Below are 144,179 nucleotides of genomic sequence, written 5' to 3'. Positions count from 1 at the left end.
AAAAAGCGCCACACCTCCACCGGGTAGGCTCGTACCTCCAACCTTTCGGTTTACAGCCGATCGCGCTATCCAATTGCGTCACGGAGACAGTCCTGCTCCCGACTCACCACCATCAGAACATATTTTCAAAGCTATCAGCCCAAAATAAAAAAAGCAACACACCACTCCCGGGAGGGCTCGAACCTCCAACCTTTCGGTTAACAGCCGATCGCGCTAGCCAATTGCGCCACGGAGACAGTCGTGCTCCACTCTTACCACCATCAGAACACATCTTCAAACCTTTTAGCCCAAAGAAAAAAAGCGCCGCACCACCACCGGGTGGGCTCGAACCTCCAACCTTTCGGTTAACAGCCAATCGCGCTAGCCAATAGCGCCACGGAGACAGTCGTGCTCCACTCTCACCACCACGAGAACATATCTTCAAAGCTATCAGCCCAAAGAAAAAAAAAGCAACACACCACTCCCGGGAGGGCTCAAACCTCCAACCTTTCGGTTAACAGCCGATCGCGCTAGCCTATTGCGCCACGGGGACAGTCGTGCTCCACTCTCACCACCATCAGAACATATCTTCAAAGCTATCAGCCCAAAGAAAAGAAAGCGCCGCACCAGCACCGGGTGGGCTCGTACCTCCAACCTTTCCGTTAACAGCCGACCGCGCTAGCCAATTGCGCCACGGAGACAGACGTGCTGAACTCTCACCACCATCAGATCATTTCTTCAAAGCTATCAGCCCAAAGAAAAAAAAGCGCCGCACCACTCCCGGAAGGGCTCGAACCTCAAACCTTTCAGTTAACAGCCGATCGAATAGCCAATTGCGCCATGGAGACAGTCGTGCTCCACTCTCACCACTATCAGAACATATCTTCAAAGCTATCAGCCCAAAATAAAAAAAGCAACACACCACTCCCGGAAAGGCTCGAACCTCAAACCTTTCAGTTAACAGCCGATCGTATAGCCAATTGCGCCATGGAGACAGTCGTGCTCCACTCTCACCACCATCAATACATATCTTCAAAGCTATCAGCCCAAAACAAAAAAAGCAACACACCACTCCTGGGAGGGCTCGAACCTCCAACCTTTCGGTTAACAGCCGATCGCGCTAGCCAATTGCGCCACGGAGACAGTCGTGCTCCACTCTCACCACCATCAGAACATATCTTCAAAGCTATCAGCCCAAAGAAAAACAAGCGCCACACCACCACCGGGTGGGCTCGTACCTCCAACCTTTCGGTTACCAGCCAATCGCGCTAGCCAATTGCGCCACGGAGACAGTCGTGCTCCACTCTCACCACCATCAGAGCATATCTTCAAAGCTATCAGCCCAAAGAAAAAAAAGCGCCGCACCACCACCGGGTGGGCTCGTACCTCCAACCTTTCGGTTAACCGCCGATCGCGCTAGCCAATTGCGCCACGGAGACAGTCGTGCTCCACTCTCACCACCATCATTACATATCTTCAAAGCTATCAGCCCGAAATAAAAAAAGCAACACACCACTCCCGGAAAGGCTCGAACCTCAAACCTTTCAGTTACCAGCCAATCGCGCTAGCCAATTGCGCCATGGAGACAGTCGTGTTCCACTCTCACCACCATCAGAACATATCTTCAAAGCTATCAGCCCAAAGAAAAAAAAGCGCCGCACCACCACCGGGTGGGCTCGTACCTCCAACCTTTCGGTTAACAGCCGATCGCGCTAGCCAATTGCGCCACGGAGACAGTCGTGCTCCACTCTCACCACCATCAGAACATATATTCAAAGCTATCAGCCCAAAATAAAAAAAGCAACACACCACTCCCGGGAGGGCTCGTACCTCCAACCTTCCGGTTAACAGCCGATCGCGTTAGCCGATTGCTACAGGGAGACAGTCGTGCTCCACTCTCACCACCATCAGAACATATCTTCAAAGCTATCAGCCGAAAGAAAAAAAAGCGCCACACCTCCACCGGGTAGGCTCGTACCTCCAACCTTTCGGTTTACAGCCGATCGCGCTAGCCAATTGCGTCACGGAGACAGTCCTGCTCCCGACTCACCACCATCAGAACATATTTTCAAAGCTATCAGCCCAAAATAAAAAAAGCAACACACCACTCCCGGGAGGGCTCGAACCTCCAACCTTTCGGTTAACAGCCGATCGCGCTAGCCAAATGCGCCACGGAGACAGTCGTGCTCCACTCTTACCACCATCAGAACACATCTTCAAACCTTTTAGCCCAAAGAAAAAAAGCGCCGCACCACCACCGGGTGGGCTCGAACCTCCAACCTTTCGGTTAACAGCCGATCGCGCTAGCCAATAGCGCCACGGAGACAGTCCTGCTCCCGACTCACCACCATCAGAACATATTTTCAAAGCTATCAGCCCAAAATAAAAAAAGCAACACACCACTCCCGGGAGGGCTCGAACCTCCAACCTTTCGGTTAACAGCCGATCGCGCTAGCCAAATGCGCCACGGAGACAGTCGTGCTCCACTCTCACCACCATCAGATCATATCTTCAAAGCTATCAGCCCAAAGAAAAGAAAGCGCCGCACCAGCACCGGGTGCGCTCGTACCTCCAACCTTTCGGTTAACAGCCGACCGCGCTAGCCAATTGCGCCACGGAGACAGACGTGCTCAACTCTCACCACCATCAGAACATTTCTTCAAAGCTATCAGCCCAAAGAAAAACAAGCGCCGCACCACTCCCGGAAGGGCTCGAACCTCAAACCTTTCAGTTAACAGCCGATCGAATAGCCAATTGCGCCATGGAGACAGTCGTGCTCCACTCTCACCACTATCAGAACATATCTTCAAAGCTATCAGCCCAAAGAAAAAGAAGCGCCGCACCACCACCGGGTGGGCTCGTACCTCCAACCTTTCGGTTAACAGCCGATCGCGCTAGCCAATTGCGCCACGGAGACAGTCGTGCTCCACTCTCACCACCATCATTACATATCTTCAAAGCTATCTGCCCAAAATAAAAAAAGCAACACACCACTCCCGGAAGGGCTCGAACCTCAAACCTTTCAGTTAACAGCCGATCGAATAGCCAATTGCGCCATGGAGACAGTCGTGCTCCACTCTCACCACCATCAGAACATATCTTCAAAGCTATCAGCCCAAAAAAAAAAGCGCCGCACCACCACCGGGTGGGCTCGTACCTCCAACCTTTCGGTTAACAGCCGATTGTGCTAGCCAATTGCGCCACGGAGACAGTCGTGCTCCACTCTCACCACCATCAGAACATATCTTCAACGCTATCAGCCCAAAGAAAAAAAATTGCCCGCAGCTTCCCTCGGGGGAACACTGAGGAGGTTGCGGAGCATATAATTGGTTAACGGGGTGTTAAAGTGCGACTTACTTGGGTCGATGGCTAAATTGGTTAACGTGGTTGTGAAATGGGGTGTTAAATTGCGACTTACTTGGGTCGATGGCTAAATTTGTTAACGTGGTTGTAGGAGGGGGTGTTAAATTAGTGAACACGTACACACGTATGCGAAAGGGCGGCGCTGGTCGAAGGGACGTCGATCATTGTGTTTGTGGATTCGTTGGAATTCATTTCACCGCGACCTTGGACGTCGACGCGCCGTACAAACCAACCGACGAGCGGCAACTGAGCGAGCGAGCGCCGACCTTGAGTATATATACAGCTCGACGGCGCATGCACTGTCAGCTGTAGAATGTTTTCGAAGCGCGACGCCACATGCGCGTCCACTGGAGAATCAGGAGAATTGTAGATGTCGAACGCTGTGTGTAGAGGAGGAAGGGTGCACAGATAGTGGAGGAGTGAAGCACGCGCGGTGTGTAGAGGAGGAAGGGATGCACAGATGGTCGAAGAGTGGGCGAAGGCGCGACGGCGCATGCGCGCGCGTCAGCTGTCGAATGTTTGAGAAGCGGTGCGGACGGCGCGGACGGCGCGGACGGCGCACTACAAGGCGCGAGTATAAGATGCTCCGCATCTAAAAAGCGCCGCACCACCACCGGGTGGGCTTGTACCTCCAACCTTTCGGTTAACAGCCGAACGCGCTAGCCAACTGCGCAACGGAGACAGTCGTGCTCCACTCTCACCACCATCAATACATATCTTCAAAGCTATCAGCCCAAAACAAAAAAAGCAACACACCACTCCTGGGAGGGCTCGAACCTCCAACCTTTCGGTTAACAGCCGATCGCGCTAGCCAATTGCGCCACGGAGACAGTCGTGCTCCACTCTCACCACCATCAGAACATATCTTCAAAGCTATCAGCCCAAAGAAAAACAAGCGCCACACCACCACCGGGTGGGCTCGTACCTCCAACCTTTCGGTTAACAGCCAATCGCGCTAGCCAATTGCGCCACGGAGACAGTCGTGCTCCACTCTCACCACCATCAGAGCATATCTTCAAAGCTATCAGCCCAAAGAAAAAAAAGCGCCGCACCACCACCGGGTGGGCTCGTACCTCCAACCTTTCGGTTAACCGCCGATCGCGCTAGCCAATTGCGCCACGGAGACAGTCGTGCTCCACTCTCACCACCATCATTACATATCTTCAAAGCTATCAGCCCAAAATAAAAAAAGCAACACACCACTCCCGGAAAGGCTCGAACCTCAAACCTTTCAGTTAACAGCCGATCGAATAGCCAATTGCGCCATGGAGACAGTCGTGCTCCACTCTCACCACCATCAGAACATATCTTCAAAGCTATCAGCCCAAAGAAAAAAAAGCGCCGCACCACTACCGGGTGGGCTCCTACCTCCAACCTTTCGGTTAACAGCCGATCGCGCTAGCCAATTGCGCCACGGAGACAGTCGTGCTCCACTCTCACCACCATCAGAACATATATTCAAAGCTATCAGCCCAAAATAAAAAAAGCAACACACCACTCCCGGGAGGGCTCGTACCTCCAACCTTCCGGTTAACAGCCGATCGCGTTAGCCGATTGCGCCAGGGAGACAGTCGTGCTCCACTCTCACCACCATCAGAACATATCTTCAAAGCTATCATCCCAAAGAAAAAAAAGCGCCACACCTCCACCGGGTAGGCTCGTACCTCCAACCTTTCGGTTTACAGCCGATCGCGCTAGCCAATTGCGTCACGGAGACAGTCCTGCTCCCGACTCACCACCATCAGAACATATTTTCAAAGCTATCAGCCCAAAATAAAAAAAGCAACACACCACTCCCGGGAGGGCTCGAACCTCCATCCTTTCGGTTAACAGCCGATCGCGCTAGCCAATTGCGCCACGGAGACAGTCGTGCTCCACTCTTACCACCATCAGAACACATCTTCAAACCTTTTAGCCCAAAGAAAAAAAGCGCCGCACCACCACCGGGTGGGCTCGAACCTCCAACCTTTCGGTTAACAGCCGATCGCGCTAGCCAATAGCGCCACGGAGACAGTCGTGCTCCACTCTCACCACCACGAGAACATATCTTCAAAGCTATCAGCCCAAAGAAAAAAAAAGCAACACACCACTCCCGGGAGGGCTCAAACCTCCAACCTTTCGGTTAACAGCCGATCGCGCTAGCCTATTGCGCCACGGGGACAGTCGTGCTCCACTCTCACCACCATCAGAACATATCTTCAAAGCTATCAGCCCAAAGAAAAGAAAGCGCCGCACCAGCACCGGGTGGGCTCGTACCTCCAACCTTTCGGTTAACAGCCGACCGCGCTAGCCAATTGCGCCACGGAGACAGACGTGCTCAACTCTCACCTCCATCAGAACATTTCTTCAAAACTATCAGCCCAAAGAAAAAAAAGCGCCGCACCACTCCCGGAAGGGCTCGAACCTCAAACCTTTCAGTTAACAGCCGATCGAATAGCCAATTGCGCCATGGAGACAGTCGTGCTCCACTCTCACCACTATCAGAACATATCTTCAAAGCTATCAGCCCAAAGAAAAAGAAGCGCCGCACCACCGCCGGGTGGGCTCGTACCTCCAACCTTTCGGTTAACAGCCGATCGCGCTAGCCAATTGCGCCACGGAGACAGTCGTGCTCCACTCTCACCACCATCATTACATATCTTCAAAGCTATCTGCCCAAAATAAAAAAAGCAACACACCACTCCCGGAAGGGCTCGAACCTCAAACCTTTCAGTTAACAGCCGATCGAATAGCCAATTGCGCCATGGAGACAGTCGTGCTCCACTCTCACCACCATCAGAACATATCTTCAAAGCTATCAGCCCAAAAAAAAAGCGCCGCACCACCACCGGGTGGGCTCGTACCTCCAACCTTTCGGTTAACAGCCGATCGTGCTAGCCAATTGCGCCACGGAGACAGTCGTGCTCCACTCTCACCACCATCAGAACATATCTTCAAAGCTATCAGCCCAAAGAAAAAAAATTGCCCGCAGCTTCCCTCGGGGGAACACTGAGGAGGTTGCGGAGCATATAATTGGTTAACGGGGTGTTAAAGTGCGACTTACTTGGGTCGATGGCTAAATTGGTTAACGTGGTTGTGAAATGGGGTGTTAAATTGCGACTTACTTGGGTCGATGGCTAAATTTGTTAACGTGGTTGTAGGAGGGGGTGTTAAATTAGTGAACACGTACACACGTATGCGAAAGGGCGGCGCTGGTCGAAGGGACGTCGATCATTGTGTTTGTGGATTCGTTGGAATTCATTTCACCGCGACCTTGGACGTCGACGCGCCGTACAAACCAACCGACGAGCGGCAACTGAGCGAGCGAGCGCCGACCTTGAGTATATATACAGCTCGACGGCGCATGCACTGTCAGCTGTAGAATGTTTTCGAAGCGCGACGCCACATGCGCGTCCACTGGAGAATCAGGAGAATTGTAGATGTCGAACGCTGTGTGTAGAGGAGGAAGGGTGCACAGATAGTGGAGGAGTGAAGCACGCGCGGTGTGTAGAGGAGGAAGGGATGCACAGATGGTCGAAGAGTGGGCGAAGGCGCGACGGCGCATGCGCGCGCGTCAGCTGTCGAATGTTTGAGAAGCGGTGCGGACGGCGCGGACGGCGCGGACGGCGCACTACAAGGCGCGAGTATAAGATGCTCCGCATCTAAAAAGCGCCGCACCACCACCGGGTGGGCTTGTACCTCCAACCTTTCGGTTAACAGCCGAACGCGCTAGCCAACTGCGCAACGGAGACAGTCGTGCTCCACTCTCACCACCATCAATACATATCTTCAAAGCTATCAGCCCAAAACAAAAAAAGCAACACACCACTCCTGGGAGGGCTCGAACCTCCAACCTTTCGGTTAACAGCCGATCGCGCTAGCCAATTGCGCCACGGAGACAGTCGTGCTCCACTCTCACCACCATCAGAACATATCTTCAAAGCTATCAGCCCAAAGAAAAACAAGCGCCACACCACCACCGGGTGGGCTCGTACCTCCAACCTTTCGGTTAACAGCCAATCGCGCTAGCCAATTGCGCCACGGAGACAGTCGTGCTCCACTCTCACCACCATCAGAGCATATCTTCAAAGCTATCAGCCCAAAGAAAAAAAAGCGCCGCACCACCACCGGGTGGGCTCGTACCTCCAACCTTTCGGTTAACCGCCGATCGCGCTAGCCAATTGCGCCACGGAGACAGTCGTGCTCCACTCTCACCACCATCATTACATATCTTCAAAGCTATCAGCCCAAAATAAAAAAAGCAACACACCACTCCCGGAAAGGCTCGAACCTCAAACCTTTCAGTTAACAGCCGATCGAATAGCCAATTGCGCCATGGAGACAGTCGTGCTCCACTCTCACCACCATCAGAACATATCTTCAAAGCTATCAGCCCAAAGAAAAAAAAGCGCCGCACCACTACCGGGTGGGCTCCTACCTCCAACCTTTCGGTTAACAGCCGATCGCGCTAGCCAATTGCGCCACGGAGACAGTCGTGCTCCACTCTCACCACCATCAGAACATATATTCAAAGCTATCAGCCCAAAATAAAAAAAGCAACACACCACTCCCGGGAGGGCTCGTACCTCCAACCTTCCGGTTAACAGCCGATCGCGTTAGCCGATTGCGCCAGGGAGACAGTCGTGCTCCACTCTCACCACCATCAGAACATATCTTCAAAGCTATCATCCCAAAGAAAAAAAAGCGCCACACCTCCACCGGGTAGGCTCGTACCTCCAACCTTTCGGTTTACAGCCGATCGCGCTAGCCAATTGCGTCACGGAGACAGTCCTGCTCCCGACTCACCACCATCAGAACATATTTTCAAAGCTATCAGCCCAAAATAAAAAAAGCAACACACCACTCCCGGGAGGGCTCGAACCTCCATCCTTTCGGTTAACAGCCGATCGCGCTAGCCAATTGCGCCACGGAGACAGTCGTGCTCCACTCTTACCACCATCAGAACACATCTTCAAACCTTTTAGCCCAAAGAAAAAAAGCGCCGCACCACCACCGGGTGGGCTCGAACCTCCAACCTTTCGGTTAACAGCCGATCGCGCTAGCCAATAGCGCCACGGAGACAGTCGTGCTCCACTCTCACCACCACGAGAACATATCTTCAAAGCTATCAGCCCAAAGAAAAAAAAAGCAACACACCACTCCCGGGAGGGCTCAAACCTCCAACCTTTCGGTTAACAGCCGATCGCGCTAGCCTATTGCGCCACGGGGACAGTCGTGCTCCACTCTCACCACCATCAGAACATATCTTCAAAGCTATCAGCCCAAAGAAAAGAAAGCGCCGCACCAGCACCGGGTGGGCTCGTACCTCCAACCTTTCGGTTAACAGCCGACCGCGCTAGCCAATTGCGCCACGGAGACAGACGTGCTCAACTCTCACCTCCATCAGAACATTTCTTCAAAACTATCAGCCCAAAGAAAAAAAAGCGCCGCACCACTCCCGGAAGGGCTCGAACCTCAAACCTTTCAGTTAACAGCCGATCGAATAGCCAATTGCGCCATGGAGACAGTCGTGCTCCACTCTCACCACTATCAGAACATATCTTCAAAGCTATCAGCCCAAAGAAAAAGAAGCGCCGCACCACCGCCGGGTGGGCTCGTACCTCCAACCTTTCGGTTAACAGCCGATCGCGCTAGCCAATTGCGCCACGGAGACAGTCGTGCTCCACTCTCACCACCATCATTACATATCTTCAAAGCTATCTGCCCAAAATAAAAAAAGCAACACACCACTCCCGGAAGGGCTCGAACCTCAAACCTTTCAGTTAACAGCCGATCGAATAGCCAATTGCGCCATGGAGACAGTCGTGCTCCACTCTCACCACCATCAGAACATATCTTCAAAGCTATCAGCCCAAAAAAAAAGCGCCGCACCACCACCGGGTGGGCTCGTACCTCCAACCTTTCGGTTAACAGCCGATCGTGCTAGCCAATTGCGCCACGGAGACAGTCGTGCTCCACTCTCACCACCATCAGAACATATCTTCAAAGCTATCAGCCCAAAATAAAAAAAGCAACACACCAATCCCGGGAGGGCTCGTACCTCCAACCTTTTGGTTAACAGCCGATCGCGTTAGCCGTTTGCGCCACGGAGACAGTCCTGCTCCACTCTCACCACCGTCAGAACATATCTTCAACGCTATCAGCCCAAAGAAAAAAAAATTGCCTGCAGCTTCCCTCGGGGGAACACTGAGGAGGATGCGGAGCATATAATTGGTTAACGGGGTGTTAAAGTGCGACTTACTTGGGTCGATGGCTAAATTGGTTAACGTGGCTGTGAAATGGGGTGTTAAATTGCGACTTACTTGGGTCGATGGCTAAATTTGTTAACGTGGTTGTAGGAGGGGGTGTTAAATTATTGAACACGTACACACGTATGCGAAAGGGCGGCGCTGGTCGAAGGGACGTCGATCATTGTGTTTGTGGATTCGTTGGAATTCATTTCACCGCGACCTTGGACGTCGACGCGCCGTACAAACCAACCGACGAGCGGCAACTGAGCGAGCGAGCGCCGACCTTGAGTATATATACAGCTCGACGGCGCATGCACTGTCCGCTGTTGAATGTTTTCGAAGCGCGACGCCACATGCACGTCCACTGGAGAATCAGGAGAATTGTAGATGTCGAACGCTGTGTGTAGAGGAGGAAGGGTGCACAGATAGTGGAGGAGTGAAGCACGCGCGGTGTGTAGAGGAGGAAGGGATGCACAGATGGTCGAAGAGTGGGCGAAGGCGCGACGGCGCATGCGCGCGCGTCAGCTGTCGAATGTTCGAGAAGCGGTGCGGACGGCGCGGACGGCGCGGACGGCGCACTACAAGGCGCGAGTATAAGATGCTCCGCATCTAAAAAGCGCCGCACCACCACCGGGTGGGCTTGTACCTCCAACCTTTCGGTTAACAGCCGAACGCGCTAGCCAATTGCGCCACGGAGACAGTCGTGCTCCACTCTCACCACCATCAATACATATCTTCAAAGCTATCAGCCCAAAACAAAAAAAAGCAACACACCACTCCTGGGAGGGCTCGAACCTCCAACCTTTCGGTTAACAGCCGATCGCGCTAGCCAATTGCGCCACGGAGACAGTCGTGCTCCACTCTCACCACCATCAGAACATATCTTCAAAGCTATCAGCCCAAAGAAAAACAAGCGCCACACCACCACCGGGTGGGCTCGTACATCCAACCTTTCGGTTAACAGACAATCGCGCTAGCCAATTGCGCCACGGAGACAGTCGTGCTCCACTCTCACCACCATCAGAGCATATCTTCAAAGCTATCAGCCCAAAGAAAAAAAAGCGCCGCACCACCACCGGGTGGGCTCGTACCTCCAACCTTTCGGTTAACCGCCGATCGCGCTAGCCAATTGCGCCACGGAGACAGTCGTGCTCCACTCTCACCACCATCATTACATATCTTCAAAGCTATCAGCCCAAAATAAAAAAGCAACACACCACTCCCGGAAAGGCTCGAACCTCAAACCTTTCAGTTAACAGCCGATCGAATAGCCCATTGCGCCATGGAGACAGTCGTGCTCCACTCTCACCACCATCAGAACATATCTTCAAAGCTATCAGCCCAAAGAAAAAAAAGCGCCGCACCACTACCGGGTGGGCTCGTACCTCCAACCTTTCGGTTAACAGCCGATCGCGCTAGCCAATTGCGCCACGGAGACAGTCGTGCTCCACTCTCACCACCATCAGAACATATATTCAAAGCTATCAGCCCAAAATAAAAAAAGCAACACACCACTCCCGGGAGGGCTCGTACCTCCAACCTTCCGGTTAACAGCCGATCGCCTAAGCCGATTGCGCCAGGGAGACAGTCGTGCTCCACTCTCACCACCATCAGAACATATCTTCAAAGCTATCATCCCAAAGAAAAAAAAGCGCCGCACCTCCACCGGGTAGGCTCGTACCTCCAACCTTTCGGTTTACAGCAGATCGCGCTAGCCAATTGCGTCACGGAGACAGTCCTGCTCCCGACTCACCACCATCAGAACATATTTTCAAAGCTATCAGCCCAAAATAAAAAAAGCAACACACCACTCCCGGGAGGGCTCGAACCTCCAACCTTTCCGTTAACAGCCGATCGCGCTAGCCGATTGCGCCACGGAGACAGTCGAGCTCCACTCTTACCACCATCAGAACACATCTTCAAACCTTTCAGCCCAAAGAAAAAAAGCGCCGCACCACCACCGGGTGGGCTCGAACCTCCAACCTTTCGGTTAACAGCCGATCGCGCTAGCCAATAGCGCCACGGAGACAGTCGTGCTCCACTCTCACCACCATGAGAACATATCTTCAAAGCTATCAGCCCAAAGAAAAAAAAGCAACACACCACTCCCGGGAGGGCTCAAACCTCCAACCTTTCGGTTAACAGCCGATCGCGCTAGCCTATTGCGCCACGGGGACAGTCGTGCTCCACTCTCACCACCATCAGAACATATCTTCAAAGCTACCAGCTCAAAGAAAAGAAAGCGCCGCACCAGCACCGGGTGGGCTCGTACCTCCAACCTTTCGGTTGACAGCCGATCGCGCTAGCCAATTGCGCCACGAAGACAGTCGTGCTCCACTCTCACCACCGTCAGAAGATTTCTTCAGAGCTATCAGCCCAAAGGAAAAAAAGCGCCGCACCACCACCGGGTGGGCTCGAACCTCCAACCTTCCGGTTAACAGCCTTTCGCATAGCCAATTGCGCCACGGAGACAGTCGTGCTCCACTCTCACCACCATCAGAACATATCTTCAAAGCTATCAGCACAAAGAAAAAAAAGCGCCACACCTCCACCGGGTGTGCTCGTACCTCCAACCTTTCGGTTAACAGCCGATCGCGCTAGCCAATAGCGCCACGGAGACAGTCGTGCTCCACTCTCACCACCATGAGAACATATCTTCAAAGCTATCAGCCCAAAGAAAAAAAAAGCAACACACCACTCCCGGGAAGGCTCAAACCTCCAACCTTTCGGTTAACAGCCGATCGCGCTAGCCTATTGCGCCACGGGGACAGTCGTGCTCCACTCTCACCACCATCAGAACATATCTTCAAAGCTACCAGCCCAAAGAAAAGAAAGCGCCGCACCAGCACCGGGTGGGCTCGTACCTCCAACCTTTCGATTGACAGCCGATCGCGCTAGCCAATTGCGCCACGAAGACAGTCGTGCTCCACTCTCACCACCGTCAGAAGATTTCTTCAGAGCTATCAGCCCAAAGGAAAAAAAGCGCCGCACCACCACCGGGTGGGCTCGAACCACCAACCTTCCGGTTAACAGCCTTTCGCATAGCCAATTGCGCCACGGAGACAGTCGTGCTCCACTCTCACCACCATCAGAACATATCTTCAAAGCTATCAGCACAAAGAAAAAAAAGCAACACACCACTCCCGGGAGGGCTCAAACCTCCAACCTTTCGGTTAACAGCCGATCGCGCTAGCCTATTGCGCCACGGGGACAGTCGTGCTCCACTCTCACCACCATCAGAACATATCTTCAAAGCTACCAGCCCAAAGAAAAGAAAGCGCCGCACCAGCACCGGGTGGGCTCGTACCTCCAACCTTTCGGTTAACAGCTGATCGCGCTAGCCAAATGCGCCAGGGAGACAGTCGTGCTCCACTCTCACCACCGTCAGAACATTTCTTCAGAGCTATCAGCCCAAAGAAAAAAAGCGCCGCACCACCACCGGGTGGTCTCGTACCTCCAACCTTTCGGTTAACAGCCGATCGCGCTAGCCTATTGCGCCACGGAGAAAGTCCTGCTCCACTCTCACCACCATCAGAACATATCTTCAAAGCTATCAGCCCAAAAAAAAAGCAACACACCACTCCCGGGAGGGCTAGAACCTCCAACCTTCCGGTTAACAGCCTTTCGCATAGCCAATTGTGCCACGGAGACAGTCGTGCTCCAATCTCACCACCATCACAACATATCTTCATAGCTATCAGCCCGAAATAAAAAAGCAACACACCACTCCCGGGAGGGCTCGTAGCTCCAACCTTTCGGTTAACAGCCGATCGCGTTAGCCAATTGCGCCACGGAGACAGTCCTGCTCCACTCTCACCACCATCAGAACATATCTTCAAAGCTATCAGCCCAAAGAATAAAAAGCAACACACCACTCCCGGGAGGGCTCGTATTTCCAACCTTTCGGTTAACAGCCGATCGCGCTAGCCAAATGCGCCACGGAGACAGTCGTGCTTCACTCTCACCACCATCAGAACATATCTTCTAAGCTATCAGCCCAAAAAAAGCAACACACCACTCCTGGGAGGGCTCGAACCTCCAACCTTTCGGTTAACAGCCGATCGCGCTAGCCAATTGCGCCACGGAGACAGTCGTGCTCCACTCTCACCACCATCAGAACATATCTTCAAAGCTATCAGCCCAAAGAAAAACAAGCGCCACACCACCACCGGGTGGGCTCGTACCTCCAACCTTTCGGTTAACAGCCAATCGCGCTAGCCAATTGCGCCACGGAGACAGTCGTGCTCCACTCTCACCACCATCAGAGCATATCTTCAAAGCTATCAGCCCAAAGAAAAAAAAGCGCCGCACCACCACCGGGTGGGCTCGTACCTCCAACCTTTCGGTTAACAGCCGATCGTGCTAGCCAATTGCGCCACGGAGACAGTCGTGCTCCACTCTCACCACCATCAGAACATATCTTCAAAGCTATCAGCCCAAAATAAAAAAAGCAACACACCAATCCCGGGAGGGCTCGTACCTCCAACCTTTTGGTTAACAGCCGATCGCGTTAGCCGTTTGCGCCACGGAGACAGTCCTGCTCCACTCTCACCACCGTCAGAACATATCTTCAACGCTATCAGCCCAAAGAAAAAAAAATTGCCTGCAGCTTCCCTCGGGGGAACACTGAGGAGGATGCGGAGCATATAATTGGTTAACGGGGTGTTAAAGTGCGACTTACTTGGGTCGATGGCTAAATTGGTTAACGTGGCTGTGAAATGGGGTGTTAAATTGCGACTTACTTGGGTCGATGGCTAAATTTGTTAACGTGGTTGTAGGAGGGGGTGTTAAATTATTGAACACGTACACACGTATGCGAAAGGGCGGCGCTGGTCGAAGGGACGTCGATCATTGTGTTTGTGGATTCGTTGGAATTCATTTCACCGCGACCTTGGACGTCGACGCGCCGTACAAACCAACCGACGAGCGGCAACTGAGCGAGCGAGCGCCGACCTTGAGTATATATACAGCTCGACGGCGCATGCACTGTCCGCTGTTGAATGTTTTCGAAGCGCGACGCCACATGCACGTCCACTGGAGAATCAGGAGAATTGTAGATGTCGAACGCTGTGTGTAGAGGAGGAAGGGTGCACAGATAGTGGAGGAGTGAAGCACGCGCGGTGTGTAGAGGAGGAAGGGATGCACAGATGGTCGAAGAGTGGGCGAAGGCGCGACGGCGCATGCGCGCGCGTCAGCTGTCGAATGTTCGAGAAGCGGTGCGGACGGCGCGGACGGCGCGGACGGCGCACTACAAGGCGCGAGTATAAGATGCTCCGCATCTAAAAAGCGCCGCACCACCACCGGGTGGGCTTGTACCTCCAACCTTTCGGTTAACAGCCGAACGCGCTAGCCAATTGCGCCACGGAGACAGTCGTGCTCCACTCTCACCACCATCAATACATATCTTCAAAGCTATCAGCCCAAAACAAAAAAAAGCAACACACCACTCCTGGGAGGGCTCGAACCTCCAACCTTTCGGTTAACAGCCGATCGCGCTAGCCAATTGCGCCACGGAGACAGTCGTGCTCCACTCTCACCACCATCAGAACATATCTTCAAAGCTATCAGCCCAAAGAAAAACAAGCGCCACACCACCACCGGGTGGGCTCGTACATCCAACCTTTCGGTTAACAGACAATCGCGCTAGCCAATTGCGCCACGGAGACAGTCGTGCTCCACTCTCACCACCATCAGAGCATATCTTCAAAGCTATCAGCCCAAAGAAAAAAAAGCGCCGCACCACCACCGGGTGGGCTCGTACCTCCAACCTTTCGGTTAACCGCCGATCGCGCTAGCCAATTGCGCCACGGAGACAGTCGTGCTCCACTCTCACCACCATCATTACATATCTTCAAAGCTATCAGCCCAAAATAAAAAAGCAACACACCACTCCCGGAAAGGCTCGAACCTCAAACCTTTCAGTTAACAGCCGATCGAATAGCCCATTGCGCCATGGAGACAGTCGTGCTCCACTCTCACCACCATCAGAACATATCTTCAAAGCTATCAGCCCAAAGAAAAAAAAGCGCCGCACCACTACCGGGTGGGCTCGTACCTCCAACCTTTCGGTTAACAGCCGATCGCGCTAGCCAATTGCGCCACGGAGACAGTCGTGCTCCACTCTCACCACCATCAGAACATATATTCAAAGCTATCAGCCCAAAATAAAAAAAGCAACACACCACTCCCGGGAGGGCTCGTACCTCCAACCTTCCGGTTAACAGCCGATCGCCTAAGCCGATTGCGCCAGGGAGACAGTCGTGCTCCACTCTCACCACCATCAGAACATATCTTCAAAGCTATCATCCCAAAGAAAAAAAAGCGCCGCACCTCCACCGGGTAGGCTCGTACCTCCAACCTTTCGGTTTACAGCAGATCGCGCTAGCCAATTGCGTCACGGAGACAGTCCTGCTCCCGACTCACCACCATCAGAACATATTTTCAAAGCTATCAGCCCAAAATAAAAAAAGCAACACACCACTCCCGGGAGGGCTCGAACCTCCAACCTTTCCGTTAACAGCCGATCGCGCTAGCCGATTGCGCCACGGAGACAGTCGAGCTCCACTCTTACCACCATCAGAACACATCTTCAAACCTTTCAGCCCAAAGAAAAAAAGCGCCGCACCACCACCGGGTGGGCTCGAACCTCCAACCTTTCGGTTAACAGCCGATCGCGCTAGCCAATAGCGCCACGGAGACAGTCGTGCTCCACTCTCACCACCATGAGAACATATCTTCAAAGCTATCAGCCCAAAGAAAAAAAAGCAACACACCACTCCCGGGAGGGCTCAAACCTCCAACCTTTCGGTTAACAGCCGATCGCGCTAGCCTATTGCGCCACGGGGACAGTCGTGCTCCACTCTCACCACCATCAGAACATATCTTCAAAGCTACCAGCTCAAAGAAAAGAAAGCGCCGCACCAGCACCGGGTGGGCTCGTACCTCCAACCTTTCGGTTGACAGCCGATCGCGCTAGCCAATTGCGCCACGAAGACAGTCGTGCTCCACTCTCACCACCGTCAGAAGATTTCTTCAGAGCTATCAGCCCAAAGGAAAAAAAGCGCCGCACCACCACCGGGTGGGCTCGAACCTCCAACCTTCCGGTTAACAGCCTTTCGCATAGCCAATTGCGCCACGGAGACAGTCGTGCTCCACTCTCACCACCATCAGAACATATCTTCAAAGCTATCAGCACAAAGAAAAAAAAGCGCCACACCTCCACCGGGTGTGCTCGTACCTCCAACCTTTCGGTTAACAGCCGATCGCGCTAGCCAATAGCGCCACGGAGACAGTCGTGCTCCACTCTCACCACCATGAGAACATATCTTCAAAGCTATCAGCCCAAAGAAAAAAAAAGCAACACACCACTCCCGGGAAGGCTCAAACCTCCAACCTTTCGGTTAACAGCCGATCGCGCTAGCCTATTGCGCCACGGGGACAGTCGTGCTCCACTCTCACCACCATCAGAACATATCTTCAAAGCTACCAGCCCAAAGAAAAGAAAGCGCCGCACCAGCACCGGGTGGGCTCGTACCTCCAACCTTTCGATTGACAGCCGATCGCGCTAGCCAATTGCGCCACGAAGACAGTCGTGCTCCACTCTCACCACCGTCAGAAGATTTCTTCAGAGCTATCAGCCCAAAGGAAAAAAAGCGCCGCACCACCACCGGGTGGGCTCGAACCTCCAACCTTCCGGTTAACAGCCTTTCGCATAGCCAATTGCGCCACGGAGACAGTCGTGCTCCACTCTCACCACCATCAGAACATATCTTCAAAGCTATCAGCACAAAGAAAAAAAAGCAACACACCACTCCCGGGAGGGCTCAAACCTCCAACCTTTCGGTTAACAGCCGATCGCGCTAGCCTATTGCGCCACGGGGACAGTCGTGCTCCACTCTCACCACCATCAGAACATATCTTCAAAGCTACCAGCCCAAAGAAAAGAAAGCGCCGCACCAGCACCGGGTGGGCTCGTACCTCCAACCTTTCGGTTAACAGCTGATCGCGCTAGCCAAATGCGCCAGGGAGACAGTCGTGCTCCACTCTCACCACCGTCAGAACATTTCTTCAGAGCTATCAGCCCAAAGAAAAAAAGCGCCGCACCACCACCGGGTGGTCTCGTACCTCCAACCTTTCGGTTAACAGCCGATCGCGCTAGCCTATTGCGCCACGGAGAAAGTCCTGCTCCACTCTCACCACCATCAGAACATATCTTCAAAGCTATCAGCCCAAAAAAAAAGCAACACACCACTCCCGGGAGGGCTAGAACCTCCAACCTTCCGGTTAACAGCCTTTCGCATAGCCAATTGTGCCACGGAGACAGTCGTGCTCCAATCTCACCACCATCACAACATATCTTCATAGCTATCAGCCCGAAATAAAAAAGCAACACACCACTCCCGGGAGGGCTCGTAGCTCCAACCTTTCGGTTAACAGCCGATCGCGTTAGCCAATTGCGCCACGGAGACAGTCCTGCTCCACTCTCACCACCATCAGAACATATCTTCAAAGCTATCAGCCCAAAGAATAAAAAGCAACACACCACTCCCGGGAGGGCTCGTATTTCCAACCTTTCGGTTAACAGCCGATCGCGCTAGCCAAATGCGCCACGGAGACAGTCGTGCTTCACTCTCACCACCATCAGAACATATCTTCTAAGCTATCAGCCCAAAAAAAGCAACACACCACTCCTGGGAGGGCTCGAACCTCCAACCTTTCGGTTAACAGCCGATCGCGCTAGCCAATTGCGCCACGGAGACAGTCGTGCTCCACTCTCACCACCATCAGAACATATCTTCAAAGCTATCAGCCCAAAGAAAAACAAGCGCCACACCACCACCGGGTGGGCTCGTACCTCCAACCTTTCGGTTAACAGCCAATCGCGCTAGCCAATTGCGCCACGGAGACAGTCGTGCTCCACTCTCACCACCATCAGAGCATATCTTCAAAGCTATCAGCCCAAAGAAAAAAAAGCGCCGCACCACCACCGGGTGGGCTCGTACCTCCAACCTTTCGGTTAACCGCCGATCGCGCTAGCCAATTGCGCCACGGAGACAGTCGTGCTCCACTCTCACCACCATCATTACATATCTTCAAAGCTATCAGCCCAAAATAAAAAAAGCAACACACCACTCCCGGAAAGGCTCGAACCTCAAACCTTTCAGTTAACAGCCGATCGAATAGCCAATTGCGCCATGGAGACAGTCGTGCTCCACTCTCACCACCATCAGAACATATCTTCAAAGCTATCAGCCCAAAGAAAAAAAAGCGCCGCACCACTACCGGGTGGGCTCCTACCTCCAACCTTTCGGTTAACAGCCGATCGCGCTAGCCAATTGCGCCACGGAGACAGTCGTGCTCCACTCTCACCACCATCAGAACATATATTCAAAGCTATCAGCCCAAAATAAAAAAAGCAACACACCACTCCCGGGAGGGCTCGTACCTCCAACCTTCCGGTTAACAGCCGATCGCGTTAGCCGATTGCGCCAGGGAGACAGTCGTGCTCCACTCTCACCACCATCAGAACATATCTTCAAAGCTATCATCCCAAAGAAAAAAAAGCGCCGCACCTCCACCGGGTAGGCTCGTACCTCCAACCTTTCGGTTTACAGCCGATCGCGCTAGCCAATTGCGTCACGGAGACAGTCCTGCTCCCGACTCACCACCATCAGAACATATTTTCAAAGCTATCAGCCCAAAATAAAAAAAGCAACACACCACTCCCGGGAGGGCTCGAACCTCCAACCTTTCGGTTAACAGCCGATCGCGCTAGCCAATTGCGCCACGGAGACAGTCGTGCTCCACTCTTACCACCATCAGAACACATCTTCAAACCTTTTAGCCCAAAGAAAAAAAGCGCCGCACCACCACCGGGTGGGCTCGAACCTCCAACCTTTCGGTTAACAGCCGATCGCGCTAGCCAATAGCGCCACGGAGACAGTCGTGCTCCACTCTCACCACCACGAGAACATATCTTCAAAGCTATCAGCCCAAAGAAAAAAAAAGCAACACACCACTCCCGGGAGGGCTCAAACCTCCAACCTTTCGGTTAACAGCCGATCGCGCTAGCCTATTGCGCCACGGGGACAGTCGTGCTCCACTCTCACCACCATCAGAACATATCTTCAAAGCTATCAGCCCAAAGAAAAGAAAGCGCCGCACCAGCACCGGGTGGGCTCGTACCTCCAACCTTTCGGTTAACAGCCGACCGCGCTAGCCAATTGCGCCACGGAGACAGACGTGCTCAACTCTCACCTCCATCAGAACATTTCTTCAAAGCTATCAGCCCAAAGAAAAAAAAGCGCCGCACCACTCCCGGAAGGGCTCGAACCTCAAACCTTTCAGTTAACAGCCGATCGAATAGCCAATTGCGCCATGGAGACAGTCGTGCTCCACTCTCACCACTATCAGAACATATCTTCAAAGCTATCAGCCCAAAGAAAAAGAAGCGCCGCACCACCACCGGGTGGGCTCGTACCTCCAACCTTTCGGTTAACAGCCGATCGCGCTAGCCAATTGCGCCACGGAGACAGTCGTGCTCCACTCTCACCACCATCATTACATATCTTCAAAGCTATCTGCCCAAAATAAAAAAAGCAACACACCACTCCCGGAAGGGCTCGAACCTCAAACCTTTCAGTTAACAGCCGATCGAATAGCCAATTGCGCCATGGAGACAGTCGTGCTCCACTCTCACCACCATCAGAACATATCTTCAAAGCTATCAGCCCAAAAAAAAAGCGCCGCACCACCACCGGGTGGGCTCGTACCTCCAACCTTTCGGTTAACAGCCGATCGTGCTAGCCAATTGCGCCACGGAGACAGTCGTGCTCCACTCTCACCACCATCAGAACATATCTTCAAAGCTATCAGCCCAAAATAAAAAAAGCAACACACCAATCCCGGGAGGGCTCGTACCTCCAACCTTTTGGTTAACAGCCGATCGCGTTAGCCGTTTGCGCCACGGAGACAGTCCTGCTCCACTCTCACCACCGTCAGAACATATCTTCAACGCTATCAGCCCAAAGAAAAAAAAATTGCCTGCAGCTTCCCTCGGGGGAACACTGAGGAGGATGCGGAGCATATAATTGGTTAACGGGGTGTTAAAGTGCGACTTACTTGGGTCGATGGCTAAATTGGTTAACGTGGCTGTGAAATGGGGTGTTAAATTGCGACTTACTTGGGTCGATGGCTAAATTTGTTAACGTGGTTGTAGGAGGGGGTGTTAAATTATTGAACACGTACACACGTATGCGAAAGGGCGGCGCTGGTCGAAGGGACGTCGATCATTGTGTTTGTGGATTCGTTGGAATTCATTTCACCGCGACCTTGGACGTCGACGCGCCGTACAAACCAACCGACGAGCGGCAACTGAGCGAGCGAGCGCCGACCTTGAGTATATATACAGCTCGACGGCGCATGCACTGTCCGCTGTTGAATAATTTCGAAGCGCGACGCCACATACACGTCCACTGGAGAATCAGGAGAATTGTAGATGTCGAACGCTGTGTGTAGAGGAGGAAGGGTGCACAGATAGTGGAGGAGTGAAGCACGCGCGGTGTGTAGAGGAGGAAGGGATGCACAGATGGTCGAAGAGTGGGCGAAGGCGCGACGGCGCATGCGCGCGCGTCAGCTGTCGAATGTTCGAGAAGCGGTGCGGACGGCGCGGACGGCGCGGACGGCGCACTACAAGGCGCGAGTATAAGATGCTCCGCATCTAAAAAGCGCCGCACCACCACCGGGTGGGCTTGTACCTCCAACCTTTCGGTTAACAGCCGAACGCGCTAGCCAATTGCGCCACGGAGACAGTCGTGCTCCACTCTCACCACCATCAATACATATCTTCAAAGCTATCAGCCCAAAACAAAAAAAAGCAACACACCACTCCTGGGAGGGCTCGAACCTCCAACCTTTCGGTTAACAGCCGATCGCGCTAGCCAATTGCGCCACGGAGACAGTCGTGCTCCACTCTCACCACCATCAGAACATATCTTCAAAGCTATCAGCCCAAAGAAAAACAAGCGCCACACCACCACCGGGTGGGCTCGTACATCCAACCTTTCGGTTAACAGACAATCGCGCTAGCCAATTGCGCCACGGAGACAGTCGTGCTCCACTCTCACCACCATCAGAGCATATCTTCAAAGCTATCAGCCCAAAGAAAAAAAAGCGCCGCACCACCACCGGGTGGGCTCGTACCTCCAACCTTTCGGTTAACCGCCGATCGCGCTAGCCAATTGCGCCACGGAGACAGTCGTGCTCCACTCTCACCACCATCATTACATATCTTCAAAGCTATCAGCCCAAAATAAAAAAGCAACACACCACTCCCGGAAAGGCTCGAACCTCAAACCTTTCAGTTAACAGCCGATCGAATAGCCCATTGCGCCATGGAGACAGTCGTGCTCCACTCTCACCACCATCAGAACATATCTTCAAAGCTATCAGCCCAAAGAAAAAAAAGCGCCGCACCACTACCGGGTGGGCTCGTACCTCCAACCTTTCGGTTAACAGCCGATCGCGCTAGCCAATTGCGCCACGGAGACAGTCGTGCTCCACTCTCCCCACCATCAGAACATATATTCAAAGCTATCAGCCCAAAATAAAAAAAGCAACACACCACTCCCGGGAGGGCTCGTACCTCCAACCTTCCGGTTAACAGCCGATCGCCTAAGCCGATTGCGCCAGGGAGACAGTCGTGCTCCACTCTCACCACCATCAGAACATATCTTCAAAGCTATCATCCCAAAGAAAAAAAAGCGCCGCACCTTCACCGGGTAGGCTCGTACCTCCAACCTTTCGGTTTACAGCAGATCGCGCTAGCCAATTGCGTCACGGAGACAGTCCTGCTCCCGACTCACCACCATCAGAACATATTTTCAAAGCTATCAGCCCAAAATAAAAAAAGCAACACACCACTCCCGGGAGGGCTCGAACCTCCAACCTTTCCGTTAACAGCCGATCGCGCTAGCCGATTGCGCCACGGAGACAGTCGAGCTCCACTCTTACCACCATCAGAACACATCTTCAAACCTTTCAGCCCAAAGAAAAAAAGCGCAGCACCACCACCGGGTGGGCTCGAACCTCCAACCTTTCGGTTAACAGCCGATCGCGCTAGCCAATAGCGCCACGGAGACAGTCGTGCTCCACTCTCACCACCATGAGAACATATCTTCAAAGCTATCAGCCCAAAGAAAAAAAAAGCAACACACCACTCCCGGGAGGGCTCAAACCTCCAACCTTTCGGTTAACAGCCGATCGCGCTAGCCTATTGCGCCACGGGGACAGTTGTGCTCCACTCTCACCACCATCAGAACATATCTTCAAAGCTACCAGCCCAAAGAAAAGAAAGCGCCGCACCAGCACCGGGTGGGCTCGTACCTCCAACCTTTCGGTTGACAGCCGATCGCGCTAGCCAATTGCGCCACGAAGACAGTCGTGCTCCACTCTCACCACCGTCAGAAGATTTCTTCAGAGCTATCAGCCCAAAGGAAAAAAAGCGCCGCACCACCACCGGGTGGGCTCGAACCTCCAACCTTCCGGTTAACAGCCTTTCGCATAGCCAATTGCGCCACGGAGACAGTCGTGCTCCACTCTCACCACCATCAGAACATATCTTCAAAGCTATCAGCACAAAGAAAAAAAGCGCCACACCTCCACCGGGTGTGCTCGTACCTCCAACCTTTCGGTTAACAGCCGATCGCGCTAGCCAATAGCGCCACGGAGACAGTCGTGCTCCACTCTCACCACCATGAGAACATATCTTCAAAGCTATCAGCCCAAAGAAAAAAAAAGCAACACACCACTCCCGGGAGGGCTCAAACCTCCAACCTTTCGGTTAACAGCCGATCGCGCTAGCCTATTGCGCCACGGGGACAGTCGTGCTCCACTCTCACCACCATCAGAACATATCTTCAAAGCTACCAGCCCAAAGAAAAGAAAGCGCCGCACCAGCACCGGGTGGGCTCGTACCTCCAACCTTTCGATTGACAGCCGATCGCGCTAGCCAATTGCGCCACGAAGACAGTCGTGCTCCACTCTCACCACCGTCAGAAGATTTCTTCAGAGCTATCAGCCCAAAGGAAAAAAAGCGCCGCACCACCACCGGGTGGGCTCGAACCTCCAACCTTCCGGTTAACAGCCTTTCGCATAGCCAATTGCGCCACGGAGACAGTCGTGCTCCACTCTCACCACCATCAGAACATATCTTCAAAGCTATCAGCACAAAGAAAAAAAAGCAACACACCACTCCCGGGAGGGCTCAAACCTCCAACCTTTCGGTTAACAGCCGATCGCGCTAGCCTATTGCGCCACGGGGACAGTCGTGCTCCACTCTCACCACCATCAGAACATATCTTCAAAGCTACCAGCCCAAAGAAAAGAAAGCGCCGCACCAGCACCGGGTGGGCTCGTACCTCCAACCTTTCGGTTAACAGCTGATCGCGCTAGCCAAATGCGCCAGGGAGACAGTCGTGCTCCACTCTCACCACCGTCAGAACATTTCTTCAGAGCTATCAGCCCAAAGAAAAAAAGCGCCGCACCACCACCGGGTGGTCTCGTACCTCCAACCTTTCGGTTAACAGCCGATCGCGCTAGCCTATTGCGCCACGGAGAAAGTCCTGCTCCACTCTCACCACCATCAGAACATATCTTCAAAGCTATCAGCCCAAAAAAAAAGCAACACACCACTCCCGGGAGGGCTAGAACCTCCAACCTTCCGGTTAACAGCCTTTCGCATAGCCAATTGCGCCACGGAGACAGTCGTGCTCCAATCTCACCACCATCACAACATATCTTCATAGCTATCAGCCCGAAATAAAAAAGCAACACACCACTCCCGGGAGGGCTCGTAGCTCCAACCTTTCGGTTAACAGCCGATCGCGTTAGCCAATTGCGCCACGGAGACAGTCCTGCTCCACTCTCACCACCATCAGAACATATCTTCAAAGCTATCAGCCCAAAGAATAAAAAGCAACACACCACTCCCGGGAGGGCTCGTATTTCCAACCTTTCGGTTAACAGCCGATCGCGCTAGCCAAATGCGCCACGGAGACAGTCGTGCTTCACTCTCACCACCATCAGAACATATCTTCTAAGCTATCAGCCCAAAAAAAGCAACAAACCACTCCCGGGAGGGCTGGAACCTCCAACTTTTCAGTTAACAGCCGATCGCATAGCCACTTGCGCCATGAAGACAGCCGTGCTCCACTCTCACCACTATAAGAACATATCTTCAAAGCTATCAGCCCAAAGAAAAAGAAGCGCCACACCACCACCGGGTGGGCTCGTACCTCCAACCTTACGGTTAACAGCCGATTGCGCTAGCCAATTGCGCCACGGAGACAGTCGTGCTCCACTCTCACCACCATCAGGACATATCTTCAAAGCTATCAGTCCAAAGAAAAAAAAGCGCCGCAACTCCACCGGGTGGGCTCGTACCTCCAAGCTTTCGGTTAACAGCCCATCGAGCTAGCCAATTGCGTCACGGAGACAGTCCTGCTCCACCCTCCCCACCATCAAAACATATTTTCAAAGCTATGTGCAAAAAATAAAAAAAGCAACACACTACTCCCGGGAGGGCTCGAACCTCCAACCTTTCGGTTAACAGCCGACCGCGCTAGCCAATTGCGCCACGGAGACAGACGTGCTCAACTCTCACCACCATCAGAACATTTCTTCATAGCTATCAGCCCAAAGAAAAAAAAGCGCCGCACCACTCCCGGAAGGGCTCGAACCTCAAACCTTTCAGTTAACAGCCGATCGAATAGCCAATTGCGCCATGGAGACAGTCGTGCTCCACTCTCACCACTATCAGAACATATCTTCAAAGCTATCAGCCCAAAGAAAAAGAAGCGCCACACCACCACCGGGTGGGCTCGTACCTCCAACCTTTCGGTTAACAGCCGATCGCGCTAGCCAATTGCGCCACGGAGACAGTCGTGCTCCACTCTCACCACCATCATTACATATCTTCAAAGCTATCTGCCCAAAATAAAAAAAGCAACACACCACTCACGGAAGGGCTCGAACCTCAAACCTTTCAGTTAACAGCCGATCGAATAGCCAATTGCGCCATGGAGACAGTCGTGCTCCACTCTCACCACCATCAGAACATATCTTCAAAGCTATCAGCCCAAAAAAAAAGCGCTGCACCACCACCGGGTGGGCTCGTACCTCCAACCTTTCGGTTAATAGCCGATCGCGCTTGCCAATTGCGCCACGGAGACAGTCGTGCTCCACTCTCACCACCATCAGAACATATCTTCAAAGCTATCAGCCCAAAATAAAAAAAGCAACACACCACTCCCGGGAGGGCTCGTACCTCCAACCTTTTGGTTAACAGCCGATCGCGTTAGCCGTTTGCGCCACGGAGACAGTCCTGCTCCACTCTCACCACCATCAGAACATATCTTCAACGCAATCAGCCCAAAGAAAAAAAAATTGCCTGCAGCTTCCCTCGGGGGAACACTGAGGAGGATGCGGAGCATATAATTGGTTAACGGGGTGTTAAAGTGCGACTTACTTGGGTCGATGGCTAAATTGGTTAACGTGGTTGTGAAATGGGGTGTTAAATTGCGACTTACTTGGGTCGATGGCTAAATTGGTTAACGTGGTTGTAGGAGGGGGTGTTAAATGAGTGAACACGTACACACGTATGCGAAAGGGCGGCGCTGGTCGAAGGGACGTCGATCATTGTGTTTGTGGATTCGTTGGAATTCATTTCACCGCGACCTTGGACGTCGACGCGCCGTACAAACCAACCGACGAGCGGCAACTGAGCGAGCGAGCGCCGACCTTGAGTATATATACAGCTCGACGGCACATGCACTGTCAGCTGTTGAATGTTCTCGAAGCGCGACGCCACATGCGCGTCCACTGGAGAATCAAGAGAATTTTAGATGTCGAACGCGGTGTGTAGAGGAGGAAGGGTGCACAGATGGTGGAGGAGTGAAGCACGCGCGGTGTGTAGAGGAGGAAGGGATGCACAGATGGTGGAAGAGTGGGCGACGGCGCGACGGCGCATGCGCGCGCGTCAGCTGTCGAATGTTCGAGAAGCGGTGCGGACGGCGCGGACGGCGCGGACGGCGCACTACAAGGCGCGAGTATAAGATGCTCCGCATCTAAAAAGCGCCGCACCACCACCGGGTGGGCTTGTACCTCCAACCTTTCGGTTAACAACCGATCGCGCTAGCCAATTGCGCCACGGAGACAGTCGTGCTCCACTCTCACCACCATCAATACATATCTTCAAAGCTATCAGCCCAAAATAAAAAAAAGCAACACACCACTCCTGGGAGGGCTCGAACCTCCAACCTTTCGGTTAACAGCCGATCGCGCTAGCCAATTGCGCCACGGAGACAGTCGTGCTCCACTCTCACCACCATCAGAACATATCTTCAAAGCTATCAGCTCAAAGAAAAACAAGCGCCACACCACCACCGGGTGGGCTCGTACCTCCAACCTTTCGGTTAACAGCCAATCGCGCTAGCCAATTGCGCCACGGAGACAGTCGTGCTCCACTCTCACCACCATCAGAGCATATCTTCAAAGCTATCAGCAAAAAATAAAAAAAGCAACACACCAACACCGGGTGGGCTCGAACCTCCAACCTCTCGGTTAACGGTCGATCGCGCTAGCCAATTGCGCCACGGAGACATTCGCGCAACACTCTCACCACCATCAGGACATATCTTCAAAGCTAACAGTCCAAAGAAAAAAAAGCGCCGCACCTCCACCGGGTGGGCTCGTACCTCCAACCTTTCGGTTAACAGCCGATCGAGCTAGCCAATTGCGTCACAGAGACAGTCCTGCTCCACACTCACCACCATCAAAACATATTTTCAAAGCTATCAGCAAAAAATAAAAAAAGCAACACACCACTCCCAGGAGGGCTCGAACCTCCAACCTTTCGGTTAACAGCCGACCGCGCTAGCCAATTGCGCCATGGAGACAGACGTGCTCAACTCTCACCACCATAAGAACATTTCTTCAAAGCTATCAGCCCAAAGAAAAAAAAGCGCCGCACCACTCCCGGAAGGGCTCGAACCTCAAACCTTTCAGTTAACAGCCGATCGAATAGCCAATTGCGCCACGGAGACAGTCGTGCTCCACTCTCACCACCATCAGAACATATCTTCAAAGCTATCAGCCCAAAGAAAAAAAAAGCGCCGCACCACCACCGGGTGGGCTCGTACCTCCAACCTGTCGGTTAACAGCCGATCGCGCTAGCCAATTGCGCCACGGAGACAGTCGTGCTCCACTCTCACCACCATCATTACATATCTTCCAAGCTATCTGCCCAAAATAAAAAAAGCAACACACCACTCCCGGAAGGGCTCGAACCTCAAACCTTTCACTTAACAGCCGATCGAATAGCCAATTGCGCCATGGAGACAGTCGTGCTCCACTCTCACCACCATCAGAACATATCTTCAAAGCTATCAGCCTAAAGAAAAAAAAGCGCCGCACAACCACCGGGTGGGCTCGTACCTCCAACCTTTCGCTTAACAGCCGATCGCGCTAGCCAATTGCGCCACGGAGACAGTCGTGCTCCACTCTCAGCACCATCAGAACATATCTTCAAAGCTATCAGCCCAAGATAAAAAAAGCAACACACCACTCCCGGGAGGGCTCGTACCTCCAACCTTTTGGTTAACAGCCGATAGCGTTAGCCGATTGCGCCACGGAGACAGTCCTGCTCCACTCTCACCACCATCAGAACATATCTTCAACGCTATCAGCCGAAAGAATAAAAAGCGCCGCACCACCACCGGGTGGGCTTGTACCTCCAACCTTTCGGTTAACAGCCGATCGCGCTAGCCAATTGCTCCACGGAGACAGTCGTGCTCCACTCTCACCACCATCATTACATATCTTCAAAGCTATCAGCCCAAAATAAAAAAAGCAACACACCACTCCCGGGAGGGCTCGAACCTCCAACCTTTCGGTTAACAGCTGATCGCGCTAGCCAATTGCGCCACGGAGACAGTCGTGCTCCACCCTCACCACCATCAGAACATATCTTCAAAGCTATCAGCCCAAAGAAAAACAAGCGCCACACCACCACCGGGTGGGCTCGTACCTCTAACCTTTCGGTTAACAGCCGATAGCGCTAGCCCATTGCGCCACGGGGACAGTCCTGCTCCACTCTCAACACCATCAGAACATATCTTCAAAGCTATCAGCCCAAAGAAAAAAAAGCGCCGCACCACCACCGGGTGGGCTCGTACCTCCAACCTTTCGGTTAACAGCCGATCGCGCTAGCCAATTGCGACACGGAGACAGTCGTGCTCCACTCTCACCACCATCAGAACATATCTTCAAAGCTATCAGCCCAAAGAAAAAAAAGCGCCGCACCACCACCAGGTGGGCCTGAACCTCCAACCTTTCGGTTAACAGCCGATAGCGCTAGCCAATTGCGCCACGGAGACAGTCGTGCTCCACTCTTACCACCATCAGAACACATCTTCGAAGCTATCAGCCCAAAGAAGAAAAAAGCGCCGCACCACCACCGGGTGGGCTCGAACCTCCAACCTATCGGTTAACAGCCGATCGCGCTAGCCTATTGCGCCACGGGGACAGTCGTGCTCCACTCTCACCACCATCAGAACATATCTTCAAAGCTATCAGCCCAAAGAAAAAAAAGCGCCGCACCAGAACCGCGTGGGCCCGAACCTCAAACCTTTCGGTTAACAGCCGATCGCGCTAGCCAATTGCGCCAAGGAGACAGTCCTGCTCCACTCTCACCACCATCAGAACATATCTTCAAAGCTATCAGCCCCCCAAAAAAGCAACACACCACTCCCGCGAGGGCTCGAACCTCCAACTTTTCAGTTAACAGCCGATCGCATAGCCAATTGCGCCATGGAGACAGTCGTGCTCCACTCTCACCACCATCAGAACATATCTTCAAAGCTATCAACCCAAAATAAAGAAAGCAACACACAACTCCCTGGAGGGCTCGTACCTCCAACATTTCAGTTAACAGCCGATCGCGTTAGCCAATTGCGCCACGGAGACAGTCCTGCTCCACTCTCACCACCGTCAGAACATTTCTTCAGAGCTATCTGCCCAAAGAAAAAAAAAGTGCCGGACCACCACCATGTGGGCTCGTACCTCAAACCTTTCGGTTAACAGGCGATCGCGCTAGCAAATTGCGCCACGGAGACAGTCGTGCTCCACTCTCACCACCATCAGAACATATCTTCTAAGCTATCAGCCCAAAAAAAAGCAACAAACCACTCCCGGGAGGGCTGGAACCTCCAACTTTTCAGTTAACAGCCGATCGCATAGCCACTTGCGCCATGAAGACAGTCGTGCTCCACTCTCACCACCGTCTGAACATTTTTTCAGAGCTATCAGCCCAAAGGAAAAAAATCGCCACACCACCACCGAGTGGGCTCGAACCTCCAACCTCTCGGTTAACAGTCGATCGCGCTAGCCAATTGCGCCACGGAGACAGTCGTGCTCCACTCTCACCACGATCAGGACATATTTTCAAAGCTATCAGTCCAAAGAAAAAAAAGCGCCGCACCTCCACCGGGTGGGCTCGTACCTCCAACCTTTCGGTTAACAGCCGATCGAGCTAGCCAATTGCGTCACAGAGACAGTCCTGCTCCACACTCACCACCATCAAAACATATTTTCAAAGCTATCAGCAAAAAATAAAAAAAGCAACACACCACTCCCAGGAGGGCTCGAACCTCCAACCTTTCGGTTAACAGCCGACCGCGCTAGCCAATTGCGCCATGGAGACAGACGTGCTCAACTCTCACCACCATAAGAACATTTCTTCAAAGCTATCAGCCCAAAGAAAAAAAAGCGCCGCACCACTCCCGGAAGGGCTCGAACCTCAAACCTTTCAGTTAACAGCCGATCGAATAGCCAATTGCGCCACGGAGACAGTCGTGCTCCACTCTCACCACCATCAGAACATATCTTCAAAGCTATCAGCCCAAAGAAAAAAAAAGCGCCGCACCACCACCGGGTGGGCTCGTACCTCCAACCTGTCGGTTAACAGCCGATCGCGCTAGCCAATTGCGCCACGGAGACAGTCGTGCTCCACTCTCACCACCATCATTACATATCTTCCAAGCTATCTGCCCAAAATAAAAAAAGCAACACACCACTCCCGGAAGGGCTCGAACCTCAAACCTTTCACTTAACAGCCGATCGAATAGCCAATTGCGCCATGGAGACAGTCGTGCTCCACTCTCACCACCATCAGAACATATCTTCAAAGCTATCAGCCTAAAGAAAAAAAAGCGCCGCACAACCACCGGGTGGGCTCGTACCTCCAACCTTTCGCTTAACAGCCGATCGCGCTAGCCAATTGCGCCACGGAGACAGTCGTGCTCCACTCTCAGCACCATCAGAACATATCTTCAAAGCTATCAGCCCAAGATAAAAAAAGCAACACACCACTCCCGGGAGGGCTCGTACCTCCAACCTTTTGGTTAACAGCCGATAGCGTTAGCCGATTGCGCCACGGAGACAGTCCTGCTCCACTCTCACCACCATCAGAACATATCTTCAACGCTATCAGCCGAAAGAATAAAAAGCGCCGCACCACCACCGGGTGGGCTTGTACCTCCAACCTTTCGGTTAACAGCCGATCGCGCTAGCCAATTGCTCCACGGAGACAGTCGTGCTCCACTCTCACCACCATCATTACATATCTTCAAAGCTATCAGCCCAAAATAAAAAAAGCAACACACCACTCCCGGGAGGGCTCGAACCTCCAACCTTTCGGTTAACAGCTGATCGCGCTAGCCAATTGCGCCACGGAGACAGTCGTGCTCCACCCTCACCACCATCAGAACATATCTTCAAAGCTATCAGCCCAAAGAAAAACAAGCGCCACACCACCACCGGGTGGGCTCGTACCTCTAACCTTTCGGTTAACAGCCGATAGCGCTAGCCCATTGCGCCACGGGGACAGTCCTGCTCCACTCTCAACACCATCAGAACATATCTTCAAAGCTATCAGCCCAAAGAAAAAAAAGCGCCGCACCACCACCGGGTGGGCTCGTACCTCCAACCTTTCGGTTAACAGCCGATCGCGCTAGCCAATTGCGACACGGAGACAGTCGTGCTCCACTCTCACCACCATCAGAACATATCTTCAAAGCTATCAGCCCAAAGAAAAAAAAGCGCCGCACCACCACCAGGTGGGCCTGAACCTCCAACCTTTCGGTTAACAGCCGATAGCGCTAGCCAATTGCGCCACGGAGACAGTCGTGCTCCACTCTTACCACCATCAGAACACATCTTCGAAGCTATCAGCCCAAAGAAGAAAAAAGCGCCGCACCACCACCGGGTGGGCTCGAACCTCCAACCTATCGGTTAACAGCCGATCGCGCTAGCCTATTGCGCCACGGGGACAGTCGTGCTCCACTCTCACCACCATCAGAACATATCTTCAAAGCTATCAGCCCAAAGAAAAAAAAGCGCCGCACCAGAACCGCGTGGGCCCGAACCTCAAACCTTTCGGTTAACAGCCGATCGCGCTAGCCAATTGCGCCAAGGAGACAGTCCTGCTCCACTCTCACCACCATCAGAACATATCTTCAAAGCTATCAGCCCCCCAAAAAAGCAACACACCACTCCTGCGAGGGCTCGAACCTCCAACTTTTCAGTTAACAGCCGATCGCATAGCCAATTGCGCCATGGAGACAGTCGTGCTCCACTCTCACCACCATCAGAACATATCTTCAAAGCTATCAACCCAAAATAAAGAAAGCAACACACAACTCCCTGGAGGGCTCGTACCTCCAACATTTCAGTTAACAGCCGATCGCGTTAGCCAATTGCGCCACGGAGACAGTCCTGCTCCACTCTCACCACCGTCAGAACATTTCTTCAGAGCTATCTGCCCAAAGAAAAAAAAAGTGCCGGACCACCACCATGTGGGCTCGTACCTCCAACCTTTCGGTTAACAGGCGATCGCGCTAGCAAATTGCGCCACGGAGACAGTCGTGCTCCACTCTCACCACCATCAGAACATATCTTCTAAGCTATCAGCCCAAAAAAAGCAACAAACCACTCCCGGGAGGGCTGGAACCTCCAACTTTTCAGTTAACAGCCGATCGCATAGCCACTTGCGCCATGAAGACAGTCGTGCTCCACTCTCACCACCGTCTGAACATTTTTTCAGAGCTATCAGCCCAAAGGAAAAAAATCGCCACACCACCACCGAGTGGGCTCGAACCTCCAACCTCTCGGTTAACAGTCGATCGCGCTAGCCAATTGCGCCACGGAGACAGTCGTGCTCCACTCTCACCACGATCAGGACATATTTTCAAAGCTATCAGTCCAAAGAAAAAAAAGCGCCGCACCTCCACCGGGTGGGCTCGTACCTCCAACCTTTCGGTTAACAGCCGATCGAGCTAGCCAATTGCGTCACGGAGACAGTCCTGCTCCACACTCACCACCATCAAAACATATTTTCAAAGCTATCAGCAAAAAATAAAAAAAGCAACACACCACTCCTGGAAGGGCTCGAACCTCAAACCTTTCAGTTAACAGCCGATCGAATAGCCAATTGCGCCACGGAGACAGTCGTGCTCCACTCTCACCACCATCAGAACATATCTTCAAAGCTATCAGCCCAAAGAAAAAAAAAGCGCCGCACCACCACCGGGTGGGCTCTTACCTCGAACATTTTTGTTAACAGCCGATCGCGCTAGCCAATTGCGCCACGGAGACAGTCGTGCTTCACTCTCACCACCATCAGAACATATCTTCAAAGCTATCAGCCCAAAGAAAAAAAGCGCCGCACCACCACCTGTTGGGCTCGTACCGCCAACCTTTCGGTTAACAGCCGATCGCGCTAGCCCATTGCGCCACGGAGACAGTCGTGCTCCACTCTCACCACCATCACAACATATTTGTAAAGCTGTCAGCCCTAAGAAAAAAAAGCAACGCACCAGTCCCGGGAGGGCTCGTACCTCCAACCTGTCGGTTAACAGCCGATCGCGCTAGCCAATTGCGCCACGGAGACAGTCCGGCTCCACACTCACCACCACCAGAACATATCTTCAAAGTTATCAGCCCAAAATAAAAAAAAGCAACACACCACTCCCGGGAGGGCTCAAACCTCCAACCTTTCGGTTAACAGCCGATCGCGCTAGCCAATTGCGCCACGGAGACAGTCCTGCTCCACTCTCACCACCATCAGAACATATCTTCAAAGCTATCAGCCCAAAGAAAAAAAAAGCAACACACCACTCCCGGGAGGGCTTGAACCTCCAACCTTCCGGTTAACAGCCTTTCGCATAGCCAATTGCGCCACGGAGACAGTCGTGCTTCAATCTCACCACCGTCAGAACATTTCTTCAGAGCTATCAGCGCAAAGAAAAAAAAGTGCCGGACCACCACCGTGTGGGCTCGTACCTCCAACCTTTCGGTTAACAGCCGATCGCGCTAGCAAATAGCGCCACGGAGACATTCGTGCTCCACTCTCACCACCATCAGAACATATCTTCTAAGGTGTCAGCCCCAAAAAAAGCAACAAACCACTCCCGGGAGGGCTGGAACCTCCAACTTTTCAGTTAACAGCCGATCGCATAGCCACTTGCGCCATGAAGACAGTCGTGCTCCACTCTCACCACCGTCAGAACATTTTTTCAGAGCTATCAGCCCAAAGGAAAAAAAATCGCCGCACCACCACCGGGTGGGCTCGAACCTCCAACCTCTCAGCTAACAGCCCATCGCGCTAGCCAATTGCGCCACGGAGACAGTCGTGCTCCACTCTCACCACCATCAGGACATATCTTCAAAGCTATGAGTCCAAAGAAAAAAAAAGCGCCGCACCTCCACAGGGTGGGCTCGTACCTACAACCTTTCGGTTAACAGCCGATCGCGCTAGCCAATTTCGTCACGGAGACAGTCCTGCTCCACACTCACCACCATCAAAACATATTTTCAAAGCTATCAGCCCAAAATAAAAAAAGCACCACACCACTCCCGGGGGGACTCGAACCTCCAACCTTTCGGTTAACAGCCGACCGCGCTAGCCAATTGAGCCACGGAGACAGACGTGCTCCACTCTCACCACCATCAGAACATTTCTTCAAAGCTCTCAGCCCAAAGAAAAAAAAGCGCCGCACCACTCCCGGGAGGGCTCGAACCTCCAACCTTTCGGTTAACAGCTGATCGCGCTAGCCAATTGCGCCACGGAGACAGTCGTGCTCCACCCTCACCACCATCAGAACATATCTTCAAAGCTATCAGCCCAAAGAAAAACAAGCGCCACACCACCACCGGGTGGGCTCGTACCTCTAACCTTTCGGTTAACAGCCGATAGCGCTAGCCCATTGCGCCACGGGGACAGTCCTGCTCCACTCTCAACACCATCAGAACATATCTTCAAAGCTATCAGCCCAAAGAAAAAAAAGCGCCGCACCACCACCGGGTGGGCTCGTACCTCCAACCTTTCGGTTAACAGCCGATCGCGCTAGCCAATTGCGACACGGAGACAGTCGTGCTCCACTCTCACCACCATCAGAACATATCTTCAAAGCTATCAGCCCAAAGAAAAAAAAGCGCCGCACCACCACCAGGTGGGCCTGAACCTCCAACCTTTCGGTTAACAGCCGATAGCGCTAGCCAATTGCGCCACGGAGACAGTCGTGCTCCACTCTTACCACCATCAGAACACATCTTCGAAGCTATCAGCCCAAAGAAGAAAAAAGCGCCGCACCACCACCGGGTGGGCTCGAACCTCCAACCTATCGGTTAACAGCCGATCGCGCTAGCCTATTGCGCCACGGGGACAGTCGTGCTCCACTCTCACCACCATCAGAACATATCTTCAAAGCTATCAGCCCAAAGAAAAAAAAGCGCCGCACCAGAACCGCGTGGGCCCGAACCTCAAACCTTTCGGTTAACAGCCGATCGCGCTAGCCAATTGCGCCAAGGAGACAGTCCTGCTCCACTCTCACCACCATCAGAACATATCTTCAAAGCTATCAGCCCCCCAAAAAAGCAACACACCACTCCCGCGAGGGCTCGAACCTCCAACTTTTCAGTTAACAGCCGATCGCATAGCCAATTGCGCCATGGAGACAGTCGTGCTCCACTCTCACCACCATCAGAACATATCTTCAAAGCTATCAACCCAAAATAAAGAAAGCAACACACAACTCCCTGGAGGGCTCTTACCTCCAACATTTCAGTTAACAGCCGATCGCGTTAGCCAATTGCGCCACGGAGACAGTCCTGCTCCACTCTCACCACCGTCAGAACATTTCTTCAGAGCTATCTGCCCAAAGAAAAAAAAACTGCCGGACCACCACCATGTGGGCTCGTACCTCCAACCTTTCGGTTAACAGGCGATCGCGCTAGCAAATTGCGCCACGGAGACAGTCGTGCTCCACTCTCACCACCATCAGAACATATCTTCTAAGCTATCAGCCCAAAAAAAAGCAACAAACCACTCCCGGGAGGGCTGGAACCTCCAACTTTTCAGTTAACAGCCGATCGCATAGCCACTAGCGCCATGAAGACAGTCGTGCTCCACTCTCACCACCGTCTGAACATTTTTTCAGAGCTATCAGCCCAAAGGAAAAAAATCGCCACACCACCACCGAGTGGGCTCGAACCTCCAACCTCTCGGTTAACAGTCGATCGCGCTAGCCAATTGCGCCACGGAGACAGTCGTGCTCCACTCTCACCACGATCAGGACATATTTTCAAAGCTATCAGTCCAAAGAAAAAAAAGCGCCGCACCTCCACCGGGTGGGCTCGTACCTCCAACCTTTCGGTTAACAGCCGATCGAGCTAGCCAATTGCGTCACGGAGACAGTCCTGCTCCACACTCACCACCATCAAAACATATTTTCAAAGCTATCAGCAAAAAATAAAAAAAGCAACACACCACTCCTGGAAGGGCTCGAACCTCAAACCTTTCAGTTAACAGCCGATCGAATAGCCAATTGCGCCACGGAGACAGTCGTGCTCCACTCTCACCACCATCAGAACATATTGTTACGTGAGTAACGAGACAAAGTATTGCGAATATATTCGAAAAATATATTTGCAAGAGCGGTTGCAGCACTGGCCAGTCTGGCTCCGAGCTCGAGCAGCCAGCGAGCCTCATCTTCTTCGTCGGGCGCACACGCGCATTCGCACTATGGTTTGTGGCAGCCTACAGGTAGCATAACCCCCGTCGGCAAAGGCGCCGTCTCGGCGCATCTAGATGTCAAGATCATTGGGCGAGTGGTACTGCTTCAGGCGTGCGACGTGTACGATGTCGCTGGCCCTAGGGGTGGATGAAGACGGCGAGGCAGCAGGAGTGATTTCATAAGTGACGGGAGTCACCTCACGAAGCACTCTGTAGGGCCCTGTGTACCGAGAGAGCAGCTTGTCAGACAGGCCAACGTGCCTGGTCGGAGACCACAGCAGAACCAACGAACCGGGCGAAAAGTGCACATCGCGGTGTCGTTGGTCGTACCGACGCCGTTGGTTTGCTTGGGAGGTCAGAAGGCGAGCACGAGCGGTTTCGCGTGCGTGGGCGGCCCGGCTGATGGCGTCCAGAGCATATTGTGAAGTTGGAGCTGCTGGTAACGGAATCGTCGTATCAAGGGGTAATGTGGGTTCGCGGCCGAACAGCAAGAAAAAAGGGGAGTAACCAGCCGTGTCGTGGCGCGAAGAATTGTAGGCAAATGTCACGTATGGTAAAGCGATGTCCCAGTCAGAGTGATCTGAGGAAACGTACTTTGCAAGCATGTCAGTTAGGGTTCGGTTCAGGCGTTCTGTGAGGCCATTTGTTTGCGGATGGTACGACGTAGTGAGCTTGTGGCGTGTTGCACAAGAGCGTAGAATGTCCGCTATGACTTTCGATAGAAATGTGCGGCCTCGGTCCGTGAGCAGCTGGCGTGGAGCACCATGTTGCAAGATCACGTCGTGTAGAAGAAAATCGGCGACGTCAGTGGCGCAACTTGTTGGAAGGGCGCGTGTGATTGCGTAGCGTGTGGCGTAGTCTGTGGCCACAGCTATCCACCTGTTGCCAGCAGAAGACAGAGGAAAAGGGCCGAGTAAGTCCAAGCCGACGCGAAAGAAAGGTTCAGTAGAAATATTGAGTGGTTGAAGGCGCCCAGCCGGAAGCGTCGATGGTGTTTTGCGGCGCTGACATTCCTCACACGCCGCGACGTATCTTCTGACGGACCGTGCCAGACCTGGCCAATAGAAGCGACGGCGAATCCGGTCGTATGTGCGGGACACACCCAGGTGACCGGCAGTAGGAACGTCATGAAGTTCGTGGAGTACAGCCAAGCGGAGGTGTTTGGGTATGGCAAGCAGCAGAGATGGGCCGTCTGGATGGAAGTTATGCCGGTATAATGTGCCATTCTGGAGTACGAACGAGCGATAGGATCGGTTCGATGGGGAGGAGTCGAGGCGCTCAATGATAGCTCGTAGGGCTGCATCACGGCGTTGCTCGTCGGCTATGTGGTTCAGTTGAGAAACGGAGCACACGCAGGCGTCGTTGTCAGGTATGGTGGCCGATGGGTCAACTGGATAGCGAGAAAGGCAATCGGCGTCCTGGTGCAGGCGTCCAGACTTGTATATCACAGAAAAGGTGTATTCTTGCAGTCGCAGAGCCCAGCGACCAAGTCGACCTGTAGGATCTCTTAAGGATGAAAGCCAGCAGAGCGCGTGGTGGTCGGTGACGACGGAAAAGTGAGTGCCATATAAATATGGACGGAATTTTGAGACCGCCCAGACAAGAGCAAGGCATTCTCGCTCTGTGATCGAATAGTTACGCTCTGCAGGTGTAAGGAGGCGGCTAGCATACGCGATAACGCGGTCGTGTCCCTGTTGGCATTGGGCGAGAACGGCTCCGATACCGTGACCACTGGCATCAGTTCGGACCTCAGTTCGGGCAGATGGGTCAAAGTGGGCGAGGATAGGGGGCGTCGTCAAAAGTGTTATGAGGTGAGAGAAGGCGGCAGCTTGAGTGGACCCCCACGAAAATGGAACGCCTTTCTTCAAAAGATCGGTAAGTGGTTGGGCGATTGCCGCAAAATCTTTCACGAACCGCCTAAAGTAGGAGCAAAGTCCCACAAAGCTCCGGACATCTTTGGCGGATTGGGGTACTGGGAAATTCGTGACGGCACGAATTTTCTCAGGGTCCGGTCTCACACCAGAAGCATCGACAAGGTGGCCCAGCACGGTAATCTGTCGGCGGCCGAAGTGACACTTCGAGGAGTTCAACTGGAGGCGAGCTTTGCGGAAGACGTCGAGAATGGCCGACAGACGCTCAAGGTGGGTCTCAAACGTAGGTGCAAATACGAGGACGTCGTCTAGGTAACACAGGCATGTTGACCATTTGAACCCGTGTAGCAGAGAGTCCATCATACGTTCGAACGTGGCGGGGGCATTGCATAGGCCGAAGGGCATAACCTTGAATTGGTATAGGCCATCTGGAGTGATGAAGGCGGTCTTTTCTTGGTCTTTCTCGTCTACGGCAATCTGCCAATAACCAGAACGAAGGTCGATGGATGAAAAGTAGCGTGCGCCGTGGAGACAATCGAGGGCGTCATCAATACGTGGTAAAGGATACACGTCCTTTTTGGTGATTCGATTTAGATGCCGGTAATCGATGCAAAAACGCCATGTGTTGTCCTTCTTTTTAACCAGGACGACGGGTGACGCCCATGGGCTTGATGAGGGCTCAATAATGCCTTTAGTTAACATCTTATTCACTTCAGCTTGAATAATCTGGCGCTCCGACGCGGACACGCGATACGGTCGACGGTGAATGGGAGCAGCATCACCGGTGTTGATGCGGTGCTTTACAAGAGAAGTTTGGACGAGTGGGCGGTCGTCAAGGTCGAAGATGTCACGGTAGGAAGCTAGAAGGTGTGCGAGAGCGGCTGATTGCGCTGGGGGAAGGTCAGGGTCGATCATGGGACGTATTGACATGTCGAGGCATGTGGCATCGAGTGGGCGACAAGGAAAATTGGGGCATGCGTCGGCTGCGAAAGTGGTGACGTGATCATCGGCTAAGGACCGCAACGTGGCAATTAGGATGCCTTCAGGGAGGACTTGCTTTGTGAAGCCGAAATTTATGACGGGTAGACGGGTCCGGTTGGAGGCTACAGTTACGATGCAGTGAGGGACGGTGACGTCACGTGCCAGTAGGACATCAGGAATCGGCGTGACGATGTAATTCCCATCCAATACGGGTGAGGTCGTGGCGAATTCGGTGAATGTGAGGGCTTTAGGCGGTAAGCGGAGGAAGTCTGTGGCAGAAAGGCCGTGTTGAGGTTCAGGGTGAATATCCGGCTGAAGAGGAAGGTCTAAGCAAAGAGTACCAGCGGAACAGTCGATCAGAGCAGAATGGGTCGACAGGAAGTCCATCCCTAAGATGAGGTCATGAGGACAGTTCTGGAGCACCGTGAATAGAACAGGGATGTAACGGTCGGCGATGCGTATGCGAGCCGTACACATGCCAATGACAGGAACAGTGCCGCCATCGGCCACACGTACAGCTTCGGTAGCAGGGGGCGTGAGTACTTTTCTTAAGCGGCGACAAAGATGAACGCTGATTATGGACACATGAGCGCCAGTATCGACTAGTGCCGACAGAGAAATACCGTCCACGTGTACATCGACAAGATTTTTGTTCGTATGAAGCGTCAATGGAGGGTTTGGTTCAGACAGGGATGATGCAGCACTACCTCCAGGGGCTGCACTGTCTAGTTTTCCGTCGGGTACGATGAAAAGTTAGGCGGCGAGTGATGGCGGCGTGGCTGGGGCGACGGGGAACGACGGCGTTGAGGGGACGGAGAACGAGCAGGAAGGCGGCTGTTAGACGTGTCGAAAGCTGGGGCGGTACGGCTGGACGAATACCGGCGAAGATCTTCATATGGGCTATAAGGTGCGAAAAACTGGCTCCTATGTGGCGGCGTCCAGGAGGCACGGCAGTAGCGGGAGACATGTCCAACGCGGTGGCACCGGAAGCAGATCGGTTTGTCGTCAGGAGTTCGCCATTCCGCCGGGTTGCGAGATCGTGGAGCAACAAATGGGTCACGTCGAGGTGCATTAATGGGAATTGGTCTGGAGGAGGGGCAAGAGATGGGGCAAGCATCAGGGAACCCGCGGTTGGCGAATTCTTGTCGTACGACCGCCTGAATAACGGAGATCGCGGGGGTTGTCGGTATCGTATGTTCGAAAGAAGTGGGCTGAAGCGGCGCTGGACTTGCTGCTTCAAGTTCCCGTCGAACGATACGCGTTACACTCTGCTCAAAGGGCGGTGTGACGGTAGAATCGGAGCAGGTGGACGTAGCCGCCGTGTTTGGCAACCGAGAAAAAGGAGGGCGCACCCGACGGCTTTTTGCTGTTTCGAAACGGCGGCATTCTTGAATTACACGGTCGATGGTCGAGACGTTAGTGTACACCAGCAAATTGAAGGCGTCGTCCGCGATCCCCTTCAAAACGTGTCCAACCTTTTCAGCCTCAGACATCGCCTCGTCCACTTTTCGGCAAAGAGCGAGAACTTCTTGGATGTATGACACATACGATTCAGTTGGCGACTGGACACGGGTAGCCAGCTCCTGTCGTGCAGCTGCGTGGCGACCGGTCGGGTCCCCAAAGATGTCACGTAGCTTCTCCTTGAACGTGTCCCAGCTGGTGAGTTCGGACTCATTTGTCTCGTACCAGACACGCGGGGTTCCGTCCAAGTAGAAGAGAACATTAGCGAGCATCATGGTAGGGTCCCAACGGTGAGTTTGACTGACCCGTTCATAAAGGCGAAGCCATTTGTCGACGTCGAGGCCAGGTTGCGCAGAAAATGTCCCGGGATCACGTGGTGTTTGGACGGCGACAAAGGTTGTCGGAGAAGCCGCAGATGATGAAGCGGACGCGTTGTCACTGGAAGCCATGGCGGGAAGCTGGAGGATGCGGCCACTGCGGAGCTGCGTGGTGAGGACGGGGATCGTTCCACCTCCACCAAATATGTTACGTGAGTAACGAGACAAAGTATTGCGAATATATTCGAAAAATATATTTGCAAGAGCGGTTGCAGCACTGGCCAGTCTGGCTCCGAGCTCGAGCAGCCAGCGAGCCTCATCTTCTTCGTCGGGCGCACACGCGCATTCGCACTATGGTTTGTGGCAGCCTACAGGTAGCAATATCTTCAAAGCTATCAGCCCAAAGAAAAAAAAAAGCGCCGCACCACCACCGGGTGGGCTCTTACCTCGAACATTTTTGTTAACAGCCGATCGCGCTAGCCAATTGCGCCACGGAGACAGTCGTGCTTCACTCTCACCACCATCAGAACATATCTTCAAAGCTATCAGCCCAAAGAAAAAAAGCGCCGCACCACCACCTGTTGGGCTCGTACCGCCAACCTTTCGGTTAACAGCCGATCGCGCTAGCCCATTGCGCCACGGAGACAGTCGTGCTCCACTCTCACCACCATCACAACATATTTGTAAAGCTGTCAGCCCTAAGAAAAAAAAGCAACGCACCAGTCCCGGGAGGGCTCGTACCTCCAACCTGTCGGTTAACAGCCGATCGCGCTAGCCAATTGCGCCACGGAGACAGTCCGGCTCCACACTCACCACCACCAGAACATATCTTCAAAGTTATCAGCCCAAAATAAAAAAAAGCAACACACCACTCCCGGGAGGGCTCAAACCTCCAACCTTTCGGTTAACAGCCGATCGCGCTAGCCAATTGCGCCACGGAGACAGTCCTGCTCCACTCTCACCACCATCAGAACATATCTTCAAAGCTATCAGCCCAAAGAAAAAAAAAGCAACACACCACTCCCGGGAGGGCTTGAACCTCCAACCTTCCGGTTAACAGCCTTTCGCATAGCCAATTGCGCCACGGAGACAGTCGTGCTTCAATCTCACCACCGTCAGAACATTTCTTCAGAGCTATCAGCGCAAAGAAAAAAAAGTGCCGGACCACCACCGTGTGGGCTCGTACCTCCAACCTTTCGGTTAACAGCCGATCGCGCTAGCAAATAGCGCCACGGAGACATTCGTGCTCCACTCTCACCACCATCAGAACATATCTTCTAAGGTGTCAGCCCCAAAAAAAGCAACAAACCACTCCCGGGAGGGCTGGAACCTCCAACTTTTCAGTTAACAACCGATCGCATAGCCACTTGCGCCATGAAGACAGTCGTGCTCCACTCTCACCACCGTCAGAACATTTTTTCAGAGCTATCAGCCCAAAGGAAAAAAAATCGCCGCACCACCACCGGGTGGGCTCGAACCTCCAACCTCTCAGCTAACAGCCCATCGCGCTAGCCAATTGCGCCACGGAGACAGTCGTGCTCCACTCTCACCACCATCAGGACATATCTTCAAAGCTATGAGTCCAAAGAAAAAAAAAGCGCCGCACCTCCACAGGGTGGGCTCGTACCTACAACCTTTCGGTTAACAGCCGATCGCGCTAGCCAATTTCGTCACGGAGACAGTCCTGCTCCACACTCACCACCATCAAAACATATTTTCAAAGCTATCAGCCCAAAATAAAAAAAGCACCACACCACTCCCGGGGGACTCGAACCTCCAACCTTTCGGTTAACAGCCGACCGCGCTAGCCAATTGAGCCACGGAGACAGACGTGCTCCACTCTCACCACCATCAGAACATTTCTTCAAAGCTCTCAGCCCAAAGAAAAAAAAGCGCCGCACCACCACCGGGTGGGCTCGTACCTCCAAATTTCGGTTAACAGCCGATCGCGCTAGCCAATTGCGCCACGGAGACAGTCCTGCTCCACTCTCACCACCACGAGAACATATCTTCAAAGCTATCAGCCCAAAGAAAAAAACGCAACACACCACTCCCGGGAGGGCTCCAACATCCAACCTTTCAGTTAACAGCCGATCGCATAGCCAATTGCGCCACGAAGACAGTCGTGCTCCACTCTCACCACCGTCAGAACATTTCTTCAGAGCTATCAGCCCAAAGAAAAAAAAGCGCCACACCACCACCGGGTGGGCTCGTACCTCCAACCTTTCGGTTAACAGCCGATCGCGCTAGCCAACTGCGCCACGGAGACAGTCGTGCTCCACTCTCACCATCATCAGAACATTTCTTCAAAGCTATCAGCCCAAAGAAAAAAAGCAATACACCACTCCCGGGAGGACTCGAACCTCCAACCTTTCAGTTGACAGCCGATCGCATAGCCAATTGCGCCATGAAGACAGTCGTGCTCCACTCTCAGCACCGTCAGAACATTTCTTCAGAGCTATCAGCCAAAAGGAAAAAAATCGCCGCACCACCACCGGGAGGGCTCCAACCTCCAACCTCTCGGTTAACAGCCGATCGCGCTAGCCAATTGCGCCACGGAGACAGTAGTGCTCCCCTCTCACCACCATCAGAACATATCTTCTGAGCTATCAGCCCAAAGAAAAAAAAGCGCCGCACCTCCACCGGGTGGGCTCGCACCTCCACCGGGTAGGCTCGTACCTCCAACCTTTCGGTTAACAGCCGATCGCGCTAGCCAATTGCTCCACGGAGACAGTCGTGCTCCACTCTCACCACCATCATTACATATCTTCAAAGCTATCAGCCCAAAATAAAAAAAGCAACACACCACTCCCGGGAGGGCTCGAACCTCAAACCTTTCAGTTAACAGCCGATCGAATAGCCAATTGCGCCATGGAGACAGTCGTGCTCCACTCTCACCACCATCAGAACATATCTTCAAAGCTATCAGCCCAAAGGAAAAAAAACGCCGCACCACCACCAGGTGGGCTCGTACCTCCAACCTTTCGGTTAACAGCCGATCGCGCTAGCCAATTGCGCCACGGAGACAGTCGTGCTCCACTCTCACCACCATCAGAACATATCTTCAAAGCTATCAGCCCAAAGAAAAAAAGTGCCGCACAACCACCGGGTGGGCTCGTACCTCCAACCTTTCGGTTAACAGCCGATCGCGCTAGACAATTGCGCCACGGAGACAGTCGTGCTCCACTCTCACCACCATCAGAACATATCTTCAAAGCTATCAGCCCAAAGAAAAAAAAGCGCCGCACCACCACCGGGTGGGCTCTTACCTCGAACATTGTTGTTAACAGCCGATCGCGCTAGCCAATTGCGCCACGGAGACAGTCGTGCTTCACTCTCACCACCATCAGAACATATCTTCAAAGCTATCAGCCCAAAGAAAAAAAGCGCCGCACCACCACCGGTTGGGCTCGTACCGCCCACCTTTCGGTTAACAGCCGATCGCGCTTGCCAAATGCGCCACGGAGACAGTCGTGCTCCACTCTCACCACCATCACAACATATCTGTAAAGCTATCAGCCCTAAGAAAAAAAAGCAACGCACCAGTCCCGGGAGGGCTCGTACCTCCAACCTTTCGGTTAACAGCCGATCGCGCTAGCCAATTGCGCCACGGAGACAGTCCGGCTCCACACTCACCACCACCAGAACATATCTTCAAAGTTATCAGCCCAAAATAAAAAAAAGCAACACACCACTCCCGGGAGGGCTCAAACCTCCAACCTTTCGGTTAACAGCCGATCGCGCTAGCCAATTGCGCCACGGAGACAGTCCTGCTCCACTCTCACCACCATCAGAACATATCTTCAAAGCTATCAGCCCAAAGAAAAAAAAGCAACACACCACTCCCGGGAGGGCTCGAACCTCCAACCTTCCGGTTAACAGCCTTTCGCATAGCCAATTGCGCCACGGAGACAGTCGTGCTTCAATCTCACCACCGTCAGAACATTTCTTCAGAGCTATCAGCGCAAAGAAAAAAAGTGCCGGACCACCACCGTGTGGGCTCGTACCTCCAACCTTTCGGTTAACAGCCGATCGCGCTAGCAAATTGCGCCACGGAGACATTCGTGCTCCACTCTCACCACCATCAGAACATATCTTCTAAGGTATCAGCCCAAAAAAAAAGCAACAAACCACTCCCGGGAGGGCTGGAACCTCCAACTTTTCAGTTAACAGCCGATCGCATAGCCACTTGCGCCATGAAGACAGTCGTGCTCCACTCTCACCACCGTCAGAACATTTTTTCAGAGCTATCAGCCCAAAGGAAAAAAAATCGCCGCACCACCACCGGGTGGGCTCGAACCTCCAACCTCTCAGCTAACAGCCCATCGCGCTAGCCAATTGCGCCATGGAGACAGTCGTGCTCCACTCTCACCACCATCAGGACATATCTTCAAAGCTATGAGTCCAAAGAAAAAAAAAGCGCCGCACCTCCACCGGGTGGGCTCGTACCTACAACCTTTCGGTTAACAGCCGATCGCGCTAGCCAATTTCGTCACGGAGACAGTCCTGCTCCACACTCACCACCATCAAAACATATTTTCAAAGCTATCAGCCCAAAATAAAAAAAGCAACACACCACTCCCGGGAGGACTCGAACCTCCAACCTTTCGGTTAACAGCCGACCGCGCTAGCCAATTGAGCCACGGAGACAGACGTGCTCCACTCTCACCACCATCAGAACATTTCTTCAAAGCTTTCAGCCCAAAGAAAAAAAAGCGCCACACCACCACCGGGTGGGCTCGTACTTCCAACCTTTCGGTTAACAGCCGATCGCGCTAGCCAACTGCGCCACGGAGACAGTCGTGCTCCACTCTCACCATCATCAGAACATTTCTTCAAAGCTATCAGCCCAAAGAAAAAAAGCAATACACCACTCCCGGGAGGACTCGAACCTCCAACCTTTCAGTTGACAGCCGATCGCATAGCCAATTGCGCCATGAAGACAGTCGTGCTCCACTCTCAGCACCGTCAGAACATTTCTTCAGAGCTATCAGCCAAAAGGAAAAAAATCGCCGCACCACCACCGGGAAGGCTCCAACCTCCAACCTCTCGGTTAACAGCCGATCGCGCTAGCCAATTGCGCCACGGAGACAGTAGTGCTCCCCTCTCACCACCATCAGAACATATCTTCTGAGCTATCAGCCCAAAGAAAAAAAAGCGCCGCACCTCCACCGGGTGGGCTCGCACCTCCACCGGGTAGGCTCGTACCTCCAACCTTTCGGTTAACAGCCGATCGCGCTAGCCAATTGCTCCACGGAGACAGTCGTGCTCCACTCTCACCACCATCATTACATATCTTCAAAGCTATCAGCCCAAAATAAAAAAAGCAACACACCACTCCCGGGAGGGCTCGAACCTCAAACCTTTCAGTTAACAGCCGATCGAATAGCCAATTGCGCCATGGAGACAGTCGTGCTCCACTCTCACCACCATCAGAACATATCTTCAAAGCTATCAGCCCAAAGGAAAAAAAACGCCGCACCACCACCAGGTGGGCTCGTACCTCCAACCTTTCGGTTAACAGCCGATCGCGCTAGCCAATTGCGCCACGGAGACAGTCGTGCTCCACTCTCACCACCATCAGAACATATCTTCAAAGCTATCAGCCCAAAGAAAAAAAGTGCCGCACAACCACCGGGTGGGCTCGTACCTCCAACCTTTCGGTTAACAGCCGATCGCGCTAGACAATTGCGCCACGGAGACAGTCGTGCTCCACTCTCACCACCATCAGAACATATCTTCAAAGCTATCAGCCCAAAGAAAAAAAAGCGCCGCACCACCACCGGGTGGGCTCTTACCTCGAACATTGTTGTTAACAGCCGATCGCGCTAGCCAATTGCGCCACGGAGACAGTCGTGCTTCACTCTCACCACCATCAGAACATATCTTCAAAGCTATCAGCCCAAAGAAAAAAAGCGCCGCACCACCACCGGTTGGGCTCGTACCGCCCACCTTTCGGTTAACAGCCGATCGCGCTTGCCAAATGCGCCACGGAGACAGTCGTGCTCCACTCTCACCACCATCACAACATATCTGTAAAGCTATCAGCCCTAAGAAAAAAAAGCAACGCACCAGTCCCGGGAGGGCTCGTACCTCCAACCTTTCGGTTAACAGCCGATCGCGCTAGCCAATTGCGCCACGGAGACAGTCCGGCTCCACACTCACCACCACCAGAACATATTGTTCAGAGACGCCGAGTAAGACACGAGCATGGCTCATAGCAACAACAAGAAGACCCCCTTTATTCCCAACTGCCCCCCTGCTATATACCCCACATGAGGTGGCGCGCGCATGCCGACAGCGCCATCCATTAGAGGATTAACATAGCACTCAGCGTCCACTACATCTTCCCTCCCGGGATAGTTACATGTTCAACCTGCGCGGCGGTTTCACGGCACGGCCAGAACGCGTACGCTTAGGTTCATCACACTGAGGCGCACTTGCTTGCACAGGTAGCGTCTGCACTTCAGGCGAGGGAGGCATCTTCACAGGCGGCACAGGTGATGCGCACGAAGCACTTGAAGCACTTGGAGACAATGATTCCGACGCTGAGGTCGAGGCTGAGTCTCTTGGCGGATTTGATGACAAGGTTCCATGCGTCGGTGATGAAGCCATTGATGCTTGCTGTTGGACATTTTGGTCATCTACAAACGGCACCAGATGGCAACGGTTCCTCTGGACAACACCACTTTGAGTCTCGACCACATATGACCTTGGTCGCTGAGCTGGGCTGAGGACACGACCGCTGCAACCTAAATCCTTTATCCACACATCCTCCCCCATACTGAGAGAAATCAGAGGAGTAGTACTGTGACGGCTATTGTAGTCCTTCGCCTGTTTCAACTTCGCCGCAGTATCCTGTGCTTGAAATTCCTCGTGATTGGGTAAGGCCGGAAGAAGTCGTTCAGGCAGAACCGGAAGACGAGTTTGTAGTCTCCTTCCCATGAGTAACTGAGCTGGAGAGACGCCCGAAACTCCAGGTGTGTCTCGGTATGCGAGTAGAGCGAGGTACGGATCCGGGCTTTTCTTCAGCAAATCTTTCACGGTACGCACCATGCGCTCTACCTCTCCGTTACTCTGAGGGTATCGAGGGCTGCTGGTCTCGTGGCAGAATCGATACGCCGTTGCAAAGTCGGCGAACTCCTTGGACGAGAATTGAGGTCCATTGTCCGTCCGCACAACGTCTGGTATCCCAAAACGGGCAAAACAACTCTTGACCGCAGCAACAACCGCTTTTGCTGATGAAGTTCCCAGTGTGACTATTTCTGGAAATCGGGAGTAGTAGTCGACAATGAGGACGTAGTCGCGTCCTTCCAGGTGGAACAAGTCGATTCCCAGGCGTTGCCATGGTCGTTCCGGTGTTGGCGTTGGTGACAGTGGCTCAGAACGCAAGGTTCGCGTCTCAGCACACTTAGCACATTGAGCCACAAGGTCCTCAATATGCTGGCTGCAATGGGGCCACCAAACGCACTCGCGGGCGCGCACTTGACAGCGGCGGACACCTTGATGTCCTTCGTGCAGTAGTGCGAGAATGTCCTTGCGTTGGGCTGACGGGATGACAATGCGGCGATCCAGTAAGAGTAACCCATCGTACACACTCAGTCTTTCTCGCTCCTTCCAGTATGGTGCTAAATGGGTCGGAACTCTCTTCTTGGACGGCCAGCCTTTCTCACAATAAGTCATAATAGAAGAACACTCGCTATCTTGAGCTTGAAGACGACGGATCTCGTCTAGCTGATTTTCCAGTTGTAAAGGTAGCTCCTTGAGAACTTCCCCTATATAGACTTCCAAGCTGCTGACTGCTTTAGAAGTTGGCAAGTCGCAGGGTGCTCTTGATAGTGTGTCCGCTGTGGCTAGCAGTTTTCCAGGAACATACTTGACGGCGAACTGATAGCGCATCAGTTTTATTCGCATACGTTGAATTCGAGGTGGCAAGATGTCCAGATCTTTACTTGACAGGAGAGCTACAAGCGGAAGGTGATCGGATTCGACCTCAAAGCTTAGTCCACGTAGGTATTGATCGAACCTGGTGACAGCCCATGTGACAGCCAGAGACTCCTTTTCCGTTTGACTGTAGCGTCCTTCTGTAGTAGTGAGAGATCTGGAAGCATAGGCAACTGCTCGTCGAATTCCTGACGGTTGATCTTGGAGTAAAACGGCACCAAGGCCATGAGAGCTTGCGTCAGCCGATACTATAGTTGGGTAATGGGGATTGTACATAGCCATACATGTGTCGGAGCTGAGCAAAGACTTTATCTTCTTGAACGCTTCCTCTTGGTTGTAACTCCAGCTCCACGCGTTATTCTTGTTGAGGAGTGCACGAATAGGTGCGGAGATGTCAGACAGTTTTGGAATGAATCGAGCCACATGGTTTACCATTCCAAGTAATCGGCGAACACCACTAACATCGATTGGTGGTGGGAGATCCATGATAGCCTTGACTTTGTCCGGGTCTGGACTAATTCCTTGCTGGCTGACGACAACTCCTAAGAACTTGACAGAAGAGACCCTGAACTGACACTTCTTTTCATTAAGAGTGACACCCGCTTGAGTCAACCGTGCCAAGACGTCAGCTAGACGCTGGTCGTGCTCTTGATGGTTCCTACCAAAGACGAGTATGTCGTCTATCATGTTGACGACTCCGGTGATGCCTTCGAGCAGTCTCGACATGAAGCGTTGGAAATACTCGGGTGCTGTCGCAATGCCAAAGGGAAGACGCTTGTAGCAATATCGGCCAAAAGGTGTGATGAATGTCGTCAGTTCTTCACTCTCACGAGTTAGTTTTATTTGGTGGAAGCTGGATCTTGCATCGAGCTTGGAAAAAATTTGTGCCCCACCAAGCTGACCTAAGATGTCTTCAACTGTCGGCAGAATGTAGCGTTCCCGCTGGATAACCTTGTTAAGCTTCGTCAAGTCGACACAGAGCCTGTACCCGCCCGACGACTTCGGCACGACGACGAGGCCTGAACACCATGCGGTAGGCGTGTCAACCTTGCGAATGACTCCTTGGGTTTCCATTTCATCCAATTCCTTCTTCACATGCTCTAGCAGAGGCAGAGGTATTCGTCGAGGAACACTTAATGAAAAGGGACGAGCATCTTGAGCGACGCGGATGTGGTATTCTTCCTGTACTTCGCCAAGCCCACGAAAAATTTTTGATTGAGATGACGGAATACCATCCACAGAGTCCAAAAACTGAACGATGCCCAAGTCTTCAATTGCTGGTAATCCCAGGAGGTGTGTCGTCTGGTTCTTGATAACATACAGTCTTTGCACAGACACTTTGTTACGCCACTGCAAGGTAGCAGTGAAAGATCCCAGAACGTGCAGCCTTTGATTTCCAGGACCGGATACCTCGGCGTCCACTTTATCCAAAACAGTAGGTAATGCCGGAAAAGAAGGTGAAACCACCGTTATTTCGGCCCCTGAGTCTATCTTGAAGTGTGCGAGGTGACCATTCACGTGAATGTCGGCATATCGTGCCCGACGCGTACTGAGCGCGTGAAGTTCCACTGAGCCTAACAGCTCTTTCCGATGCTTGGCCCGGCAAACAGCAATAAAATGACCTTGCTTCTTGCAGAAATTGCATGTGGCTTTGCGAGCTGGGCATTCTTTTCGAGAGTGGTGACCACGGCCGCAGTAATCGCAAGTAGACTGAGTTGGCTGCACAGATTTGCTGCGACGCGATGAAGCGTTCTTCGCGCGTTGCGCCGCGTCCACGTTTAAGCTGTCAAAGGCCCCGTTCTCGCTGGGAATTTCACGGGATAGACGCTCTTTTTCGGCTTCTTCATGAACACGCGCTTGGCACAACGCTTCCTCAGCTGTAAGTTTCGTACATCGGCACAACTGATCCGATAGCTTCTCATTCCGCAATCCAACGACAAACTTGTCTCGCACAAGGCGGTCTTCGATCTCGGCGTTGTTGTACCCACAACGCTTGACAAGATTCCTGAGCGCGGTGAAAAATTCATCAACCGGCTCCCCAAGTTGTTGCACTCGGCGGTGAAATCGGCGGCTCTCGTAAATCTCATTGATAGGGTGGACAAAATGCGAAGTGAGCTTAGCCTTGACTTCCGCAAACGGGCGGTTTTCCGGAGCAGACAGTCCTAGCGACGACAAGACGCTACGTGCTTGGGAACCCATGCAATATAAAAGAGTTCGCACCTGCACCTCGTCGGTGGCTGTGTTGATACCGGCCGCGAAGGCGTAATCTTCGTACCTCGTTATCCATGTTGTCCATTCCCCAGGGCTGGTGAAGTTGAAAGGCGACGGAGGCTGAAGTCCCGGTGTACCGACGTGAATGAAGTTGAGCTGAGAAGGTCCGGCGTCTGTCTCCTCCATAACTCCGCGTTAGACGCCCACTTCTGACACCATGTTCAGAGACGCCGAGTAAGACACGAGCATGGCTCATAGCAACAACAAGAAGACCCCCTTTATTCCCAACTGCCCCCCTGCTATATACCCCACATGAGGTGGCGCGCGCATGCCGACAGCGCCATCCATTAGAGGATTAACATAGCACTCAGCGTCCACTACACATATCTTCAAAGTTATCAGCCCAAAATAAAAAAAAGCAACACACCACTCCCGGGAGGGCTCAAACCTCCAACCTTTCGGTTAACAGCCGATCGCGCTAGCCAATTGCGCCACGGAGACAGTCCTGCTCCACTCTCACCACCATCAGAACATATCTTCAAAGCTATCAGCCCAAAGAAAAAAAAGCAACACACCACTCCCGGGAGGGCTCGAACCTCCAACCTTCCGGTTAACAGCCTTTCGCATAGCCAATTGCGCCACGGAGACAGTCGTGCTTCAATCTCACCACCGTCAGAACATTTCTTCAGAGCTATCAGCGCAAAGAAAAAAAGTGCCGGACCACCACCGTGTGGGCTCGTACCTCCAACCTTTCGGTTAACAGCCGATCGCGCTAGCAAATTGCGCCACGGAGACATTCGTGCTCCACTCTCACCACCATCAGAACATATCTTCTAAGGTATCAGCCCAAAAAAAAAGCAACAAACCACTCCCGGGAGGGCTGGAACCTCCAACTTTTCAGTTAACAGCCGATCGCATAGCCACTTGCGCCATGAAGACAGTCGTGCTCCACTCTCACCACCGTCAGAACATTTTTTCAGAGCTATCAGCCCAAAGGAAAAAAAATCGCCGCACCACCACCGGGTGGGCTCGAACCTCCAACCTCTCAGCTAACAGCCCATCGCGCTAGCCAATTGCGCCATGGAGACAGTCGTGCTCCACTCTCACCACCATCAGGACATATCTTCAAAGCTATGAGTCCAAAGAAAAAAAAAGCGCCGCACCTCCACCGGGTGGGCTCGTACCTACAACCTTTCGGTTAACAGCCGATCGCGCTAGCCAATTTCGTCACGGAGACAGTCCTGCTCCACACTCACCACCATCAAAACATATTTTCAAAGCTATCAGCCCAAAATAAAAAAAGCAACACACCACTCCCGGGAGGACTCGAACCTCCAACCTTTCGGTTAACAGCCGACCGCGCTAGCCAATTGAGCCACGGAGACAGACGTGCTCCACTCTCACCACCATCAGAACATTTCTTCAAAGCTTTCAGCCCAAAGAAAAAAAAGCGCCACACCACCACCGGGTGGGCTCGTACTTCCAACCTTTCGGTTAACAGCCGATCGCGCTAGCCAACTGCGCCACGGAGACAGTCGTGCTCCACTCTCACCATCATCAGAACATTTCTTCAAAGCTATCAGCCCAAAGAAAAAAAGCAATACACCACTCCCGGGAGGACTCGAACCTCCAACCTTTCAGTTGACAGCCGATCGCATAGCCAATTGCGCCATGAAGACAGTCGTGCTCCACTCTCAGCACCGTCAGAACATTTCTTCAGAGCTATCAGCCAAAAGGAAAAAAATCGCCGCACCACCACCGGGAAGGCTCCAACCTCCAACCTCTCGGTTAACAGCCGATCGCGCTAGCCAATTGCGCCACGGAGACAGTAGTGCTCCCCTCTCACCACCATCAGAACATATCTTCAAAGCTATCAGCCCAAAGAAAAAAAAGCGCCGCACCTCCACCGGGTGGGCTCGCACCTCCACCGGGTAGGCTCGTACCTCCAACCTTTCGGTTAACAGCCGATCGCGCTAGCCAATTGCGCCACGGAGACAGTCCTGCTCCACACTCACCACCATCAGAACATATTTTCAAAGCTATCAGCCCAAAATAAAAAAAGCAACACACCACTCCCGGGGGGGCTCGAAACTCCAACCTTTCGGTTAACAGCCGATCGCGCTAGCCAATTGCGCCACGGAGACAGTCGTGCTCCACTCACACCACCGTCCGAACATTTATTCAGAGCTATCAGCCCAAAAAAAAATCGCCGCACTACCACCGGGTGGGCTCATACCTCTAAATTTCGGTTAACAGCTGATCGCACTAGCCAATTGCGCCACGGAGACAGTCGTGCTCCACTCTCACCACCATCAGAATATATCTTCAAAGCTATCAGCCCAAAGAAAAAAAAGCGCCGCACCACCACCGGGTGGGCTCGAACCTCCAACCTTTCAGTTGACAGCCGATCGCATAGGCGATTGCGCCATGGAGACAGTCATGCTCCACTCTCACCACCGTCAGAACATTTCTTCAGAGCTATCAGCCAAAAAAAAAAAATCGCCGCACCACCACCGGGAGGGCTCCAACCTCCAACCTCTCGGTTAACAGCCGATCGCGCTAGCCAATTGCGCCACGGAGACAGTCGTGCTCTCCTCTCACCACCATCAGAACATATCTTCAAAGCTATCAGCCCAAAGAAAAAAAAGCGCCGCACCTCCACCGGGTAGGCTCGCACCTCCACCGGGTAGGCTCGTACCTCCAACCTTTCGGTTAACAGCCGATCGCACTAGCCAATTGCGCCACGGAGACAGTCCTGCTCCACACTCACCACCATCAGAACATATTTTCAAAGCAGCAGCCCCAAATAAAAAAAGCAACACACCACTCCCGGGAGGGCTCGAACCTCCAACCTTTCGGTTAAACACCGATCGTGCTAGCCAATTGCGCCACGGAGACAGTCGTGCTCCACTCACACCACCGTCAGAACATTTCTTCAGAGCTATCAGCCCAAAGAAAAAAAAGCGCCGCACCACCACCGGGTGGGCTCGTACCTCTAAATTTCGGTTAACAGCTGATCGCACTAGCCAATTGCGCCACGGAGACAGTCGTGCTCCACTCTCACCACCATCAGAACATGTCTTCAAAGCTATCAGCCCAAAGAAAAACAAGCGCCGCACCACCACCGGGTGGGCTCGTACCTCCAACCTTCGGTTAACAGCCGATCGCGCTAGCCGATTGCGCCACGGAGACAGTCTTGCTCCACTCTCACCACCATCAGAACATATCTTCAAAGCTATCAGCCCAAAGAAAAAAAAGCGCCGCACCACCACCGGGTGGGCTCGTACCTCCAACCTTTCGGTTAACAGCCGATCGCGTTAGCCGATTGCGCCACGGAGACAGTCCTGCTCCACTCTCACCACGATCAGAACATATCTTCAAAGCTATCAGCCCAAAGAATAAAAAGCAACACACCACACCCGGGAGGGCTCGTACCTCCATCCTTTCGGTTAACAGCCGATCGCGCTAGCCAATTGCGCCACGGAGACAGTCGTGCTCCACTCTCACCACGATCAGAACATATCTTCAAAGCTATCAGCCCAAAGAAAAAAAAGCGCCGCACCTCCACCGGGTGGGCTCGTACCTCCAATCTTTCGGTTAACAGCCGATCGAGCTAGCCAATTGCGTTACGGAGACAGTCCTGCTCCACACTCACCACTATCAAAACATATTTTCAAAGCTATCAGCAAAAATAAAAAAAGCAACACACCACTCCCGGGAGGGCTCGAACCTCCAACCTTTCGGTTAACAGCCGACCGCGCTAGCCAATTGCGCCACGGAGACAGACGTGCTCAACTCTCACCACCATAAGAACATTTCTTCAAAGCTATCAGCCCAAAGAAAAAAAAGCGCCGCACCACTCCCAGAAGGGCTCGAACCTCAAACCTTTCAGTTAACAGCCGATCGAATAGCCAATTGCGCCATGGAGACAGTCGTGCTCCACTCTCACCACCATCAGAACATATCTTCAAAGCTATCAGCCCAAAGAAAAAAAAAGCGCCGCACCACCACCGGGTGGGCTCGTACCTCCAACCTTTCGGTTAACAGCCGATCGCGCTAGCCAATTGCGCCACGGAGACAGTCGTGCTCCATCTCACCACCATCATTACATATCTTCAAAGCTATCTGCCCAAAATAAAAAAAGCAACACACCACTCCCGGAAGGGCTCGAACCTCAAACCTTTCAGTTAACAGCCGATCGAATAGCCAATTGCGCCATGGAGACAGTCGTGCTCCACTCTCACCACCATCAGAACATATCTTCAAAGCTATCAGCCCAAAGAAAAAAAAGCGCCGCACAACCACCGGGTGGGCTCGTACCCCCAACCTTTCGCTTAACAGCCGATCGCGCTAGCCAATTGCGCCACGGAGACAGTCGTGCTCCACTCTCAGCACCATCAGAACATATCTTCAAAGCTATCAGCCCAAGATAAAAAAAGCAACACACCACTCCCGGGAGGGCTCGTACCTCCAACCTTTTAGTTAACAGCCGATCGCGTTAGCCGATTGCGCCACGGAGACAGTCCTGCTCCACTCTCACCACCATCAGAACATATCTTCAACGCTATCAGCCCAAAGAATAAAAAGCGCCGCACCACCACCGGGTGGGCTCGAACCTCCAACCTCTCGGTTAACAGTCGATCGCGCTAGCCAATTGCGCCACGGAGACAGTCGTGCTCCACTCTCACCACCATCAGGACATATCTTCAAAGCTATCAGTCCAAAGAAAAAAAAGCGCCGCACCTCCACCAGGTGGGCTCGTACCTCCAACCTTTCGGTTAACAGCCGATCGAGCTAGCCAATTGCGTCACGGAGACAGTCCTGCTCCACACTCACCACCATCAAAACATATTTTCAAAGCTATCAGCAAAAAATAAAAAAAGCAACACACCACTCCTGGAAGGGCTCGAACCTCAAACCTTTCAGTTAACAGCCGATCGAATAGCCAATTGCGCCACGGAGACAGTCGTGCTCCACTCTCACCACCATCAGAACATATCTTCAAAGCTATCAGCCCAAAGAAAAAAAGCGCCGCACCACCACCGGGTGGGCTCTTACCTCGAACATTTTTGTTAACAGCCGATCGCGCTAGCCAATTGCGCCACGGAGACAGTCGTGCTTCACTCTCACCACCATCAGAACATATCTTCAAAGCTATCAGCCCAAAGAAAAAAAGCGCCGCACCACCACCGGTTGGGCTCGTACCGCCAACCTTTCGGTTAACAGCCGATCGCACTAGCCAATTGCGCCACGGAGACAGTCCTGCTCCACACTCACCACCATCAGAACATATTTTCAAAGCTATCAGCCCAAAATAAAAAAAGCAACACACCAATCCCGGGAGGGCTCGAACCTCCAACCTTTCGGTTAAACGCCGATCGCGCTAGCCAATTGCGCCACGGAGATAGTCGTGCTTCACTCACACCACCGTCAGAACATTTCTTCAGAGCTATCAGCCCAAAGAAAAAAAAGCGCCGCACCACCACCGGGTGGGCTCGTACCTCTAAATTTCGGTTAACAGCTGATCGCACTAGCCAATTGCGCCACGGAGACAGTCGTGCTCCACTCTCACCACCATCAGAACATGTCTTCAAAGCTATCAGCCCAAAGAAAAACAAGCGCCGCACCACCACCGGGTGGGCTCGTACCTCCAACCTTCGGTTAACAGCCGATCGCGCTAGCCGATTGCGCCACGGAGACAGTCTTGCTCCACTCTCACCACCATCAGAACATATCTTCAAAGCTATCAGCCCAAAGAAAAAAAAGCGCCGCACCACCACCGGGTGGGGTCGTACCTCCAACCTTTCGGTTAACAGCCGATCGCGTTAGCCGATTGCGCCACGGAGACAGTCCTGCTCCACTCTCACCACGATCAGAACATATCTTCAAAGCTATCAGCCCAAAGAACAAAAAGCAACACACCACACCCGGGAGGGCTCGTACCTCCATCCTTTCGGTTAACAGCCGATCACGCTAGCCAATTGCGCCACGGAGACAGTCGTGCTCCACTCTCACCACGATCAGAACATATCTTCAAAGCTATCAGCCCAAAGAATAAAAAGCAACACACCACACCCGGGAGGGCTCGTACCTCCATCCTTTCGGTTAACAGCCGATCGCGCTAGCCAATTGCTCCACGGAGACAGTCGTGCTCCACTCTCACCACCGTCAGAACATTTTTTCAGAGCTATCAGCCCAAAGGAAAAAAATCGCCGCACCACCACCGGGTGGGCTCGAACCTCCAACCTCTCGGCTAACAGCCGATCGCGCTAGCCAATTGCGCCACGGAGACTGTCGTGCTCCACTCTCACCACCATCAGGACATATCTTCAAAGCTATGAGTCCAAAGAAAAAAAAGCGCCGCACCTCCACCGGGTGGGCTCGTACCTCCAATCTTTCGGTTAACAGCCGATCGCGCTAGCCAATTGCGTCACGGAGACAGTCCTGCTCCACACTCACCACCATCAAAACATATTTTCAAAGCTATCAGCCCAAAATAAAAAAAGCAACACACCACTCCCGGGAGGGCTCGAACCTCCAACCTTTCGGTTAACAGCCGACCGCGCTAGCCAATTGAGCCACGGAGACAGACGCGCTCCACTCTCACCACCATCAGAACATTTCTTCAAAGCTATCAGCCCAAAGAAAAAAAAGCGCCGCTCCACCACCGGGTGGACTCGTACCTCCAAATTTCGGTTAACAGCCGATCGCGCTAGCCAATTGCGCCACGGAGACAGTCCTGCTCCACTCTCACCACCACGAGAACATATCTTCAAAGCTATCAGCCCAAAGAAAAAAACGCAACACACCACTCCCGGGAGGGCTCCAACATCCAACCTTTCGGTTAACAGCCGATCGAGCTAGCCAATTGCGTCACGGAGACAGTCCTGCTCCACACTCACCACTATCAAAACATATTTTCAAAGCTATCAGCAAAAAATAAAAAAAAGCAACACACCACTCCCGGGAGGGCTCGAACCTCCAACCTTTTGGTTAACAGCCGACCGCGCTAGCCAATTGCGCCACGGAGACAGACGTGCTCAACTCTCACCACCATAAGAACATTTCTTCAAAGCTATCAGCCCAAAGAAAAAAAAGCGCCGCACCACTCCCGGAAGGGCTCGAACCTTAAACCTTTCAGTTAACAGCCGATCGAATAGCCAATATCGCCATGGAGACAGTCGTGCTCCACTCTCACCACAATCAGAACATATCTTCAAAGCTATCAGCCCAAAGAAAAAAAAAGCGCCGCACCACCACCGGGTGGGCTCGTACCTCCAACCTTTCGGTTAACAGCCGATCGCGCTAGCCAATTGCGCCACGGAGACAGTCGTGCTCCACTCTCACCACCATCATTACATATCTTCAAAGCTATCAGCCCAAAGAAAAAAACGCAACACAAAACTCCCGGGAGGGCTCCAACATCAAACCTTTCAGTTAACAGCCGATCGCATAGCCAATTGCGCCACGAAGACAGTCGTGCTCCACTCTCACCACCGTCAGAACATTTCTTCAGAGCTATCAGCCCAAAGAAAAAAAAAGCGCCACACCACCACCGGGTGGGCTCCTACCTCCAACCTTTCGGTTAACAGCCGATCGCGCTAGCCAACTGCGCCACGGAGACAGTCGTGCTCCACTCTCACCATCATCAGAACATTTCTTCAAAGCTATCAGCCCAAAGAAAAAAAGCAATACACCACTCCCGGGAGGACTCGAACCTCCAACCTTTCAGTTGACAGCCGATCGCATAGCCAATTGCGCCATGAAGACAGTCGTGCTCCACTCTCAGCACCGTCAGAACATTTCTTCAGAGCTATCAGCCAAAAGGAAAAAAATCGCCGCACCACCACCGGGAGGGCTCCAACCTCCAACCTCTCGGTTAACAGCCGATCGCGCTAGCCAATTGCGCCACAGAGACAGTAGTGCTCCCCTCTCACCACCATCAGAACATATCTTCAAAGCTATCAGCCTAAAGAAAAAAAAGCGCCGCAACTCCACCGGGTGGGCTCGCACCTCCACCGGGTAGGCTCGTACCTCCAACCTTTCGGTTAACAGCCGATCGCGCTAGCCAATTGCGCCACGGAGACATTCCTGCTCCACACTCACCACCATCAGAACATATTTTCAAAGCTATCAGCCCAAAATAAAAAAGCAACACACCACTTCCGGGGGGGCTCGAACCTCCAACCTTGCGGTTAACAGCCGATCGCGCTAGCCAATTGCGCCACGGAGACAGTCGTGCTCCACTCACACCACCGTCAGAACATTTCTTCAGAGCTATCAGCCCAAAGAAAAAAAATCGCCACACTACCACCGGGTGGGCTCATACCTCTAAATTTCGGTTAACAGCTGATCGCACTAGCCAATTGCGCCACGGAGACAGTCGTGCTCCACTCTCACCACCATCAGAATATATCTTCAAAGCTATCAGCCCAAAGAAAAAAAAGCGCCGCACCACCACCGGGTGGGCTCGTACCTCAAACCTTTCGGTTAACAGCCGATCGCGTTAGCCGATTGCGCCACGGAGACAGTCCTGCTCCACTCTCACCACGATCAGAACATATCTTCAAAGCTATCAGCCCAAAGAATAAAAAGCAACACACCACTCCCGGTAGGGCTCGAACCTCCAACCTTCCGGTTAACAGCCTTTCGCATAGCCAATTGCGCCACGGAGACAGTCGTGCTCCACTCTCACCACCGTCAGAACATTTCTTCAGAGCTATCAGCCCAAAGAAAAAAAAAGTGCCGGACCACCACCGGGAGGGCTCCAACCTCAAACCTCTCTGTTAACAGCCGATCGCGCTAGCCAATTGCGCCACGGAGACAGTCGTGCTCTCCTCTCACCACCATCAGAACATATCTTCAAAGCTATCAGCCCAAAGAAAAAAAAGCGCCGCACCTCCACCGGGTAGGCTCGCACCTCCACCGGGTAGGCTCGTACCTCCAACCTTTCGGTTAACAGCCGATCGCACTAGCCAATTGCGCTACGGAGACAGTCCTGCTCCACACTCACCACCATCAGAACATATTTTCAAAGCTATCAGCCCAAAATAAAAAAAGCAACACACCACTCCCGGGAGGGCTCGAACCTCCAACCTTTCAGTTAAACGCCGATCGCGCTAGCCAATTGCGTCACGGAGACAGTCGTGCTCCACTCACACCACCGTCAGAACATTTCTTCAGAGCTATCAGCCCAAAGAAAAAAAAGCGCCGCACCACCACCGGGTGGGCTCGTACCTCTAAATTTCGGTTAACAGCTGATCGCACTAGCCAATAGCGCCACGGAGACAGTCGTGCTCCACTCTCACCACCATCAGAACATGTCTTCAAAGCTATCAGCCCAAAGAAAAACAAGCGCCGCACCACCACCGGGTGGGCTCGTACCTCCAACCTTCGGTTAACAGCCGATTGCGCTAGCCGATTGCGCCACGGAGACAGTCTTGCTCCACTCTCACCACCATCAGAACATATCTTCAAAGCTATCAGCCCGAAGAAAAAAAAGCGCCGCACCACCACCGGGTGGGCTCGTACCTCCAACCTTTCGGTTAACAGCCGATCGCGTTAGCCGATTGCGCCACGGAGACAGTCCTGCTCCACTCTCACCACGATCAGAACATATCTTCAAAGCTATCAGCTCAAAGAATAAAAAGCAACACACCACACCCGGAAGGGCTCGTACCTTCATCCTTTCGGTTAACAGCCGATCGCGCTAGCCAATTTCGCCACGGAGACAGTCGTGCTCCACTCTCACCACGATCAGAACATATCTTCAAACCTATCAGCCCAAAGAATAAAAAGCAACACACCACACCCGGGAGGGCTCGTACCTCCATCCTTTCGGTTAACAGCCGATCGCGCTAGCCAATTGCGCCACGGAGACAGTCGTGCTCCACTCTCACCACCGTCAGAACATTTTTTCAGAGCTATCAGCCCAAAGGAAAAAAATCGCGGCACCACCACCGGGTGGGCTCAAACCTCCAACCTCTCGGCTAACAGCTGAATCCGCTAGCCAATTGCGCCACGGAGACAGTCGTGCTCCACTCTCACCACCATCAGGACATATCTTCAAAGCTATGTGTCCAAAGAAAAAAAAGCGCCGCACCTCCACCGGCTGGGCTCGTACCTCCAACCTTTCGGTTAACAGCCGATCGCGCTAGCCAATTGCGTCACGGAGACAGTCCTGCTCCACACTCACCACCATCAAAACATATTTTCAAAGCTATCAGCCCAAAATAAAAAAAGCAACACACCACTCCCGGGAGGGCTCGAACCTCCAACCTTTCGGTTAACAGCCGACCGCGCTAGCCAATTGAGCCACGGAGACAGACGTGCTCCACTCTCACCACCATCAGAACATTTCTTCAAAGCTATCAGCCCAAAGAAAAAAAAGCGCCGCACCACCACCGGGTGGACTCGTACCTCCAAATTTCGGTTAACAGCCGATCGCGCTAGCCAATTGCGCCACGGAGACAGTCCTGCTCCACTCTCACCACCACGAGAACATATCTTCAAAGCTATCAGCCCAAAGAAAAAAACGCAACACACCACTCCCGGGAGGGCTCCAACATCCAACCTTTCAGTTAACAGCCGATCGCATAGCCAATTGCGCCATGAAGACAGTCGTGCTTCATTCTCACCACCGTCAGAACATTTCTTCAGAGCTATCAGCCCAAAGAAAAAAAAGCGCCACACCACCACCGGGTGGGCTCGTACCTCCAACCTTTCGGTTAACAGCCGATCGCGCTAGCCAACTGCGCCACGGAGACAGTCGTGCTCCACTCTCACCACCATCAGAACATATCTTCAAAGCTATCAGCCCAAAGAAAAAAAAGCGCCGCACCTCCACCGGGTAGGCTCGTACCTCCAACCTTTCGGTTAACAGCCGATCGAGCTAGCCAATTGCGTCACGGAGACAGTCCTGCTCCACACTCACCACCATCAAAACATATTTTCAAAGCTATCAGCAAAAAATAAAAAAGCAACACACCACTCCCGGGAGGGCTCGAACCTCCAACCTTTCGGTTAACAGCCGACCGCGCTAGCGAATTGCGCCACGGAGACAGACGTGCTCAACTCTCACCACCATAAGAACATTTCTTCAAAGCTATCAGCCCAAAGAAAAAAAAGCGCCGCACCACTCCCGGAAGGGCTCGAACCTCAAACCTTTCAGTTAACAGCCGATCGAATAGCCAATTGCGCCATGGAGACAGTCGTGCTCCACTCTCACCACCATCAGAACATATCTTCAAAGCTATCAGCCCAAAGAAACAAAAGCGCCGCACCACCACCGGGTGGGCTCGTACCTCCAACCTTTCGGTTAACAGCCGATCGCGCTAGCCAATTGCGCCACAGAGACAGTCGTGCTCCACTCTCACCACCATCATTATATATCTTCAAAGCTATCTGCCCAAAATAAAAAAGCAACACACCACTCCCGGGAGGGCTCGAACCTCCAACCTTTCGGTTAACAGCCGACCGCGCTAGCCAATTGAGCCACGGAGACAGACGCGCTCCACTCTCACCACCATCAGAACATTTCTTCAAAGCTATCAGCCCAAAGAAAAAAAAGCGCCGCACCACCACCGGGTGGACTCGTACCTCCAAATTTCGGTTAACAGCCGATCGCGCTAGCCAATTGCGCCACGGAGACAGTCCTGCTCCACTCTCACCACCACGAGAACATATCTTCAAAGCTATCAGCCCAAAGAAAAAAACGCAACACACCACTCCCGGGAGGGCTCCAACATCCAACCTTTCGGTTAACAGCCGATCGAGCTAGCCAATTGCGTCACGGAGACAGTCCTGCTCCACACTCACCACTATCAAAACATATTTTCAAAGCTATCAGCAAAAAATAAAAAAAAGCAACACACCACTCCCGGGAGGGCTCGAACCTCCAACCTTTTGGTTAACAGCCGACCGCGCTAGCCAATTGCGCCACGGAGACAGACGTGCTCAACTCTCACCACCATAAGAACATTTCTTCAAAGCTATCAGCCCAAAGAAAAAAAAGCGCCGCACCACTCCCGGAAGGGCTCGAACCTTAAACCTTTCAGTTAACAGCCGATCGAATAGCCAATATCGCCATGGAGACAGTCGTGCTCCACTCTCACCACAATCAGAACATATCTTCAAAGCTATCAGCCCAAAGAAAAAAAAAGCGCCGCACCACCACCGGGTGGGCTCGTACCTCCAACCTTTCGGTTAACAGCCGATCGCGCTAGCCAATTGCGCCACGGAGACAGTCGTGCTCCACTCTCACCACCATCATTACATATCTTCAAAGCTATCAGCCCAAAGAAAAAAACGCAACACAAAACTCCCGGGAGGGCTCCAACATCAAACCTTTCAGTTAACAGCCGATCGCATAGCCAATTGCGCCACGAAGACAGTCGTGCTCCACTCTCACCACCGTCAGAACATTTCTTCAGAGCTATCAGCCCAAAGAAAAAAAAAGCGCCACACCACCACCGGGTGGGCTCCTACCTCCAACCTTTCGGTTAACAGCCGATCGCGCTAGCCAACTGCGCCACGGAGACAGTCGTGCTCCACTCTCACCATCATCAGAACATTTCTTCAAAGCTATCAGCCCAAAGAAAAAAAGCAATACACCACTCCCGGGAGGACTCGAACCTCCAACCTTTCAGTTGACAGCCGATCGCATAGCCAATTGCGCCATGAAGACAGTCGTGCTCCACTCTCAGCACCGTCAGAACATTTCTTCAGAGCTATCAGCCAAAAGGAAAAAAATCGCCGCACCACCACCGGGAGGGCTCCAACCTCCAACCTCTCGGTTAACAGCCGATCGCGCTAGCCAATTGCGCCACAGAGACAGTAGTGCTCCCCTCTCACCACCATCAGAACATATCTTCAAAGCTATCAGCCTAAAGAAAAAAAAGCGCCGCAACTCCACCGGGTGGGCTCGCACCTCCACCGGGTAGGCTCGTACCTCCAACCTTTCGGTTAACAGCCGATCGCGCTAGCCAATTGCGCCACGGAGACATTCCTGCTCCACACTCACCACCATCAGAACATATTTTCAAAGCTATCAGCCCAAAATAAAAAAGCAACACACCACTTCCGGGGGGGCTCGAACCTCCAACCTTGCGGTTAACAGCCGATCGCGCTAGCCAATTGCGCCACGGAGACAGTCGTGCTCCACTCACACCACCGTCAGAACATTTCTTCAGAGCTATCAGCCCAAAGAAAAAAAATCGCCACACTACCACCGGGTGGGCTCATACCTCTAAATTTCGGTTAACAGCTGATCGCACTAGCCAATTGCGCCACGGAGACAGTCGTGCTCCACTCTCACCACCATCAGAATATATCTTCAAAGCTATCAGCCCAAAGAAAAAAAAGCGCCGCACCACCACCGGGTGGGCTCGTACCTCAAACCTTTCGGTTAACAGCCGATCGCGTTAGCCGATTGCGCCACGGAGACAGTCCTGCTCCACTCTCACCACGATCAGAACATATCTTCAAAGCTATCAGCCCAAAGAATAAAAAGCAACACACCACTCCCGGTAGGGCTCGAACCTCCAACCTTCCGGTTAACAGCCTTTCGCATAGCCAATTGCGCCACGGAGACAGTCGTGCTCCACTCTCACCACCGTCAGAACATTTCTTCAGAGCTATCAGCCCAAAGAAAAAAAAAGTGCCGGACCACCACCGGGAGGGCTCCAACCTCAAACCTCTCTGTTAACAGCCGATCGCGCTAGCCAATTGCGCCACGGAGACAGTCGTGCTCTCCTCTCACCACCATCAGAACATATCTTCAAAGCTATCAGCCCAAAGAAAAAAAAGCGCCGCACCTCCACCGGGTAGGCTCGCACCTCCACCGGGTAGGCTCGTACCTCCAACCTTTCGGTTAACAGCCGATCGCACTAGCCAATTGCGCTACGGAGACAGTCCTGCTCCACACTCACCACCATCAGAACATATTTTCAAAGCTATCAGCCCAAAATAAAAAAAGCAACACACCACTCCCGGGAGGGCTCGAACCTCCAACCTTTCAGTTAAACGCCGATCGCGCTAGCCAATTGCGTCACGGAGACAGTCGTGCTCCACTCACACCACCGTCAGAACATTTCTTCAGAGCTATCAGCCCAAAGAAAAAAAAGCGCCGCACCACCACCGGGTGGGCTCGTACCTCTAAATTTCGGTTAACAGCTGATCGCACTAGCCAATTGCGCCACGGAGACAGTCGTGCTCCACTCTCACCACCATCAGAACATGTCTTCAAAGCTATCAGCCCAAAGAAAAACAAGCGCCGCACCACCACCGGGTGGGCTCGTACCTCCAACCTTCGGTTAACAGCCGATTGCGCTAGCCGATTGCGCCACGGAGACAGTCTTGCTCCACTCTCACCACCATCAGAACATATCTTCAAAGCTATCAGCCCGAAGAAAAAAAAGCGCCGCACCACCACCGGGTGGGCTCGTACCTCCAACCTTTCGGTTAACAGCCGATCGCGTTAGCCGATTGCGCCACGGAGACAGTCCTGCTCCACTCTCACCACGATCAGAACATATCTTCAAAGCTATCAGCTCAAAGAATAAAAAGCAACACACCACACCCGGAAGGGCTCGTACCTTCATCCTTTCGGTTAACAGCCGATCGCGCTAGCCAATTTCGCCACGGAGACAGTCGTGCTCCACTCTCACCACGATCAGAACATATCTTCAAACCTATCAGCCCAAAGAATAAAAAGCAACACACCACACCCGGGAGGGCTCGTACCTCCATCCTTTCGGTTAACAGCCGATCGCGCTAGCCAATTGCGCCACGGAGACAGTCGTGCTCCACTCTCACCACCGTCAGAACATTTTTTCAGAGCTATCAGCCCAAAGGAAAAAAAATCGCGGCACCACCACCGGGTGGGCTCAAACCTCCAACCTCTCGGCTAACAGCTGAATCCGCTAGCCAATTGCGCCACGGAGACAGTCGTGCTCCACTCTCACCACCATCAGGACATATCTTCAAAGCTATGTGTCCAAAGAAAAAAAAGCGCCGCACCTCCACCGGCTGGGCTCGTACCTCCAACCTTTCGGTTAACAGCCGATCGCGCTAGCCAATTGCGTCACGGAGACAGTCCTGCTCCACACTCACCACCATCAAAACATATTTTCAAAGCTATCAGCCCAAAATAAAAAAAGCAACACACCACTCCCGGAGGGCTCGAACCTCCAACCTTTCGGTTAACAGCCGACCGCGCTAGCCAATTGAGCCACGGAGACAGACGTGCTCCACTCTCACCACCATCAGAACATTTCTTCAAAGCTATCAGCCCAAAGAAAAAAAAGCGCCGCACCACCACCGGGTGGACTCGTACCTCCAAATTTCGGTTAACAGCCGATCGCGCTAGCCAATTGCGCCACGGAGACAGTCCTGCTCCACTCTCACCACCACGAGAACATATCTTCAAAGCTATCAGCCCAAAGAAAAAAACGCAACACACCACTCCCGGGAGGGCTCCAACATCCAACCTTTCAGTTAACAGCCGATCGCATAGCCAATTGCGCCATGAAGACAGTCGTGCTTCATTCTCACCACCGTCAGAACATTTCTTCAGAGCTATCAGCCCAAAGAAAAAAAAGCGCCACACCACCACCGGGTGGGCTCGTACCTCCAACCTTTCGGTTAACAGCCGATCGCGCTAGCCAACTGCGCCACGGAGACAGTCGTGCTCCACTCTCACCACCATCAGAACATATCTTCAAAGCTATCAGCCCAAAGAAAAAAAAGCGCCGCACCTCCACCGGGTAGGCTCGTACCTCCAACCTTTCGGTTAACAGCCGATCGAGCTAGCCAATTGCGTCACGGAGACAGTCCTGCTCCACACTCACCACCATCAGAACATATTTTCAAAGCTATCAGCAAAAAATAAAAAAGCAACACACCACTCCCGGGAGGGCTCGAACCTCCAACCTTTCGGTTAACAGCCGACCGCGCTAGCGAATTGCGCCACGGAGACAGACGTGCTCAACTCTCACCACCATAAGAACATTTCTTCAAAGCTATCAGCCCAAAGAAAAAAAAGCGCCGCACCACTCCCGGAAGGGCTCGAACCTCAAACCTTTCAGTTAACAGCCGATCGAATAGCCAATTGCGCCATGGAGACAGTCGTGCTCCACTCTCACCACCATCAGAACATATCTTCAAAGCTATCAGCCCAAAGAAACAAAAGCGCCGCACCACCACCGGGTGGGCTCGTACCTCCAACCTTTCGGTTAACAGCCGATCGCGCTAGCCAATTGCGCCACAGAGACAGTCGTGCTCCACTCTCACCACCATCATTACATATCTTCAAAGCTATCTGCCCAAAATAAAAAAGCAACACACCACTCCCGGAAGGGCTCGAACCTCAAACCTTTTAGTTAACAGCCGATCGAATAGCCAATTGCGCCATGGAGACAGTCGTGCTCCACTCTCACCGCCATCAGAACATATCTTCAAAGCTATCAGCCCAAAGAAAAAAAAGCGCCGCACAACCACCGGGTGGGCTCGTACCCCCAACCTTTCGCTTAACAGCCGATCGCGCTAGCCAATTGCGCCACGGAGACAGTCGTGCTCCACTCTCAGCACCATCAGAACATATCTTCAAAGCTATCAGCCCAAGATAAAAAAAGCAACACACCACTCCCGGGAGGGCTCGTACCTCCAACCTTTTGGTTAACAGCCGATCGCGTTAGCCGATTGCGCCACGGAGACAGTCCTGCTCCACTCTCACCACCAGCAGAACATATCTTCAACGCTATCAGCCCAAAGAATAAAAAGCGCCGCACCACCACCGGGTGGGCTCGTACCCCCAACCTTTCGCTTAACAGCCGATCGCGCTAGCCAATTGCGCCACGGAGACAGTCGTGCTCCACTCTCAGCACCATCAGAACATATCTTCAAAGCTATCAGCCCAAGATAAAAAAAGCAACACAACACTCCCGGGAGGGCTCGTACCTCCAACCTTTTGGTTAACAGCCGATCGCGTTAGCCAATTGCGCCATGGAGACAGTCATGCTCCACTCTCACCACCATCATTACATATCTTCAAAGCTATCAGCCCAAAATAAAAAAAGCAACACACCACTCCCGGAAGGGCTCGAACCTCAAACCTTTCAGTTAACAGCCGATCGAATAGCCAATTGCGCCATGGAGACAGTCGTGCTCCACTCTCACCACCATCAGAACATATCTTCAAAGCTATCAGCCCAAAGGAAAAAAAACGCCGCACCACCACCAGGTGGGCTCGTACCTCCAACCTTTCGGTTAACAGCCGATCGCGCTAGCCAATTGCGCCACGGAGACAGTCGTGCTCCACTCTCACCACCATCAGAACATATCTTCAAAGCTATCAGCCCAAAATAAAGAAAGCAACACACCACTCCCTGGAGGGCTCGTACCTCCAACATTTCGGTTAACAGCCGATCGCGTTAGCCGATTGCGCCACGGAGACAGTAAAGCTCCACTCTCACCACCATCAGAACATATCTTCAAAGCTATCAGCCCAAAGAAAAAAAGCGCCGCACAACCACCGGGTGGGCTCGTACCTCCAACCTTTCGGTTAACAGCCGATCGCGCTAGACAATTGCGCCACGGAGAAAGTCGTGCTCCACTCTCACCACCATCAGAACATATCTTCAAAGCTATCAGCCCAAAGAAAAAAAGCGCCGCACCACCACCAGGTGGGCCCGAACCTCCAACCTTTCGGTTAACAGCCGATAGCGCTAGCCAATTGCGCCATGGAGACAGTCGTGCTCCACTCTCACCACCATGAGAACATATCTTCAAAGCTATCAGCCCAAAGAAAAAAAAGCAATGCACCACTCCCGGGAGGGCTCGTACGTCCAACCTTTCGGTTAACAGCCGATCGCGGTAGCCAATTGCGCCACGGAGACAGTCCTGCTCCACACTCACCACCACAAGAACATATCTTCAAAGCTATCAGCCCGAAATAAAAAAAGCAACACACCACTCCCGGGAGGGCTCAAACCTCCAACCTTTCGGTTAACAGCCGATCGTGCTAGCCTATTGCGCCACGGGGACAGTCGTGCTCCACTCTCACCACCATCAGAACATATCTTCAAAGCTATCAGGCTAAAGAAAAGAAAGCGCCGCACCAGCACCGGGTGGGCCCGAACCTCAAACTATTCGGTTAACAGCCGATCGCGCTAGCCAATTGCGCGAAGGAGACAGTCCTGGTCACCTCTCACCACCATCAGAACATACCTTCAAAGCTATCAGCCCCTAAAAAAAGCAACACACCACTCCCGCGAGGGCTCGAACCTTCAACCTTTCAGTTAACAGCCGATCGCATAGCCAATTGCGCCATGGAGACAGTCGTGCTCCACTCTCACCACCATCAGAATATATCTTCAAAGCTATCAGTCCAAAAAAAAAGCGCCGTACCTCCACCGGGTGGGCTCGTACCTCCACCCTTTCGGTTAACAGCCGATCGCGGCAGCCAATTGCGCCACGGAGACAGTCCTGCTCCACTCTCACCACCATCAGAACATATCTTCGAAGCTATCAGCCTAAAGAAAAAAAGCAACACACTACTCCCGGGAGGGCTCGATTATCCAACCTTTCAGTCAACAGCCGATCGAATAGCCAATTGCGCCACGGAGACAGTCGTGCTCCACTCTCACCACCATCAGAACATATCTTCAAAGCTATCAGCCCAAAGAAAAAAAAGCGCCGCACCACCACTGCGTGGGCTCGTACCTCCAAACTTTCGGTTAACAGCCGATCGCGTTAGCCAATTGCGCCACGGAGACAGTCCTGCTCCACTCTCACCAACGTCAGAACATATCTTCAAAACAATCAGCCCAAAGAATAAAAAGCAACAAACCACTCCCGGGAGGGCTGGAACCTCCAACTTTTCAGTTAACAGCCGATCGCATAGCCACTTGCGCCATGAAGACAGTCGTGCTCCACTCTCACCACCGTCTGAACATTTTTTCAGAGCTATCAGCCCAAAGGAAAAAAAATCGCCGCACCACCACCGGGTGGGCTCGAACCTCCAACCTCTCGGTTAACAGTCGATCGCGCTAGCCAATTGCGCCACGGAGACAGTCGTGCTCCACTCTCACCACCATCAGGACATATCTTCAAAGCAATCAGTCCAAAGAAAAAAAAGCGCCGCACCTCCACCGGGTGGGCTCGTACCTCCAACCTTTCGGTTAACAGCCGATCGAGCTAGCCAATTGCGTCACGGAGACAGTCCTGCTCCACACTCACCACCATCAAAACATCTTTTCAAAGCTATCAGCAAAAAATAAAAAAAGCAACACACCACTCCTGGAAGGGCTCGAACCTCAAACCTTTCAGTTAACAGCCGATCGAATAGCCAATTGCGCCACGGAGACAGTCGTGCTCCACTCTCACCTTCATCAGAACATATCTTCAAAGCTATCAGCCCAAAGAAAAAAAAAGCGCCGCACCACCACCGGGTGGGCTCTTACCTCGAACATTTCGGTTAACAGCCGATCGCGCTAGCCAATTGCGCCACGGAGACAGTCGTGCTTCACTCTCACCACCATCAGAACATATCTTCAAAGCTATCAGCCCAATGAAAAAAAGCGCCGCACCTCCACCGGGTGGGCTCGTACCTCCAAACTTTCGGTTAACAGCCGATCGCGCTAGCCAATGGCGCCACGGAGACTGTCGTGCTCCACTCTCACCACCATCAGAACATATCTTCAAAGCTATCAGCCCAAAGAAAAAAAAGCGCCGCACCTCCACTGGGTAGGCTCGTACCTCCAACCTTTCGGTTAACAGCCGATCGCGCTAGCCAATTGCGCCACGGAGACAGCGTGCTCCACTCTCACCACCATCATTACATATCTTCAAAGCTATCAGCCCAAAATAAAAAAAAGCAACACACCTCTCCCAGAAGGGCTCGAACCTCAAACCTTTCAGTTAAATGCCGATCGAATAGCCAATTGCGCCACGGAGACAGTCGTGCTCCACTCTCACCACCATCAGAACATATCTTCAAAGCTATCAGCCCAAAGAAAAAAAGCGCCGCACCACCACCGGGTGGGCTCGTACCTCCAACCTTTCGGTTAACAGCCGATCGCGCTAGCCAATTGCGCCACGGAGACAGTCGTGCTCCACTCTCACCACCATCAGAACATATCTTCAAAGCTATCAGCCCAAAATAAACAAAGCAACACACCACTCCCGGGAGGGCTTGTACCTCCAACTTTTCAGTTAACAGCCGATCGCATAGCCACTTGCGCCATGAAGACAGTCGTGCTCCACTCTCACCACTGTCAGAACATTTTTTCAGAGCTATCAGCCCAAAGGAAAAAAATCGCCGCACCACCACCGGGTGGGCTCGAACCTCCAACCTCTCGGCTAACAGCCGATCGCGCTAGCCAATTGCGCCACGGAGACAGTCGTGCTCCACTCTCACCACCATCAGGACATATCTTCAAAGCTATGAGTCCAAAGAAAAAAAAGCGCCGCACCTCCACCGGGTGGGCTCGTACCTCCAACCTGTCGGTTAACAGCCGATCGCGCTAGCCAATTGCGTCACGGAGACAGTCCTGCTCCACACTCACCACCATTAAAACATATTTTCAAAGCTATCAGCCCAAAATAAAAAAGCAACACACCACTCCCGGGAGGGCTCGTACCTCCAACCTTTCGGTTAACAGCTGATCGCGCTAGCAAATTGCGCCACGGAGACAGTCGTGCTCCACTCTCACCGCCATCAGAACATATCTTCAAAGCTATCAGTCCAAAGAAAAAAAAGCAATACACCACTCCCGGGAGGACTCGAACCTCCAACCTTTCAGTTGACAGCCGATCGCATAGGCAATTGCGCCATGGAGACAGTCATGCTCCACTCTCACTACCGTCAGAAGATTTCTTCAGAGCTATCAGCCAAAAGGAAAAAAATCGCCGCACCACCACCGGGAGGGCTCCAACCTCCAACCTCTCGGTTAACAGCCGATCGCGCTAGCCAATTGCGCCACGGAGACAGTCGTGCTCTCCTCTCACCACCATCAGAACATATCTTCAAAGCTATCAGCCCAAAGAAAAAAAAGCGCCGCACCTCCACCGGGTAGGCTCGCACCTCCACCGGGTAGGCTCGTACCTCCAACCTTTCGGTTAACAGCCGATCGCACTAGCCAATTGCGCCACGGAGACAGTCCTGCTCCACACTCACCACCATCAGAACATATTTTCAAAGCTATCAGCCCAAAATAAAAAAGCAACACACCACTCCCGGGAGGGCTCGAACCTCCAACCTTTCGGTTAAAAGCCGATCGCGCTAGCCAATTGCGCCACGGAGACAGTCGTGCTCCACTCACACCACCGTCAGAACATTTCTTCAGAGCTATCAGCCCAAAGAAAAAAAAGCGCCGCACCACCACCGGGTGGGCTCGTACCTCTAAATTTCGGTTAACAGCTGATCGCACTAGCCAATTGCGCCACGGAGACAGTCGTGCTCCACTCTCACCACCATCAGAACATATCTTCAAAGCTATCAGCCCAAAGAAAAACAAGCGCCGCACCACCACCGGGTGGGCTCGTACCTCCAACTTTCGGTTAACAGCCGATCGCGCTAGCCGATTGCGCCACGGAGACAGTCCTGCTCCACTCTCACCACCATCAGAACATATCTTCAAAGCTATCAGCCCAAAGAAAAAAAGCGCCGCACCACCACCGGGTGGGCTCGTACCTCCAACCTTTCGGTTAACAGCCGATCGCGCTAGCCAATTGCGCCACGGAGACAGTCGTGCTCCACTCTGACCAACATGAGAACATAGCTTCAAAGCTATCAGCCCAAAATAAAAAAAGCAACACACCACCACCGTGTGGGCTCGTACCTCCAACCTTTCGGTTAACAGCCGATCGCGCTAGCAAATTGCGCCACGGAGACAGTCGTGCTCCACTCTCACCACCATCAGAACATATCTTCTAAGGTATCAGCCCCAAAAAAAGCAACAAACCACTCCCGAGAGGGCTGGAACCTCCAACTTTTCAGTTAACAGCCGATCGCATAGCCACTTGCGCCATGAAGACAGTCGTGTTCCACTCTCACCACTGTCAGAACATTTTTTCAGAGCTATCAGCCCAAAGGAAAAAAATCGCCGCACCACCACCGGGTGGGCTCGAACCTCCAACCTCTCGGCTAACAGCCGATCGCGCTAGCCAATCGCGCCACGGAGACAGTCGTGCTCCACTCTCACCACCATCAGGACATATCTTCAAAGCTATGAGTCCAAAGAAAAAAAAGCGCCGCACCTCCACCGGGTGGGCTCGTACCTCCAACCTGTCGGTTAACAGCCGATCGCGCTAGCCAATTGCGTCACGGAGACAGTCCTGCTCCACACTCACCACCATTAAAACATATTTTCAAAGCTATCAGCCCAAAATAAAAAAAGCAACACACCACTCCCGGGAGGGCTCGAACCTACAACCTTTCGGTTAACAGCCGACCGCGCTAGCCAATTGAGCCACGGAGACAGACGTGCTCCACTCTCACTACCATCAGAACATTTCTTCAAAGCTATCAGCCCAAAGAAAAAAAAGCAACACACCACTCCCGGGAGGGCTCGAACCTCCAACCTTTCGGTTAAAAGCCGATCGCGCTAGCCAATTGCGCCACGGAGACAGTCGTGCTCCACTCACACCACCGTCAGAACATTTCTTCAGAGCTATCAGCCCAAAGAAAAAAAAGCGCCACACCAACACCGGGTGGGCTCGTACCTCCAACCTTCGGTTAACAGCCGATCGCGCTAGCCGATTGCGCCACGGAGACAGTCCTGCTCCACTCTCACCACCATCAGAACATACCTTCAAAGCTATCAGCCCAAAGAAAAAAAGTGCCGCACCACCACCGGGTGGGCTCGTACCTCCAACCTTTCGGTTAACAGCCGATCGCGTTAGCCGATTGCGCCACGGAGACAGTCCTGCTCCACTCTCACCACGATCAGAACATATCTTCAAAGCTATCAGCCCAAAGAAAAAAAGCGCCGCACCACCACCGGGTGGGCTCGTACCTCCAACCTTTCGGTTAACAGCCGATCGCGCTAGCCAATTGCGCCACGGAGACAGTCCTGCTCCACTCTCACCACGATCAGAACATATCTTCAAAGCTATCAGCCCAAAGAATAAAAAGCAACACACCACAACCGGGAGGGCTCGTACCTCCATCCTTTCGGTTAACAGCCGATCGCGCTAGCCAATTGCGCCACGGAGACAGTCGTGCTCCACTCTCACCACCGTCAGAACATTTCTTCAGAGCTATCAGCCCAAAGAAAAAAAAGCGCCGCACCACCACCGGGTGGGCTCGTACCTCCAACCTTTCGGTTAACAGCCGATCGCGCTAGCCTAATGCGCCACGGAGACAGTCGTGCTCCACTCTCACCACCATCAGAACATATCTTCAAAGCTATCAGCCCAAAGAAAAAAAGCGCCGCACCACCACTGGGTGGGCTCGTACCTCCAACCTTTCGGTTAACAGCCGACCGCGCTAGCCAATTGAGCCACGGAGACAGACGTGCTCCACTCTCACTACCATCAGAACATTTCTTCAAAGCTATCAGCCCAAAGAAAAAAAAGCAACACACCACTCCCGGGAGGGCTCGAACCTCCAACCTTTCGGTTAAAAGCCGATCGCGCTAGCCAATTGCGCCACGGAGACAGTCGTGCTCCACTCACACCACCGTCAGAACATTTCTTCAGAGCTATCAGCCCAAAGAAAAAAAAGCGCCGCACCACCATCGGGTGGGCTCGTACCTCCAACCTTCGGTTAACAGCCGATCGCGCTAGCCGATTGCGCCACGGAGACAGTCCTGCTCCACTCTCACCACCATCAGAACATACCTTCAAAGCTATCAGCCCAAAGAAAAAAAGCGCCGAACCACCACCGGGTGGGCTCGTACCTCCAACCTTTCGGTTAACAGCCGATCGCGTTAGCCGATTGCGCCACGGAGACAGTCCTGCTCCACTCTCACCACGATCAGAACATATCTTCAAAGCTATCAGCCCAAAGAAAAAAAGCGCCGCACCACCACCGGGTGGGCTCGTACCTCCAACCTTTCGGTTAACAGCCGATCGCGCTAGCCAATTGCGCCACGGAGACAGTCCTGCTCCACTCTCACCACGATCAGAACATATCTTCAAAGCTATCAGCCCAAAGAATAAAAAGCAACACACCACAACCGGGAGGGCTCGTACCTCCATCCTTTCGGTTAACAGCCGATCGCGCTAGCCAATTGCGCCACGGAGACAGTCGTGCTCCACTCTCACCACCGTCAGAACATTTCTTCAGAGCTATCAGCCCAAAGAAAAAAAAGCGCCGCACCACCACCGGGTGGGCTCGTACCTCCAACCTTTCGGTTAACAGCCGATCGCGCTAGCCTAATGCGCCACGGAGACAGTCGTGCTCCACTCTAACCACCATCAGAACATATCTTCAAAGCTATCAGCCCAAAGAAAAAAAGCGCCGCACCACCACCGGGTGGGCTCGTACCTCCAACCTTTCGGTTAACAGCCGATCGCGCTAGCCAATTGCGCCACAGAGACAGTCGTGCTCCACTCTCACCAACATGAGAACATAGCTTCAAAGCTATCAGCCCAAAATAAAAAAAGCAACACACCACCACCGTGTGGGCTCGAACCTCCAACCTTTCGGTTAACAGCCGATCGCGCGAGCAAATTGCGCCACGGAGACAGTCGTGCTCCACTCTCACCACCATCAGAACATATCTTCTAAGGTATCAGCCCAAAAAAAAGCAACAAACCACTCCCGGGAGGGCTGGAACCTCCAACTTTTCAGTTAACAGCCGATCGCATAGCCACTTGCGCCATGAAGACAGTCGTGCTCTACTCTCACCACCGTCAGAACATTTTTTCGGAGCTATCAGCCCAAAGGAAAAAAATCGCCGCACCACCACCGGGTGGGCTCGAACCTCCAACCTCTCGGCTAACAGCCGATCGCGCTAGCCAATTGCGCCACGGAGACAGTCGTGCTCCACTCTCACCACCATCAGGACATATCTTCAAAGCTATGAGTCCAAAGAAAAAAAAGCGCCGCACCTCCACCGGGTGGGCTCGTACGTCCAACCTTTAGGTTAACAGCCGATCGCGCTAGCCAATTGCGTCACGGAGACAGTCCTGCTCCACACTCACCACCATCAAAACATATTTTCAAAGCTATCAGCCCAAAATAAAGAAAGCAACACACCACTCCCGGGAGGGCTCGAACCTCCAACCTTTCGGTTAACAGCCGACCGCGCTAGCCAATTGAGCCACGGAGACAGACGTGCTCCACTCTCACCACCATCAGAACATTTCTTCAAAGCTATCAGCCCAAAGAAAAAAAATCGCCGCACCACCACCGGGAGGGCTCCAACCTCCAACCTCTCGGTTAACAGCCGATCGCGCTAGCCAATTGCGCCACGGAGACAGTCGTGCTCTCCTCTCACCACCATCAGAACATATCTTCAAAGCTATCAGCCCAAAGAAAAAAAAGCGCCACACCTCCACCGGGTAGGCTCGCACCTCCACCGGGTAGGCTCGTACCTCCAACCTTTCGGTTAACAGCCGATCGCACTAGCCAATTGCGCCACGGAGACAGTCCTGCTCCACACTCACCACAATCAGAACATATTTTCAAAGCTATCAGCCCAAAATAAAAAAAGCAACACACCACTTCCGGGAGGGCTCGAACCTCCAACCTTTCGGTTAAAAGCCGATCGCACTAGCCAATTGCGCCACGGAGACAGTCGTGCTCCACTCACACCACCGTCAGAACATTTCTTCAGAGCTATCAGCCCAAAGAAAAAAAAAGCGACGCACCACCACCGGGTGGGCTCGTACCTCTAAATTTCGGTTAACAGCCGATCGCGTTAGCCGATTGCGCCACGGAGACAGTCCTGCTCCACTCTCACCACGATCAGAACATATCTTCAAAGCTATCAGCCCAAAGAATAAAAAGCAACACACCACACCCGGGAGGGCTCGTACCTCCATCCTTTCGGTTAACAGCCGATCGCGCTAGCCAATTGCGCCACGGAGACAGTCGTGCTCCACTCTCACCACTGTCAGAACATTTTTTCAGAGCTATCAGCCCAAAGGAAAAAAATCGCCGCACCACCACCGGGTGGGCTCGAACCTCCAACCTCTCGGCTAACAGCCGATCGCGCTAGCCAATCGCGCCACGGAGACAGTCGTGCTCCACTCTCACCACCATCAGGACATATCTTCAAAGCTATGAGTCCAAAGAAAAAAAAGCGCCGCACCTCCACCGGGTGGGCTCGTACCTCCAACCTGTCGGTTAACAGCCGATCGCGCTAGCCAATTGCGTCACGGAGACAGTCCTGCTCCACACTCACCACCATTAAAACATATTTTCAAAGCTATCAGCCCAAAATAAAAAAAGCAACACACCACTCCCGGGAGGGCTCGAACCTCCAACTTTTCGGTTAACAGCCGACCGCGCTAGCCAATTGAGCCACGGAGACAGACGTGCTCCACTCTCACTACCATCAGAACATTTCTTCAAAGCTATCAGCCCAAAGAAAAAAAAGCAACACACCACTCCCGGGAGGGCTCGAACCTCCAACCTTTCGGTTAAAAGCCGATCGCGCTAGCCAATTGCGCCACGGAGACAGTCGTGCTCCACTCACACCACCGTCAGAACATTTCTTCAGAGCTATCAGCCCAAAGAAAAAAAAGCGCCGCACCACCACCGGGTGGGCTCGTACCTCCAACCTTCGGTTAACAGCCCATCGCGCTAGCCGATTGCGCCACGGAGACAGTCCTGCTCCACTCTCACCACCATCAGAACATACCTTCAAAGCTATCAGCCCAAAGAAAAAAAGCGCCGCACCACCACCGGGTGGGCTCGTACCTCCAACCTTTCGGTTAACAGCCGATCGCGTTAGCCGATTGCGCCACGGAGACAGTCCTGCTCCACTCTCACCACGATCAGAACATATCTTCAAAGCTATCAGCCCAAAGAAAAAAAGCGCCGCACCACCACCGGGTGGGCTCGTACCTCCAACCTTTCGGTTAACAGCCGATCGCGCTTACCAATTGCGCCACGGAGACAGTCCTGCTCCACTCTCACCACGATCAGAACATATCTTCAAAGCTATCAGCCCAAAGAATAAAAAGCAACACACCACAACCGGGAGGGCTCGTACCTCCATCCTTTCGGTTAACAGCCGATCGCGCTAGCCAATTGCGCCACGGAGACATTCGTGCTCCACTCTCACCACCGTCAGAACATTTCTTCAGAGCTATCAGCCCAAAGAAAAAAAAGCGCCGCACCACCACCGGGTGGGCTCGTACCTCCAACCTTTCGGTTAACAGCCGATCGCGCTAGCCTAATGCGCCACGGAGACAGTCGTGCTCCACTCTCACCACCATCAGAACATATCTTCAAAGCTATCAGCCCAAAGAAAAAAAGCGCCGCACCACCACCGGGTGGGCTCGTACCTCCAACCTTTCGGTTAACAGCCGATCGCGCTAGCCAATTGCGCCACAGAGACAGTCGTGCTCCACTCTCACCAACATGAGAACATAGCTTCAAAGCTATCAGCCCAAAATAAAAAAAGCAACACACCACCACCGTGTGGGCTCGTACCTCCAACCTTTCGGTTAACAGCCGATCGCGCTAGCAAATTGCGCCACGGAGACAGTCGTGCTCCACTCTCACCACCATCAGAACATATCTTCTAAGGTATCAGCCCAAAAAAAAGCAACAAACCACTCCCGGGAGGGCTGGAACCTCCAACTTTTCAGTTAACAGCCGATCGCATAGCCACTTGCGCCATGAAGACAGTCGTGCTCCACTCTCACCACCGTCAGAACATTTTTTCAGAGCTATCAGCCCAAAGGAAAAAAATCGCCGCACCACCACCGGGTGGGCTCGAACCTCCAACCTCTCGGCTAACAGCCGATCGCGCTAGCCAATTGCGCCACGGAGACAGTCGTGCTCCACTCTCACCACCATCAGGACATATCTTCAAAGCTATGAGTCCAAAGAAAAAAAAGCGCCGCACCTCCACCGGGTGGGCTCGTACCTCCAACCTTTCGATTAACAGCCGATCGCGCTAGCCAATTGCGTCACGGAGACAGTCCTGCTCCACACTCACCACCATCAAAACATATTTTCAAAGCTATCAGCCCAAAATAAAAAAAGCAACACACCACTCCCGGGAGGGCTCGAACCTCCGACCTTTCGGTTAACAGCCGACCGCGCTAGCCAATTGAGCCACGGAGACAGACGTGCTCCACTCTCACCACCATCAGAACATTTCTTCAAAGCTATCAGCCCAAAGAACAAAAATCGCCGCACCACCACCGGGAGGGCTCCAACCTCCAACCTCTCGGTTAACAGCCGATCGCGCCAGCCAATTGCGCCACGGAGACAGTCGTGCTCTCCTCTCACCACCATCAGAACATATCTTCAAAGATATCAGCCCAAAGAAAAAAAAGCGCCACACCTCCACCGGGTAGGCTCGTACCTCCAACCTTTCGGTTAACAGCCGATCGCACTAGCCAATTGCGCCACGGAGACAGTCCTGCTCCACACTCACCACAATCAGAACATATTTTCAAAGCTATCAGCCCAAAATAAAAAAAGCAACACACCACTCCCGGGAGGGCTCGAACCTCCAACCTTTCGGTTAAAAGCCGATCGCGCTAGCCAATTGCGCCACGGAGACAGTCGTGCTCCATTCACACCACCGTCAGAACATTTCTTCAGAGCTATCAGCCCAAAGAAAAAAAAGCGACGCACCACCACCGGGTGGGCTCGTACCTCTAAATTTCGGTTAACAGCCGATCGCGCTAGCCTAATGCGCCACGGAGACAGTCGTGCTCCACTCTCACCACCATCAGAACATATCTTCAAAGCTATCAGCCCAAAGAAAAAAAGCGCCGCACCACCACCGGGTGGGCTCGTACCTCCAACCTTTCGGTTAACAGCCGATCGCGCTAGCCAATTGCGCCACGGAGACAGTCCTGCTCCACACTCACCACCATCAGAACATATTTTCAAAGCTATCAGCCCAAAATAAAAAAAGAAACACACCACTCCCGGGAGGGCTCGAACCTCCAACCTTTCGGTTAAAAGCCGATCGCGCTAGCCAATTGCGCCACGGAGACAGTCGTGCTCAACTCACACCACCGTCAGAACATATCTTCAAAGCTATCAGCCCAAAGAAAAAAAAGCGCCACACCTCCACCGGGTAGGCTCGTACCTCCAACCTTTCGGTTAACAGCCGATCGCGTTAGCCGATTGCGCCACGGAGACAGTCCTGCTCCACTCTCACCACGATCAGAACATATCTTCAAAGCTATCAGCCCAAAGAATAAAAAGCAACACACCACACCCGGGAGGGCTCGTACCTCCATCCTTTTGGTTAACAGCCGATCGCGCTAGCCAATTGCGCCACGGAGACAGTCGTGCTCCACTCTCACCACCGTCAGATCATTTCTTCAGAGCTATCAGCCCAAAGAAAAAAAAGCGCCGCACCACCACCGGGTGGGCTCGTACCTCCAACCTTTCGGTTAACAGCCGATCGCGCTAGCCTAATGCGCCACGGAGACAGTCGTGCTCCACTCTCACCACCATCAGAACATATCTTCAAAGCTATCAGCCCAAAGAAAAAAAGCGCCGCACCACCACCGGGTGGGCCCGTACCTCCAACCTTTCGGTTAACAGCCGATCGCGCTAGCCAATTGCGCCACGGAGACAGTCCTGCTCCACACTCACCACCATCAGAACATATTTTCAAAGCTATCAGCCCAAAATAAAAAAAGAAACACACCACTCCCGGGAGGGCTCGAACCTCCAACCTTACGGTTAAAAGCCGATCGCGCTAGCCAATTGCGCCACGGAGACCGTCGTGCTCAACTCACACCACCGTCAGAACATATCTTCAAAGCTATCAGCCCAAAGAAAAAAAAGCGCCGCACCACCACCGGGTGGGCTCGTACCTCCAACCTTCAGTTAACAGCTGATCGCACTAGCCAATTGCGCCACGGAGACAGTCGTGCTCCACTCTCACCACCATCAGAACATATCTTCAAAGCTATCAGCCCAAAGAAAAACAAGCGCCGCACCACCACCGGGTGGGCTCGTACCTCCAACCTTTCGGTTAACAGCCGATCGCGCTAGCCTAATGCGCCACGGAGACAGTCGTGCTCCACTCTCACCACCATCAGAACATATCTTCAAAGCTATCAGCCCAAAGAAAAAAAGCGCCGCACCACCACCGGGTGGGCCCGTACCTCCAACCTTTCGGTTAACAGCCGATCGCGCTAGCCAATTGCGCCACGGAGACAGTCCTGCTCCACACTCACCACCATCAGAACATATTTTCAAAGCTATCAGCCCAAAATAAAAAAAGAAACACACCACTCCCGGGTGGGCTCGTACCTCCAACCTTCGGTTAACAGCCGATCGCGCTAGCCGATTGCGCCACGGAGACAGTCCTGCTCCACTCTCACCACCATCAGAACATATCTTCAAAGCTATCAGCCCAAAGAAAAAAAAGCGCCGCACCACCACCGGGTGGGCTCGTACCTCCAACCTTTCGGTTAACAGCCGATCGCGTTAGCCGATTGCGCCACGGAGACAGTCCTGCTCCACTCTCACCACGATCAGAACATATCTTCAAAGCTATCAGCCCAAAGAATAAACAGCAACACACCACACCCGGGAGGGCTCGTACCTCCAACCTTTCGGTTAACAGCCGATCGCGCTAGCCAATTGCGCCACGGAGACAGTCGTGCTCCACTCTCACCACCATCAGAACATATCTTCTAAGGTATCAGCCCAAAAAAAGCAACAAACCACTCCCGGGAGGGCTGGAACCTCCAACTTTTCAGTTAACAGCCGATCGCGCTAGCCAATTGCGTCACGCAGACAGTCCTGCTCCACACTCACCACCATCAAAACATATTTTCAAAGCTATCAGCCCAAAATAAAAAAAGCAACACAACACTCCCGGGAGGGCTCGAACCTCCAACCTTTCGGTTAACAGCCGACCGCGCTAGCCAATTGAGCCACGGAGACAGACGTGCTCCACTCTCACCACCATCAGAACATTTCTTCAAAGCTATCAGCCCAAAGAAAAAAAAGTGCCGCACCACCACCGGGTGGGCCCGTACCTCCAAATTTCGGTTAACAGCCGATCGCGCTAGCCAATTGCGCCACGGAGACAGTCCTGCTCCACTCTCACCACCACGAGAACATATCTTCAAATCTATCAGCCCAAAGAAAAAAACGCAACACACCACTCCCGGGAGGGCTCCAACATCCAACCTTTCAGTTAACAGCCGATCGCATAGCCAATTGCGCCATGAAGACAGTCGTGCTCCACTCTCACCACCGTCAGAACATTTCTTCAGAGCTATCAGCCCAAAGAAAAAAAAGCGCCACACCACCACCGGGTGGGCTCGTACCTCAAACCTTTCGGTTAACAGCCGATCGCGCTAGCCAACTGCGCCACGGAGACAGTCGTGCTCCACACTCACCACCATCAGAACATATCTTCAAAGCTATCATCCCAAAGAAAAAAAGCAATACACCACTCCCGGGAGGACTCGAACCTCCAACCTTTCAGTTGACAGCCGATCGCATAGCCAATAGCGCCATGAAGACAGTCGTGCTCCACTCTCAGCACCGTCAGAACATTTCTTCAGAGCTATCAGCCAAAAGGAAAAAAATTGCCGCACCACCACCGGGAGGGCTCCAACCTCCAACCTCTCGGTTAACAGCCGATCGCGCTAGCCAATTGCGCCACGGAGACAGTAGTGCTCCCCTTTCACCACCATCAGAACATATCTTCAAAGCTATCAGCCCAAAGAAAAAAAAGCGCCGCACCTCCACCGGGTGGGCTCGCACCTCCACCGGGTAGGCTCGTACCTCCAACCTTTCGGTTAGCAGCCGATCGCGCTAGCCAATTGCGCTACGGAGACAGTCGTGCTCCACTCACACCACCGTCAGAACATTTCTTCAGAGCTATCAGCCCAAAGAAAAAAAATCGCCGAACCACCACCGGGTGGGCTCATACCTCTAAATTTCGGTTAACAGCTGATTGCACTAGCCAATTGCGCCACGGAGACAGTCGTGCTCCACTCTCACCACCATCACCACATATCTTCAAAGCTATCAGCCCAAAGAAAAACAATCGCCGCACCACCACCGGGTGGGCTCGTACCTCCAACCTTCGGTTAACAGCCGATCGCGCTAGCCCATTGCGCCACGGAGCCAGTCCTGCTCCACTCTCACCACCATCAGAAAATATCTTCAAAGCTATCAGCCCAAAGAAAAAAAAGCGCCGCACCACCACCGGGTGGGCTCGTACCTCAAACCTTTCGGTTAACAGCCGATCGCGTTAGCCGATTGCGCCACGGAGACTGTCCTGCTCCACTCTCACCACGATCAGAACATATCTTCAAAGCTATCAGACCAAAGAATAAAAAGCAAAACACCACACACGGGAGGGCTCGTACCTCCATCCTTTCGGTTAACAGCCGATCGCGCTAGCCAATTGCGCCACGGAGACAGTCGTGCTCCACTATCACCACCGTCAGAACATTTTTTCAGAGCTATCAGCCCAAAGGAAAAAAATCGCCGCACCACCACCGGGTGGGCTCGAACCTCCAACCTCTCGGCTAACAGCCGATCGCGCTAGCCAATTGCGCCACGGAGACAGTCGTGCTCCACTCTCACCACCATCAGGACATATCTTCAAAGCAATGAGTCCAAAGAAAAAAAAACGCCGCACCTCCACCGGGTGGGCTCGTACCTACAACCTTTCGGTTAACAGCCGATCGCGCTAGCCAATTTCGTCACGGAGACAGTCCTGCTCCACACTCACCACCATCAAAACATATTTTCAAAGCTATCAGCCCAAAATAAAAAAAGCAACACACCACTCCCGGGAGGACTCGAACCTCCAACCTTTCGGTTAACAGCCGACCGCGCTAGCCAATTGAGCCACGGAGACAGACGTGCTCCACTCTCACCACCAAAAGAACATTTCTTCAAAGCTTTCAGCCCAAAGAAAAAAAGCGCCACACCACCACCGGGTGGGCTCGTACTTCCAACCTTTCGGTTAACAGCCGATCGCGCTAGCCAACTGCGCCACGGAGACAGTCGTGCTCCACTCTCACCATCATCAGAACATTTCTTCAAAGCTATCAGCCCAAAGAAAAAAAGCAATACACCACTCCCGGGAGGACTTGAACCTCCAACCTTTCAGTTGACAGCCGATCGCATAGCCAATTGCGCCATGAAGACAGTCGTGCTCCACTCTCAGCACCGTCAGAGTTGAGACTCACACCGCGCTGGAATTAAACACACAAATAAAAGACACACTGAAGCACAGGTAGGACACACACGAGCGCGAAATAGCACCGTCAGAACATTTCTTCAGAGCTATCAGCCAAAAGGAAAAAAATCGCCGCACCACCACCGGGAAGGCTCCAACCTCCAACCTCTCGGTTAACAGCCGATCGCGCTAGCCAATTGCGCCACGGAGACAGTAGTGCTCCCCTCTCACCACCATCAGAACATATCTTCAAAGCTATCAGCCCAAAGAAAAAAAAGCGCCGCACCTCCACCGGGTAGGCTCGCACCTCCACCGGGTAGGCTCGTACCTCCAACCTTTCGGTTAACAGCCGATCGCACTAGCCAATTGCGCCACGGAGACAGTCCTGCTCCACACTCACCACCATCAGAACATATTTTCAAAGCAGCAGCCCCAAATAAAAAAAGCAACACACCACTCCCGGGAGGGCTCGAACCTCCAACCTTTCGGTTAAACACCGATCGCGCTAGCCAATTGCGCCACGGAGACAGTCGTGCTCCACTCACACCACCGTCAGAACATTTCTTCAGAGCTATCAGCCCAAAGAAAAAAAAGCGCCGCACCACCACCGGGTGGGCTCGTACCTCTAAATTTCGGTTAACAGCTGATCGCACTAGCCAATTGCGCCACGGAGACAGTCGTGCTCCACTCTCACCACCATCAGAACATGACTTCAAAGCTATCAGCCCAAAGAAAAACAAGCGCCGCACCACCACCGGGTGGGCTCGTACCTCCAACCTTCGGTTAACAGCCGATCGCGCTAGCCGATTGCGCCACGGAGACAGTCTTGCTCCACTCTCACCACCATCAGAACATATCTTCAAAGCTATCAGCCCAAAGAATAAAAAGCAACACACCACACCCGGGAGGGCTCGTACCTCCATCCTTTCGGTTAACAGCCGATCGCGCTAGCCAATTGCGCCACGGAGACAGTCGTGCTCCACTCTCACCACGATCAGAACATATCTTCAAAGCTATCAGCCCAAAGAAAAAAAAGCGCCGCACCTCCACCGGGTGGGCTCGTACCTCCAATCTTTCGGTTAACAGCCGATCGCGCTAGCCAATTGCGTCACGGAGACAGTCCTGCTCCACACTCACCACCGTCAAAACATATTTTCAAAGCTATCAGCCCAAAATAAAAAAAGCAACACACCACTCCCGGGAGGGCTCGAACCTCCAACCTTTCGGGTAACAGCCGACCGCGCTTGCCAATTGAGCCACGGAGACAGACGTGCTCCACTCTCACCACCATCAGAACATTTCTTCAAAGCTATCAGCCCAAAGAAAAAAAAGCGCCGCACCTCCACCGGGTAGGCTCGTACCTCCAACCTTTCGGTTAACAGCCGATCGAGCTAGCCAATTGCGTTACGGAGACAGTCCTGCTCCACACTCACCACTATCAAAACATATTTTCAAAGCTATCAGCAAAAATAAAAAAAGCAACACACCACTCCCGGGAGGGCTCGAACCTCCAACCTTTCGGTTAACAGCCGACCGCGCTAGCCAATTGCGCCACGGAGACAGACGTGCTCAACTCTCACCACCATAAGAACATTTCTTCAAAGCTATCAGCCCAAAGAAAAAAAAGCGCCGCACCACTCCCAGAAGGGCTCGAACCTCAAACCTTTCAGTTAACAGCCGATCGAATAGCCAATTGCGCCATGGAGACAGTCGTGCTCCACTCTCACCACCATCAGAACATATCTTCAAAGCTATGAGCCCAAAGAAAAAAAAGCGCCGCACCACCACCGGGTGGGCTCGTACCTCCAACCTTTCGGTTAACAGCCGATCGCGCTAGCCAATTGCGCCACGGAGACAGTCGTGCTCCATCTCACCACCATTATTACATATCTTCAAAGCTATCTGCCCAAAATAAAAAAAGCAACACACCACTCCCGGAAGGGCTCGAACCTCAAACCTTTCAGTTAACAGCCGATCGAATAGCCAATTGCGCCATGGAGACAGTCGTGCTCCACTCTCACCACCATCAGAACATATCTTCAAAGCTATCAGCCCAAAGAAAAAAAAGCGCCGCACAACCACCGGGTGGGCTCGTACCCCCAACCTTTCGCTTAACAGCCGATCGCGCTAGCCAATTGCGCCACGGAGACAGTCGTGCTCCACTCTCAGCACCATCAGAACATATCTTCAAAGCTATCAGCCCAAGATAAAAAAAGCAACACACCACTCCCGGGAGGGCTCGTACCTCCAACCTTTTAGTTAACAGCCGATCGCGTTAGCCGATTGCGCCACGGAGACAGTCCTGCTCCACTCTCACCACCATCAGAACATATCTTCAACGCTATCAGCCCAAAGAATAAAAAGCGCCGCACCACCACCGGGTGGGCTCGAACCTCCAACCTCTCGGTTAACAGTCGATCGCGCTAGCCAATTGCGCCACGGAGACAGTCGTGCTCCACTCTCACCACCATCAGGACATATCTTCAAAGCTATCAGTCCAAAGAAAAAAAAGCGCCGCACCTCCACCGGGTGGGCTCGTACCTCCAACCTTTCGGTTAACAGCCGATCGAGCTAACCAATTGCGTCACGGAGACAGTCCTGCTCCACACTCACCACCAACAAAACATATTTTCAAAGCTATCAGCAAAAAATAAAAAAAGCAACACACCACTCCTGGAAGGGCTCGAACCTCAAACCTTTCAGTTAACAGCCGATCGAATAGCCAATTGCGCCACGGAGACAGTCGTGCTCCACTCTCACCACCATCAGAACATATCTTCAAAGCTATCAGCCCAAAGAAAAAAAGCGCCGCACCACCACCGGGTGGGCTCTTACCTCGAACATTTTTGTTAACAGCCGATCGCGCTAGCCAATTGCGCCACGGAGACAGTCGTGCTTCACTCTCACCACCATCAGAACATATCTTCAAAGCTATCAGCCCAAAGAAAAAAAGCGCCGCACCACCACCGGTTGGGCTCGTACCGCCAACCTTTCGGTTAACAGCCGATCGCACTAGCCAATTGCGCCACGGAGACAGTCCTGCTCCACACTCACCACCATCAGAACATATTTTCAAAGCTATCAGCCCAAAATAAAAAAAGCAACACACCACTCCCGGGAGGGCTCGAACCTCCAACCTTTCGGTTAAACGCCGATCGCGCTAGCCAATTGCGCCACGGAGATAGTCGTGCTCCACTCACACCACCGTCAGAACATTTCTTCAGAGCTATCAGCCTAAGAAAAAAAAGCGCCGCACCACCACCGGGTGGGCTCGTACCTCTAAATTTCGGTTAACAGCTGATCGCACTAGCCAATTGCGCCACGGAGACAGTCGTGCTCCATTCTCACCACCATCAGAACATGTCTTCAAAGCTATCAGCCCAAAGAAAAACAAGCGCCGCACCACCACCGGGTGGGCTCGTACCTCCAACCTTCGGTTAACAGCCGATCGCGCTAGCCGATTGCGCCACGGAGACAGTCTTGCTCCACTCTCACCACCATCAGAACATATCTTCAAAGCTATCAGCCCAAAGAATAAAAAGCAACACACCACACCCGGGAGGGCTCGTACCTCCATCCTTTCGGTTAACAGCCGATCGCGCTAGCCAATTGCGCCACGGAGACAGTCGTGCTCCACTCTCACCACGATCAGAACATATCTTCAAAGCTATCAGCCCAAAGAAAAAAAAGCGCCGCACCTCCACCGGGTGGGCTCGTACCTCCAATCTTTCGGTTAACAGCCGATCGCGCTAGCCAATTGCGTCACGGAGACAGTCCTGCTCCACACTCACCACCGTCAAAACATATTTTCAAAGCTATCAGCCCAAAATAAAAAAAGCAACACACCACTCCCGGGAGGGCTCGAACCTCCAACCTTTCGGGTAACAGCCGACCGCGCTTGCCAATTGAGTCACGGAGACAGACGTGCTCCACTCTCACCACCATCAGAACATTTCTTCAAAGCTATCAGCCCAAAGAAAAAAAAGCGCCGCACCTCCACCGGGTAGGCTCGTACCTCCAACCTTTCGGTTAACAGCCGATCGAGCTAGCCAATTGCGTTACGGAGACAGTCCTGCTCCACACTCACCACTATCAATACATATTTTCAAAGCTATCAGCAAAAATAAAAAAAGCAACACACCACTCCCGGGAGGGCTCGAACCTCCAACCTTTCGGTTAACAGCCGACCGCGCTAGCCAATTGCGCCACGGAGACAGACGTGCTCAACTCTCACCACCATAAGAACATTTCTTCAAAGCTATCAGCCCAAAGAAAAAAAAGCGCCGCACCACTCCCAGAAGGGCTCGAACCTCAAACCTTTCAGTTAACAGCCGATCGAATAGCCAATTGCGCCATGGAGACAGTCGTGCTCCACTCTCACCACCATCAGAACATATCTTCAAAGCTATGAGCCCAAAGAAAAAAAAGCGCCGCACCACCACCGGGTGGGCTCGTACCTCCAACCTTTCGGTTAACAGCCGATCGCGCTAGCCAATTGCGCCACGGAGACAGTCGTGCTCCATCTCACCACCATTATTACATATCTTCAAAGCTATCTGCCCAAAATAAAAAAAGCAACACACCACTCCCGGAAGGGCTCGAACCTCAAACCTTTCAGTTAACAGCCGATCGAATAGCCAATTGCGCCATGGAGACAGTCGTGCTCCACTCTCACCACCATCAGAACATATCTTCAAAGCTATCAGCCCAAAGAAAAAAAAGCGCCGCACAACCACCGGGTGGGCTCGTACCCCCAACCTTTCGCTTAACAGCCGATCGCGCTAGCCAATTGCGCCACGGAGACAGTCGTGCTCCACTCTCAGCACCATCAGAACATATCTTCAAAGCTATCAGCCCAAGATAAAAAAAGCAACACACCACTCCCGGGAGGGCTCGTACCTCCAACCTTTTAGTTAACAGCCGATCGCGTTAGCCGATTGCGCCACGGAGACAGTCCTGCTCCACTCTCACCACCATCAGAACATATCTTCAACGCTATCAGCCCAAAGAATAAAAAGCGCCGCACCACCACCGGGTGGGCTCGAACCTCCAACCTCTCGGTTAACAGTCGATCGCGCTAGCCAATTGCGCCACGGAGACAGTCGTGCTCCACTCTCACCACCATCAGGACATATCTTCAAAGCTATCAGTCCAAAGAAAAAAAAGCGCCGCACCTCCACCGGGTGGGCTCGTACCTCCAACCTTTCGGTTAACAGCCGATCGAGCTAACCAATTGCGTCACGGAGACAGTCCTGCTCCACACTCACCACCAACAAAACATATTTTCAAAGCTATCAGCAAAAAATAAAAAAAGCAACACACCACTCCTGGAAGGGCTCGAACCTCAAACCTTTCAGTTAACAGCCGATCGAATAGCCAATTGCGCCACGGAGACAGTCGTGCTCCACTCTCACCACCATCAGAACATATCTTCAAAGCTATCAGCCCAAAGAAAAAAAGCGCCGCACCACCACCGGGTGGGCTCTTACCTCGAACATTTTTGTTAACAGCCGATCGCGCTAGCCAATTGCGCCACGGAGACAGTCGTGCTTCACTCTCACCACCATCAGAACATATCTTCAAAGCTATCAGCCCAAAGAAAAAAAGCGCCGCACCACCACCGGTTGGGCTCGTACCGCCAACCTTTCGGTTAACAGCCGATCGCACTAGCCAATTGCGCCACGGAGACAGTCCTGCTCCACACTCACCACCATCAGAACATATTTTCAAAGCTATCAGCCCAAAATAAAAAAAGCAACACACCACTCCCGGGAGGGCTCGAACCTCCAACCTTTCGGTTAAACGCCGATCGCGCTAGCCAATTGCGCCACGGAGATAGTCGTGCTCCACTCACACCACCGTCAGAACATTTCTTCAGAGCTATCAGCCTAAGAAAAAAAAGCGCCGCACCACCACCGGGTGGGCTCGTACCTCTAAATTTCGGTTAACAGCTGATCGCACTAGCCAATTGCGCCACGGAGACAGTCGTGCTCCACTCTCACCACCATCAGAACATGTCTTCAAAGCTATCAGCCCAAAGAAAAACAAGCGCCGCACCACCACCGGGTGGGCTCGTACCTCCAACCTTCGGTTAACAGCCGATCGCGCTAGCCGATTGCGCCACGGAGACAGTCTTGCTCCACTCTCACCACCATCAGAACATATCTTCAAAGCTATCAGCCCAAAGAAAAAAAAAGCGCCGCACCACCACCGGGTGGGGTCGTACCTCCAACCTTTCGGTTAACAGCCGATCGCGTTAGCCGATTGCGCCACGGAGACAGTCCTGCTCCACTCTCACCACGATCAGAACATATCTTCAAAGCTATCAGCCCAAAGAACAAAAAGCAACACACCACACCCGGGAGGGCTCGTACCTCCATCCTTTCGGTTAACAGCCGATCGCGCTAGCCAATTGCGCCACGGAGACAGTCGTGCTCCACTCTCACCACGATCAGAACATATCTTCAAAGCTATCAGCCCAAAGAATAAAAAGCAACACACCACACCCGGGTGGGCTCGAACCTCCAACCTTTTAGTTAACAGCCGATCGCGTTAGCCGATTGCGCCACGGAGACAGTCCTGCTCCACTCTCACCACCATCAGAACATATCTTCAACGCTATCAGCCCAAAGAATAAAAAGCGCCGCACCACCACCGGGTGGGCTCGAACCTCCAACCTCTCGGTTAACAGTCGATCGCGCTAGCCAATTGCGCCACGGAGACAGTCGTGCTCCACTCTCACCACCATCAGGACATATCTTCAAAGCTATCAGTCCAAAGAAAAAAAAGCGCCGCACCTCCACCGGGTGGGCTCGTACCTCCAACCTTTCGGTTAACAGCCGATCGAGCTAACCAATTGCGTCACGGAGACAGTCCTGCTCCACACTCACCACCATCAAAACATATTTTCAAAGCTATCAGCAAAAAATAAAAAAAGCAACACACCACTCCTGGAAGGGCTCGAACCTCAAACCTTTCAGTTAACAGCCGATCGAATAGCCAATTGCGCCACGGAGACAGTCGTGCTCCACTCTCACCACCATCAGAACATATCTTCAAAGCTATCAGCCCAAAGAAAAAAAGCGCCGCACCACCACCGGGTGGGCTCTTACCTCGAACATTTTTGTTAACAGCCGATCGCGCTAGCCAATTGCGCCACGGAGACAGTCGTGCTTCACTCTCACCACCATCAGAACATATCTTCAAAGCTATCAGCCCAAAGAAAAAAAGCGCCGCACCACCACCGGTTGGGCTCGTACCGCCAACCTTTCGGTTAACAGCCGATCGCACTAGCCAATTGCGCCACGGAGACAGTCCTGCTCCACACTCACCACCATCAGAACATATTTTCAAAGCTATCAGCCCAAAATAAAAAAAGCAACACACCACTCCCGGGAGGGCTCGAACCTCCAACCTTTCGGTTAAACGCCGATCGCGCTAGCCAATTGCGCCACGGAGATAGTCGTGCTCCACTCACACCACCGTCAGAACATTTCTTCAGAGCTATCAGCCTAAGAAAAAAAAGCGCCGCACCACCACCGGGTGGGCTCGTACCTCTAAATTTCGGTTAACAGCTGATCGCACTAGCCAATTGCGCCACGGAGACAGTCGTGCTCCACTCTCACCACCATCAGAACATGTCTTCAAAGCTATCAGCCCAAAGAAAAACAAGCGCCGCACCACCACCGGGTGGGCTCGTACCTCCAACCTTCGGTTAACAGCCGATCGCGCTAGCCGATTGCGCCACGGAGACAGTCTTGCTCCACTCTCACCACCATCAGAACATATCTTCAAAGCTATCAGCCCAAAGAAAAAAAAAGCGCCGCACCACCACCGGGTGGGGTCGTACCTCCAACCTTTCGGTTAACAGCCGATCGCGTTAGCCGATTGCGCCACGGAGACAGTCCTGCTCCACTCTCACCACGATCAGAACATATCTTCAAAGCTATCAGCCCAAAGAACAAAAAGCAACACACCACACCCGGGAGGGCTCGTACCTCCATCCTTTCGGTTAACAGCCGATCGCGCTAGCCAATTGCGCCACGGAGACAGTCGTGCTCCACTCTCACCACCGTCAGAACATTTTTTCAGAGCTATCAGCCCAAAGGAAAAAAATCGCCGCACCACCACCGGGTGGGCTCGAACCTCCAACCTCTCGGCTAACAGCCGATCGCGCTAGCCAATTGCGCCACGGAGACAGTCGTGCTCCACTCTCACCACCATCAGGACATATCTTCAAAGCTATGAGTCCAAAGAAAAAAAAGCGCCGCACCTCCACCGGGTGGGCTCGTACCTCCAATCTTTCGGTTAACAGCCGATCGCGCTAGCCAATTGCGTCACGGAGACAGTCCTGCTCCACACTCACCACCATCAAAACATATTTTCAAAGCTATCAGCCCAAAATAAAAAAAGCAACACACCACTCCCGGGAGGGCTCGAACCTCCAACCTTTCGGTTAACAGCCGACCGCGCTAGCCAATTGAGCCACGGAGACAGACGTGCTCCACTCTCACCACCATCAGAACATTTCTTCAAAGCTATCAGCCCAAAGAAAAAAAAGCGCCGCACCACCACCGGGTGGACTCGTACCTCCAAATTTCGGTTAACAGCCGATCGCGCTAGCCAATTGCGCCACGGAGACAGTCCTGCTCCACTCTCACCACCACGAGAACATATCTTCAAAGCTATCAGCCCAAAGAAAAAAACGCAACACACCACTCCCGGGAGGGCTCCAACATCCAACCTTTCGGTTAACAGCCGATCGAGCTAGCCAATTGCGTCACGGAGACAGTCCTGCTCCACACTCACCACTATCAAAACATATTTTCAAAGCTATCAGCAAAAAATAAAAAAAGCAACACACCACTCCCGGGAGGGCTCGAACCTCCAACCTTTCGGTTAACAGCCGACCGCGCTAGCCAATTGCGCCACGGAGACAGACGTGCTCAACTCTCACCACCATAAGAACATTTCTTCAAAGCTATCAGCCCAAAGAAAAAAAAGCGCCGCACCACTCCCGGAAGGGCTCGAACCTTAAACCTTTCAGTTAACAGCCGATCGAATAGCCAATATCGCCATGGAGACAGTCGTGCTCCACTCTCACCACAATCAGAACATATCTTCAAAGCTATCAGCCCAAAGAAAAAAAAAGCGCCGCACCACCACCGGGTGGGCTCGTACCTCCAACCTTTCGGTTAACAGCCGATCGCGCTAGCCAATTGCGCCACGGAGACAGTCGTGCTCCACTCTCACCACCATCATTACATATCTTCAAAGCTATCTGCCCAAAATAAAAAAAGCAACACACCACTCCCGGAAGGGCTCGAACCTCAAACCTTTCAGTTAACAGCCGATCGAATAGCCAATTGCGCCATGGAGACAGTCGTGCTCCACTCTCACCACCATCAGAACATATCTTCTAAGCTATCAGCCCAAAGAAAAAAAAGCGCCGCACAACCACCGGGTGGGCTCGTACCCCCAACCTTTCGCTTAACAGCCGATCGCGCTAGCCAATAGCGCCACGGAGACAGTCCTGCTCCACTCTCACCACCACGAGAACATATCTTCAAAGCTATCAGCCCAAAGAAAAAAACGCAACACAAAACTCCCGGGAGGGCTCCAACATCAAACCTTTCAGTTAACAGCCGATCGCATAGCCAATTGCGCCACGAAGACAGTCGTGCTCCACTCTCACCACCGTCACAACATTTCTTCAGAGCTATCAGCCCAAAGAAAAAAAAGCGCCACACCACCACCGGGTGGGCTCGTACCTCCAACCTTTCGGTTAACAGCCGATCGCGCTAGCCAACTGCGCCACGGAGACAGTCGTGCTCCACTCTCACCATCATCAGAACATTTCTTCAAAGCTATCAGCCCAAAGAAAAAAAGCAATACACCACTCCCGGGAGGACTCGAACCTCCAACCTTTCAGTTGACAGCCGATCGCATAGCCAATTGCGCCATGAAGACAGTCGTGCTCCACTCTCAGCACCGTCAGAACATTTCTTCAGAGCTATCAGCCAAAAGGAAAAAAATCGCCGCACCACCACCGGGAGGGCTCCAACCTCCAACCTCTCGGTTAACAGCCGATCGCGCTAGCCAATTGCGCCACAGAGACAGTAGTGCTCCCCTCTCACCACCATCAGAACATATCTTCAAAGCTATCAGCCCAAAGAAAAAAAAGCGCCGCAACTCCACCGGGTGGGCTCGCACCTCCACCGGGTAGGCTCGTACCTCCAACCTTTCGGTTAACAGCCGATCGCGCTAGCCAATTGCGCCACGGAGACAGTCCTGCTCCACACTCACCACCATCAGAACATATTTTCAAAGCTATAAGCCCAAAATAAAAAAAGCAACACACCACTTCCGGGGGGGCTCGAACCTCCAACCTTCCGGTTAACAGCCTTTCGCATAGCCAATTGCGCCACGGAGACAGTCGTGCTCCACTCTCACCACCGTCAGAACATTTCTTCAGAGCTATCAGCCCAAAGAAAAAAAAAGTGCCGGACCACCACCGGGAGGGCTCCAACCTCCAACCTCTCTGTTAACAGCCGATCGCGCTAGCCAATTGCGCCACGGAGACAGTCGTGCTCTCCTCTCACCACCATCAGAACATATCTTCAAAGCTATCAGCCCAAAGAAAAAAAAGCGCCGCACCTCCACCGGGTAGGCTCGCACCTCCACCGGGTAGGCTCGTACCTCCAACCTTTCGGTTAACAGCCGATCGCACTAGCCAATTGCGCCACGGAGACAGTCCTGCTCCACACTCACCACCATCAGAACATATTTTCAAAGCTATCAGCCCAAAATAAAAAAAGCAACACACCACTCCCGGGAGGGCTCGAACCTCCAACCTTTCAGTTAAACGCCGATCGCGCTAGCCACTTGCGTCACGGAGACAGTCGTGCTCCACTCACACCACCGTCAGAACATTTCTTCAGAGCTATCAGCCCAAAGAAAAAAAAGCGCCGCACCACCACCGGGTGGGCTCGTACCTCTAAATTTCGGTTAACAGCTGATCGCACTAGCCAATTGCGCCACGGAGACAGTCGTGCTCCACTCTCACCACCATCAGAACATGTCTTCAAAGCTATCAGCCCAAAGAAAAACAAGCGCCGCACCACCACCGGGTGGGCTCGTACCTCCAACCTTCGGTTAACAGCCGATCGCGCTAGCCGATTGCGCCACGGAGACAGTCTTGCTCCACTCTCACCACCATCAGAACATATCTTCAAAGCTATCAGCCCAAAGAATAAAAAGCAACACACCACACCCGGGAGGGCTCGTACCTCCATCCTTTCGGTTAACAGCCGATCGCGCTAGCCAATTGCGCCACGGAGACAGTCGTGCTCCACTCTCACCACGATCAGAACATATCTTCAAAGCTATCAGCCCAAAGAAAAAAAAGCGCCGCACCTCCACCGGGTGGGCTCGTACCTCCAATCTTTCGGTTAACAGCCGATCGCGCTAGCCAATTGCGTCACGGAGACAGTCCTGCTCCACTCTCACCACGATCAGAACATATCTTCAAACCTATCAGCCCAAAGAATAAAAAGCAACACACCACACCCGGGAGGGCTCGTACCTCCATCCTTTCGGTTAACAGCCGATCGCGCTAGCCAATTGCGCCACGGAGACAGTCGTGCTCCACTCTCACCACCGTCAGAACATTTTTTCAGAGCTATCAGCCCAAAGGAAAAAAATCGCGGCACCACCACCGGGTGGGCTCAAACCTCCAACCTCTCGGCTAACAGCCGAATCCGCTAGCCAATTGCGCCACGGAGACAGTCGTGCTCCACTCTCACCACCATCAGGACATATCTTCAAAGCTATGTGTCCAAAGAAAAAAAGCGCCGCACCTCCACCGGCTGGGCTCGTACCTCCAACCTTTCGGTTAAATGTTCTGATGGTGGTGAGAGTAGAGCAGGACTGTCTCCGTGGCGCAATTGGCTAGCGTGATCGGCTGTTAACCAAAAGGTCGGAGGTTCGAGCCCACCCGGTGGTGGTGCGGCGCTTTTTTTTCTTTGGGCTGATAGCTTTGAAGATATGTTCTGATGGTGGTGAGAGTGGAGCAGGACTGTCTCCGTGGCGCAATTGGCTTGCGCGATCGGCTGTTAACCGAAAGGTTGGAGGTTCGAGCCCACCCGGTGGTGGTGCGGCGCTTTTTTTCTTTGCGCTGATAGCTTTGAAGATATGTTCTGATGGTGGTGAGAGTAGAGCAGGACTGTCTCCGTGGCGCAATTGGCTAGCGCGATCGGCTGTTAACCGAAAGGTTGGAGGTTCGAGCCATCCCGGTGGTGGTGCGGCGCTTTTTTTTCTTTGGGCTGATAGCTTTGAAGATATGTTCTGATGGTGGTGAGAGTAGAGCAGCACTGTCTCCGTGGCGCAATGGGTAGCGCGATCGGCTGTTAACCGAAAGGTTGGAGTTTCGAGCCCTCCCGGGAGTGGTGTGTTGCTTTTTTCTTTGCGCTGATAGCTTTGAAGACATGTTCTGATGGTGGTGAGAGTGGTGCATGACTGTCTCCGTGGCGCAGTTCGCTAGCGCGATCGGCTGTTAACCGAAAGGTTGGAGGTTCGAGCCATCCCGGTGGTGGTGCGGCGCTTTTTTTTCTTTGGGCTGATAGCTTTGAAGATATGTTCTGATGGTGGTGAGAGTTGAGCAGGACTGTCTCCGTGGCGCAATTGGCTAGCGCGATTGGCTGTTAACCGAAAGGTTGGAGGTTCGAGCCCACCCGGTGGTGGTGCGGTGCTTTTTTTTCTTTGGGCTGATAGCTTTGAAGATATGTTCTGATGGTAATGAGAGTGGAGCAGGACTGTCTCCTTGGCGCAATTGCCTAAACCGAAAGGTCGGAGGTTCGAGCCCACCCGGTGGTGGTGCGGCGCTTTTTTTTCTTTGGGCTGATAGCTTTGAAGATACGTGCTGATGGTGGAGAGAGTGGAGCAGGACTGTCTCCGTGGTGCGATTGGCTAGCGCGATCGGCTGTTAACCGAAAGGTTGGAGCTTCGAGCCCACCCGGTGGTGGTGCGGCGCTTTTTTTTCTTTGCGCTGATAGCTTTGAAGATATGTTCTGATGTTGGTGAGAGTGGAGCAAGACTGTCTCCGTGGCGCAATAGGCTAGCGCGATCGCCTGTTAACCGAAAGGTTGGAGTTTCGAGCCCTCCCGGGAGTGGTGTGTTGCTTTTTTCTTTGCGCTGATAGCTTTGAAGATACCTTCTGATGGTGGTGAGAGTGGTGCACGACTGTCTCCGTGGCGCAGTTCGCTAGCGTGATCGGCTGTTACACGAAAGGTTGGGGGTTCGAGCCATCCCGGTGGTGGTGCGGCGCTTTTTTTTCTTTGGGCTGATAGCTTTGAAGATATGTTCTGATGGTGGTGAGAGTTGAGCAGGACTGTCTCCGTGGCGCAATTGGCTAGCGTGATCGGCTGTTAACCGAAAAGTTGGAGGTTCGAGCCCACCCGGTGGTGGTGCGGTGCTTTTTTTTCTTTGGGATGATAGCTTTGAAGATATGTTCTGATGGTTGTGAGAGTGGAGCAGGACTGTCTCCGTGGCGCAATTGGCTAGCGCGATCGGCTGTTAACCGAAAGGTCGGAGTTTCGAGCCCACCCAGTGGTGGTGCGGCGCTTTTTTTTCTTTGGGCTGATAGCTTTGAAGATATGTTCTGTTGGTGGTGAGAGTAGAGCAGCACTGTCTCCGTGGCGCAATGGGCTAGCACGATCGGCTGTTAACCGAAAGGTTGGAGTTTCGAGTCTTCCCGGGAATGGTGTGTTGCTTCTTTCTTTGCGCTGATAGCTTTGAAGGTATGTTCTGATGGTGGTGAGAGTGGTGCACGACTGTCTCCGTGGCGCAGTTCGCTAGCGCGATCGGCTGTTAAACGAAAGGTTGGAGGTTCGAGCCATCCCGGTGGTGGTGCGGCGCTTTTTTTTCTTTGGGCTGATAGCTTTGAAGATATGTTCTGATGGTGGTGAGAGTTGAGCAGGACTGTCTCCGTGGCGCAATTGGCTAGCGCGATTGGCTGTTAACCGAAAGGTTGGAGGTTCGAGCCCACCCGGTGGTGGTGCGGTGCTTTTTTTTCTTTGGGCTGATAGCTTTGAAGATATGTTCTGATGGTAATGAGAGTGGAGCAGGACTGTCTCCGTGGCTCAATTGCCTAAACCGAAAGGTCGGAGGTTCGAGCCCACCCGGTGGTGGTGCGGTGCTTTTTTTTCTTTGGGCTGATAGCTTTGAAGATATGTGCTGATGGTGGTGAGAGTGGAGCAGGACTGTCTCCGTGGTGCGATTGGCTAGCGCGATCGGCTGTTAACCGAAAGGTTGGAGCTTCGAGCCCACCCGGTGGTGGTGCGGCGCTTTTTTTTCTTTGCGCTTATAGCTTTGAAGATATGTTCTGATGTTGGTGAGAGTGGAGCAAGACTGTCTCCGTGGCGCAATAGGCTAGCGCCATCGCCTGTTAACCGAAACGTTGGAGTTTCGAGCCCTCCCGGGAGTGGTGTGTTGCTTTTTTCTTTGCGCTGATAGCTTTGAAGATATGTTCTGATGAAGGTGAGAGTGGAGCAGGACTGTCTCCGTGGCGCAATTGGCTTGCGCGATCGGCTGTTAACCGAAAGGTTGGAGGTTCGAGTCTTCCCGGGAATGGTGTGTTGCTTCTTTCTTTGCGCTGATGGCTTTGAAGGTATGTTCTGATGGTGGTGAGAGTGGAGCACGACTGTCTCCGTAGCGCAATTGGCTAGCGCGATCGGCTGTTAACAGAAAGGTTGGAGTTTCGAGCGCACCCAGTGGTGGTGCGGCGCTTTTTTTTCTTTGGGCTGATAGCTTTGAAGATATGTTCTAATGGTGGTGAGAGTAGAGCAGCACTGTCTCCGTGGCGCAATGGGCTAGCGCGATCGGCTGTTAACCGAAATGTTGGAGTTTCGAGCCCTCCCGGGAGTGGTGTGTTGCTTTTTTCTTTGCGCTGATAGCTTTGAAGATACGTTCTGATGGTGGTGAGAGTGGTGCATGACTGTCTCCGTGGCGCAGTTCGCTAGCGCGATCGGCTGTTAACCGAAAGGTTGGAGGTTCGAGCCATCCCGGTGGTGGTGCGGCGCTTTTTTTTTCTTTGGGCTGATAGCTTTGAAGATATGTTCTGATGGTAGTGAGAGTTGAGCAGGACTGTCTCCGTGGCGCAATTGGCTAGCGCGATTGGCTGTTAACCGAAAGGTTGGAGGTTCGAGCCCACCCGGTGGTGGTGCGGTGCTTTTTTCTTTGGGCTGATAGCTTTGAAGATATGTTCTGATGGTAATGAGAGTGGAGCAGGACTGTCTCCGTGGCGCAATTGCCTAAACCGAAAGGTCGGAGGTTCGAGCCCACCCGGTGGTGGTGCGGCGCTTTTTTTCTTTGGGCTGATAGCTTTGAAGATATGTGCTGATGGTGGTGAGAGTGGAGCAGGACTGTCTCCGTGGCGCAATTGGCTAGCGTGATCGGCTGTTAACCGAAAAGTTGGAGATTCGAGCCCACCCGGTGGTGGTGCGGTGCTTTTTTTTCTTTGGGATGATAGCTTTGAAGATATGTTCTGATGGTTGTGAGAGTGGAGCAGGACTGTCTCCGTGGCGCAATTGGCTAGCGCGATCGGCTGTTAACCGAAAGGTCGGAGTTTCGAGCCCACCCAGTGGTGGTGCGGCGCTTTTTTTTCTTTGGGCTGATAGCTTTGAAGATATGTTCTGTTGGTGGTGAGAGTAGAGCAGCACTGTCTCCGTGGCGCAATGGGCTAGCACGATCGGCTGTTAACCGAAAGGTTGGAGTTTCGAGTCTTCCCGGGAATGGTGTGTTGCTTCTTTCTTTGCGCTGATAGCTTTGAAGGTATGTTCTGATGGTGGTGAGAGTGGTGCACGACTGTCTCCGTGGCGCAGTTCGCTAGCGCGATCGGGTGTTAAACGAAAGGTTTGAGGTTCGAGCCATCCCGGTGGTGGTGCGGCGCTTTTTTTTCTTTGGGCTGATAGCTTTGTAGATATGTTCTGATGGTGGTGAGAGTTGAGCAGGACTGTCTCCGTGGCGCAATTGGCTAGCGCGATTGGCTGTTAACAGAAAGGTTGGAGGTTCGAGCCCACCCGGTGGTGGTGCGGTGCTTTTTTTTCTTTGGGCTGATAGCTTTGAAGATATGTTCTGATGGTAATGAGAGTGGAGCAGGACTGTCTCCGTGGCTCAATTGCCTAAACCGAAAGGTCGGAGGTTCGAGCCCACCCGGTGGTGGTGCGGTGCTTTTTTTTCTTTGGGCTGATAGCTTTGAAGATATGTGCTGATGGTGGTGAGAGTGGAGCAGGACTGTCTCCGTGGTGCGATTGGCTAGCGCGATCGGCTGTTAACCGAAAGGTTGGAGCTTCGAGCCCACCCGGTGGTGGTGCGGCGCTTTTTTTCTTTGCGCTGATAGCTTTGAAGATATGTTCTGATGTTGGTGAGAGTGGAGCAAGACTGTCTCCGTGGCGCAATAGGCTAGCGCGATCGCCTGTTAACCGAAACGTTGGAGTTTCGAGCCCTCCCGGGAGTGGTGTGTTGCTTTTTTCTTTGCGCTGATAGCTTTGAAGATATGTTCTGATGAAGGTGAGAGTGGAGCAGGACTGTCTCCGTGGCGCAATTGGCTAGCGCGATCGGCTGTTAACCGAAAGGTTGGAGTTTCGAGCCCTCCCGGGAGTGGTGTGTTGCTTTTTTCTTTGCGCTGATAGCTTTGAAGATATGTTCTGATGAAGGTGAGAGTGGAGCAGGACTGTCTCCGTGGCGCAATTGGCTAGCGCGATCGGCTGTTAACCGAAAGGTTGTAGTTTCGAGCCTTCCCGGGAATGGTGTGTTGCTTCTTTCTTTGCGCTGATAGCTTTGAAGATATGTTTTGATGGTGGTGAGAGTGGAGCACGACTGTCTCCGTGGCGCAATTGGCTAGCGCGATCGGCTGTTAACCGAAAGGTTGGAGTTTCGAGCCCACCCAGTGGTGGTGCGGCGCTTTTTTTTCTTTCGGCTGATAGCTTTGAAAATATGTTCTGATGGTGGTGAGAGTAGAGCAGCACTGTCTCCGTGGCGCAATGGGCTAGCGCGATCGGCTGTTAACCGAAAGGTTGGAGTTTCGAGCCCTCCCGGGAGTGGTGTGTTGCTTTTTCTTTGCGCTGATAGCTTTGAAGATACGTTCTGATGGTGGTGAGAGTGGTGCACGACTGTCTCCGTGGCGCAGTTGGCTAGCGCAATCGGCTGTTAACCGAATGATTGGAGGTTCGAGCCCACCCGGTGATGGTGCGGCGCTTTTTTTGGGGCTGATAGCTTTGAAGATATGTTCTGATGGTGGTGAGAGTTGAGCAGGACTGTCTCCGTGTATCAATTGGCTAGCGCGATTGGCTGTTAACCGAAAGGTTGGAGGTTCGAGCCCACCCGGTGGTGGTGCGGTGCTTTTTTTTCTTTGGGCTGATAGCTTTGAAGATATGTTCTGATGGTAATGAGAGTGGAGCAGGACTGTCTCCGTGGCGCAATTGGCTAAACCGAAAGGTCGGAGGTTCGAGCCCACCCGGTGGTGGTGCGGCGCTTTTTTTTCTTTGGGCTGATAGCTTTGAAGATATGTTCTGATGGTGGAGAGAGTGGAGAAGACTGTCTCCGTGGCGCAATAGGCTAGCGCGATCGCCTGTTAACCGAAACGTTGGAGTTTCGAGCCCTCCCGGGAGAGGTGTGTTGCTTTTTTCTTTGCGCTGATAGCTTTGAAGATATGTTGTGATGATGATGAGAGTGGAGCAGGACTGTCTCCGTGGCGCAATTGGCTAGCGCGATCGGCTGCTAACCGAAAGGTTGGAGGTTCGAGCCCACCCAGTGGTGGTGCGGCGCTTTTTTTCTGTGGGCTGATAGCTTTGAACATATGTTCTGATGGTGGTGAGAGTGGAGCAGGACTGTCTCCGTGGCGCAATTGGCTAGCGTGATCAGCTGTAAACCGAAAAGTTGGAGGTTCGAGCCCACCCGGTGGTGGTGCGGCGTTTTTTTTCTTTGGGGTAATAGCTCTGAAGAAATGTTCTGACGGTGGTGAGAGTGGAGCACAACTGTCTCCGTGGGGCAATTGGCTAGCGCGGTCGGCTGTTAACCGAAAGGTTGGATGTTCGAGTCCACCCGGTGGTGGTGCGGCGCTTTGTTTTCTTTGGGGTGATAGCTCTGAAGAAATGTTCTGACGGTGGTGAGACTGGAGCAGGACTGTCTCCGTGGCGCAATTGGCTAGCGCGATCGGCTGTTAACCGAAAAGTTGGAGGTTCGAGCCCACCCGGTGGTGGTGCGGCGCTTTTTTTTCTTGGGCTGATAGCTCTGAAGAAATGTTCTGACGGTGGTGAGACTGGAGCACGACTGCCTCCGTGGCGCAATTGGCTAGCGCGGTCGGCTGCTAACCGAAAGGTTGGAGGTTCGAGCCCACCCAGTGGTGGTGCGGCGCTTTTTTTTCTTTGCGCTGATAACTTTGAAGATATGTTCTGATGGTGGTGAGAGTGGAGCACGACTGTCTCCGTGGCGCAGTTGGCTAGCGCGATCGGCTGTTAACCAAAAGGTTGGAGGTTCGAGTCCGCCCGGTGGTGGTGCGGCGCTTTTTTTTCTTCAAAGCTATCAGCCCAAAGAAAAAAAAGCGCCGCACCACCACAGGGTGGGCTCGTACCTCCAACCTTTTGGTTAACAGCCGATCGCGCTAGCCAATTGCGCCACGGAGACAGTCGTGCTCCACTCTCACCACCATCAGAACATATCTTCAAAGCTATCAGCCCAAAGAAAAAAAAGCGCCGCACCACCACCAGGTGGGCCCGAACCTCCAACCTTTCGGTTAACAGCCGATAGCGCTAGCCAATTGCGCCACGGAGACAGTCGTGCTCCACTCTTACCACCATCAGAACACATCTTCAAAGCTATCAGCCCAAAGAAAAAAAAAGCAATACACCACTCCCGCAGTACTCGAACCTCCAACCTTTCAGTTGACAGCCGATCGCATAGCCAATTGCGCCATGGAGACAGTCGTGCTCCACTCTCACCACCGTCAGAACATTTCTTCAGAGCTATCAGCCAAAAGGAAAAAAATCGCCGCACCACCACCGGGTGGGCTCCAACTTCCAACCTCTCGGTTAACAGCCGATCGCGCTAGCCAATTGCGCCACGGAGACAGTCGTGCTCCACTCTCACCACCATCAGAACATATCTTCAAAGCTATCAGCCCAAAATAAGAAAAGCTACACACCACTCCCGGGAGGGCTCGTACCTCCAACCTTTCGGTTAACCGCCGATCGCGTTAGCCGATTGCGCCACGGAGACAGTCGTGCTCCACTCTCACCACCATCAGAATATATCTTCAAAGCTATCAGCCCAAAGAAAAAAAAGCGCCGCACCTCCACCGGGTAGGCTCGCACCTCCAACCTTTCGGTTAACAGCTGATCGCGGCAGCCAATTGCGCCACGGAGACAGTCCTGCTCCACTCTCACCACCATCAGAACATATCTTCGAAGCTATCAGCCCAAAGAAAAAAAAGCAACACACTACTCCCGGGAGGGCTCGAACATCCAACCTTTCAGTTAACAGCCGATCGAATAGCCTATTGCGCCACGGAGACAGTCGTGCTCCACTCTCACCACCATCAGAACATATCTTCAAAGCTATCAGCCCAAAGAAAAAAAGCGCCGCACCTCCACCGGGTAGGCTCGCACCTCCAACCTTTCGGTTAACAGCCGATCGCGGCAGCCAATTGCGCCACGGAGACAGTCCTGCTCCACTCTCACCACCATCAGAACATATCTTCGAAGCTATCAGCCCAAAAAAAAGCAACACACTACTCCCGGGAGGGCTCGAACATCCAACCTTTCAGTTAACAGCCGATCGAATAGCCTATTGCGCCACGGAGACAGTCGTGCTCCACTCTCACCACCATCAGAACATATACTGGGTAAACTGGTGTGCGCACAAAAAAACAGACAAACGACAGCAGAGAAGAGACAGGGACAAGCGCAGACTTTCAACTAAATTTAATTCTTCGTCAACCTTCAATTTACAGTCGCACAGAACATAGTCAAGTGGTCACGAGGACAGAACCTAATAGTTTACAACAGGCCACGCAAAAAATGACGATCACTATCAAAAAGCGAAATGGATGTATCACTAACACAGGTATTGCCTCTAGCAGAAATATAAAACGCTTCCATCAGTTCCCGGGCTGTGGTATCAGCACTCCGACCCAAAATCCTAATCTCCGAGAAAATCGGTGAGCACGTGCAAGCTTTGCAATGCGCGGGCAAATGCGTGATCCCGTTATTTTTAAGTGACAGCTCATGTTCCCTTGCACGGTCGTTCACGCAACGCCCCGTATGACCCACGTAAAATTTCCCACAAGACAGCGGTATTTCGTAGACAACGCCCGTCGCACATTTCACATACACAAACGCGTGCTTCTTTCCGCAACCACCGGATCTCTTCTCGCCAGGGAAGATTCTGGGACAAAGTCCAGCCAACTTACGTGGGGCGGAGAACACGATCGGCACACCGTGTCTACTCGCTATCTTTTTGGGGTTGTGGGAAATGCGATGCATATAAGGCATCACCTCCGGAAGCCACCTGCGACGCAGGCCAGGGTTCCCGCTGGAACGGACTGCTTTGGCATCACGCAGAAGCACTTCAGCGACTGCCGAGACTACCGTGCAAGGATACCCAGCGGCAATTAAACGCCGCACCTGATCATTAAAGCTTACTTGCATTGCATGTGAGCATGACTTCTCAAGAGCGGACCGTAGACACAGTTTGGCAATCCCCCTTTTTTACTAGTTTAGAATGCGCAGAATCATAGGACAAAAGGGCCTTCTGCGCACGGGGACAATAACGCCAACATAGGTGGTCATATAAAACGAGACGTAAATCTAAAAACTGCAACGAATTATCAGTAGGAAATTCATAGGTGAAGGTCAAGCCCTTACCGCACAGTTTAAATGCATTAAGAATAGCGTCAACAGAGTTGTCCAAAGAAGTAAAATGGGGTCTCTTTAAAAGAATTAAAAAATCGTCCACATACCTAAAAACTTTAACAACGCATCTATTATCAAGAATGCTAACTAAACCCCGATCAACATCCGCCAAGAAAATGTTGCATAAAACAGGCGCCACGCACGATCCAATACAAATACCTTCTCGCTGCAGATAAAAACCATCTTTAAATGAAACAAAGGTAGAACGAAGATAAAATTCTAGTAACGACATGAAATTCTCGACCGATAAGCCGGAAGCATTTTGAAAAGCTATGACTCCATTCGAATCAATGCAGGCACGAACAGACGCGAACAACTGCGCATGAGGAACGGAATAAAATAGATCCTCTACATCCACAGAAAACATAAAGTCCGTACAATTCTCGACCTGCAGAAACCGCACAACATCCTCTGAACTCTTTGTAGCGAAAGGATCCACAACTTTCAGCCCATTCAGTTCTTTGAGCAAGAACTGGCTAACTGAATGCTGCCATGAACCCTGCTCATTAACTATCGTTCGCAAAGGAACTCCAGGCTTGTGCGTCTTTGCAGTGAAGAAAACTTTGAGTGCATTACCTTTGCTTGTGCTAATATCTCTTGCCAACCGAACGAGTTCAAAGTCCTTGCACATGTTAACTGCTTTAGTTTTAACACGAACAGTACTACTTTTAACAGAAACAAAGTTCTTAGAAATTGCCTTCATAGCCTTCTCAGCATACGAACCAGATCCTAGAACAACAAAACCGCCCTCTTTATCCGCTTGAAGAAGGCAAAGATCATTTTCTCTGAAATACTTCACCACCTGTTCTGTGGGATCCCGCCGCTGATGGCAGTTTGCCTTATGCACAGTCCTTGACAATGCGTCGACGCCCTCAAGCAAACAACGCACATACTGATCTTGAGGTGCTCTGGTTGCAACACGTCTGTTAAAAGCAAGCAATTCTTGAGGCGGCACAACTGGTTCATAGCTAAACTTAGGACCCTTCTTGAGGATGCGTTCCACGTGTTCCGGGATTTCCACATCATCTCCTAAGACGAGAACAGGTGACTCACCTCTTCGTTTGTCGGCTTTCTTTCGGATAACGTGAAGCACACTACTCAGGTAGGAGGCCCACCAAAACTCAACCATGCGAGCAGTGTACGCCCTCAGGGAACGCAACTCCACTTCTGCCTTCCAGGGCGGGTCACTAGCATAGCATAAGACACGCAGATAATCCTGGAGAAGCCGAGTTTGCCTCCAAAGTTCAGAGCGGATAAGACGACACACGCGATTGGCATGACCTGGCGTCGGTAACGCAAAACCGAACAGCCCCAAAACTTCTGCCGGTACCAGGCCTTTCCTTAAACAGAACGAAAGATATCTTGAACGGCAGGTAGTTGTGACAATGTGGCTCACCAAGAGATTGAAGGTTGACGACGAAGGAACGGACGAAACATTGAAGAAAGGGCCCGTTGTAGTAGAAATGTGGTTCAATAAAACTTGTAGCTGGGCGAGTTGGTTCATAATACTGGGTAAACTGGTGTGCGCACAAAAAAACAGACAAACGACAGCAGAGAAGAGACAGGGACAAGCGCAGACTTTCAACTAAATTTAATTCTTCGTCAACCTTCAATTTACAGTCGCACAGAACATAGTCAAGTGGTCACGAGGACAGAACCTAATAGTTTACAACAGGCCACGCAAAAAATGACGCTCACTATCAAAAAGCGAAATGGATGTATCACTAACACAGGTATTGCCTCTAGCAGAAATATAAAACGCTTCCATCAGTTCCCGGGCTGTGGTATCAGCACTCCGACCCAAAATCCTAATCTCCGAGAAAATCGGTGAGCACGTGCAAGCTTTGCAATGCGCGGGCAAATGCGTGATCCCGTTATTTTTAAGTGACAGCTCATGTTCCCTTGCACGGTCGTTCACGCAACGCCCCGTATGACCCACGTAAAACGCCCCGTATGACCCACGGTTGTGGGAAATGCATCGCATTTCCCACAACCTCAAAAAGATAGCGAGTAGACACGGTGTGCCGATCGTGTTCTCCGCCCCACGTAAGTTGGCTGGACTTTGTCCCAGAATCTTCCCTGGCGAGAAGAGATCCGGTGGTTGCGGAAAGAAGCACGCGTTTGTGTATGTGAAATGTGCGACGGGCGTTGTCTACGAAATACCGCTGTCTTGTGGGAAATTTTACGTGGGTCATACGGGGCGTTGCGTGAACGACCGTGCAAGGGAACATGAGCTGTCACTTAAAAATAACGGGATAACGCATTTGCCCGCGCATTGCAAAGCTTGCACGTGCTCACCGATTTTCTCGGAGATTAGGATTTTGGGTCGGAGTGCTGATACCACAGCCCGGGAACTGATGGAAGCGTTTTATATTTCTGCTAGAGGCAATACCTGTGTTAGTGATACATCCATTTCGCTTTTTGATAGTGAGCGTCATTTTTTGCGTGGCCTGTTGTAAACTATTAGGTTCTGTCCTCGTGACCACTTGACTATGTTCTGTGCGACTGTAAATTGAAGGTTGACGAAGAATTAAATTTAGTTGAAAGTCTGCGCTTGTCCCTGTCTCTTCTCTGCTGTCGTTTGTCTGTTTTTTTGTGCGCACACCAGTTTACCCAGTATTATGAACCAACTCGCCCAGCTACAAGTTTTATTGAATCAGAACATATCTTCAAAGCTACCAGCCCAAAGAAAAAAAAGGCGCCGCACCACCACTGCGTGGGCTCGTACCTCCAACCTTTCGGTTAACAGCCGATCGCGCTAGCAGATTGCGCCACGGAGAGTCGGGCTCCACTCTCACCAGCATCAGAACATATCTTCATAGCTTTCAGGCCGAAATAAAAAAAGCAACACACCACTCCCGGGAGGGCTCGTACCTCCAACCTTTCGGTTAACAGCCAATCGCGCTAGCCAATTGCGCCACGGAGACAGTCCTGCTCCACTCTCACCACCATCAGAACATATCTTCAAAGCTATCAGCCCAAAGAAAAAAAAGCAACACACCACTCCCGGGAGGGCTCGAACCTCCAACCTTTCAGTTAACAGCCAATCGCATAGCCAATTGCGCCACGAAGACAGTCGTGCTTCACTCTCACCACCGTCAGAAGATTTCTTCAGAGCTATCAGCCCAAAGAAAAAAAAGCGCCGCACCACTCCCGGAAGGGCTCGAACCTCAATTCTTTCAGTTAACAGCCGATCGAATAGCCAATTGCGCCATGGAGACAGTCGTCCTCCACTCTCACCACCATCAGAACATATCTTCAAAGCTATTAGCCCAAAGAAAAAAAAGCGCCGCACCACCACCGGGTGGGCTCGTACCTCCAACCTTTCGGTTAACAGCCGATCGCGCTAGCCAATTGCGCCACGGAGACAGTCGTGCTCCACTCTCACCACCATCATTACATATCTTCAAAGCTATCAGCCCAAAATAAAAAAAGCAACACACCACTCGCGCAAGGGCTCGAAACTCAAACCTTTCAGTTAACAGCCGATTGAATAGCCCATTGCGCCATGGAGACAGTCGTGCTCTACTCTCACCACCATCAGAACATATCTTCAAAGCTATCAGCCCAAAGAAAAAAAAGCGCCGCACCACCACCGGGTGGGCTCGTACCTCAATCCTTTCGGTTAACAGCCGATCGCGCTAGCCCATTGCGCCACGGAGACAGTCGTGCTCTACTCTCACCACCATCAGAACATATCTTCAAAGCTATCAGCCCAAAATAAACAAGCAACACACCACTCCCGGGAGGGCTCGTACCTCCAACCTTTCGGTTAACAGCCGATCGCGTTAGCCGATTGCGCCACGGAGACAGTCCTGCTCCACTCTCACCACCATCAGAACATATCTTCAAAGCTATCAGCCCAAAGAAAAAAAAGCGCCGCACCTCCACTGAGTAGGCTCGTACCTCCAACCTTTCGGTTTACAGCCGATCGCGCTAGCCAATTGCGCCACGGAGACAGTCCTGCTCCACACTCACCACCATCAGAACATATTTTCAAAGCTATCAGCCCAAAATAAAAAAAGCAACACACCACTCCCGGGAGGGCTCGAACCTCCAACCTTTCGGTTAACAGCCGATCGCGCTAGCCAATTGCGCCACGGAGACAGTCGTGCTCCACACTCACCACCATCATTACATATCTTCAAAGCTATCAGCCCAAAATAAAAAAAGCAACACACCACTCCCGGAAGGGCTCGAACCTCAAACCTTTCAGTTAACAGCCCGATCGCATAGCCAATTGCGCCACGAAGACAGTCGTGCTTCACTCTCACCACCGTCAGAAGATTTCTTCAGAGCTATCAGCCCAAAGAAAAAAAGCGCCGCACCACTCCCGGAAGGGCTCGAACCTCAATTCTTTCAGTTAACAGCCGATCGAATAGCCAATTGCGCCATGGAGACAGTCGTCCTCCACTCTCACCACCATCAGAACATATCTTCAAAGCTATTAGCCCAAAGAAAAAAAAGCGCCGCACCACCACCGGGTGGGCTCGTACCTCCAACCTTTCGGTTAACAGCCGATCGCGCTAGCCAATTGCGCCACGGAGACAGTCCTGCTCCACTCTCACCACCATCAGAACATATCTTCAAAGCTATCAGCCCAAAGAAAAAAAAGCAACACACCACTCCCGGGAGGGCTCGAACCTCCAACCTTTCAGTTAACTGCCGATCGCATAGCCAATTGCGCCACGAAGACAGTCCTGCTCCACTCTCACCACCATCAGAACATATCTTCAAAGCTATCAGCCCAAAGAAAAAAAAGCGCCGCACCACCACCGGGTGGGCTCGTACCTCCAACCTTTCGGTTAACAGCCGATCGCGCTAGCAGATTGCGCCACGGAGAGTCGGGCTCCACTCTCACCAGCATCAGAACATATCTTCATAGCTTTCAGGCCGAAATAAAAAAAGCAACACACCACTCCCGGGAGGGCTCGTACCTCCAACCTTTCGGTTAACAGCCGATCGCGCTAGCCAAATGCGCCACGGAGACAGTCGTGCTCCACTCTCACCACCGTCAGAACATTTCTTCAGAGCTATCAGCCCAAAGAAAAAAAGCGCCGCACCACCACCGGGTGGGCTCGTACCTCCAACCTTTCGGTTTACAGCCGATCGCGCTAGCCAATTGCGCCACGGAGACAGTCCTGCTCCACACTCACCACCATCAGAACATATTTTCAAAGCTATCAGCCCAAAATAAAAAAAGCAACACACCACTCCCGGGAGGGCTCGAACCTCCAACCTTTCGGTTAACAGCCGATCGCGCGAGCCAATTGCGCCACGGAGACAGTCGTGCTCCACACTCACCACCATCATTACATATCTTCAAAGCTATAAGCCCAAAATAAAAAAAGCAACACACCACTCCCGGAAGGGCTCGAACCTCAAACCTTTCAGTTAACAGCCCGATCGAATAGCCAATTGCGCCATGGAGACAGTCGTGCTCCACTCTCACCACCATCAGAACATATCTTCAAAGCTATCAGCCCAAAGAAAAAAAAAGCGCCGCACCACCACCAGGTGGGCTCGTACCTCCAACCTTTCGGTTAACAGCCGATCGCGCTAGCAAATTGCGCCACGGAGACAGTCGTGCTACACTCTCACCACCATCAGAACATATCTTCGAAGCTATCAGCCCAAAATAAAAAAGCAACACACCACTCCCGGGAGGGCTCGTACCTCCAACCTTTCGGTTAACAGCCGATCGCGTTAGCCGATTGCGCCACGGAGACAGTCCTGCTCCACTCTCACCACCATCAGAACATATCTTCAAAGCTATCAGCCCAAAGAAAAAAAAGCGCCGCACCACCACAGGGTGGGCTCGTACCTCCAACCTTTTGGTTAACAGCCGATCGCGCTAGCCAATTGCGCCACGGAGACAGTCGTGCTCCACTCTCACCACCATCAGAACATATCTTCAAAGCTATCAGCCCAAAGAAAAAAAAGCGCCGCACCACCACCAGGTGGGCCCGAACCTCCAACCTTTCGGTTAACAGCCGATAGCGCTAGCCAATTGCGCCACGGAGACAGTCGTGCTCCACTCTTACCACCATCAGAACACATCTTCAAAGCTATCAGCCCAAAGAAAAAAAAAAGCAATACACCACTCCCGCAGTACTCGAACCTCCAACCTTTCAGTTGACAGCCGATCGCATAGCCAATTGCGCCATGGAGACAGTCGTGCTCCACTCTCACCACCGTCAGAACATTTCTTCAGAGCTATCAGCCAAAAGGAAAAAAATCGCCGCACCACCACTGGGTGGGCTCCAACTTCCAACCTCTCGGTTAACAGCCGATCGCGCTAGCCAATTGCGCCACGGAGACAGTCGTGCTCCACTCTCACCACCATCAGAACATATCTTCAAAGCTATCAGCCCAAAGAAAAAAAAGCGCCGCACCTCCACTGAGTAGGCTCGTACCTCCAACCTTTCGGTTTACAGCCGATCGCGCTAGCCAATTGCGCCACGGAGACAGTCCTGCTCCACACTCACCACCATCAGAACATATTTTCAAAGCTATCAGCCCAAAATAAAAAAAGCAACACACCACTCCCGGGAGGGCTCGCACCTCCAACCTTTCGGTTAACCGCCGATCGCGCGAGCCAATTGCGCCACAGAGACAGTCGTGCTCCACTCTCACCACCATCATTACATATCTTCAAAGCTATCAGCCCAAAATAAAAAAAGCAACACAACACTCCCGGAAGGGCTCGAACCTCAAACCTTTCAGTTAACAGCCGATCGAATAGCCAATTGCGCCATGGAGACAGTCGTGCTCCACTCTCACCACCATCAGAACATATCTTCAAAGCTATCAGCCCAAAGAAAAAAAAGCGCCGCACCACCACCGGGTGGGCTCGTACCTCCAACCTTTCGGTTAACAGCCGATCGCGCTAGCCAATTGCGCCACGGAGACAGTCGTGCTCCACTCTCACCACCATCAGAACATATCTTCAAAGCTATCAGCCCAAAATAAGAAAAGCTACACACCACTCCCGGGAGGGCTCGTACCTCCAACCTTTCGGTTAACAGCCGATCGCGCTAGCCGATTGCGCCACGGAGAGTCGGGCTCCACTCTCACCAGCATCAGAACATATCTTCATAGCTTTCAGGCCGAAATAAAAAAAGCAACACACCACTCCCGGGAGGGCTCGTACCTCCAACCTTTCGGTTAACAGCCGATCGCGCTAGCCAAATGCGCCACGGAGACAGTCGTGCTCCACTCTCACCACCGTCAGAACATTTCTCCAGAGCTATCAGCCCAAAGAAAAAAAGCGCCGCACCACCACCGGGTGGGCTCGTACCTCCAACCTTTCGGTTAACAGCCGATCGCGCTTGCCAATTGCGCCACGGAGACAGTCCTGCTCCACTCTCACCACCATCAGAACATATCTTCAAAGCTATCAGCCCAAAGAAAAAAGAGCAACACACCACTCCCGGGAGGGCTCGAACCTCCAACCTTCCGGTTAACAGCCTTTCGCATAGCCAATTGCGCCACGGAGACAGTCGTGCTCCACTCTCACTACCGTCAGAACATTTCTTCAGAGCTATCAGTCCAAAGAAAAAAAAAGTGCCGGACCACCACAGTGTGGACTCGAACCTCCAACCTCTCGGTTAACAGTCGATCGCGCTAGCCAATTGCGCCACGGAGACAGTCGTGCTCCACTCTCACCACCATCAGGACATATCTTCAAAGCTATCAGTCCAAAAAAAAAGCGCCGCACCTCCACCGGGTGGGCTCGTACCTCCAACCTTTCGGTTAACAGCCGATCGAGCTAGCCAATTGCGTCACGGAGACAGTCCTGCTCCACACTCACCACCATCAAAACATATTTTCAAAGCTATCAGCAAAAAATAAAAAAAGCAACACACCACTCCCGGGAGGGTTCGAACCTCCAACCTTTCGGTTAACAGCCGACCGCGCTAGCCAATTGCGCCACGGAGACAGACGTGCTCAACTCTCACCACCATCAGAACATTTCTTCAAAGCTATCAGCCCAAAGAAAAAAAAGCGCCGCACCACTCCCGGAAGGGCTCGAACCTCAATTCGTTCAGTTAACAGCCGATCGAATAGCCAATTGCGCCATGGAGACAGTCGTGCTCCACTCTCACCACCATCAGAACATATCTTCAAAGCTATCAGCCCAAAGAAAAAAAAGCGCCGCACCACCACCGGGTGGGCTCGTACCTCCAACCTTTCGGTTAACAGCCGATCGCGCTAGCCAATTGCGCCACGGAGACAGTCGTGCTCCACTCTCACCACCATCATTACATATCTTCAAAGCTATCAGCCCAAAATAAAAAAAGCAACACACCACTCGCGCAAGGGCTCGAAACTCAAACCTTTCAGTTAACAGCCGATTGAATAGCCCATTGTGCCATGGAGACAGTCGTGCTCTACTCTCACCACCATCAGAACATATCTTCAAAGCTATCAGCCCAAAGAAAAAAAAGCGCCGCACCACCACCGGGTGGGCTCGTACCTCCAACCTTTCGGTTAACAGCCGATCGCGCTAGCCAATTGCGCCACGGAGACAGTCGTGCTCCACTCTCACCACCATCAGAACATATCTTCAAAGCTATCAGCCCAAAATAAAACAAGCAACACACCACTCCCGGGAGGGCTCGTACCTCCAACCTTTCGGTTAACAGCCGATCGCGTTAGCCGATTGCGCCACAGAGACAGTTCTGCTCCACTCTCACCACCATCAGGACATATCTTCAAAGCTATCAGCCCAAAGAAAAAAAAGCGCCGCACCACTCCCGGAAGGGTTCGAACCTCAATTCTTTCAGTTAACAGCCGATCGAATAGCCAATTGCGCCATGGAGACAGTCGTGCTCCACTCTCACCACCATCAGAACGTATCTTCAAAGCTATCAGCCCAAAGAAAAAAAGCGCCGCACCACCACCGGGTGGGCTCGTACCTCCAACCTTTCGGTTAACAGCCGATCGCGCTAGCCAATTGCGCCACGGAGACAGTCGTGCTCCACTCTCACCACCATCATTACATATCTTCAAAGCTATCAGCCCAAAATAAAAAAAGCAACACACCACTCGCGCAAGGGCTCGAAACTCAAACCTTTCAGTTAACAGCCGATTGAATAGCCCATTGCGCCATGGTGACAGTCGTGCTCTACTCTCACCACCATCAGAACATATCTTCAAAGCTATCAGCCCAAAGAAAAAAAAGCGCCGCACCACCACCGGGTGGGCTCGTACCTCCAACCTTTCGGTTAACAGCCGATCGCGCTAGCCAATTGCGCCACGGAGACAGTCGTGCTCCACTCTCACCACCATCAGAACATATCTTCAAAGCTATCAGCCCAAAATAAAACAAGCAACACACCACTCCCGGGAGGGCTCGTACCTCCAACCTTTCGGTTAACAGCCGATCGCGTTAGCCGATTGCGCCACAGAGACAGTCCTGCTCCACTCTCACCACCATCAGGACATATCTTCAAAGCTATCAGCCCAAAGAAAAAAAAAGCGCCGCACCTCCACCGAGTAGGCTCGTACCTCCAACCTTTCGGTTTACAGCCGATCGCGCTAGCCAATTGCGCCACGGAGACAGTCGTGCTCCACACTCACCACCATCATTACATATCTTCAAAGCTATCAGCCCAAAATAAAAAAAGCAACACACCACTCCCGGAAGGGCTCGAACCTCAAACCTTTCAGTTAACAGCCCGATCGAATATCCAATTGCGCCATGGAGACAGTCGTGCTCCACTCTCACCACCATCAGAACATATCTTCAAAGCTATCAGCCCAAAGAAAAAAAAGCGCCGCACCACCACCAGGTGGGCTCGTACCTCCAACCTTTCGGTTAACAGCCGATCGCGCTAGCAAATTGCGCCACGGAGACAGTCGTGCTACACTCTCACCACCATCAGAACATATCTTCGAAGCTATCAGCCCAAAATAAAAAAAGCAACACACCACTCCCGGGAGGGCTCGTACCTCCAACCTTTCGGTTAACAGCCGATCGGGTTAGCCGATTGCGCCACGGAGACAGTCCTGCTCCACTCTCACCACCATCAGAACATATCTTCAAAGCTATCAGCCCAAAGAAAAAAAAAGCGCCGCACCACCACCGGGTGGGCTCGTACCTCAAACCTTTCGGTTAACAGCCGATCGCGCTAGCCAATTGCGCCAAGGAGACAGTCGTGCTCCGCTCTCACCACCATCAGAACATATCTTCAAAGCTATCAGCCCAAAGAAAAAAAAGCGCCGCACCACCACCAGGTGGGCCCGAACCTCCAACCTTTCGGTTAACAGCCGATAGCGTTAGCCAATTGCGCCACGGAGACAGTCGTGCTCCACTCTCACCACCGTCAGAACATTTCTTCAGAGCTATCAGCCAAAAGGAAAAAAATCGCCGCACCACCACCGGGTGGGCTCCAACTTCCAACCTCTCGGTTAACAGCCGATCGCGCTAGCCAATTGCGCCACGGAGACAGTCGTGCTCCACTCTCACCACCATCAGAACATATCTTCAAAGCTATCAGCCCAAAGAAAAAAAAGCGCCGCCCCTCCACCGGGTAGGCTCGTACCTCCAACCTTTCGGTTAACAGCCGATCGCGCTAGCCAATTGCGCCACGGAGACAGTCGTGCTCCACTCTCACCACCATCAGAACATATCTTCAAAGCTATCAGCCCAAAGAAAAAAAAGCGCCGCCCCTCCACCGGGTAGGCTCGTACCTCCAACCTTTCGGTTAACAGCCGATCGCGCTAGCCAATTGCGCCACGGAGACAGTCGTGCTCCACTCTCACCACCATCAGAACACATCTTCAAAGCTATCAGCCCAAAGAAAAAAAAAGCAATACACCACTCCCGCGGTACTCGAACTTCCAACCTTTCAGTTGACAGCCGATCGCATAGCCAATTGCGCCATGGAGACAGTCGTGCTCCACTCTCACCACCGTCAGAACATTTCTTCAGAGCTATCAGCCAAAAGGAAAAAAATCGCCGCACCACCACCGGGTGGGCTCCAACTTCCAACCTCTCGGTTAACAGCCGATCGCGCTAGCCAATTGCGCCACGGAGACAGTCGTGCTCCACTCTCACCACCATCAGAACATATCTTCAAAGCTATCAGCCCAAAGAAAAAAAAGCGCCGCCCCTCCACCGGGTAGGCTCGTACCTCCAACCTTTCGGTTAACAGCCGATCGCGCTAGCCAATTGCGCCACGGAGACAGTCCTGCTCCACACTCACCACCATCAGAACATATTTTCAAAGCTATCAGCCCAAAATGAAAAAAGCAACACACCACTCCCGGGAGGGCTCGAACCTCCCACCTTTCGGTTAACCGCCGATCGCGCTAGCCAATTGCGCCACAAAGGCAGTCGTGCTCCACTCTCACCACCATCATTACATATCTTCAAAGCTATCAGCCCAAAATAAAAAAAGCAACACAACACTCCCGGAAGGGCTCGAACCTCAAACCTTTCAGTTAACAGCCGATCGAATAGCCAATTGCGCCATGGAGACAGTCGTGCTCTACTCTCACCACCATCAGAACATATCTTCAAAGCTATCAGCCCAAAATAAAAAAAAGCAACACACCACTCGCGCAAGGGCTCGAAACTCAAACCTTTCAGTTAACAGCCGATTGAATAGCCCATTGCGCCATGGTGACAGTCGTGCTCTACTCTCACCACCATCAGAACATATCTTCAAAGCTATCAGCCCAAAGAAAAAAAAGCGCCGCACCACCACCGGGTGGGCTCGTACCTCCAACCTTTCGGTTAACAGCCGATCGCGCTAGCCAATTGCGCCACGGAGACAGTCGTGCTCCACTCTCACCACCATCAGAACATATCTTCAAAGCTATCAGCCCAAAATAAAACAAGCAACACACCACTCCCGGGAGGGCTCGTACCTCCAACCTTTCGGTTAACAGCCGATCGCGTTAGCCGATTGCGCCACAGAGACAGTCCTGCTCCACTCTCACCACCATCAGGACATATCTTCAAAGCTATCAGCCCAAAGAAAAAAAAGCGCCGCACCTCCACCGAGTAGGCTCGTACCTCCAACCTTTCGGTTTACAGCCGATCGCGCTAGCCAATTGCGCCACGGAGACAGTCGTGCTCCACACTCACCACCATCATTACATATCTTCAAAGCTATCAGCCCAAAATAAAAAAAGCAACACACCACTCCCGGAAGGGCTCGAACCTCAAACCTTTCAGTTAACAGCCCGATCGAATATCCAATTGCGCCATGGAGACAGTCGTGCTCCACTCTCACCAGCATCAGAACATATCTTCGAAGCTATCAGCCCAAAATAAAAAAAGCAACACACCACTCCCGGGAGGGCTCGTACCTCCAACCTTTCGGTTAACAGCCGATCGGGTTAGCCGATTGCGCCACGGAGACAGTCCTGCTCCACTCTCACCACCATCAGAACATATCTTCAAAGCTATCAGCCCAAAGAAAAAAAAAGCGCCGCACCACCACCGGGTGGGCTCGTACCTCAAACCTTTCGGTTAACAGCCGATCGCGCTAGCCAATTGCGCCAAGGAGACAGTCGTGCTCCGCTCTCACCACCATCAGAACATATCTTCAAAGCTATCAGCCCAAAGAAAAAAAAGCGCCGCACCACCACCAGGTGGGCCCGAACCTCCAACCTTTCGGTTAACAGCCGATAGCGTTAGCCAATTGCGCCACGGAGACAGTCGTGCTCCACTCTTACCACCATCAGAACACATCTTCAAAGCTATCAGCCCAAAGAAAAAAAAAAGCAATACACCACTCCCGCGGTACTCGAACCTCCCACCTTTCAGTTGACAGCCGATCGCATAGCCAATTGCGCCATGGAGACAGTCGTGCTCCACTCTCACCACCGTCAGAACATTTCTTCAGAGCTATCAGCCAAAAGGAAAAAAATCGCCGCACCACCACCGGGTGGGCTCCAACTTCCAACCTCTCGGTTAACAGCCGATCGCGCTAGCCAATTGCGCCACGGAGACAGTCGTTCTCCACTCTCACCACCATCAGAACATATCTTCAAAGCTATCAGCCCAAAGAAAAAAAAGCGCCGCCCCTCCACCGGGTAGGCTCGTACCTCCAACCTTTCGGTTAACAGCCGATCGCGCTAGCCAATTGCGCCACGGAGACAGTCCTGCTCCACACTCACCACCATCAGAACATATTTTCAAAGCTATCAGCCCAAAATAAAAAAAGCAACACACCACTCCCGGGAGGGCTCGAACCTCCCAACTTTCGGTTAACCGCCGATCGCGCTAGCCGATTGCGCCACGGAGACAGTCCTGCTCCACTCTCACCACCATCAGAACATATCTTCAAAGCTATCAGCCCAAAGAAAAAAAAAGCGCCGCACCACCACCGGGTGGGCTCGTACCTCAAACCTTTCGGTTAACAGCCGATCGCGCTAGCCAATTGCGCCAAGGAGACAGTCGTGCTCCACTCTCACCACCATCAGAACATATCTTCAAAGCTATCAGCCCGAAGAAATAACAGCGCCGCACCACCACCGGGTGGGCTCGTACCTCCAACCTTTCGGTTAACAGCCGATCGCGTTAGCCGATTGCGCCACAGAGACAGTCCTGCTCCACTCTCACCACCATCAGAACATATCTTCAAAGCTATCAGCCCAAAGAAAAAAAAGCGCCGCACCACCACCGGGTGGGCTCGTACCTTCAACCTTTCGGTTAACAGCCGATCGCGCTAGCCAATTGCGCCACGGAGACAGTCGTGCTCCACTCTCACCACCATAAGAACATATCTTCAAAGCTATCAGCCCAAAGAAAAAAAAGCGCCGCACCACCACCAGGTGGGCCCGAACCTCCAACCTTTCGGTTAACAGCCGATAGCGCTAGCCAATTGCGCCACGGAGACAGTCGTGCTCTACTCTTACCACCATCAGAACACATCTTCAAAGCTATCAGCCCAAAGAAAAAAAAGCAATACACCACTCCCGCGGGACTCGAACCTCCAACCTTTCGGTTAACAGCCGATCGCGCTAGCCAATTGCGCCACGGAGACAGTCGTGCTCCACTCTCACCACCATCAGAACATATCTTCAAAGCTATCAGCCCGAAGAAAAAAAAGCGCCGCACCGCCACCAGGTGAGCCCGAACCTCCAACCTCTCGGTTAACAGCCGATCGCGCTAGCCAAATGCGCCACGGAGACAGTCGTGCTCCACTCTCACAACCATCAGAACATATCTTCAAAGCTATCAGCCCAAAGAAAAAAAAGCGCCGCACCTCCACCGGGTAGGCTCGTACCTCCAACCTTTCGGTTAACAGCCGATCGCGCTCGCCAATTGTGCCAAGGAGACAGTCCTCCTCCACACTCACCACCATCAGAACATATTTTCAAAGCTATCAGCCCAAAATAAAAAAAGCAACACACCACTCCCGGGAGGGCTCGAACCTCCAACCTATCGGTTAACCGCCGATCGCGCTAGCCAATTGCGCCACAGAGACAGTCGTGCTCCACTCTCACCACCATCATTACATATCTTCATAGCTATCAGCCCGAAATAAAAAAAGCGCCGCACCACCACCGGGTGGGCTCGTACCTCCAACCTTTCGGGTAACAGCCGATCGAATGGCCAATTGCGCCACGGAGACAATCGTGCTCCACTCTCACCACCATCAGAACATATCTTCAAAGCTATCAGCCCAAAGAAAAAAAAGCGCCGCACCACCACCGGGTGGGCTCGTACCTCCAACCTTTCGGATAACAGCCGATCGCGCTAGCGAATTGCGCCGCGGAGAAAGTCGTGCTCCACTCTCACCACCATCAGAACATATCTTCAAAGCTATCAGCCCAAAATAAAAAAAGCAACACACCACTCCCGGGAAGGCTCGTACCTCCAACCTTTCGGTTAACAGCCGATTGCGTTAGCCGATTGCGCCACGGAGACAGTCGTGCTCCACTCTCACCACCATCAGAACATATCCTCAAAGCTATCAGCCCAAAGAAAAAAAAGCGCCGCACCTCCACCGGGTAGGCTCGTACCTCCAACCTTTCGGTTTACAGCCGATCGCGCTAGCCAATTGCGCCACGGAGACAGTCCTGCTTCACACTCACCACCATCAGAACATATTTTCAAAGCTATCAGCCCAAAATAAAAACAGCAACACACCACTCCCGGGAGGGCTCGAACCTCCAACCTTTTGGTTAACAGCCGATCGCGCTAGCCAATTGCGCCACGGAGACAGTCGTGCTCCACTCTTACCACCATCAGAACACATCTTCAAACCTTTCAGCCCAAAGAAAAAAAGCGCCGCACCACCACCGGGTGGGCTCGAACCTCCAACCTTTCGGTTAACAGCCGATCGCGCTAGCCAATAGCGCCACGGAGACAGTCGTGCTCCACTCTCACCACCATGATATCATATCTTCAAAACTATCAGCCCAAAGAAAAAAAAGCAACACACCACTCCCGGGAGGGCTCAAACCTCCAACCTTTCGGTTAACAGCCGATCGCGCTAGCCTATTGCGCCACGGGGACAGTCGTGCTCCACTCTCACCACCATCAGAACATATCTTCAAAGCTATCAGCCCAAAGAAAAGAAAGCGCCGCACCAGCACCGGGTGGGCTCGTACCTCCAACCTTTCGGTTAACAGCCGATCGCGCTAGCCAATTGCTTCACGGAGACAGTCCTGCTCCACACTCACCACCATCAGAACATAATTTCAAAGCTATCAGCCCAAAGAAAAAAAAGCAACACACCACTCCCGGGAGGGCTCGTACCTCCAACCTTTTAGTTAACAGCCGATCGCGCTAGCCAAATGCGCCACGGAGACAGTCGTGCTCCACTCTCACCACCGTCAGAACATTTCTTCAGAGCTATGAGCCCAAAGAAAAAAAGCGCCGCACCACCACCGGGTGGGCTCGTACCTCCAATCTTTCGGTTAACAGCCGATCGCGCTAGCCTATTGCGCCACGGAGACAGTCCTGCTCCACTCTCACCACCATCAAAACATATCTTCAAAGCTATCAGCCTCAAAAAAAGCAACACACCACTCCCGGGAGGGCTCGAACCTCAAACCTTCCGGTTAACAGCCTTTCGCATAGCCAATTGCGCCACGGAGACAGTCGTGCTCCACTCTCACCACCGTCAGAACATTTCTTCAGAGCTATCAGTCCAAAGAAAAAAAAGTGCCGGACCACCACCGTGTGGGCTCGTACCTCCAACCTTTCGTTTAACAGCCGATCGCGCTAGCAAATTGCGCCACGGAGACAGTCGTGCTCCACTCTCACCACCATCAGAACAAATCTTCTAAGCTATCAGCCCAAAAAATAAAAAAAGCAACACACCACTCCCGGGAGGGCTCGAACCTCCAACCTTTCGGTTAACAGCCGACCGCGCTAGCCAATTGCGCCACGGAGACAGACGTGCTCAACTCTCACCACCAACAGAACATTTGTTCAAAGCTATCAGCCCAAAGAAAAAAAGCGCCGCACCACTCCCGGAAGGGCTCGAACCTCAAACCTTTCAGTTAACAGCCGATCGAATAGCCAATTGCGCCATGGAGACAGTCGTGCTCCACTCTCACCACCATCAGAACATATCTTCAAAGCTATCAGCCCAAAGAAAAAAAAGCGCCGCACCACCACCGGGTGGGCTCGTACCTCCAACCTTTCGGTTAACAGCCGATCGCGCTAGCCAATTGCGCCACAGAGACAGTCGTGCTCCACTCTCACCACCATCAGGACATATCTTCAAAGCTACCAGTCCAAAGAAAAAAAAGCGCCGCACCTCCACCGGGTGGGCTTGTACCTCCAACCTTTCGGTTAACAGCCGATCGAGCTAGCCAATTGCGTCACGGAGACAGTCCTGCTCCACACTCACCTACATCAAAAGATATTTTCAAAGCTATCAGCAAAAAATAAAAAAAGCAACACACCACTCCCGGGAGGGCTCGAACCTCCAACCTTTCGGTTAACAGCCGACCGCGCTAGCCAATTGCGCCACGGAGACAGACGTGCTCAACTCTCACCACCAACAGAACATTTGTTCAAAGCTATCAGCCCAAAGAAAAAAAAGCGCCGCACCACTCCCGGAAGGGCTCGAACCTCAAACCTTTCAGTTAACAGCCGATCGAATAGCCAATTGCGCCATGGAGACAGTCGTGCTCCACTCTCACCACCATCAGAACATATCTTCAAAGCTATCAGCCCAAAGAAAAAAAAGCGCCGCACCACCACCGGGTGGGCTCGTACCTCCAACCTTTCGGTTAACAGCCGATCGCGCTAGCCAATTGCGCCACGGAGACAGTCGTGCTCCACTCTCACCACCATCATTACATATCTTCAAAGCTATCTGCCCAAAATAAAAAAAGCAACACACCACTTCCGGAAGGGCTCGAACCTCAAACCTTTCAGTTAACAGCCGATCGAATAGCCAATTGCGCCATGGAGACAGTCGTGCTCCACTCTAACCACCATCAGAACATATCTTCAAAGCTATCAGCCCAAAGAAAAAAAAGCGCCGCACCACCACCGGGTGGGCTCGTACCTCCAACCTTCCGGTTAACAGCCGATCGCGCTAGCCAATTGCGCCACGGAGACAGTCGTGCTCCACTCTCACCAGCATCAGAACATATCTTCATAGCTTTCAGCCCGAAATAAAAAAAGCAACACACCACTCCCGGGAGGGCTCGTAGCTCCAACCTTTCGGTTAACAGCCGATCGCGTTAGCCAATTGCGCCACGGAGACAGTCGTGCTACACTCTCACCACCATCATTACATATCTTCAAAGCTATCAGCCCAAAATAAAAAAAGCAACACACCACTCGCGCAATGGCTCGAAACTCAAACCTTTCAGCTAACAGCCGATTGAATAGCCCATTGCGCCATGGGGACAGTCGTGCTCCACTCTCACCACCATCAGAACATATCTTCAAAGCTATCAGCCCAAAGAAAAAAAAGCGCCGCACCACCACCGGGTGGGCTCGTACCTCCAACCTTTCGGTTAACAGCCGATCGCGCTAGCCCATTGCGCCACGGAGACAGTCGTGCTCCACTCTCACCACCATCAGAACATATCTTCAAAGCTATCAGCCCAAAATAAAAAGGGACACACACCTCTCCCGGGAGGGCTCGTACCTCCAACCTTTCGGTTAACAGCCGATCGCGTTAGCCGATTGCGCCACGGAGACAGTCCTGCTCCACTCTCACCACCATCAGAACATATCTTCAAAGCTATCAGCCCAAAGAAAAAAAAGCGCCGCACCTCCACTGAGTAGGCTCGTACCTCCAACCTTTCGGTTTACCGCCGATCGCGCTAGCCAATTGCGCCACGGAGACAGTCCTGCTCCACACTCACCACCATAAGAACATAATTTCAAAGCTATCAGCCCAAAGAAAAAAAAGCAACACACCACTCCCGGGAGGGCTCGTACCTCCAACCTTTTAGTTAACAGCCGATCGCGCTAGCCAAATGCGCCACGGAGACAGTCGTGCTCCACTCTCACCACCGTCAGAACATTTCTTCAGAGCTATGAGCCCAAAGAAAAAAAGCGCCGCACCACCACCGGGTGGGCTCGTACCTCCAACCTTTCGGTTAACAGCCGATCGCGCTAGCCTATTGCGCCACGGAGACAGTCCTGCTCCACTCTCACCACCATCAAAACATATCTTCAAAGCTATCAGCCTCAAAAAAAAGCAACACACCACTCCCGGGAGGGCTCGAACCTCAAACCTTCCGGTTAACAGCCTTTCGCATAGCCAATTGCGCCACGGAGACAGTCGTGCTCCACTCTCACCACCGTCAGAACATTTCTTCAGAGCTATCAGTCCAAAGAAAAAAAAGTGCCGGACCACCACCGTGTGGGCTCGTACCTCCAACCTTTCGGTTAACAGCCGATCGCGCTAGCAAATTGCGCCACGGAGACAGTCGTGCTCCACTCTCACCACCATCAGAACAAATCTTCTAAGCTATCAGCCCAAAAAAAGCAACAAACCACTCCCGGGAGGGCTGGAACCTCCAACTTTTCAGTTAACAGCCGATCGCATAGCCACTTGCGCCATGAAGACAGCCGTGCTCCACTCTCACCACCGTCTGAACATTTTTTCAGAGCTATCAGCCCAAAGGAAAAAAATTGCCGCACCACCACCGGGTGGGCTCGAACCTCCAACCTCTCGGTTAACAGTCGATCGCGCTAGCCAATTGCGCCACAGAGACAGTCGTGCTCCACTCTCACCACCATCAGGACATATCTTCAAAGCTACCAGTCCAAAGAAAAAAAAGCGCCGCACCTCCACCGGGTGGGCTTGTACCTCCAACCTTTCGGTTAACAGCCGATCGGGCTAGCCAATTGCGTCACGGAGACAGTCCTGCTCCACACTCACCTACATCAAAAGATATTTTCAAAGCTATCAGCAAAAAATAAAAAAAGCAACACACCACTCCCGGGAGGGCTCGAACCTCCAACCTTTCGGTTAACAGCCGACCGCGCTAGCCAATTGCGCCACGGAGACATACGTGCTCAACTCTCACCACCAACAGAACATTTGTTCAAAGCTATCAGCCCAAAGAAAAAAAAGCGCCGCACCACTCCCGGAAGGGCTCGAACCTCAAACCTTTCAGTTAACAGTCGATCGAATAGCCAATTGCGCCATGGAGACAGTCGTGCTCCACTCTCACCACCATCACAACATATCTTCAAAGCTATCAGCCCAAAGAAAAAAAAGCGCCGCACCACCACCGGGTGGGCTCGTACCTCCAACCTTTCGGTTAACAGCCGATCGCGCTAGCCAATTGCGCCACGGAGACAGTCGTGCTCCACTCTCACCACCATCATTACATATCTTCAAAGCTATCTGCCCAAAATAAAAAAAAGCAACACACCACTTCCGGAAGGGCTCGAACCTCAAACCTTTCAGTCAACAGCCGATCGAATAGCCAATTGCGCCATGGAGACAGTCGTGCTCCACTCTCACCACCATCAGAACATATCTTCAAAGCTATCAGCCCAAAGAAAAAAAAGCGCCGCACCACCACCGGGTGGGCTCGTACCTCCAACCTTTCGGTTAACAGCCGATCGCGCTAGCCAATCGCGCCACGGAGACAGTCGTGCTCCACTCTCACCAGCATCAGAACATATCTTCATAGCTTTCAGCCCGAAATAAAAAAAGCAACACACCACTCCCGAAAGGGCTCGTAGCTCCAACCTTTTGGTTAACAGCCGATCGCGTTAGCCAATTGCGCCACGGAGACAGTCGTGCTACACTCTCGCCACCATCATTACATATCTTCAAAGCTATCAGCCCAAAATAAAAAAAGCAACACACCACTCGCGCAAGGGCTCGAAACTCAAACCTTTCAGCTAACAGCCGATTGAATAGCCAATTGCGCCATGGAGACAGTCGTGCTCCACTCTCACCACCATCAGAACATATCTTCAAAGCTATCAGCCCAAAGAAAAAAAAGCGCCGCACCACCACCGGGTGGGCTCGTACCTCCAACCTTCCGGTTAACAGCCGATCGCGCTAGCCAATTGCGCCACGGAGACAGTCGTGCTCCACTCTCACCAGCATCAGAAAATATCTTCATAGCTTTCAGCCCGAAATAAAAAAAGCAACACACCACTCCCGGGAGGGCTCGTAGCTCCAACCTTTCGGTTAACAGCCGATCGCGTTAGCCAATTGCGCCACGGAGACAGTCGTGCTACACTCTCACCACCATCATTACATATCTTCAAAGCTATCAGCCCAAAATAAAAAAAGCAACACACCACTCGCGCAAGGGCTCGAAACTCAAACCTTTCAGCTAACAGCCGATTGAATAGCCCATTGCGCCATGGGGACAGTCGTGCTCCACTCTCACCACCATCAGAACATATCTTCAAAGCTATCAGCCCAAAGAAAAAAAAGCGCCGCACCACCACCGGGTGGGCTCGTACCTCCAACCTTTCGGTTAACAGCCGATCGCGCTAGCCCATTGCGCCACGGAGACAGTCGTGCTCCACTCTCACCACCATCAGAACATATCTTCAAAGCTATCAGCCCAAAATAAAAAGGGACACACACCTCTCCCGGGAGGGCTCGTACCTCCAACCTTTCGGTTAACAGCCGATCGCGTTAGCCGATTGCGCCACGGAGACAGTCCTGCTCCACTCTCACCACCATCAGAACATATCTTCAAAGCTATCAGCCCAAAGAAAAAAAAGCGCCGCACCTCCACTGAGTAGGCTCGTACCTCCAACCTTTCGGTTTACCGCCGATCGCGCTAGCCAATTGCGCCACGGAGACAGTCCTGCTCCACACTCACCACCATAAGAACATAATTTCAAAGCTATCAGCCCAAAGAAAAAAAAGCAACACACCACTCCCGGGAGGGCTCGTACCTCCAACCTTTTAGTTAACAGCCGATCGCGCTAGCCAAATGCGCCACGGAGACAGTCGTGCTCCACTCTCACCACCGTCAGAACATTTCTTCAGAGCTATGAGCCCAAAGAAAAAAAGCGCCGCACCACCACCGGGTGGGCTCGTACCTCCAACCTTTCGGTTAACAGCCGATCGCGCTAGCCTATTGCGCCACGGAGACAGTCCTGCTCCACTCTCACCACCATCAAAACATATCTTCAAAGCTATCAGCCTCAAAAAAAAGCAACACACCACTCCCGGGAGGGCTCGAACCTCAAACCTTCCGGTTAACAGCCTTTCGCATAGCCAATTGCGCCACGGAGACAGTCGTGCTCCACTCTCACCACCGTCAGAACATTTCTTCAGAGCTATCAGTCCAAAGAAAAAAAAGTGCCGGACCACCACCGTGTGGGCTCGTACCTCCAACCTTTCGGTTAACAGCCGATCGCGCTAGCAAATTGCGCCACGGAGACAGTCGTGCTCCACTCTCACCACCATCAGAACAAATCTTCTAAGCTATCAGCCCAAAAAAAGCAACAAACCACTCCCGGGAGGGCTGGAACCTCCAACTTTTCAGTTAACAGCCGATCGCATAGCCACTTGCGCCATGAAGACAGCCGTGCTCCACTCTCACCACCGTCTGAACATTTTTTCAGAGCTATCAGCCCAAAGGAAAAAAATCGCCGCACCACCACCGGGTGGGCTCGAACCTCCAACCTCTCGGTTAACAGTCGATCGCGCTAGCCACTTGCGCCACAGAGACAGTCGTGCTCCACTCTCACCACCATCAGGACATATCTTCAAAGCTACCAGTCCAAAGAAAAAAAAGCGCCGCACCTCCACCGGGTGGGCTTGTACCTCCAACCTTTCGGTTAACAGCCGATCGAGCTAGCCAATTGCGTCACGGAGACAGTCCTGCTCCACACTCACCTACATCAAAAGATATTTTCAAAGCTATCAGCAAAAAATAAAAAAAGCAACACACCACTCCCGGGAGGGCTCGAACCTCCAACCTTTCGGTTAACAGCCGACCGCGCTAGCCAATTGCGCCACGGAGACATACGTGCTCAACTCTCACCACCAACAGAACATTTGTTCAAAGCTATCAGCCCAAAGAAAAAAAAGCGCCGCACCACTCCCGGAAGGGCTCGAACCTCAAACCTTTCAGTTAACAGTCGATCGAATAGCCAATTGCGCCATGGAGACAGTCGTGCTCCACTCTCACCACCATCACAACATATCTTCAAAGCTATCAGCCCAAAGAAAAAAAAGCGCCGCACCACCACCGGGTGGGCTCGTACCTCCAACCTTTCGGTTAATAGCCGATCGCGCTAGCCAATTGCGCCACGGAGACAGTCGTGCTCCACTCTCACCACCATCATTACATATCTTCAAAGCTATCTGCCCAAAATAAAAAAAAGCAACACACCACTTCCGGAAGGGCTCGAACCTCAAACCTTTCAGTCAACAGCCGATCGAATAGCCAATTGCGCCATGGAGACAGTCGTGCTCCACTCTCACCACCATCAGAACATATCTTCAAAGCTATCAGCCCAAAGAAAAAAAAGCGCCGCACCACCACCGGGTGGGCTCGTACCTCCAACCTTTCGGTTAACAGCCGATCGCGCTAGCCAATCGCGCCACGGAGACAGTCGTGCTCCACTCTCACCAGCATCAGAACATATCTTCATAGCTTTCAGCCCGAAATAAAAAAAGCAACACACCACTCCCGGGAGGGCTCGTAGCTCCAACCTTTTGGTTAACAGCCGATCGCGTTAGCCAATTGCGCCACGGAGACAGTCGTGCTACACTCTCGTCACCATCATTACATATCTTCAAAGCTATCAGCCCAAAATAAAAAAAGCAACACACCACTCGCGCAAGGGCTCGAAACTCAAACCTTTCAGCTAACAGCCGATTGAATAGCCCATTGCGCCATGGGGACAGTCGTGCTCTACTCTCACCACCATCAGAACATATCTTCAAAGCTATCAGCCCAAAGAAAAAAAAGCGCCGCACCACCACCGGGTGGGCTCGTACCTCCAACCTTTCGGTTAACAGCCGATCGCGCTAGCCCATTGCGCCACGGAGACAGTCGTGCTCCATTCTCACCACCATCAGAACATATCTTCAAAGCTATCAGCCCAAAATAAAACAAGACACACACCTCTCCCGGGAGGGCTCGTACCTCCAACCTTTCGGTTAACAGCCGATCGCGTTAGCCGATTGCGCCACGGAGACAGTCCTGCTCCACTCTCACCACCATCAGTCCATATCTTCAAAGCTATCAGCCCAAAGAAAAAAAAGCGCCGCACCTCCACTGAGTAGGCTCGTACCTCCAACCTTTCGGTTTACAGCCGATCGCGCTAGCCAATTGCGCCACGGAGACAGTCCTGCTCCACACTCACACCATAAGAACATAATTTCAAAGCTATCAGCCCAAAATAAAAAAAGCAACACACCACTCCCGGGAGGGCTCGAACCTCCAACCTTTCGGTTAACAGCCGATCGCGCTAGCCAATTGCGCCACGGAGACAGTCGTGCTCCACACTCACCACCATCATTACATATCTTCAACGCTATCAGCCCAAAATAAAAAAAGCAACACACCACTCCCGGAAGGGCTCGAACCTCAAACCTTTCAGTTAACAGCCGATCGAATGGCCAATTGCGCCATGGAGACAGTCGTGCTCCACTGTCACCACCATCAGAACATATATTCAAAGATATCAGCCCAAAAAAAAAGCGCCGCACCACCACCAGGTGGGCTCGTACCTCCAACCTTTCGGTTAACAGCCGATCGCGCTAGCAAATTGCGCCACGGAGACAGTCGTGCTACACTCTCACCCCCATCAGAACATATCTTCAAAGCTATCAGCCCAAAATAAAAAAAGCAACACACCACTCCCGGGAGGGCTCGTACCTCCAACCTTTCGGTTAACAGCCGATCGCGTTAGCCGACTGCGCCACGGAGACAGTCCTGCTCCACTCTCACCACCATCAGAACATATCTTCAAAGCTATCAGCCCAAAGAAAAAAAAAGCGCCGCACCACCACCGGGTGGGCTCGTACCTCCAACCTTTCGGTTAACAGCCGATCGCGCTAGCCAATTGCGCCACGGAGACAGTCGTGCTCCACTCTTACCACCATCAGAACGCATCTTCAAAGCTATCAGCCCAGAGAAAAAAAAGCAATACACCACTCCCGCGGGACTCGAACCTCCAACCTTTCAGTTGACAGCCGATCGCATAGCCAATTGCGCCATGGAGACAGTCGTGCTCCACTCTCACCACCGTCAGAACATTTCTTCAGAGCTATCAGCCAAAAGGAAAAAAATCGCCGCACCACCACCGGGTGGGCTCCAAATTCCGACCTCTCGGTTAACAGCCGATCGCGCTAGCCAATTGCGCCACAGAGACAGTCGTGCTCCACTCTCACCACCATCATTACATATCTTCAAAGCTATCAGCCCAAAATAAAAAAAAAGCAACACAACACTCCCGGAAGGGCTCGAACCTCAAACCTTTCAGTTAACAGCCGATCGAATAGCCAATTGCGCCATGGAGACAGTCGTGCTCCACTCTCACCACCATCAGAACATATCTTCAAAGCTATCAGCCCAAAGAAAAAAAAAGCGCCGCACCACCACCGGGTGGGCTCGTACCTCCAACCTTTCGGTTAACAGCCGATCGCACTAGCCAATTGCGCCACGGAGACAGTCGTGCTCCACTCTCACCACCATCAGAACATAACTTCAAAGCTATCAGCCCAAAATAAAAAAAGCAACACACCACTCCCGGGAGGGCTCGTACCTCCAACCTTTCGGTTAACAGCCGATCGCGTTAGCCGATTGCGCCACGGAGACAGTCGTGCTCCACTCTCACCACCATCAGAACATATCTTCAAAGCTATCAGCCCAAAGAAAAAAAGCGCCGCACCTCCACCGGGTAGGCTCGTACCTCCAACCTTTCAGTTAACAGCCGATCACGGCAGCCAATTGCGCCACGGAGACAGTCCTGCTCCACTCTCACCACCATCAGAACATATCTTCGAAGCTATCAGCCCAAAGAAAAAAAAGCAACACACTACTCCCGGGAGGGCTCGAACATCCAACCTTTCAGTTAACAGCCGATTGAATAGCCTATTGCGCCACGGAGACAGTCGTGCTCCACTCTCACCACCATCAGAACATATCTTCAAAGCTACCAGCCCAAAGAAAAAAAAGGCGCCGCACCACCACTGCGTGGGCTCGTACCTCCAACCTTTCGGTTAACAGCCCATCGCGCTAGCCAATTGCGCCACGGAGACAGTCGTGCTCCACTCTCACCACCATCAGAACATATCTTCAAAGCTATCAGCCCAAAGAAAAAAAAGCGCCGCACCACCACCAGGTGGGCCCGAACCTCCAACCTCTCGGTTAACAGCCGATCGCGCTAGCCAAATGCGCCACGGAGACAGTCGTGCTCCACTCTCACCACCATCAGAACATATCTTCAAAGCTATCAGCCCAAAGAAAAAAAAGCGCCGCACCTCCACCGGGTAGGCGCGTACCTCCAACCTTTCGGTTAACAGCCGATCGCGCTAGCCAATTGCGCCACGGAGACAGTCCTCCTCCACACTCACCACCATCAGAACATATTTTCAAAGCTATCAGCCCAAAATAAAAAAAGCAACACACCACTCCCGGGAGGGCTCGAACCTCCAACCTTTCGGTTAACCGCCGATCGCGCTAGCCAATTGCGCCACAGAGACAGTCGTGCTCCACTCTCACCACCATCATTACATATCTTCATAGCTATCAGCCCGAAATAAAAAAAGCGCCGCACCACCACCGGGTGGGCTCGTACCTCCAACCTTTCGGTTAACAGCCGATCGAATGGCCAATTGCGCCACGGAGACAATCGTGCTCCACTCTCACCACCATCAGAACATATCTTCAAAGCTATCAGCCCAAAGAAAAAAAAGCGCCGCACCACCACCGGGTGGGCTCGTACCTCCAACCTTTCGGTTAACAGCCGATCGCGCTAGCGAATTGCGCCACGGAGACAGTCGTGCTCCACTCTCACCACCATCAGAACATATTTTCAAAGCTATCAGCCCAAAATAAAAAAAGAAACACACCACTCCCGGGAGGGCTCGAACCTCCAACCTTTCGGTTAACAGCCTTTCGCATAGCCAATTGCGCCATGGAGACAGTCGTGCTCCACTCTCACCACCGTCAGAACATTTCTTCAGAGCTATCAGCCAAAAGGAAAAAAATCGCCGCACCACCACCGGGTGGGCTCCAACTTCCGACCTCTCGGTTAACAGCCGATCGCGCTAGCCAATTGCGCCACGGAGACAGTCGTGCTCCACTCTCACCACCATCAGAACATATCTTCAAAGCTATCAGCCCAAAGAAAAAAAAGCGCCGCACCTCCACCGGGTAGGCTCGTACCTCCAACCTTTCGGCTAACAGCCGATAGCGCTAGCCAATTTCGCCACGGAGACAGTCCTGCTCCACACTCACCACCATCAGAACATATTTTCAAAGCCATCAGCCCAAAATAAAAAAAGCAACACACCACTCCCGGGAGGGCTCGAACCTCCAACCTTTCGGTTACCCGCCGATCGCGCTAGCCAATTGCGCCACAGAGACAGTCGTGCTCCACTCTCACCACCATCATTACATATCTTCAAAGCTATATGCCCAAAATAAAAAAAAGCAACACAACACTCCCGGAAGGGCTCGAACCTCAAACCTTTCAGTTAACAGCCGATCGAATAGCCAATTGCGTCATGGAGACAGTCGTGCTCCACTCTCACCACCATCAGAACATATCTTCAAAGCTATCAGCCCAAAGAAAAAAAAAGCGCCGCACCACCACCGGGTGGGCTCGTACCTCCAACCTTTCGGTTAACAGCCGATCGCACTAGCCAAGTGCGCCACGGAGACAGTCGTGCTCCACTCTCACCACCATCAGAACATATCTTCAAAGCTATCAGCCCAAAATAAAAAAAGCAACACACCACTCCCGGGAGGGCTCGTACCTCCAACCTTTCGGTTAACAGCCGATCGCGTTAGCCGATTGCGCCACGGAGACAGTCGTGCTTCACTCTCACCACCATCAGAACATATCTTCAAAGCTATCAGCCCAAAGAAAAAAAGCGCCGCACCTCCACCGGGTAGGCTCGTACCTCCAACCTTTCAGTTAACAGCCGATCGCGGCAGCCAATTGCGCCACGGAGACAGTCCTGCTCCACTCTCACCACCATCAGAACATATCTTCGAAGCTATCAGCCCAAAGAAAAAAAAGCAACACACTACTCCCGGGAGGGCTCGAACATCCAACCTTTCAGTTAACAGCCGATTGAATAGCCTATTGCGCCACGGAGACAGTCGTGCTCCACTCTCACCACCATCAGAACATATCTTCAAAGCTACCAGCCCAAAGAAAAAAAAGGCGCCGCACCACCACTGCGTGGGCTCGTACCTCCAACCTTTCGGTTAACAGCCGATCGCGCTAGCCAATTGCGCCACGGAGACAGTCGTGCTCCACTCTCACCACCATCAGAACATACCTTCAAAGCTATCAGCCCAAAGAAAAAAAAGCGCCGCACCACCACCAGGTGGGCCCGAACCTCCAACCTCTCGGTTAACAGCCGATGGCGCTAGCCAAATGCGCCACGGAGACAGTCGTGCTCCACTCTCACCACCATCAGAACATATCTTCAAAGCTATCAGCCCAAAGAAAAAAAAGCGCCGCACCTCCACCGGGTGGGCTCGAACCTCCAACTTTTCGGTTAACAGCCGATCATGCTAGCCAAATGCGCCACGGAGACAGTCCTGCTCCACTCTCAACACCATCAGAACATAACTTCAAAGCGATCAGCCCACAGAAAAAAAAGTGCCGCACCACCACCGGGTTGGCTCGAACCTCCAACCTTTCGGTTAACAGCTGATTAAGCTAGCCAATTGCGCCACGGAGACAGTCGTGCTCCACTCTCACCACCGTCAGAACATACCTTCAAAGCTATCAGCGCAAAGAAAAAAGCAACACACCCCTCCCGGGAGAGCTCGAACCTCCAACTTTTCGGTTAACAGCCGATCGCGCTAGCCAATTGCGCTACGGAGACAGTCCTGCTCCAGTCTCAGCACCGTCAGAACATTTCTTCAGAGCTATCAGCCCAAAGAAAAAAAGCGCCGCACCACCACCGGGTGGGCTCGAACCTCCAACCTTTCGGTTAACAGCCGACCGCGCTAGCCAATTGCCCCAAGAGACAGTTGTGCTCCACTCTCACCACCATCAGAACATTTCTTCAGAGCTATTACCCCAAAGAAAAAAAACGCCGCACCACCACCGGGTGGGCTCGAACCTCCAACTTTTCGGTTTACAGCCGATCACGCTAGCCAATTGCGCCACAGGACAGTCCTGCTCCACTCTCAACACCATCAGAACATATGTTCAAAGCTATTACCGCAAAAAAAAGCAACACACCACTCCCGGGAGGGCTGGAAACTCCAGCCTTTCGGTTAACAGCCGATCGCGCTAGCCAATTGCGCTAGGGAGACAGTCCTGCTCTACTCTTACCACCATCAGAACATATCTTCAAAGCCATCAGCCCAAAGAAAAAAAAGCACCGCACCACCACCGGGTGGGCTCGAACCTCCAACTTTTCGGTTAACAGACGATCACGCTAGCCAATTGCGCCACGGAGACAGTCCTGCTCTACTCTCACCACTATCAAAACATCTTCAAAGCTATCAGCCCAAAAAAAAGCGCCGCACCACCACCGGGTGGGCTCGAAACTCCAACTTTTCGGTTAACAGTCAATCGCGCTAGCCAATTGCGCCACGGAGACAGTCCTGCTCCACTCTCACCACCATTAGAACATATTTTCAAAGCTATCAGCCCAAAGAAAAAAAGCGCCCCACCACCAACGGGTGGGCTCGAACCTCCAACTTTTCGGTTAACAGCCGATCACGCTAGCCGATCGCGCCACGGAGACAGTCCTGCTCCACTCTCAGCACCGTCAGAACATTTCTTCAGAGCTATCAGCCCAAAGAAAAAAAAGCGCCGCACCACCACCGGGTGGGCTCGAACCTCCAACCTTTCAGTTAACAGCCGGTCGCGTTAGCCAATTGCACCACGAAGACAGCCCTGCTCCACTCTCACCACCATCAGAACATATCTTCAAAACTATTACCGCAAAGAAAAAAGCAACACACAACTCCCGGGAGGGCTCGAAACTCCAACCTTTCGGTTAACAGCCGATCGCGCTAGCCCATTGCCCCACGGAGACAGTCTTGCTCCACTCTCACCACCATCAGAACATATCTTCAAAGCTATCAGCGCAAAGAAAAAAAGCGCCGCACCACCACCGGGTGGCCTCGAACCTCCAACCTTTCGATTAACAGCCGATTGCTCTAGCCAATTGCGCCACGGAGACATTCCTTATCCACTCTCACCACCATCAGAACATATCTTCAAAGCTTTCAGCGCAAAGAAAAAAAAGCGCCGCACCACCACAGGGTGGGCTCGAACCTCCAACCTTTCGGTTAACAGCCGATCACGCTAGCCAATTGCGCCACGCAGACAGTCCTGCTCTACTCTCACCACCTTCAGAACATATCTTCAAAGCTATTAGCCCAAAAAGAAAAAACGCCGCACCACCACCGGGTGGGCTCGAACCTCCAACTTTTCGGTTAACAGCCGATCATGCTAGCCAAATGCGCCACGGAGACAGTCCTGCTCCACTCTCAACACCACCAGAACATATCTTGAAAGCTATCAGCCCACAGAAAAAAAAGTGCCGCACCAGCACCTGGTTGGCTCGAACCTCCAACCTTTCGGTTAACAACCGATTGCGCTAGCCAATTGCGCCACGGAGGCAGTCGTGCTCCACTCTCACCACCGTTAGAAAATACCTTCAAAGCTATCAGCGCAAAGAAAAAAGCAACACACCCCTCCCGGGAGAGCTCGAACCTCCAACTTTTCGGTTAACAGCCGATCGCGCTAGCCGATTGCACCACGGAGACAGTCCTGCTCCAGTCTCACCACCATCAGAACATTTCTTCAGAGCTTTCAGCCCAAAGAAAAAAAAGCGCCGCACCACCACCGGGTGGGCTCGAACCTCCAACCTTTCGGTTAACAGCCGACCGCGCTAGCCATTTGCCCCACGGAGACAGTTGGGCTCCACTCTCACCACCGTCAGAACATTTCTTCAGAGCTATTACCCTAAAGAAGAAAAAACGCCGCATTACCACCGGGTGGGCTCGAACCTCCAACTTTTCGGTTTACGGCCAATCACGCTAGCCAATTGCACCACGGAGACAGTCCTGCTCCACTCTCACCACCATCAGAACATATGTTCAAAGCTATCAGCCCACAGAAAAAAGAGCGCCGCACCACCACCGGGTGGGCTCGAACCTCCAAACTTTCGGTTAGCAGCCGATCGCGCTAGCCAATTGCGCCACGGAGACAGTCCTGCTCCACTCTCATCACCATCAGAACATATCTTCAAAGCTATCAGCGCAAAGAAAAAAGCAACACACCTCCCCCGGGAGGGCTCGAAACTCCAACCTTTCGGTTAACAGCCGATCGCGCTAGCCAATTGCGCCACGGAGACAGTCCTGCTCCACTCTCACCTTCATCAGAACATATCTTCAAAGCTATCAGCGCAAAGAAAAAAGCAACACACCACTCCCGGGAGGGCTCGAAACTCCAACGTTTCGGTTAACAGGCGATCGCGCTAGCCTATTGCGCCACGGAGACAGTCTTGCTCCACTCTCACCAACATCAGAACATATCTTCAAAGCTATCAGCGCAAAGAAAAAAAGCGCCGCACCACCACTGGGTGGGCTCGAAACTCCAACCTTTCGGTTAACAGCCGATCGCGCTAGCCAATTGCGCTACGGAGACAGTCGTGCTCCACTCTCACCACCATCAGAACATACCTTCAAAGCTATCAGCGCAAAGAAAGGAGCAACACACCATTCCCGGGAAGGCTCGAAACTCCAACCTTTCGGTTAACAGCCGATCGTGCTAGCCCATTGCGCCATGGAGACAGTGCTGCTCTACTCTCACCACCATCAGAACATATCTTCAAAGCTTTCAGCGCAAAGAAAAAAAAGCGCCGCACCACCACCGGGTGGGCTCGAACCTCCAACCTTTCGGTTAACAGCCGATCGCGCAAGCCAATTGCGCCACGGAGACAGTCCTGCTCCACTCTCACCACCATCAGAACATATCTTCAAAGCTATCAGCCCAAAGAAAAAAAAGCGCTGCGCCACCACCGGGTGGGCTCGAACCTCCGACCTTTTGGTTAACAGCCGATCACGCTAGCCAATTGCGCCACGGAGACAGTCCTGCTCTACTCTCACCACCATCATAACATATGTTCAAAGCTATCAGCCCACAGAAAAAAGAGCGCCGCACCACCACCGAGTGGGCTCGAACCTCCAAACTTTCGGTTAGCAGCCGATCGCGCTAGCCAATTGCGCCACGGAGACAGTCCTGCTCCACTCTCATCACCATCAGAACATATCTTCAAAGCTATCAGCGCAAAGAAAAAAGCAACACACCTCCCCCGGGAGGGCTCGAAACTCCAACCTTTCGGTTAACAGCCGATCGCGCTAGCCAATTGCGCCACGGAGACAGTCCTGCTCCACTCTCACCTTCATCAGAACATATCTTCAAAGCTATCAGCGCAAAGAAAAAAGCAACACACCACTCCCGGGAGGGCTCGAAACTCCAACGTTTCGGTTAACAGGCGATCGCGCTAGCCTATTGCGCCACGGAGACAGTCTTGCTCCACTCTCACCAACATCAGAACATATCTTCAAAGCTATCAGCCCAAAGAAAAAAAAGCACCGCACCACCACCGGGTGGGCTCGAACCTCCAACCTTTCGGTTAACAGCCAATCGCGCTAGCCAATTGCGCCACGGAGACAGTCCTGCTCAACTCTCACCACCATCAGAACATATCTTCAAAGCTATCAGCCCAAAGAAAAAAAAGCGCCGCACCACCACCGGGATGGCTCGAACCTCCAACCTTTCGTTTAACAGCCGATCGCGCTAGCGAACTGCGCCACGGAGACAGTCGTGCACCACTCTCACCACCATCAGAACATACCTTCAAAGCTATCAGCGCAAAGAAAGAAGCAACACACCATTCCCGGGAAGACTCGAAACTCCAACCTTTCGGTTAACAGCCGATCGTGCTAGCCCATTGCGCCACGGAGACAGTGCTGCTCATCTCTCACCACCATCAGAACATATCTTCAAAGCTATCAGCCCAAAGAAAAAAAAGCGCCGCACCACCACTGGGTGGGCTCGCAACTCCGACCTTTCGGTTAACAGCCGATCGCGCTAGCTAATTGCGCCACGGAGACAGTCCTGCTCCACTCTCACAACCATCAGAACATATCTTCAAAGCTATCATCCCAAAGAAAAAAAAGCACCGCACCACCACCGGGTGGGCTCGAACCTCCAACTTTTCGGTTAACAGCCGATCACGCTAGCCAATTGCGCCACGGAGACAGTCCTGCTCAACTCTCACCACCACCAGAACATATCTTCAAAGCTATCAGCCCAAAGAAAAAAAAGCGCCGCACCACCACCGGGATGGCTCGAACCTCCAACCTTTCGTGTAACAGCCGATCACGCTAGCGAACTGCGCCACGGAGACACTCGTGCACCACTCTCACCACCATCAGAAGGTATCTTCAAAGCTATCAGCGCAAAGAAAAAAGCAACACACCACTCCCGGGAGGGCTCGAAACTCCAACATTTCGGTTAACAGGCGATCGCGCTAGCCTATTGCGCCACGGAGACAGTCTTGCTCCACTCTCACCAACATCAGAACATATCTTCAAAGCTATCAGCGCAAAGAAAAAATAGCGCCGCACCACCACTGGGTGGGCTCGAAGCTCCAACCTTTCGGTTAACAGCCGATCGCGCTAGCCAATCGCACCACGGAGACAGTCCTGCTCCACTCTCACCACCATCAGCACATATCTTCAAAGCTATCAGCCCAAAGAAAAAAAAGCGCCGCACCACCACCGGGTGGGCTCGAACCTCCGACCTTTTGGTTTAGGCAATTGCGCCACGGAGACTGTCCTGCTCCACTCTCATTACCATCAGAACATATCTTCAAAGCTATCAGCCCAAAGAAAAAAAAGCGCCGCACCACTCCCGGGAGGGCTCGAAACTCCAACATTTCGGTTAACAGGCGATCGCGCTAGCCTATTGCGCCACGGAGACAGTCTTGCTCCACTCTCACCAACATCAGAACATATCTTCAAAGCTATCAGCCCAAAGAAAAAAAGCACCGCACCACCACCGGGTGGGCTCGAACCTCCAACCTTTCGGTTAACAGCCAATCGCGCTAGCCAATTGCGCCACGGAGACAGTCCTGCTCAACTCTCACTACCATCAGAACATATCTTCAAAGCTATCAGCCCAAAGAAAAAAAAGCGCCGCACCACCACCGGGATGGCTCGAACCTCCAACCTTTCGGTTAACAGCCGATCGCGCTAGCGAACTGCGCCACGGAGACAGTCATGCACCACTCTCACCACCATCAGAACGTATCTTCAAAGCTATCAGCGCAAAGAAAAAAGCAACACACCACTCCCGGGAGGGCTCGAAACTCCAACCTTTCGGTTAACAGCTGATCGCGCTAGCCCATTGCGCCACGGAGACAGTGCTGCTCTACTCTCACCACCATTAGAACATATCTTCAAAGCTATCAGCCCAAAGAAAAAAAGCGCCGCACCACCACTGGGTGGGCTCGAAACTCCAACCTTTCGGTTAACAGCCGATCGCGCTAGCCAATTGCGCTACGGAGACAGTCGTGCTCCACTCTCACCACCATCAGAACATACCTTCAAAGCTATCAGCGCAAAGAAATAAGCAACACACCATTCCTGGGAAGGCTCGAAACTCCAACCTTTCGGTTAACAGCCGATCGTGCTAGCCCATTGCGCCATGGAGACAGTGCTGCTCTACTCTCACCACCATCAGAACAAATCTTCAAAACTTTCAGCGCAAAGAAAAAAAAGCGCCGCACCACCACCGGGTGGGCTCGAACCTCCAACCTTTCGGTTAACAGCCGATCGCGCAAGCCAATTGCGCCACGGAGACAGTCCTGCTCCACTCTCACCACCATCAGAACATATCTTCAAAGCTATCAGCCCAAAGAAAAAAAACGCCGCATTACCACCGGGTGGGCTCGAACCTCCAACTTTTCGGTTTAAGGCCGATCACGCTAGCCAATTGCACCACGGAGGCAGTCCTGCTCCACTCTCACCACCATCAGAACATATTGTCACCAATCTTGTCTCACTCAAGGAAACCTTCCGCAGAACTGCTCGTCAAGCTAGGACAAAAAGAAAAGACTGCTCCAACCCAACCTCTTCGTCCTCTTCCACACGAAAACCACGCGAATTCATGCGGCATTAAAAAGCGGCTCAATCCCAACCTCTTCGTCCTCTTCCACACGAAAACCACGCGAATTCATGCGGCATTAGTCCCCCCTTTTAAAAAGCATCGACTCGATGCTTCTAAATAAAAAGAAGAAGAAAAAAAAAACCCATAATTAGAACACGCGTTGACGCAGAGAATGACAAAGTGAGTGCCAGGGAAAACAAAGAGGGCGCACAAGCACTTGGACCATGCGCGAACACAACAGCACCAGTGGAAGAGTCAAGAAAAAAAAACACCACATGAGATCACTGTCACGTTTGCGAAGTAACTCGCAAGCACAGAGACTATTGTGTGTAGTACGGCTTGAGTCGTACGACATGCACAGTTTCGGGCCGATGTTGTCGACGTGACGACACTGTGCCGTCCGGAAGTACTTCGTATGTAAGGTCACTCACACGTCGGATAACCTTGTATGGTCCGAAATAACGGCTCAGAAGCTTTTCAGACAAGCCTGGTCGTCGGACAGGAGTCCACACCCACACTCGTTCACCCGGGTGGTATGCGACGTTTCGACGGCGAAGGTTGTAACGTCGTGCATCTGCGTCTTGTTGGTGACCGATGTTCACGCGAGCCAGTTGACGAGCCTCTTCGGCGTACTGCGTGTATTGCTCGGCTTCTGGAGAAAGAGCATCGCTATTATCGTACGGCAGCATAGCGTCAAGCATCGTTTGTACGTTGCGTCCATAAACAAGGTGGAAAGGTGAAAATCGGGTTGTTTCCTGCATTGCCGTATTGTATGCGAACGTGACGTATGGGAGGATATCGTCCCAGGTTTTGTGCTGCACGTCCACGTACATTGACAGCATGTCCGCTATGGTCTTGTTGAGCCTTTCCGTCAGTCCATTACTTTGTGGGTGGTAAGCCGTTGTTTTTCGGTGACTCGTGCAGCTCAGTCTGAAAATGTCCTCTAGCATTTGTGCCGTAAATGATGTTCCTCTATCCGTAATCACACATGACGGCGCGCCGTGCCGGAGGACGATGTGCTGCACGAAGAACTTCGCCACTTCAGACGCCGTGCCGCGGGGTAATGCCTTTGTCTCAGCATACCGGGTCAAGTAATCGGTTGCCACTATAATCCATTTGTTACCAGTGGCCGACAAAGGGAAGGGTCCTAGAAGGTCCATTCCCACGAGGTCGAAAGGTGTCCGTGGTGGTGTAATAGGGTGGAGAAGGCCCGCAGGTTTCACGGGTGGCGTCTTGCGACGCTGGCACTCGCGGCAGCCTTGCACGTAGCGGTGTACACTGGTCGAAAGTCGTGGCCAATAGTACTGCTGGCGCACTCTGGCGAGAGTCCGCGAGTAGCCCAAGTGTCCCGACGTGGGCTCGTCATGGCACGCGAGGAGGATGTCATCCCGCATGTCGGCTGGTACAACGAGGAGGAAGGCTTTGTTGCTACCTCGAGCATTTTTCTTGTAAAGAATGCCCCTCCTTAGACAAAAGGATGACAATTCGCGAGCGATGCGCCGAGGAGTGTGAGAATTTCGGCCTTCTAAGGAATCAATAATAGGGCGCAATTCCTGATCGGCTCTCTGTCTAGACATAAAGTCAGAATCACTGAGGGCTCCGAGAAAACCATCAGCATATTCCGAGTCCATATCAGGATGTCCCACGGGTGCTCGAGAAAGTGCGTCGGCATCTTCGTGCTTGCGCCCAGACCTATACACAATCATGATGTCAAACTCTTGCAAGCGCAAACTCCACCGAGCGAGACGACCAGACGGGTCACGGAGATTGGCCAGCCAACACAGCGAATGGTGATCGGTCACCACCTTGAAGGGACGGCCGTAGAGGTAAGGTCGAAACTTTGCCGTTGCCCACACGACTGCGAGGCATTCCTTCTCTGAAGTGGAGTAGTTGGCCTCGGCTCGAGAGAGAGTACGACTGGCGTAAGCTATGACATGTTCTACGCCGTTGTGCCGTTGTACAAGGACAGCGCCAAGTCCGACGTTGCTTGAATCCGTGTGAACTTCGGTATCAGCGTCCTCATCAAAATGCGCAAGAACAGGTGCCTCTTGCATTCGCTGCCGTAACTCTGTGAAAGCTGCTTCTTGCTCTGTAGTCCAGGCAAACGGTACAATATGTTCAAAGCTATCAGCCCACAGAAAAAAGAGCGCCGCACCACCACCGGGTGGGCTCGAACCTCCAAACTTTCGGTTAGCAGCCGATCGCGCTAGCCAATTGCGCCACGGAGACAGTCCTGCTCCACTCTCATCACCATCAGAACATATCTTCAAAGCTATCAGCGCAAAGAAAAAAGCAACACACCTCTCCCGGGAGGGCTCGAAACTCCAACCTTTCGGTTAACAGCCGATCGCGCTAGCCAATTGCGCCACGGAGACAGTCCTGCTCCACTCTCACCTTCATCAGAACATATCTTCAAAGCTATCAGCGCAAAGAAAAAAGCAACACACCACTCCCTGGAGGGCTCGAAACTCCAACGTTTCGGTTAACAGGCGATCGCGCTAGCCTATTGCGCCACGGAGACAGTCTTGCTCCACTCTCACCAACATCAGAACATATCTTCAAAGCTATCAGCGCAAAGAAAAAAAGCGCCGCACCACCACCGGGTGGGCTCGAAGCTCCAACCTTTCGGTTAACAGCCGATCGCGCTAGCCAATCGCACCACGGAGACAGTCCTGCTCCACTCTCACCACCATCAGCACATATCTTCAAAGCTATCAGCCCAAAGAAAAAAAAGCACCGCACCACCACCGGGTGGGCTCGAACCTCCGACCTTTCGGTTTAGGCAATTGAGCCACGGAGACAGTCCTGCTCCACTCTCATTACCATCAGAACATATCTTCAAAGCTATCAGCCCAAAGAAAAAAAAGCACCGCACCACCACCGGGTGGGCTCGAACCTCCAACCTTTCTGTTAACAGCCAATCGCGCTAGCCAATTGCGCCACGGAGACAGTCCTGCTCAACTCTCACCACCATCAGAACATATCTACAAAGCTATCAGCCCAAAGAAAAAAAAGCGCCGCACCACCACCGGGATGGCTCGAACCTCCAACTTTTCGTTTAACACCCGATCGCGCTAGCGAACTGCGCCACGGAGACAGTCGTGCACCACTCTCACCACCATCAGAACATACCTTCAAAGCTATCAGCGCAAAGAAAGAAGCAACACACCATTCCCGGGAAGACTCCAAACTCCAACCTTTCGGTTAACAGCCGATCGTGCTAGCCCATTGCGCCACGGAGACAGTGCTGCTCTACTCTCACCACCAACAGAACATATCTTCAAAGCTATCAGCCCAAAGAAAAAAAAGCGCCGCACCACCACTGGGTGGGCTCGAAACTCCGACCTTTCGGTTAACAGCCGATCACGCTAGCCAATTGCGCCACGGAGACAGTCCTGCTCCACTCTCACAACCATCAGAACAAATCTTCAAAGCTATCATCCCAAAGAAAAAAAAGCACCGCACCACCACCGGGTGGGCTCGAATCTCCAACTTTTCGGTTAACAGCCGATCACGCTAGCCAATTGCGCCACGGAGACAGTCCTGCTCCACTCTCACCACCATCAGCACATATCTTCAAAGCTATCAGCCCAAAGAAAAAAAAGCGCCGCACCACCACCGGGTGGGCTGGAACC

This window comes from Rhipicephalus microplus, chromosome 2 (genome assembly GCF_043290135.1).
Source record: "Rhipicephalus microplus isolate Deutch F79 chromosome 2, USDA_Rmic, whole genome shotgun sequence".
Taxonomy (NCBI): domain Eukaryota; kingdom Metazoa; phylum Arthropoda; class Arachnida; order Ixodida; family Ixodidae; genus Rhipicephalus; species Rhipicephalus microplus.
Note: the sequence above shows the minus strand (reverse complement) of the source record.